The 144179-nt window shown below is 44.4% G+C and overlaps 1 protein-coding gene and 2 long non-coding RNA genes across 11 annotated transcripts; 1 reads left to right on the top strand and 2 right to left on the bottom strand.

Moving 5' to 3' along the window:
• Positions 1 to 3421: 3421 nt before the first annotated feature.
• LOC103877114 lies at positions 3422 to 10713 on the bottom strand. Its single transcript, XR_636684.4, has 3 exons — positions 5463 to 10713; positions 5185 to 5259; positions 3422 to 3798 (listed from the first exon to the last, which is right to left on the bottom strand). It is a non-coding gene; the product is annotated as an uncharacterized LOC103877114 (long non-coding RNA).
• A 72704-nt stretch (positions 10714 to 83417) lies between these two features.
• LOC110741089 lies at positions 83418 to 91534 on the bottom strand. Its single transcript, XR_002516769.2, has 3 exons — positions 90848 to 91534; positions 89466 to 89497; positions 83418 to 86665 (listed from the first exon to the last, which is right to left on the bottom strand). It is a non-coding gene; the product is annotated as an uncharacterized LOC110741089 (long non-coding RNA).
• Positions 91535 to 91592: 58 nt separating this feature from the next.
• Positions 91593 to 143656, top strand: ST3GAL5 (ST3 beta-galactoside alpha-2,3-sialyltransferase 5). 9 transcript variants are annotated; one of them, XM_003908918.4, is made up of 7 exons: positions 91593 to 91816; positions 119305 to 119428; positions 121833 to 121944; positions 134924 to 135267; positions 136545 to 136731; positions 138264 to 138422; positions 142424 to 143656. In XM_003908918.4, exons 1-7 carry the CDS (start codon positions 91735 to 91737, stop codon positions 142670 to 142672), a joined length of 1257 nt encoding a protein of 418 aa, XP_003908967.1. In that variant the 5' UTR covers positions 91593 to 91734; the 3' UTR covers positions 142673 to 143656. The 9 variants fall into 9 exon arrangements, with proteins under 9 accessions (XP_003908967.1, XP_009182846.1, XP_031511182.1 ...); XM_031655322.1 differs by having other exon boundaries at positions 91651 to 91816; positions 134747 to 135267; XM_021925028.2 differs by lacking the exon at positions 91593 to 91816 and adding an exon at positions 96294 to 96359.
• The last annotated feature ends 523 nt before the right edge of the window (positions 143657 to 144179 follow it).

Raw genomic sequence — 144179 nt, 5'->3', positions numbered from 1 at the left:
TTCCCCCTAACTCAGAAATATTTGTTTCGCCTCCTGGTGAGCTTGTAGCAAGTTGTGACATTTGTCCCCGAAACACTAGGAATCAGGACCTTCCTCTTGGACCATTGGTATCCAAACCCAACAACTAAAAAGATTAAAAACTCAACTTGAGGGACATGGAAATTAGAGGCTTATAACATTGCTTCATACCGCACCAGCTATGATATCAGACCCCCAAAATGTAACTGGCAGAGCCCAGAGCACCTGACTAATCCTCATAAAAATCCCCTTCACAATTGCCTCTTTTAGAAAACATTCTCAAGCGTTTCCAGTCCAAGATATGTTCTATTTTTCCCAAAGGATTGCATTTCATAAATGCCACCTGATACAAATGCCACTTAAAATCCTTCTTTTGTTAGTTTTGCCTCTCACACAGATGTTTAGTCACTTGAGATCAGGGACTGGGTCCTTTGACCCCACACTAGAGACATGGCAGACCATCACTAAAGATTTGTTAACCAAGGACTTCCCATGGGGAGTGTCATTTCCTGGAATGGGATAGTCATGCTCCATTATCATGTTAAGCATCCAATATAACCATTAAAATATTGGGATTCTTGAAATCTGGTGTTCTTGGGCATTCATCTACCCAGGATAGCACTGACCCAACCACATGGTGCCACTCAGTGATAGGAAATGGGTGAGAATCACAGAGGAGTTTCCATTCATTCATCTGACAAATAATTATTAGATTCCAAAACAGTTCTTAGCACCTGCCAGGAGTTTCAAGAGAAAAGGCATATATGTATATGATAAAGACCCACTTTCTAGTCTAGTACAGTGACACCAGGTGATATGCAGTCCAATAAAGCTGGATAAAGAAGCAGGCAAGAGATTTAGAAGCAAGGCCCAGGGAGGCAACATTAGGGACAGGCGTGTGGGAACATGACCCAAGGGAGGCCCGGAATTGAGAACAGGTTTCAACAGCTGTCTCCACTTACCAGACTGGCAAATGTTAAAGACTGACAACACCAGGTGTTGCTAGGGTGTGCAAAGCAGACTCCCACATATTGCTGGAATGGTGTAAATTTGCACCAACCTATCTGTGGGGCGATCTCACAAAATGTAGCAACATTTAAAGCGTATATATGTATAACTCGGCAATTACAGACCAGACATTAATCTTGTGGGAATAACTGGGCACATGAAAACTGACATTGGTACCACTGTAGCCTATTCATTGTGTCACTGCTTGGAGAGGGTAAAATTGTAATCACTAGGCCATGAACTTGTCCCTGAACCAATCACAATGGCCAGAAGGATCGGATCTTCTGTCTGGTCAGGCCTCAGTCACACATCTCTCCTCTGTTGCCAGGGGATAGAGGAAGACTGTGATTGACAGTTGAGCCATGTGGATTAGGATAAGAGAAAAGACAATTCCCTAAAGGAAAAAAAAAAGGAAGAACATTGTTACTAGGGGACTGAAAATGGGAAAGCCAAACAAAATCTGTAATTAGGGCTGGGCGCAGTGGCTCACGCCTATAATCCCAGCACTTTGGGAGGCTGAGGCAGGTGGAGCACTTGAGGTCAGGAATTTGAGACCAGCCTGACCAACAAGGTGAAACCCCATCTATACTAAAAATACAAAAATTAGCCGGGAGTGGTGACATGTGCCTATAATCCCAGCTACTCAGGAGGCTGAGACAGGAGAATTGCTTGAATCCAGAAGGCGGAGGCTGCAATGAGCTGAGATGGTGCCACTGTACTTTAGCCTGGGTGACAGAGCAAGACTCTGTCTCAGATAAACAAAAACAAAAACAAACAAAACAAAACAAAAAACCCTGTAACTACCACAGTCTACCATAGCAGGAGTCACTGGTGCAGAGGGAGAACTGCTTCAGGCAGACGGAAGAGATTAGTTTTTACAGAGCCTTTACAGTCTGTGATGAAACCACCACCAGAGAGGAGGAGGAGGAGGAGGAGGAGAAGGCCACCCCTGACGAAGGAGACCCAGACTTGTAAATCCACCTCTATGAATAATTGAATAATTTTAAAGACATGGTTGAGGCTGTGAGGTAGTTGTAAGAAAAATATAAGCAAACAAGACAAATGAGGATACTATGGGCAGAGCCAGGAAAGGTCCCTGACCATGCATGGGCCCGCGTGGTGTCCACACATGTCAGTGAGACATTGGCTAGCACCGTGGGTACCACTTGTAGCCAAGCGAACTTGATCAAATGACTTGACCACTTAAGACTTCAGTTTCTTTATCTCTAAGACTGAGAGAAGAAACCGATGTATGGGCTGACGGTGAGAATGTCTTGAGCCTGTGCAGGTAAAAACACCTGTGTGCCAGACATTGTGTACAGAACCTCAGCAAGGGGAAGGGCACGCCAGAAACAACCCTCCAATTTAAACAGAAGAGAAAAAAGTAAACAGAAGAGATGAAGGATGGTGGCTCCAGGAAGTCTGAAACCTGGGGGTTTATTCTAGGGCAAACGGAGATCTCAAATTTAAGTTGGTGGTCATAATGAGGGTTACGACAGCACTTTCAATTAGGAACTATGTTGAAAAACTGGAACTTGCCCCCCTCCCACAAGTCCTTAACTGTGTATAAGTGGAACGACTGTTTACTTGTACATTTTTATTCTCATGGCTCATTCTCACTGGCTATTGAAACACTTCAGAACAGAAACTCCTTAAACGCCCCAAGACCAGGTTAGGGCACCCCGCCACCACCACCCTATTCCTCCATTTCGCCCTGTGCCAAGAGCACCACAGGCCTGCTCCTGCCTCAAGTGTCCTTCCCTGGGTCCAACAGGGGACAACGTGTACCGTGGTTGCCTTGGATTTCCTCACCTCAAATTCAGATCGAGTGACATTTGCACCATCAAGGTGGCAAGCACACGTTGCTCTGTCTGGGAGGCAAGGGGAGATCGATACCATGAGAAGGTATGAGCGCAGAGAGAGCACGAGGTGGTCCCACTGCTCCTGACCCCCACGAGGTCCAGTCTGTGTGAAAAACAGCATTGACCCAGAAACACAAAGGCATCCCTGTTTGTGTGGTATTGCGCAAGCCTCTGGCCTCTCCAAGCCTGTTTCTTTATCCTTAAAATTGTGGCAATTCTATCCTCTGAGGGCAGCCATGAAAAGTGGGGAAAAGCTTGCAGCAAGAGCCTCATAGCCTCCTAAGCAGCCATGCCCTGAGACGTCTGTGTCTTTTTTTTTCCGTCCCCCCGCCAAGATGGAGTTTCACTCTTTCGCCAGGCTGGAGTGCAGTGGCACAATCTCAGCTCACTGCAACTTCTGTCCCCCTGGTTCAAGCGATTCTCCTGTCTCAGCCTCCAGAGTAGCTGGGATTACAGGTGCCCACTACCACACCTGGCTAATTTTTGTATTTTTAGTAGAGACGGGGTTTCACCATGTTGGCCAGGCTTGTCTCGCACTCCTGACCTCAGGTGATCCACCCACCTCGGCCTCCCAAAGTGCTAGGATTACAGGCGTGTGCCTGGCCGGGGTGTGTCATTTTTACTTTTCCCCATCCCACAGGGTTTTACGGAGTGTCACAGCCGTGGTCTGTGCCCTGAGGTAAGAAGTAAATGGGTCAGATAACAAGGCATGAAAATGAAGCCAAAATGAAGCAGGTATTTCACAGAGGCTCGTCTTAGGGTTTTCCATCAGGAATCCAAAGTGTTGCTGCTACTGCAGACATCTGGTGTTGCTTGGCTGTGGCCACAGGGAGATGCGATGTGTCAGCCAGGAAATCTCAGAGGTGCCTGTGAGCAGGAGGGAGGCCACTCAGAAGCGGTGTCCATGGGGCTGTGAAAGGGCAGGAAGAGAACGAGGAAGCAAGGAAGCAGGCAGAAGGTGCTTTCTTTCCCTTCCCTGGCTCCTCATCACCTGCCCGGGGGCCAATCAGCTCCGGTATCAGCGAATAGCCACCCTCAAATGGTTTCATCTCACCCTCCATCCCCAACTGTGGGATCTCCCTAGACATGAAGCAGAGACTCTAGCAAAAGGATGGTAGTGCTCTGCGGCAAACACAGCCATTCCAAATGGCATTCATGAGACAATTCCTTCATTCTCTGCTCTGTGCTTGGTGCTTTGGAAAGAAGCAAAAGACATTGGAACTACAAGCTGCTCACAATAAAGAGCTGTATTTGCACAGCCAGCCCTGTAGAGGGGCTTCCCCAGGTCTAAGCCACCTAGGACCACAGATGCCACTATGGCTCTTCTGTAAGCACATCACTGGTCACTGATGTCCAGAGGAATGACTGGAGTGACAGGAAGGTAGGGGACCTGGGGGTGTGGTATGGACCCCAGTCAATGTGGAGGGGCACTCTGGAGGCTGGGTCAGGTTACCCAACCAGAGAGAAAATACCAGATCAGGATGGCAGATTCAGCAAGGGAAAGGCTGTGGCCAGAACCTAGGTGTGCCCATGGAGAGTAGCAAAGGCTATGCCATCAGCACACGCTGTCAGGTCTGGGCAGACAGGGATGCTCCCTGACCAAGTTCAGGCTGCAGGTGTGGTTAGGACGATAAGGAGAGGCAGCTCACTTAAGGGGGCTCCTGAGCATGAAGCCTCCTTCTTTCCCTCCCCTTTTCCTCCCTCCCTCCCTCCCTCCCTCTCTCCCTCCCTCCCTCCCTCCCTCTCTCCCTCCCTCTCTCCTCCTTCCTTTCTTCCCTTGACTTAGCAACTTTACATGGGATTATTTCCAAATAGCAGGGGTTCTTGGGACTTTTACTACTCTAATGTGCATTGTGAGTCTAAAAACTACCTGACTATTCTTGCTCACCCATATTTCTTGGTTCTCACAAACACATTTCTTCCTAGGGAGCAGAGCAGCTGTATAGTCCAAGATTAGCTAGTCTCTGGTTAGAAAACATCTCTCCAGCATCAGGTGAACTTTGGGTACACACCCCCTTGCGCAATTAGGGTGACTCCCTAGCCTTATCAGCTGCATGGTGGCGGCCATCTCTTGGGTGGACTGTTTCTTCAGAAGGGTCACATGCTTCATCCAACTCTCTTGAGTATTGTTCCAGAGCTCAGGGACACATGATTTGATCTTTCCCTCATGCAGGCCACAGACCTCACTTAGCCTATAGGCCCTCTAAAGGCATTGCCCCCGACAGGTAAACAGTCAGGCAGAGACCTCGTGAACACTGGTCTCTGGACCAAAGATTGCCCAGAGCTTTTGCCTTACCAGGGTGGAAGCTTCCCTCTTCTCACTTCAGCCTGGGACATTCAGCCGATTTGAGTTCTCACGAGACGCTGGTGCCTAGGCACGAGATCTGAATGATATCTTTTAGACAACAGGCACCTAACAACCTAACAACAGTCTCCCTAATCCCACCAACCACCCTCCCTGTGATGCTGGCCAGAACATTTTAAACACCAGCATGAGCCCTCCCTGCAGGTAAAAATCATGTCTAATCTCGCCATCACCTCCCCAGCCCCCAGATACCCTTTGCTCTCCTCTACCTCTCCTGCTGCTCATGACGCACCGCCAGTCCCTGAGGACTCCATGCTTGTAAATAGCATGCCTCTCCTGGAAAATCATTACTCACTCTCCTAGAGCTGGAGAAAATGTCACTGCTCTGTGTACCTTCTCCTCTAGGCAGTTTGCTACTCTGGTCTCTGAAGCCTGTTGCTCCACCTTGTGTAATAGGGTTACTGCCCTTTGGCTGTTGACACTTGTGTCTCTCCCACCTCTGCTAGAGCAGCTTGAAGTCAGGGGTGGGACGCAGTGTCTGGCAGGTGCTTCCTACAGATCTATTGATGAAGACCGGACAGACACAAGAAGCTCTAGTTCGGGAAGAAGAATAATGCACTGTGTACCTATTGCAAGCCAGACACTGTTCTAAGTTCATTTAATACTCACAACAACCCTGTGAGGCAAGTGCTATTGCCACCCTCAGTTTACAGCTAAGGAAACTGAAGAACAGAGTGGTTAAGTAACTTACACGAGGCCTCTCAGCTACGAAATAGTAAAGCCAGGATGGATTTGAACCTGGAGCCTCTGCTCTTAACCAGTATACCTATTGCCTTTCAAACTAACAGAAATGAGACCAAGAGCTAAATTTCAAGGTTAGAGGCATCAGCATCAAACAGACTGGATGCAAACATTGGCTCTGACCTTGACCTTACTCAACTAAGCTGAGCCTCAATTTTTTCAAATGTGAAATGGACATTATAATAATATTTGCCTCATCTTTCGTATGGTTGATTTTAAAACTCTATGGATCTGTTGTAATCATAATGGCAAGGCCTGTGTGCCGTGACCTTGTGAATCTTTCAGATTTGAACTGCTGCTGCCAACCCTAATCTCAACCCTGTAAGAAATGACATTCACAGAGGATTGCCTGGAGTGTATTTAATGTATCTCTTCCTATAGATTTTTGACGGAACCAGACCATCAACGCCTGTGCTCTTGGAACTCTGACCTTCCCTGCAAGTATCACATTTGCTTTCATTGCCCTTGGGTATTGGGCCCTCGCTGTATGCTTGAGCTGATTGGGTTTATGGTGGGCATGTTGGGGTGGATGTGACTTAGTTTCCTTTACACAGGATCATGGGGGTGAAAGAGCACTGGAATTGTCTTCATCCCTAGAAAAATGACATAATAAAGGGAAATTGTATTATTTTAATTGCTGGGAGTAGAATTTTTCTTAGGCAGCAAATGGCTTTTGTTTGGGAAAACATTTCCATAAGCTGTGAGTGGTGGGAGTAGGAGCCCAAAGCACTGGATGTTTCTACAAGTAACTCAAGGTAAGAGATAGTCTATTCTACCTGAGACAAAGAGGGGAATTTGGCCTCTAAGAGGCTGGAGAGAAAATTCAGAGAAGCCAGGAAAGGAAGGGAAGAGACGCCTATAAAATAGTGTGTGAAGTGAGGGCCAGTGGCAGAGGGTTAAGGGCCGTGTCCTCCATCTCCCTAACCTTGACTTGCTGTGAACATCTTCACTATTTTGTGTGAGTAGAGTCTTTTGTAGAAGTCAAAGAAAAGGCTAAGCTTCACATCTGCAAGCCATGTGGTGTGGAAAGAGGTAGCCTTTGTAAGATCAAGAGCTCAGAGAAACTTGGCCTCCAGGGAAACAGAAGAAAACTTAAGTCATGCTCTGCACCTCCCCTGGGCCTGGAGATCCCAGCCAGCATCTGGCTTACATGACTGATTGTGTTTTCTTATTGGCTTTCGTCACTGGAAACTCACTGGGTCATTGTGTATATTGGGGTCCCTTATAATAAATGTTCAGGAACTTATTGGCTTTCATCGTTGGGAAACTTAGGGTATATCGGGGGTCCCTTATAATAAATGTTCAGGAACTTATGCAGAGTTGCTTCCCACATCTTATCCTACTATTTGGCCTTCATTTCTCTTGCTTGTCCAGAATGAACTTTGTTTTCATCTGCCTGGCATCCCTTCCTGTGACACATATTGTCCCACTCCATATGGTCCCTACAGAGCTGCCAATCAGAGTGCCCGGCCCCACCTCCATCACAGGTGTGGGTACCTGACTGCTGGCAAAAATGCCCCACTCGCCTGGCCACAAGGGTGGCCACAGAACTCAAGGTGGGTCAATCAGAGAATCGCCTAAGGTTGATATGGGAAGAGAATGTTCTCTCAGCTGCTTGCTAATTTGAATGAGTATGAATTTGAGGAGCTCCCTTGTCCATCATATGAACACAGCTTCATTTAGCCTGATGCCAAGCGGAGGCAAGCAGATCTGAGAGACGGAAGAAAAGACAGAGCAATGACAGTATCATTTGGGCCCCAAGATCTAGCTATACCTTCAGCTGGAGCCATCCCTGGATCTACCTGTAAATTGAGCTAATAAATTCTCTCTTTTTTCATCATGCACTGGGATACAGGCTGGAGGCAGAGGTCAGATTAGCTTTGTTCCCCATTTCAAGTCCAGAGGAAGCCCTCAATTTGGGCATAAGGTCAAAGGGGCTGTGCTTATTTTTAAGTGTCAGAAACGACAAGGGAAAATTCAGTTCAAGGACCATAACCAGGAATAAATTTCTGAAGTTAGGTACTAGTTAACAAAAGATCAAATGGAACAACTTCCCGGTAGGATTGTGGGGAAATAAAATTTCCAGAGAACTCCAAACTTGGCAAATGGTGATCTGTGATTGCTCAAATGCAAGGACAAGTTCCAGGCCCTGCAATTATGATGAGAGGAGGCCCCCAGTGGGAAGTCTTTCCCTGTGCCCTTCTCAGAAGTGGCCATCGAAAACCCTAGACAGGGAGTGTCCTTGAAATAGGAAGGGAGTTGGGGTCACTTGGGTTGGCTGACCAAGGAAGTGAGTGCCCTGCCTGGGGCTGTCGCAGTTCCTTCCCTGTAAAGCATGCAGTATACAAATGGGAGATTTTATTGCAGTGTTTGTTTTCCCGTTATCATTGGGGCCTCCCTATGTTGGGCATGGTGGTGATGGTGGTTAAACTTCTTTTAAAGCTATAGTCTACCAAATCCACAGAAGGTTGTTTCAAAACCTAATGAAGAAGGAAAATATATCACCCAGAAGCTCTGGGCCTGGGACTGGAGCTGGCAACTAGATATTAATTGGTTTTTAAGTTTTTGTTTATATAATCATTGTATTATGCTAGGTGGGGGCATTCAGAGAATTGCATTTATGGAAGAAGGGTAATTTTTTTGCTCTAGCTTTCCTCCCAGAAGGGACCTCTTCTCTGGCCCCATGTAGTTTTGGGGTTTCTAGGAGTCCAAATACCCCCACCCCTATTCCATCTCCACAGAAGTGGGACCTAGCCCACAATAGCCAGACAGAGGACTCCGTCTTTCTATCCACTGTGATTTGTTCAGTTGTGGGCATGTGACCTAAACACAGTCAATCAGGATTGACAACAAGCACTAAGGCCTTCTTTACCCAAAACATGCTAAAGAAGTCAATGCAGCTTCAAGCTCAACATTCTGTTCTCTTTTCTTAAAGGTTCTTCCTTCATCCCAACATTGAGATTTTCCACTGTTTTACCTCATGAAAGTTTAGAGCCTCAGATCATCAGTTTTCCTTTGACCTATGGCATGAATTATTTAGACAATATGTTTTAATTTTCAAACCTATAGATTTTTTGTTTTTACTGATTAACTTTATTATTTTATTTAGAGAAAGTGATTTATATAAATGCCAATTCTTTGAACTTTATTTAGGCTTGCTTTCTGTACTAGCATGTGTCAGTTGTTATAAAACATATCTTGGGTGCTTGAAAATAATGTTTTCCTAAATTAATTGGTGAAAAGTTCTATATAAGTCACTAATTATTGTGATGTTCAAATCACTAATATTTTTATGAATTTTTTTGTTTTCTATCTACTTGGTCTGTAAATCTCCCATTATAATGATGGATAAGTCCGTTTCTCCTTGTTATTCTAATTTTTGCTATCTTTTGAAGGCGTGTTAGTAGGTATTTGCAAGTCTGGAATTGTTAAATCTTCCTGTGACATTAATTTTGTAGCAATATGTGTAACTCTCTTTTTGATTAGTATAATTTTTAAACTTAAAGCCTATTTCATCTGTTATCAGTCTGGCTGCACCAGCTTTCTTTCAATAAAATTTGCTTAGGGTATCATTTTTTCATGATTTTATTTTCAACTTTTCAATGTTCTTATGTTTCATCTTTGTGTCATATAGGCAATATGTAGTTGAGGTTTTTTTTTTTTTTTTTATCCAATCTGGTAATCTGTCTTTTAACTGGAGATTTTGGTCCACTTACATTTATTACAGATGTTCAAAGTTAATGTCTTAATTTGGATTGCCTCAGAAGCAGACCCTGAGGTGAGAATTTGAACAAAAAGGTTTATTTGAGAGGTAGCTTGAGAGAACCCTGATAAGGGAGTAGGGAGGTGAGACAGGGAAGGGAAGGAAGCCGATAAAGTATGTCTCATTTGGTTACCAATGTGGCCAACTAGGGCTAAATCCCAATAGGTAACTCTAGGAAACAGTGCAGAACAAACCAAGGAATGAGGGTTAGGGAGCTGGAGTGTTTATCCATTAATTCCAACCCATTATCAGTTGAGGCCTGCTTCTGGGTACATTAATTCCTCAGCACTTCCAGCTTATCCTGCACACATGCAGGGGAGACACAGTGGTCACAGGGAGCCCTCATGCAAAGAGCCCCAAATACTGCCAGTTAAAAGTTAGGAGAGAGGCCAGAAATGCTAAAATCCAAGGCTGTATGGGCAGGGCACTGATAGCATCTGCTAGCAGTTAATATCTTTACTCTCCTGCAAAATACAAAAAACTTAACTCAAACTACCATCATCCAATTTATATGGCATTGTGTAGAATTTTAGTTCTTTTTAAGCACACAAATCATTATTTTATATAGTCAGTGTTTGCTTAATTTCACCAGACGTCCACATTTTTTTCTTGCTCGCTTTTTCTTTGTACATCTTAGATGGCTTTTCTGGAATCAGTTTTATTCTTCCTGAAATAAATCCTTTGGAGTTCTACAGTAGGAGTATGTTGGACTTACCAGTCTTGCCTGAAAATGTCTTTATTTTATTCTTTGTTCTTGAATGAGAATTTCCTGGATTAAAAATTCTACACTGACAGTTATTTTCTCTATTTTGAAGACATCATTAAGCTGTTTTTTGGCTTCTGTTTCATTGATAAGTCAACTACCAGTTTGTCATTCTTTGGTAGGTAATTTGTCTTTTCTGTCTGCCTGCCCTTAAGATCTCTGTCTCGAGTGTTCTGCAATTTTGCCATGAGTGTTTAGTTATAAATTTCCTTTTTTTTAATTTTAATTTTTTTTTTTTTTTTTTTGAGACAGACTCTTGCTCTGTCACCCAGGCTGGAGCACAGTAGCACAATCTCAGCTCATTGTAACCTCTGCCTCCCCTCCCGGGTTCAAGCGATTCTCGTGCCTCAGCCTCCTGAGTGGCTGAGATTACAGGCATCTGCCACCACATCCAGCTAATTTTTTGTATTTTTAGTAGAGACAAGGTTTCACCATGTTGGCCAGGCTGGTCTCAAACTCCTGGCCTCAAGTGATTCACCCACCTTGACCTCACAAAGTGCTGGGATTATACGTGTTAGCCGCTTCACTCGGCCTTTCTTTTATTTTTATTGCATTGAATTTGTTGGGCTTTCTGAATCTGTTGATTTATGTCTATACCATTTAGAACTAAGTTAAACACATGTGACAGAAAACTCAAAATAATGGTGGTTTGTAAAGGACAGAAGATTATTTCTCTCTTGCATGCAAGTAGTCAGATGTTGGACAATCCTGGGTTGTTAAGGGTCTTCTAGCTCACTGTTCCACTGCCCTATAATGGCTTCCTTTCTCAGGGTCTAAGTTGGCTTCTGGAGCTCCCACCCTCATACCTGTGTCCCAGCCAGCAGGATGGCACAAGAGAAGGAGGGCTTGCCCCTTTTTCTCTGAAGAGACTTCCCAGAAGTCTTAAAGACTTTTACTTATACTTCAATGCCAGAATGCAGTCACATGACCACATCTAGCTAAAAGGGAAGCTAGAAATAATAGAACTTTAGTAGGTTGCATTGCTACTATACTTTGGACATTTGATCCTGCAAATTTCATGTTGAAACTTGGTCCCCAGTGCTGGAGGTGGGGCCTAATGGAAGATGTTTGGGTCACAGGGGCAGATCCTCTATGAATAGCTTGGTGTCATCTTCATGGTAATGAGTGAGTTCTGGCTGTATTAATTCCTGCAAAAGCTGATTGTTGAAAAGAGCCTGGCACCTTTTCCATTTCTCTCTTGCCATCTGATCTCTGCACAGGCCAGCTTTACTCTGACTTCCACCATGAATGGAAGTAGCCTGAAACCCTCACCAGAAGCAGATACTGTCACCATGCTTCTTGTACAGCCTGCAGAACCATGAGTCAAATAAACCTCTTTTCTTAATAGATTGACCATCCTCAGGTATTCCTTTATAGCAACACAAATGAACTGAGACAACTACCATTCCAAATAAATTTGTCATTCTGACATCTGAAGAGGAGGATGAGTGCTATTAGAATAGGCAACTACCAATCTTTACCACAGTCTGCCTTTTGGCTATCAGACATTCATTTTACACTCCATTCCCACATTTGGAACATGTTCAACCTCCAAAAGAGAAACCTTGAAATTCTCATCCAGTTACTACATCTAGGTCAAAGTTCAGTATCTTTGGGTGACACAGAGGTCTTCCCATCAGGTCTAGATGTAGCTCTTTATGTTCTAGTGACTTATAAAACAAAAGACAATCCGTCTAATAAACAATGACTGAATAGGTTAACACAATTATAGCTCTTGTTCAGCAAAGGGGAAAATGAGAAGCATGCAGTCATCACTGGTCCATAGTGATCACCAAGTCCAGTTGGGGAGGAGGAGTGGAGGCTTCCAGCCCTAGCAGTGGGGTAAGCTGCCTGGTTAGTACATCTGGCAGCCCCAGGTTCTTCCATTTGGGAGGAACATCCTAATCTATTGTCCTTTGTGACCATCACTTTGCCTTCTCTGAGTCTCCTCCCCATCCCTTGTCCCCCATGGTCATATCTGAGTGGGCATAAAAATTATGCTTCTTGGAGCTGCATAGCGTTTACACTCTGTTTCCTGCTGATGCTGATTTAGATCCTGGGGTGTGCTTTAGGGAGTTTAACTGTCACAGATCCAATATTCCATTGTGTTAATATTACCACAAAGCATTTATCCATCCCACTGTTTGATGAGTGTTTTGGGGTAGTTACCAGTTTGGGGTTAGTACGAATAGTGCTGCTATGAATATTTTCAGGTTTGTCTTTTGATGAATTTACATTTCTGTTGAGTATTGTTCCAGCTACCTATTACTGCATGACAAAGTGTCCCAAATGTAATAGTGTCAAACAACACTCATTTTATTATACCCATGGGCTCTGTGGGTGAGGAACTTGAATGGGGGCATGGAAGGTATGGTTCGCTCTGCTCCACCTTGCATGGGGTCTCAGTTAGGAAACCCAGATGGCTGGGGGTGATTTGAATGCCAGGGCAGGAGTCATGTGGAGACTTCTTGCTCACAAATCTGGTGTCTGAGCTGGAATAAGTTGAAACCTGCTCTTACCTGGGACTAAACCTCAGGATCCCTCTCCATAGTCTGCCCCTGTGACTTAGGCTTCCTCACAGTAGGAAGGTCTTGATATGGTCAAACTCCCTGCCTGGAGGCTCAGGAATCTAAGAGTAATCATTCTAGAAAGGAAAATTGAAGCTGGAAGGCATCTTATGATCTTTTTCTCTCTGCAGAGTCTCATTGTGTCACAAACACCACATTCTATTGGTTGAACTGTCATGCTCTCCATACTTCAAAGGCATTTGATGTAGATTCTGCCTCTTGAGGAAAGGTGTGTCAAAGAATTAGACGCATCCCCAGGAGTGGAATTTCTGGGCCACAGGGTATGCATATACTCAGTGTTGGTGCTGCCAATCAATCTGACAAAGGAATTACATTGGCATAACCCCCATGAGCAGTGTATGAGAGCTCTGCTTGGTCCTGCCTTTTTCATTTTAGCTATTCTGGTGAGTGTGAAGTAGCAGCACATTGTGACCTTAATTTGCATTTCCTTTGGATTTTCCTGATGCCTAATAATACAAGCTGTAGTGGGCTGAGTGGTGTCCCCCCAAAATATTAGATGCTTTAATTCCTGAAAGCTGTGAATGTTGCTTTACATGGTAAAGTTTTTGCAAATGTCATTAAGTTAAGCATTTTGAGATAAGTAGATTATTCTCGATTATCTGGTGGGCACTAAAAACCATTACAAATTGACGTGGTTTTGCTGTGTCCCCATCCAAATCTCATCTTGAATTGTAACTCCCATAATCCCCATATGCCAGGGGAGGAATCCAGTGGGAAGTAATTGAATCATGGGGGCAGATCTTTCCCATGCTGTTCTCCTGGTAGCGAATAAGTCTCACAAGATCTGACGGTTTTATAAAGGGGAGTTCCCTTGCACATGTGCTCTTGCCTACCACCATGTAAGATGTGCCTTTCTCCTCCTTTGCCTTCTGCCATGATTGTGAGGCCTCGCCAGCCATGTGGAACTGTGAGTACATTAAATCTCTTTTCTTTATAAATTACCCAGTCTTGAGTATGTCTTTATTAGCAGTATGAGAACAGACTAATACAGTAAATTGATACTGGTAGAGTGGGGTGCTGCTGTTAAGATACCCAAAAATGTGGAAACGACTTTGCAACTGGCTAACAGACAGAGGTTAGAACAGTTTGGAGCGCTCAGAAAAATACAGGAAGATGTGGGAAACTTTGGAACTTCCTAGAGACCTGTTGAATGGCTTTGCCCAAAATGCTGATAGTGATATGAACAATAAGGTCCAGAATGAGGTGGTCTCAAATGGAGATGAGAAACTTGTTGGGAACTGGAGTAAAAGTCAGTCTTGATATGTAAGATGACTGGTGGCATTTTACCCCTGCCCTAGAGATCTATGGAACTTTGAACTTGAGAGAGATGATTTAGGATATTTGGCAAAAGAAATATCTAAGCAGCAAAGCATTCAATAGGAAGCAGAGCATAAAAGTTTGGAAAATTTTCAGCCTGGCAGTGCAATAGAAAGGAAAAATCTATTTTCTGGGGAGAAATTCAAGCCTGCTGCAGAAATCTACATAAGTAACAAAGAGCCCAATGTTAATCACCAGGACAATGGGAAAAATACCTCCAGGGCATGTCAGAGACCTCTGTAGCAGCCACCCCCCATCACAGGTCTAGAGGCCTAGGAGGAAAAAATGGCTTCCTGGGCTGGGCCCAGGCTCCCACTGCTATGTGCAGCCTGTGGTCTTGGTGCCCTGCATTCCAGCCACTCCAGTTGTGGCTAAAAGGTGCCAAGGTACAGCTCAGGTTATGGCTTCAGAGGGTGCAAACCCTAAGCCTGACAGCTTCCACATGGTGTTAAGCCTGCAGGTGCATAGAAGTCAATAATTGAGGTTTGGGAATCTCCACCTAGATTTCAGGGGACTTAGGGAAATGCCTGGATGTCCAGGCAGAAGTTTGCTGCAGGGGCGGGGCCCTTATGGAGAGTCTCTGCTAGGGCAATGTGGAAGGGAAATGTGGGGTTGGAGCCCCTGCAAAGAGTCCCCACTGGGGCACTGCCTAGTGGAGCTGTGAAAAGAGGGCCACCATCCTCCAGACTCCAGAATGATAGATGAACTGACAGCTTGTACCATGCACCTAGAAAAGTCACAGACACTCAACACCAGCCCCTGAAAGTGTCCAGGAGCAGGACTGTACCCTGCAAAGCCACAGGGGTGGAGCTACACAAAGTCATGGGAGCCCATCTCTTGCATCAGTGTGGCCTGGATATGAGACATGGAGTTGAAGGAGATCATTTTGGAGCTTTAAGATTTGGTTGTCCCACTGGATTTTGGACTTCCATGGGGGCTTGTAGCCCCTTTGTTTTGGCCAATTTCTCCCATTTGAAATGGGTCTATTTATGCAATGCCTGTATCCAGGAAGAAGCTAACTTGCTTATGATTTTACAGGCTCATAGGTGAAGGGGACTTGCCTTGTTTCAGACAAGACTTTGAACTGTGGTCTTCTGAGTTAATGCTGAAATGAGTTAAGACTTTGGGGGACTGTTGAGATGGCATGATTGGTTTTTGAAATGTGAGGACATGAAATTTGGGAGGGGTCAGGGCAGAATGATATGGTTTGGCTGTGTCCCCACCCACATCTCATATTGAATTGTAGTTCCCATAATTCCCATGTGACATGGGAGGGGCCCAGTGGAAGGCAATTGAATCATGGGGGTATGTCATTCCCATGCTGTTCTCATGATAGTGAATAAATCTCATGAGATCTGACAGTTTTATAAAGGGCAGTACCCCTGCACATGCCCTCTTGCCTGCCACCATGTAAGACGTGACTTTGCTCCTCCTTTGCCTTCCACCATGATTGTGAGGCTTCCCCAGCCATGTAGAACTGTGAGACCATTAAACATCTTTCCTTTATAAATTACCCAGTCTCAGGTATGTCTTTATTAGCCAGCATGAGAACAGACTAATACACTAATACAGACTAATAATTTATAAGAATACACTAGTGTTCTTTTAAAAGACAGACAGAGGGAAATTAGACATTCATATAGGAGAAGGTGAGGGCAAGGTGGAGGTAGAGATTGGAGTGATGTAGCCACAAGCCAAAGGAAGCCAGGAACTGCCAGCAGCCCCCAGAAGTGAGAAAAGCCAAGGAATGGATCTTCCTCAGAGCCTCCAGAGGGAGCATGGCCTTGCCAATACCTTGATTTTGGACTTCTTACCTCCAGAACTTTGAGAATACATATCTGTTGTGTTAAGCTGCCATGATTATGGGAATTTGTTACAGCAGCCCCATGAAATTAACATATTTTTATTTGTTTATCAGCCATTTGCATATCTTCTTTTATAAAGTAGTCATTCAGGTATATTGCCCATTTTCTATTGGGTTGTCTACTGATTTGTTTATTGATTTTAGGAGTTCTTTTTATATATGCTGTTTCTTTCTTTCTTTTTTTTTTTTTTAATATATTTTATATAAGTTGAACTGGTTTGTGTTCCCTGGGAAGCAGAGACTGAGGTGGTGTTAGAAGTGTAAAAGGTTGGGCCAGGCGTGGTGACTCATGCCTGTAATCCTGGCACTCTGGAAGGCCAAGACGGGTGGATCACGAGGTCGGGAGATCGAGACCACCCTGGCTAACATGGTGAAACCCCGTCTCTACTAAAACTACAAAAAAAATTAGTTGGACATAATGGTGGGCACCTGTAGTCCCAGCTACTTGGGAGGCTGAGGCAGGAGAATGGCATGAACCTGGTAGGCGGGGCTTGCAGTGAGCCAAGATCGCACCACTGCACTCCAGCCTGGGCGATTTAGCGAGACTCCATCTCAAAAAAAAAAAAAAAAAAAAGAAGTGTAAAACGCTTATTGTGGAGTACACTACGAAGGAAAAGGAAAGAAGGTGGGATTGGGTAACGGGAGCCATCGAACTGCAATACAGCCTTGGTGGCCTCTGACAGCCCAATAGGGAGCTCTGAAGCCAAGACTGCCCATCAGAGGAGCCCTGATTCAGGTGGAAATAGCTAGGCCTTTGTACCACTGCCTTCTTTAGTCATTGGCTGGAGCATACTCTGCAAAAAGCATGGTTGGTTACCTTTGCCTTTCTGAATTATTGGCCACGGATGGTCTCCAAGAAGAGCACAACCTTGGCTCAAAAGCTGATGTGGACCTGAAGGCAGGCACCAACAGCAGGAGGTTGTGAGTTCATCACACTCCTCATAGCTTCACAGGAGGTCTTTTCTTAAAGGAGGACCTGAATAGTGCATTCACATCACCATGAGTCCAATATTGCAAATGTCTTCTCCCAGTCTATGCTTATCTTTCATGCTTTTAATGATGTCTTTTGATGAACAGCAGTTCTTGATCTTAATGTAGTCCAATTTTTCTTTTATTCCTTTATAATAAGTTATTTCTATGTCATTGTAAGAAACATTTGCCTACCCCAGTTTTCTTCTAAAAGATTTATTTTTTGGCCCAACGTGGTGGCTCATGCCTGTAATCCCAGCACTTTGGGAGGCTGAGACAGGAGGATCATGAGGTCAGGAGATCGAGACCATCCTGGTGAATATGGTGAAACCCCGTCTCTACTAAAAATACAAAAAAAATTAGCCAGGCGTGGTGGCGGGCACCTGTAGCCCCAGCTTCTCGGGAGGCTGAGGCAGGAGAATGGCATGAACCCGGGAGGCGATGGAGCTTGCAGTGAGCGGAGATCGTGCCACTGCACTCCAGCCTGGGCGACAGAGCCAGACTCCGTCTCAAAAAAAAAAAAAAAAATTTATTTTTAAATCTCTCACATTTAGACCTACAATCCATCTGGAATTTTTATGAACAATATGTGAAGTAGGGGTCACAATTTATTTTGTCCATTTGACTATTCAATTGCCCTTCAAAAGACCATCTTTGCCCCCTGCCCCACCATACTGTAGGTGTCACCTTTGCCATCAATCAGGTGAACATATATATTTTGATTGGCAGTTCCTCAATGGCTAATGATGTTGAGTATCTTTTCATCTACTTATTGGCCATTTGTATATCTTCTCTGGAGAAATGTCTATTAACATTCTTTGTTCATTTTTAAATTAGGTTATTTATCTTTTTATCATTGACTTGTAGGATTCTTTACATAATCTAGGTAAAAGACCTTTATCAAATATATGCTTTGTGAAAATTTCCTCCCATTCTGTGGGTTGTCTTTTCACTTTCTTGATTATATTCTTTGAGGCACAAACAGTAAATTTTGAGTAAGTCTAATTTGTTTCTTTTTTTCTTTTGTCACATGTTTTTAGTGTCATATACAATCCAAGGTCATGAAGATGTATGCCTATGTTTTCTTCTAATAGCTTTATAATTTTTTAGCTCTGACATTTAGGTTTTTGATCCATTTTGAGTTAATTTTTGTATATGGTATAAGACAGAGGTCCAACTTCTTTCTTTTGCATGTGGATATGCAGTTGTTCTAGTACCATTTGCTGAAAATACTATTATTTTCCTCATTGAATTGTTTTGACACCCTTGTCGAAAATCAATTGATTATAAATGTGAAGATTTGTTTCTGGATTGTCAATTCTGTTCCATTGATCTATGTCTGTCCTTATGCCAGTACCACCCTGTCTTGATTACTGTAGCTTTTTAGTAAGTTTTGAAATTTGAATTGTGTCCTCCAACCTTGTTCTCTTATCTCAACATTGTTTTGGCTACACTGGATCCAAGATGAACAAAGTGTCCTATTGCATAACATACTCCCTTCTTTATAAGACAGTTGTGGTTGCACACAGATTTGTTGCCTTCTGTTAGCCTTAAAACAGGTGATTTGACAATGATTAGTTATTCTCAGCTGGGGACAATTTTGTGCCTCCCTTCCCTCCAGGGGACATTTGGCAATGTCTACAGAGATTTGTGGTTATTACAATTGAGAAGAGGGTGCTACCCATCTAGTGCGGAGACACTACGGATGTTGCTAAATATCCTACGGTACACACAATAGGCCCCCACATCAAAGATTATCTGGCCCAAAATGCCAATCGTGACAAGATTCAGAAACCCTAGACAATAATTACCATGTCTTTTTTTTAACGCTTTCTACAGAAGTCCCGAGTACATGTGTGGCTGCTATTTCGTTGAACTCCTTTAGCTTAGAAATACATTTTGAAAATGTTTATTTGTCAAAAATTAATGAAGGAGAATGAACATTGCTACCATTTATTGAAGACCCTTTCTGCCTCAGGCACAGTGCTTAACGTATTAATGAAGCCACTAACACTCATTTCATTATTTTCTCCAGAACTTTTCTGCTTTGGGTCAAAGGTTGACATAAAATTTCCAAAGCAAATGATGGGTACACTGCAATTTTCAAGTAAATCACATAACTCAAGCAGAAACTATTAAGATTGAGTCTCTAGGCGTGAAAATATGTAACATTTCAAAGCTGGATTTTACTCAGATGAACATGTCACATTGTGCTTGATAGGAGTACAGTAATTTTTCCACCCACTTTTGAAAAAGCTGGAGTCCCAAATGCAAGCCTGATATTCATCTTCCAGCATCTAGACTCAGGCTGCCAGTAAGAACATTCCCACGATCTCTCCCTGGGCCCCCAGTACAGACTCTACCTGTCTCAACTTGTGCTATCTTCCCTGCAGGGCTAGGGATTGAACAATGACTTGAAATTTTACAAAATACCATCAAGCTCACTTGCCCAGCTACAGAAAGAAAACAAAGATAATAAAAATCCTCATAAATTTATAGGGCCATTTGACTCAAGAGGTCCAATAGCATTGTCCGGGGATCAGGGCAGTAGATAGGGATGAAATAAGCAGCTATAAAGCAGAGATGGAATAAGGGTTTTGTATTGTTAGCAAGGTCAGTGTAGGGTACTGAGCATGAGTCTGAGGCAGTGTCTGTATCCAACGGGAGAAAGCACAGTTATCAACTGAGAACTGGCAAATGCCATATTTGCTATGCCTGCTTAAATGTCTTGATTTCTTTTTTTTTTTTTTTTGAGATCGAGTCTTGCTCTGTCTCCCAGGCTGGAGTGTAGTGGCACGATTTCGCCTTGTTTTGGCTCATTGCAACCTCTGTCTCCCAGGCTCAAGCGATTCTCCTGTCTTAGCCTCCCGAATAACTGGGATTACAGGTGCCTGCCACCATGCCCAGCTAATTCTTTTTTGTATTTTCAGTAGAGTCAGAGTTTCAACAGGTTGGCCAGGCTGGTCTCGAACTCCTGGCCTCAAGTGATCCACCTGCCTCAGCCTCCCGAAGTGCTGGGATTACAGGCGTAAGCCACTGCACCCAGTCAAATGTCTTGCTTTCATTGAGAAAGACATATTAATGGAGGAAAGTTACTGGCTGCAGTTTCATGTGCATTCTTTGGATTTTCCGCACTCTTGGTGCGTGCACCTCAGCTCCTTGGACATCAACCTGACGTTGAGCCCCTGGTTCTTATCTTTATTGTCACACACAGTAGGAAAGGGTGCACATCCAGATGCATGTTGGCCTATGTCATCAGATTTCCACCACACCCACCTCCCTATTGTCCCGTAACACTTGGCTACTGTCTCAACTTTCCCGGTTCTCCCATCCTGGTTGGCTCAGTAGGTGAGTTGATTCTCTTTTCAGGTGCCTTCTTTGGATTTTCCGCACTCTTGGTGCGTGCACCTCAGCTCCTTGGACATCAACCTGACGTTGAGCCCCTGGTTCTGTGCTTGGGACTGAGGGTAAATGACACAGTGTCCCCAACCCCACCACATGGCAAAACAAATACTGACACTTCTAATTGCCTTTTTTCAGCTGGGGAAGTTTGTGTTGAATATTATCAGGATTTCAGGCAAAATGACTGGGTAAGAGATGACTTGATACCTGACTTAGAAGAGGACACCCTGATGGGCACAGTCCCAACTCTGACTTTGCTCCGGTTTGAGACAGTCCTCAGACAGTTCCCTTGGGTGAGGTTGCCAGATAAAACACAGGATGCCTAGTTAAATTTTCATTTCAAATAAACACGGATTAATTTCTTTGTTAGTAAAAGCAGGCCCCATTTAGCACAAGTATATCCTACATTTTTATTTGCTAACTCTAGCAACCCTACTCCTGAGACAATATTGGGTCGGTCACCAAGTGTACCTGACACCCTGCTGTGGGCCAGGGCTGGGCCAGGGCTGGGCCAGGGCTGGGCAAGAGTCAGCTCCCACCTCCCAGTGCCCCGCTACCAGCCCAGACCAGAGCTGACTGCACATGCGCAGTGAGCAGTACAGGCGTGTGTTGCGGTCCCACCGACGGATACCGGGAGAATGGGCGCTGTTCTCTGGCCTCTGCATGGGGAGGGGCTCCACCTCTATCAAGGTCCTTGTGGTGGGACTTTCCACAACTGGGTTTGTAGTACAGCCAGGCAGCTAAAGAGAGTGACCAGCAGACACAGGTTTGAACATCACGCCAAAGGCATTGTGCAGGGTCCGGCCTGGTACACCAGAACACGGCAGGAGCTGTAGCAGCCAGGCTCCGAGCAGGGACCTCCCACTCCTACCCCTTCCCGCGTGCTCTGAGTGACCCTGGGAGAGAGAGAGAGGGAGAGGAGAGCACTTGCCTCTTCCCCACCCCCAGCCCACTGGCCACTCAGGAGGAGCCCTGAGATGGGGTCAGAACAGGTATAAGTGGACTCCCTTTGTTTTGCAAGTCTCCTGTGACGGAGCCCCAGCCACATCCTTCTCCCAGGGACAGTGTCTCGTCCCGCCTGCCTTCCTAACAGGGACCCTTCTTCTGCCACTGGCCTTGCCTGTCTGCCTACATGGCTGATGATTTTCATTTCTTACGAAAATAAAGCTGGCTTTGTTAACTTATTTGTAATGTGTACACTTAATGTATAGATTCTTATAATGCCATCCTCTAATAAAAGAAGCCAGGGCTTCTTGGAAATGGCCACTAAAGGAAAAACAACAACAACAACAACAAAAACAAGCTTTTAGACAATTAAAGTTAGTATTATTTAGAGTCTTACAGAGGAGTCCAACCCCAGAGGAGTCTTTCAGAGCGTTTCTGTTAGACTGCTCCAAAGCAGTATTTCAGCCCACAGCTCACATACAGGTGATAAAGGTTCTCTGCTTGCATTCAGAAGTCACATTACAGCAAAATCTCGTCAAAGTTTGGGCACACAAGTCCATCTGGTTGTAGATTACAGAGGCACAATCATTAATCTTGTCAGATGTTATCAGACTCATTCCCAGGAAGTCACCTCTCTTGGCAGGCGGAAAGAACCTTCTTATTGCAGGCAGGCCAGATTGCTAGCAGCATGGAGTAGGTCACGACACAAGGTTGCATGCCATTCTCCTGAATAATGATTCATCTCTTGTCAGTGGGTGACCAGTACTTTGGCCTCAGCCATTGAAGAACAGTTGTCCAATTTTGAAGAATTTAGGTAGAGAGAAAGGTAAATGTTTTAATTTTGTTCACAAAAGTAAACTTTATCCAATTGTTGTAAAATAGCTCAAAAGAAAAGAAGCATTCTTCACTTGGGAAAACAAAATATAAATAGAATCAGCAATGTTTCAAACAGAAGTCATAAGAATCACTGTAACCCTCCATCAGTTCAGCCGCATGAAAATCGCTTTAGTTCTCCATAGTTCAGTCCCATGTAATTCTTGTTCTGATTGATGTTTGGCAATCTTAATAAATGCTGTCATCAGAGTTCTGGAATTTTTTATTTAGTCCATTGATCTTAAAGTTACTAGACATCTATGTTCAAGAGTACTTGTTAAGGCCAGTCGCAGTGGCTCACGCCTGTAATTCCAGGACTTTAGGAGGCCAAAGTGGGCAGATCACTTGAGACCAGGAGTTCGAGACCAGCCTGGTGAAATCCTGTCTCTACTAAAAATACAAAATAATTAGCCAGGCATGGCGGTGCATGCCTGTAATCCTAGCTACTTGGGAGGCTGATGCATGAGAATTGTTTGAACCGGGGAGGTGGAGGTTGCAGCTCACTGAGATCTCACCACTGCACTCCAGCCTGGGTAACAGAGCCAGACTCTGTCTCAAAAAAAAAAAAAAAAAAAGAGTACTTAGAGAAGAATTCAAAACAATAACTGTGGATGACAAAAACTTATAATAGCCATGGTTAAAATCTGATGAAATTTCTCAATTGAAGAAAATTTAGTTATTTCTATTACACACAGTATTTTAAGATAACGACCAGAATGATGACAGACAGTGGCCCATCAGGACCACCAGTCTTTTATAAATTTTGCATACTCTTTAGAATGCTCACATTAATAACATCCATACAAATATAACTTTGGAAAACATTTAACATTACAATCAAAATTATTTGATAGATAACATATTAGAATTTTTTGGATTTATATAATTTTAGAACATTTATATCAATAACATACCCATAAATGTAACTGGAAGATCTAGTATCATTTATGATTTGATAATGCTTTCCTTATAATTTACCAGATAAGCCTAATCATTTAACATCTATGCTAGATGAGAGATGCTTTTTTTTTTTTAGGTTTTTCAGCAACCCAACTGGAAAATCTCAAAGTTACATGAAGCCAAAAAAAGAAGAAAAACACTTAATTTCGTATTTTGATCCTGGGGAAACCTGCCGAAGATGTCAAAAGGTTAAAAACATATAATTGAAACAGAATTACAAGTCATTGTTAAGTAATAGTTATTTAGAAGTTACATTCGGGCAAAATCTCATCAAAGTTTGGGTGCAAGAGTATATGTGGTAATAGATTACGGAAGCATAATTCTTCATCCTGTCATTGTCATATGTACAGGAAAAGGCAAGGGCTACAATCATTGAACTTATCTTTTCTAAAAATGTGGTAATCAGGCAAGAAATGTGGGAACATATTCTCTATCCTGCTTATCATCTTCAAAGCATTCTTCCGGAGGGCTGTGCTCAGTCACTGAGTCAGAGGTTTCTGAATGAGCAGAAGGAGCAAACGTGGCTTTTTTTTTTTTTTTTTTTTTTTTTTAAGACAGGGTCTTACTCTGTGGCCCAGCTGAAGTGCAGTGGTGTGATCATGGCTCACTGCAGCCTCGAACTCTGGGATCAAGTGATCCTTTAACCTCAGCCTCCCGAGTAGCTGGGACTACAGGCGCATGCCACCAAGCCTGGCTAATGTTTTTTTGTTTTGTTTTGTTTAAGTTTTTGTACAGAGCAGTGGTTTCACCACGTAACCCAGGCTGGTTTGGAACTCCTGGACTCAAGTGATCCTCTCTCTTTACAGCAAGGGCCAACTATGTGACTAGTCAGAGGCAGATGTTCGCTGTTTTGTCTCATAAAGGAAAGACTGATTTTAGGACAGGCAGGAAATGTACAAGATGAGATGAGGCTGGAGCATCATGTAGTGCCAGAAAGTAAGGAAGTGTTTTACACACACACACACACACACACACACACACACCCCAACTCACATTGATGGGAAGAGGTCAAAGGGGCACAGGAGCCAACTGAAAGAGTTCCCAAAGGCCAAAGCTGAAACAATTTGAGCAACAAAATAAAGTAATATGGGACTATAATCCAAAGTGTGAGATAAATATTTATGAGTCATACTAATAAAAATAAATGATTGAATTTTACAATGGAGAAGAGAAGGATCTCCCAGCAGAAAAGTCTAAATAACTTATGTAGATAGTTCACCCTCAAGAAGGCAGAGGATAACTCTCCCCTCCTCCATGTGGGCTGTGCATAGTAACTTCCTTCCAAAGCATACATGCATGTGAAAGAGGAAAACAAGAATAACTACAGTGGAGAAACTTCACAAACACTACTTCAGCCAGGCAATCAAGGTTAACATCAAGTGATAAGTAATGCTAATAGTATGCACTCTTGATATGATGAGAAGAGAATGACCCTTTACCTCTATGGTCTTCCTCCCAATAACACATAACCCCAGTCTAATCATGAGAAAAACATCAGACAAATCCCAACGGAGGGATAATCTACAATCTACCTGAAAACTACTCCTCAAACTGTTGGCTGGGAGTGGTGGCTTATGCCTATAATCTCAACATTTTGGGAGGCCGAGGCAGGTGGATCACTTAAGGCCAGGCGTTCAAGACCAGCCTGGCCAACATGGTGAAACCCCATCTCTACAAAAAATACAAAAATTAGCCAGGTGTGGTGGTGTGTGCCTGTAATCCCAGCTACTTGAGAAGCTGAGGCATGAGAATGACTTGAACCCGGAAGTAGAGGTTGCAGTAAGCCGAAATCACTCCATTGCACTCTAGCCTGGATGACAGAGTGAGACTGTCTCAAAATAATAATAATAATAATGATAATAAATAAAAATTTTAAAAAAATTTTAAACCGTCAACGTCATCAAAAACAAGAAAAAGACAAAGAAAGCCGAAAGAAACATGACAACTAAATGTATCTGATATTCTGGATGGAATCTTAGTACAGAAAAGGGACATTAGGTAACAACTAAAGGAAATCTGAGGCTGGCGGCAGTGGCTCATGCCTGTGATCTCAGCATTTGGGAGGCTAAGGTGGGTGAATCTCCTGAGCCCAGGAGTTTGAGACCAGCCTGGACAATATGGTGAAACCCTGTCTCTACAAAAACTACAAAAATTAGCAGAATGTGGTGATATGTGCCTGTAGTCCCAGCTACACAGGAGGCTAAAGTGGGAGGATTGCTTGAGCCCAGGAAGTTGAGGCTGCAGTTACCTGTGATCGCACAACTGCATTTGGGTGACAGCAAGACCCTGTCTCAAAAACAACAACGACAAAACTGAATAAAACATGTACCTTAGTTAATAATGCATCAATATTGGTTCATTAATTGTGACAAACGTATCATGCTAATATGTTAATAATAGGGAAAACTGGGAGTGGAGCATATAGGAACTTTTCACCTTCTTTTCAAGTTTTCTGTAAATATAAAACTATTCTAAAATGAAAGTGTTCTTTTTTAAAAAAAAGACAAAGGTGGGGAAGCTAGCTTTATTGAGTTTTCTGATTATGAAAATAAATATACAAATTCAAGCAATACAGAAAATACAAAGGCAAAAGTAGCAGTTACTTGAAATCTTAGCCTGCCTTTAACATTTTGGTAACTGCTCCCAGTCTGTGTCTAATGTCCACAGAGTTGAATGTGAAATTTTTATGTAAATCAGATCCTACATGAATTGCTATCCTATCACCTGCTTTTTTTCTCCATGCAACAATACATTTGCGTGTATTTAAAGGTTATCTTTAAATGCTAGTATAGAGCTACCTCATTATTTTAATAGTTTATAGTGTTCTATAATATTATAATCCACCTGAGCAAGCTTATTTGCCATTTAAATGTGTTTATTTTCTCCTCTGAACAGCACTGCATTCACATGCATATACAAGCATCCTTGAACCTGTCCTTTGGTATTCATGGGGGCTTGAATCCAGGACCTCTCACGGATACCAATATTCCTGGATCTTCAAGTCCCGGATATAGAGTGGCAAAGTATTTGCATGTAACCTATGCACATCCCCCAGTGTACTTTAAATCATCTCTAGATTGCTTATAATACCTAGTACAATGTAAATTTTATGTAAATTGTTGTCATACTGTATTGTTTAGGAAATTACAAGAAAAGAAGTCTGAATATGTTCAGAACAGACACAGTTTTGTTTTGCTTTGTTTTGTTTTGTTTTGTTTTTGAGACAGAGTCTCACTCTGTTGCCCAGGCTGAAATGCAGTGGTGCAATTTCAGCTCACTGCAACTCACACCTCCCCAGTTCAAGCAATTCTCTTGCCTAAGCCTCTCAAGTAGCTGGGACTACAGGCGCGTGCCACCACGCCCGGCTAATTTTTTGTATTTTTTTTTTTTTTTAGTAGAGACGGAGTTTCACCGTGTTAGCCAGATGGTCTTGATTTCTTGACCTTGTGATCTGCCCGTCTCGGCCTCCAAAAGTGCTGTGATTACAGGCGTGAGCCACTGTGCCCAGCCACAGTTTTTTTTTTTTTTAAGTGAATATTTTTGATCTGAGATTGGCTGAATCTACGGATGCAGAACCCATGGATCTGGAGAGCTGACTGTACTTACATAAACTCCTGGATCTGGAGAGCCCACTGAATTTACATAAATTCCTGGATCAGGGAATGAACATTTACTATCTTGGCAGAGATTGCCAGGTAGCCTACAGCAGCATTGCTTCATTGTTCACTCCCATCAGCAGTGCATGACAGTACTTGTTTCCCCACACCTCACCAATATTGCGTGTTGTCATTCTTCTTAATATTTGTCAATCTGATAGTCGAAGATAGCTGCTGATTTCCATCTACTGTTGTTGGCCTATCTTTGAAGCCTGTGTTCCCACATTTCTGTTGTGAAATTACCATACTTACTTCATGTTCTAGCCTTTAACTGGCCCGTCAGTCCAATGGTTGAGTCCCCACCACTAGAAAAAGATCTTGGAAGTCAGGGCCATCATATTTCAAGACTTTCTTTCCCTTTCCAGGGCCTCAAGTATTCTGAGAAGGTACAGGGCAGCCAAAAAAATTCTTGTTGAAACGAATGGCCCTAAGCCAATGACTGCATGGAGGGTGAGTGCGTTGTTGGGGAATTGAGTGTGTTCAGCAGGGTGGACCTCTATAGACCAGGCTCCTTACTTGGGAGGGGCTCCACAGCCCCCAGGAAGATGCTGCTGCCTGAATGGCCATGTTTTCCTGGGGGACCCATTCCCTGGTCACAACTGATTGAACCAGAGGAAGGAACTGATCCAAGCTGAGCATTCAGATTCTCTGGGATTTGAAATAAGAGACACAGAAACCAGTTAAGTAATGTGGGCCATTGGAGTTGTAAGATCAGGGAGAGTTGAGGCCATTTTTGGTACCATGGTAACCCAAAACAATGAGTTATTGCAGATTAGGAGATTGTCAAGGCCTATAAAACAAGCTAAGAGAGGCAGAGATGAGGAACACAGGGAGGGAGGGATTGAGAGACACAAAGAATCAGAGAATAAAAAGCTGTGTGACTCCCCCCAGGTCCTGTGGGCCCTGGCTGTATTTCTTGCAGGTGCGCTCCCTGGGGTTACCTTGTGTGCATCTTCACAGTAAATTATTTCAGAAACTCATCTTTAACCAAGACCAAAATAATTGCTCAAGTCCAACAACTCTTTTTGCTTATTCTTCACAGTTTCCAAACAACTTTCATATAAATGAACTAGTTATTAGGAAATAAACTAATATTATAGGGATATGTATCTGTAAGTGTATATTTATCCATTGTAAATGCATGGTTAGCAAGTAGTTACTGATTAACCATAGTGTGTCTGGCACTGAGCTGGGAACCACAGACACACTAGAAGAGTAAAGACACAATTCCTCACCCCAAGGAGCATCGGTGGGAGATAAGCTAACAGATGAAAGAATTACAAAACAATTAAGCGACATCATGTGGTAATTACTAAATGCAAGAGCCTTGGGAAACATCAGAATTACTGTGGGGCAAAAAAGTCAGAAAATTTCTTACAAGTAGAGAAACTTGAACTGGGATTTGAGTGGGTAAATGTTGAATAAAAAGAAGAAAAAATGAGGACATTCCTGGAGAAGTAGAAGAAGAAACAAACAGTCCTCTAACATGTCGCCATTTGTAATTGCTTTTACTTGCATTTTTTCCCTTTTTTTTTTTTTTTTTTGAGACAGAGTCTTGCTCTGTCGCCCAGGCTGGAGTGCAGCTCATTGCAACCTCCACCTCCCAAGTTCAAGTGATTCTCCTGCCTTGGCCTCCCGCGTAGCTTGGACTCCAGGTGTGTGCCACCACACCTGGCCAATTTTTGTATTTTTAGTAGAAACAAGGTTTCACCATGTTGGCCAGGCTGGTCTTGAACTCCTGGCCTCAGGTGATCCACCCACTTCCACCTCCTACATTATTTCCTTTAACTCTTTAAACAATGTTAAATGTATTACTATTATTATTATTATTATTATCATCAACAATAGCCTGGTTTATAGCTGAGACAATGGAAGCTCAGAGAAGTGACCATGACATGTCCAAAGACACCCAAGTCAGTAAGTGGCAGAGCACACACAGATAAACCAAAGGTAATGCCAATCCCTGAAGGAGAAACAGCAGCTCCACTTTTTCCTCCTTGGAGAATCTTACTTCCCTAACCCTACCTTCACGGGCCTGGCTCTGCTAGTCCTTTCACTCCATGCCTTCACTGTCCAGTTTCTAAATCAGCTCTAAGGCTACATGTTAAGGTCTCTGGTCACTGGGTTTCCTACAAGCTTCCTTGGTTGACCTGCGGGAAGGCTTGGCTGGGACAGAAGCCTGTGGTCAGTTGGAGCTTGCCGGGAACCCTGTGTCTATGTGGTCTCTGACACAGTGGTCACAGGCGTGGGCCTGTCCGTCCTCACACTTGCTACAACCACGAATCCTACATATAGGGAAGAAGAGCAGGGCGGGCTGGAAAAGGGAGCTCCTCATTGCCCAAGAGCTACTTACAATTTAGATAAGCCTGTCCAGCGTGTGTCTCCAAACCTGATTCCCGCACTCACCTGAACGGATGTGTGGACTCTGTGGAAAGGTTGGGGCCTCCCCAGGCACCCCCATTTATCAGTCCAGCATGTTAAGAGCTGAGCCAAGATTATTGCTCCTTAAGAAGACTGCTGAGATCAGAGTGACAAGCCCCATGCATAGACGGGGTGGGTGCTGGGAGGCCCAGTGGCCAGCTGCTGTGTCAGGGGCACCCCTGCAGAGGAGATGTTGAGTTGTCGTTGGAGAAGCCATCCCACACAGCCTTGTCCTGGCAACTGGGGACCTCCCAGGAGGCCAATGAGTACTCCAGGCAGCAGCCCTGAGGGCCAAGGGGTGTGCCCATGGTGGAGTTGGCCAGGAAGCCATCCTGCTGGGCTTGGCACCATGGGGGAGGGGTGGGAGTGGGAATGGGGAGGAGTTGAGCCTTCCAGCTCATGTGGGACTGAGGGGCCAGACGACCTGGCCTATTCCGGGGACTACACTTCCCTGGCAGAAGCCTCTGTTTCATTTTAGTGAAAAGGAGGATACTCTGCTTCCTTCTCAAGGGTAAGTTTTAAGACATTGACAAACAAATGTGTCATAACCATGTTGCAACTTTTAAAATGCTACTCCAAAGAGGACTGTGGTTATCCTGGTGATTAGAATGAGGACTGTAGTTTTCCATTTGACACTGAGTATTTCTTTTAAGGGTAACAGCCAGTGGGCTAGCTTTCATTGCAACGACCTGCAGCCCCCAGGACTGTGCCCTGCTCTGGGACCATCCCTGACTTGCTGGAGGGATTTAGGTTCTCAAGAATACTGAAATGAATTGACAGGTATCACACGCCAGGTAATCCCAGGTACATTACGTGTATTACCTGTCTCCATCCTCCCTGGGAGGAAAGCACTACAATGATTCCCCTGAAGTAGAAAAAGCTGAGTGACTTTCCCAAGAGTCATGTGGCCAGGAAGTGACGAGCCAAGAGTCACCCTGGGCAGTCTTATCTCAGAGCCTTTGTTCGGACTTACCTGTTCTGTCGCCTTAGGAAACATGCTTGCCTCTGTGCTTCCCTGCCCCTACTCATGCCAATCTCGCTTTACCCCTTCCGTCTTATGCTCCAAGCATCCAGATATGGATCAATTCTTTTCTGCTTTTTGAATGAATAGGGTTCTCTCTTGCCTCTGGGCCTTTGCACATGCTGCTCCTTCCTCTAGGACACCTGTCTCCCCATCCTTTTTTTTTTTTTTAATTTGAGATAGAGTTTTGGTCTTGTTGCCCAAGTTGGGGTGCAATGGTGAAATCTCGGCTCACTGCAACCTCCGCCTCCCAGGTTCAAGCGAAGAATTGCTGCCTCAACCTCTCAAGCAGCTGGGATTACAAGCATGTACCACCAGTCCTGGCTAATTTTGTATTTTTTACTAGAGACCAGGCTTCACCGGGTTGACCAGGCTGGTCTCAAACTCCTGACCTCAGGTGATCCACCGCCTCAGGCTCCAAAAGTGCTGGGATTACAGCCACTGCGCCCCACCCTTCTTTACTTGAACAACCTTGACTTGTTTAGGTGTCAGCTTGACCACTTGCCTTGTGGGAAGCATTTTTGGAGCCCTCCAAATCTGAGTGCCCCCGCTCTCTGCTCCTGCAGCAGGTGTACACTTCCCCGTTCAGAATTCATCACTGTGTACTCTGCCTTCTCACTTTCACTTTCTGCTGCCGAATCCTGAGTGGTCAGCAGTGTCTGCACATGGATGCCCCACACATACTTGTTGGAGGAGGAATTAATGAATGACTGCTCAACACGGCCTCTTTCACTGTTAGTCCACCCCGCCCTGTCTCCACCTTGCATTATCTACATCTTGTACCCGGCACATTAACATTTTATTTGGTGAACCCTAGCAAGGCCTGGAAGAGAGGCCAAAGCAACAGAGCATAGGACCTGCAGGGGGTCGGGGACAACAGGTGTTTATTAACTGGTACAGAAGTATTTAAATTTATTTTATTTTATTTATTTTATTTATTTATTTACTTTTTTTGAGATGCAGTCTCGCTCTGTCGCCCAGCTGGAGTGCAGTGGCGCCATCTTGGCTCACTGCAAGCTCCGCCTCCCAGGTTCACGCCATTCTCCTGCTTCAGCCTCCTGAGTAGCTGGGACTACAGGCACCCGCCACCATGCCCGGCTAATTTTTTGTGTTTTTTTAGTAGAGATGGGGTTTCACCACGTTAGCCAGGATGGTCGTGATCTCCTGACCTTGTGATCCGCCCACCTTGGCCTCTCAAAGCGTTGGGATTACAGGCGTGAGCCACCGCGCCCGGCCGTATTTCAATATTTTCACAACCAATAACACAACTATTGTGTGTCTTACCTGTGTGCATTGTTTATTCCACCAATGACTTCCCTGAAGTGATTGCCAACCACGGTCACTGGCAGGATTGTGCAGAGTGGAGTGGGCTGAGAGCTTGGAAGAACAGCTCTTCTTATGGTTGCCCAAAGCAACATGGCTGATGTGTATTAGCCAGTTATTCATGGTTGAAATAGGGAGACAATAAGCCTCTGTGACATTTCCCTGGGACCTGGGGTTTGAGAAGCACTCCAGGATAGGGAAGGACAGAAGCTGGTACTGATTTAGCTCCTGCACCAAACACTAGCTTTGTGTGTGTGTGTGTGTGTGTGTGAGAGAGAGAGAGAGAGTTTGTGTTTGGTGTCCCACTATGCATGGTATGCATCTGCATGTGTGTGATGCGTATTTATATGTGGTCTGTAAGTGCATGTGCAGTGTGAGGGATGGTTTGGTGTGTATTTGTGCTGTATGCTATGGATATGGTGTGTAGATATGGTTGTGGTTGTGTACATGTGCCTATGTGTGTGCATGTATGTGTGGCGTGTATTATGAAGGTACTGAGGCAAGTGTTCTGGATGAGACTGAGGAGATGGTGACAGAGAGAGAGAAGAATGGAGGGGACCCTCCCTTAGCCAAGTCCTGGAAGTTCATTATATGTGATCATCCAAGTGGGCAGAGTGGACAGGAAACCTGGCTGGGACCACCAGCGGCCAGCAGGACAGAAACACAGAGGAGGAAGAGAGAGCCCCAGTGATCATCTTGCCTGATCGGGAGGGTGTCTTCCCTCTGCTGCGTGGAAAGAAAGCATGTTCTAAAGACAGAAAGTTTAGCAAAAAAGGGAGAAAGGGCTCCCCAGGTTCCTTTGCAACTTCTGCACTGTTTTTGTTCTGTTTTTGTTTTTGGTATAGCTTTGTGCCAGAAAGAGCTTGCCCAATCAAGCATGTGAGGGAAAACTCATGGCCTGGGTCAGTCCCAGGCCACATCAAACAAAGCAAGGCCTTCAGCACAAGAGAGATTTTTGCCCTTCTTGGCAGGGATGGCAGGCCGGAGATTATAAAGGATTTGGGTCAGGGAAAGTCATCATGAACATCCTGTTCCAGGAGCCCTGAGGCCCCAAGGCCCAGAATGGAGGACAGGTGACAAACACATTGCCCAGGGTCACATCACTGTTTCTCTCTGGTGGTTGAGTGTTAGCAGAGCCCCAGATCGATTTATTGATCAGGTTATTGGAAGGGCAAAGTCTCCTCCAGGCTTCCTGATTATCAGTCTGGAGCTCTTTCCACCTCCTCAGCTAACAGGAGACCCACGGTCTCCTCCAACCCTTTGGCACCTTCTTTTTTTTTTTTTTTTTTTTTTCTTTTTTGAGATGGAGTCTCACTCTGTCACCAGGCTGGAGTACAGTGGGGCAATCTCGGCTCACTGCAACCTCCGCCTCCCAGGTTCAAGCAATTCTCCTGCCTCAGCCTCCTGAGTAGCTGGGACGACAAGCACGTACCACCAAGCCCAGCTAATTTTTGTATTTTTAGTAGAGACAGGGTTTCACCATGTTGGCCTGGATGATCACGATCTCTTGACCTCGTGATCCACCTGCCTTGGCCTCCCAAAGTGCTGGGATTGCAGGCATGAGCCACAGCACCTGGCCATTTTCAGAAAATTCTTTCACAAATGATTAACTGATGACACAAAATGAAAATGTTGCCAGCTGGCTGCTGACCACATATGACAATCCACCTCTCCACCACTAAAGTCACCAGGGCCCCATTAACTCTCGGGACATGGATCTCCTCAGTTTGTTGTTGGAACATTTGAGGAAATAGCCCAACTTAAAAAATAAAGTTTTAAAAATGAGGCATAATTTCTATACAGTGAAATGCTCAGATCTAACCTCCAGGGTTTGATGATTACTGGCAAACACATTCGCTGTGTAGCCATTACCCCAATTAAGATAGAAAGCATTTCATCGCTTAGAAAGTTCCCTCTTGCCCTTTTCCAGTCAACCCCAAATGTTCTGATTTCTATCACCTTATATTGGTTTCACCTTTTGTTCAATGTCATATAAATGTGATCATACAGTATACAGTCTTCTATGTCTGGCTTCCTTCATGTAGCATAATATCCATGAGATTCATCTACATTGTTGTGTATATTAGCAGTCCCTTCCTTTTTAATGTGGAATACTTTTCCATTGCATGTGTATTCCACAATTTGTTTATCCATTTGTCTGTTGATGGGTGTTACATTTGGATTTTTCCAGTTTCTGGCTACTAAGAATAAAGCTGCTGTGAACATTTACATACCAGTTTTTGTGTAGGGTGGACGGACATAAGGTTTCATTTGTCTAAGGTAAAAATACCCAGAAGTGGAATTTCTGGATCACGAGATACATGTACATTTAACCATATTTAAAAAAAAAAAAAAAAAAAAAAAAGCCAGGCATGGTGGCTCATGCCTGTAATCCCAGCACTTTGGGAGCCCGAGGCAGCTAGATCACCTGAAGTCAGGAGTTTGAGACCAGCCTGGCCAACATAGCGAAGCCCTGTCTCTACTATAAATACAAAAAATTAGCCACACATGGTGGTGGGCACCTGTAATCCCAGCTACACAGGAAGCTGAGGCAGGAGAATCACTTGAACCTGGCAGGCACAGGTTGCTGTGAACCAAGACTATGCCATTGCACTCCAACCAGGGCAACAAGAGTGAAACTCTATCTCAAAAAAAAAAAAAAAAAAAAAAGTGTGGCTTGTTTTTTATGTCACTTTCCTGAACTATTGTTTAGAAATCAGCTTGAATTTCTGGGGCAGAGCAAGATGGCCGAATAGGAGCAGCTCCAGTCTCCAGCTCCCAGCGCGAGCAACACAGAAGACAGGTGATTTCTGCATTTTCAACCGAGGTACTGGGTTCATCTCACTAGGGAGTGCCGGACAATCGGTGCTGGTCAGCTGCTGCAGCCCGACCAGCGAGAGCTGAAGCAGGGCAAGGCATCGCCTCACCTGGGAAGCGCAAGGGGGAAGGGAATCCCTTTTCCTAGCCAGCGGAACTGAGACACACAACACCTGGAAAATCGGGTAACTCCCACCCCAATACTGCACTTTACCAAGGGTCTTAGCAAACGGGCACACCAGGAGATTATATCCCACACCTGGCCGGGAGGGTCTCACACCCACGGAGCCTCCCTCATTGCTATCACAGCAGTCTGTGATCTACCGGCAAGGCAGCAGCGAGGCTGAGGGAGGGGCGCCCACCATTGCTGAGGCTTAAGTAGGTAAACAAAGCCGCTGGGAAGCTCGAACTGGGTGGAGCTCACAGCAGCTCAAGGAAACCTGCTTGTCTCTGTAGACTCCACCTCTGGGGACAGGGCACAGTAAACAATAACAAACGCAGCAGAATCCTCTGCAGACGCAAACGACTCTGTCTGACAGCTTTGAAGAGAGCAGTGGATCTCCCAACACGGAGGTTGAGATCTGAGAAGGGAGAGACTGCCTGCTCAAGTGGGTCCCTGACCCCTGAGTAGCCTAACTGGGAGACATCCCCCACTAGGGACAGTCTGACACCCCACACCTCACAGGGTGGAGTACACCCCTGAGAGGAAGCCTCCAAAGCAAGAATCAGACATGTACACTCGCTGTTCAGCGATATTCTATCTTCTGCAGCCTCTGCTGCTGACATCCAGGCAAACAGGGTCTGGAGTGGACCTCAAGCAATCTCCAACAGACCTACAGCTGAGGGTCCTGACTGTTAGAAAGAAAACTATCAAACAGGAAGGACACCTACACTAAAACCCCATCCAGTGCGTCACCATCATCATCAAAGACCAGGAGCAGATAAAACCACAAGATGGGGAAAAAGCAGGGCAGAAAGCTGGAAATTCCAAAATAGGCATCTCCTGACAGGGCGCAGCTCATGCGCCAACAGCGGTCGAGAAGCTTCACGGAGAATGACTTTGGCGAGATGAGAGAAAGAGGCTTCAGTCCATCAAACTTCTCCAGAGCTAAAGGAGGAATTACATTGCCAAGCGCCAAAGAAACTAAAAATCTTGAAAAAAAAGTGGAAAGAATTGATGGCTAGAGTAGTTAATGCAGAGAAGGTCATAGCGAAATGAAAGAGATGAAACCATGAAAACCACGAGAAATCATTGACAAATCACACAAGCTTCAGTGTAGACTCGATCAACTGGAAGAAAGAGTATCAGCGATTGAGGGGATCAAATGGAAACGAAATAGGCGAGAAGAAACCAAAGAAAAAGAAGAAAAAGCCGAACAAAGCCTGCAAGAAGTGTGATTATGTAAAAGACCAAATCTACGTCTGATTAGGGTGCCTGAAAGTGAGGGGAAAATGGAACCAAGTTGGAAAAGCACTCTTCAGGATATCATCAGGAGAACACCAGCCTAGTAGAGACGAATGGCATTCAAATCCAGAAATACAGAGAAGCATACAAAGATACTCCTCGAGAGAAGAGCAACTCAAGACACATAATTGCCAGATTCCGCAAAGTTGAAATGAAGGAAAAAATCTTAAAGGCAATAGAGAAAAGGTCAGGTTACCAAAGGAAGCCCATCAGAATAACAACAGATCTCGGCAGAAACTCTACAAACCAGAGAGTGGGGGCCAAAATTCAACATTCTTAAAGAAAAGAATTTTAAACCCAGAATTTCATATCCAGCCAAACTAAGTTTCATAGAGTGGAAGGAGAAATAAAATCCTTTACAGATAAGCAAATGCTTAGAGGTTTTGTCACCACCAGGCCTGCCTTACAAAGAACTGAAGGAAGCACTTAAACATGGAAAGGAACAACTGGTACCAGCCATTGCAAAAACATGCCAAAATGTAAGACCATCAAGGCTGGGAAGCAGCGCATCAACTAGCAGGCAAAATAACTAGTTAATATCATAATGGCAGGATTAAGTTCACACATAACAATATTAACCTTAAATATAAATGGACTAAATGGTCAATTAAAAGAACCTGAACTGGCAAATTGGATAAAGAGTCCAAGACTTATAAGTTTACTGTATTCAGGAGACCCATCTCACATGCAGAGAGACATGCATAGGCTCAAAATAGGGATGGAGGAGGGAGAGATCTACCAAGCAAGTGAACAAAAAAAAGCAGGGGTTGCAATACTAGTCTCTGATAAAACAGGCTTTAACCATCAAAGATCAAAAAGAGACAAAGAAGGCCTTACATAATGGTAAAGGGATCAATTCAACAGGAAGAGCTAACTATCCTAAATATATATACACCCAATACAGGAGCACCCAGATTCATAAAGCAGAGTCCTTAGAGACTTACAAAGAGACTTAGACTCCCCATACAATAATGGGAGACCCAGCACCCACTGTGGAGCATTAGACAGATCCTTGAGACAGAAAGTTAACAAGGATATCCAGGAATTGAACTCATCTCTGCAGCAAACAGACCTAATAGACATCTACAGAACTCTCCACCCCAAATCCAGCAGAATATACATTCTTCTCAGCACCACATCACACTTATTCCAAAATTGACCCACATAGTTGGAAGTAAAGCACTCCTGTGGAAATGTGCAAGAACAGAAATTATAACAAACTGTCTCTCAGACCACAGTACAATCAAACTAGAACTCAGGACTAAGAAACTCGAAATCAAGGCTGCTCAACTACATAGGAAACTGAACAACCTGCTCCTGAATGACTACTGGGTACATATATACTTAAAGAATAGAAGGCAAAATAAAGATGTTCTTTGGAAACCAATGAGAACAAAGATACAACATACCAGAATCTCTAGGACACATTTAAAGCAGTGTGTAGAGGAAATTTATAGCACTAAATGCCCACAAGAGAAAGCTGGAAGATCTAAAATTGACCTCTAACATCACAATTAAAAGAACTAGAGGAAGCAAGAGCAAACACATGCAAAAGCCAGCAGAAGGCAAGAAATAACTAAGATCAGAGCAAGAACTGAAGGAGATAGAAGCACAAAACCATCAAAAAAAATCAATGAATCCAGAGTTGGTTTTTGAAAGATCAACAAATTGATAGACCGCTAGCAAGACTAATAAAGAAGAAAAGAAAAGAGAGATGAATCAAACAGGCATAATAAAATGATAAAGGGGATATCCACCACCCGACCCACAGAAATACAAACTACCATCAAAGGAATACTATAAACACCTCTACACAAAATAAACTGGGAAAATCTAGAAGAAATGGATAATTTCCTGGACACTTACACTCTCCCAAGACTAAACCAGGAAGAAGCTGAATCCCTGAATAGACCAATAACAGGCTCTGAAATTGGGGCAATAATTAATAGCCTACCAACCAAAAAGTCAGGACCAGATAGATTCACAGCTGAATTCTACCAAGGTACAAGGAGGAGCTGGTACCATTCCTTCTGAAACTATTCCAATCAATGAAAAAGAATCCTCCTTAACTCATTTTATGGGGCCAACATCATCCCTGATACCAAAGCCTGGCAGAGACACAACAAAAAAGATTTTTAGACCAATATCCTGATGAACATGGTGCAAAAATCCTCCAATAAAATGCTGGCAAGAGCGGATCCAGGAGCACATCAAAAAGCTTATCCACCATGATCAAGTGGGCTTCATCCCTGGGATGCAAGCCTGGTTCAACATTTGCAAATCGATGGCGTAATCCAGCATATAAGCAGAGACCAAAGACCACAAAAACCACATGGTATCTCATTAGATGCAGAAGGCTTTTGACAAAATTCAATAGCCCTTCATGCTAAAAGCGCTCAAATTGGTATTGATGGAACATATCTCAAAACCATAAGAGCTATTTGTAGTAATGACAAACCCTTGTCCATACTGAATGGGCAAAACTGGAAAAATTCCCTTTGAAAACTGGCACAAGACAGGGATGCCCTCTCACCACTCTATTCAATAGTGTTGGAAGTTCTGGCTAGAGGCGATCAGGCAGAAGAAAGAAATCAAAGAATTATTCAGTTAGGAAAAGAAGAAGTCAAATTGTCCCTGTTTGCAGGCGACATGATTGTATATTTAGAAACCCCATTAGCCAAAATCTCATGTAGCTGATAAGAAACTGTAAAAGTCTCAGGATACAAAGTGTGTGCAAAAATCACAACGTTCCTTATACTGATAACAGACAAACAGAGAGCCAAATCATGGACTGAACTTCCATTCACAATTGCTTCAAAGAGAATAAAATACCTAGGAATCAACTTACAAGGGATGTAAAGGACCCACTCTTCAAGGAGAACTACAAACCACTGCTCAGTGAAATAAAGAGGACACAAACAAATGGAAGAACATACCCTGCTCCTTGAATAGGAGGAGGAATGCTCGTGAAAATGGCCATACTGCCCAAGGTAATTTATAGATTCAATGCCATCCCCATCAAGCTACCAATGAGTTTCTTCACAGAATTGGAAAAACTGGCTTTAAAGTTCATATGGAACCAAAAAGGCCCATTGCCAAGACAATCCTAAGTCAAAAGAACAAAGCTGGAGGCATCACGCTACCTGACTTCAAACTATACTACAAGGCTACAGTAACCAAAACATGGTACTGGTACCAAAACAGAGATATGAACCAATGGAGACAGAACAGAGTCCTCCAAATAATACCACACACATCTACAGCCATCTGATCTTTGACAAACCTGAAAATCAAGAAATGGGGAAAGAGATTCCCTATTTAATAAATGGTGCTGGGAAAATTGGCTAGCCACCATAAGTAGAAAGCTGAAACTGGATCCTTCCCCTTACTCCTTATCTGAAAATTAATTCAAGATGGATTAGAGACTTAAATGTTAGACCTAATACCATAAAATCCTAGAGGAAAACCACAAGGTAGTACCATTCAGGACATATAGGCATGAGCCAAAGACTTCATGTCTAAAACACCAAAAACAACAGCAGCAAAAGCCAAAATTGACAAATGGGATCTAATTAAACTAAAGAGGCTTCTGCACAGCAAAAGAAACTACCATCAAAGGTGAACAGGCAACCTACAGAATGGGAGAAAATTTTGGCAATCTACTCCTCTCATCTGACAAAGGGCTAATATCAGAACCTACAAAGAACTCAAGCAAATTTACAAGAAAAACAAACAACCCCATAAAAAAGTGGGCAAAGGATATGAACAGACATTTCTCAAAAGAAGACATTCATACAGCCAACAGACACATGAAAAAATGCTCATCATCACTGGCCATCAGAGAAATGCAAATCAAAACCACAATGAGATACCATCTCACATCAGTTAGAATGGCAATCATTAAAAGTCAGGAAACAACAGGTGCTGGAGAGGATGTGGAGAAATAGGAACACTTTTACACTGTTGTGGTGGGATTGTAAATAATTCAGCCACCATTGTGGAAACGGTATGGCGATTCCTCAAGGATCCTAGAACTAGAAGTACCATATGACCCAATACATCCCATTACTGGGTATATACCCAAGGATTATAAATCCATGCTGCTATAAAAGACACATGCAGTATGTTTATTTTGCTTACTATTCTAATAGCAAAGACTTGGAATCAACTAAATGTCCATCAGTGACAGACTGGATTAAGAAAATGTGGCACATATACACCATGGAATACTATCCAGCCATAAAAGGATGAGTTTGTGTCTTTGTAGGAGTTATGGATGCAGCTGAAACCATCATTCTCAGCAAACTATCGCCAGAACAAACCAGGCGGTGTCTCAAGCCTGTAATCCCAGCACTTTGGGAGGCCGGATGGGTGGATCGAGGTCAGGAATCGAGACCATCCTGGCTAACACGGTGAAACCCGTCTCTACTAAGAAATACAAAAAAACTAGCGAGGCGAGGTGGCGAGGCGCCTGTAGTCCCAGCTACCGGGAGGCTGAGGCAGGAGAATGGCGTGAACCGGGAGAGGAGCTTGCAGTGAGCTGAGATCCGGCCACTGCCTCCAACCTGGAGCTGCAGAGACTCAGGTCTCAAAAAAAAAAAAAAAAAAAAAAAAAAAACAGAAAACCAAACACACATGTTCTCACTTATAGGTGGGAACTGAACAATGAGATCACCAGGCTCAGGAAGGGAACATCACATACCCGGGGGCCTATCATGGGGATGGGGGGGAGGGGGAGGGATTGCATTAGGAGTTATGCCTGATGTAAATGACGAGTTGATGGGTGCTGACGAGTTGATGGGTGCAGCACACCAACATGGCACAAGTATACATAAGTAACAAACTTGCACATTATGCACATGTACCCTAGAACTTAAAGTATAATAATAATAATAAAAAATACTGAGCTACCTCAAAGACCATCTTGGTACTCAGGAAAGTCGCAAGACCCTGAGTAGATTAATCTTATTCCCTAGGATTTGCAAGGTGCAGTGACCAGATGGGAGTGGAGTTGAATCTCCCCTAGGGAATATTAAGCATCAGAAATTTGTTACAATTTTTTAATACTTTATAGTTTTCAGAATGCTTTACCTTGTATATATTTTGGTTAGGTGTTAATTTTGCATGAAACCAAACCTCTACTGTATTTATATTTCATGACGAGGCTGATATCTAATAAATTAAGAGTGGAAGAATTCCAAAAAAAGAAAAAAAGGAAAAAAAAGGAAATCAGCTTGAATTTCTAGGCTGTTCAAAGACTACATTAAAACAACCTCTTGGCCAGACGGGGTGGCTCACGCCTATAATCCTGGCACTTTGGGAGGCCGAGACAGGTGGATCATGAGGTCAAGAGATCGAGACCATCCTGGCTAACACGTTGAAACCCCGTCTCTACTAAAAATACAAAAAAATTAACTGGGCGTGGTGGCGGGCTCCTGTAGTCCCAGCTACTCAGGAGGCTGAGGCAGGAGAATCACTTGAACCCAGGAGGCGGAGGTGGCAGTGAGCCGAGATTGTGCCACTTCACTCCAGCCTGGCAACAGAGTGAGACTCTGTCTCAAACAAACAAGCAAACACACCAACCTCCATGAGGAGGGGGTGGCCACAGCTGTTATCGAAAGTAACCATGTTGGCTGGGTGTAGTGGCTTATGCCTGTAATCCCAACACTTCGGGAGGCTGAAGCAGGTGAATCACTTGAGGCCAGGAGTTTGAGACCAACCTGGGCAACATGGAGAAACCCCATTTCTCCAAAAAAAAAAAAAAAAAAAAAAATTAGCGGGATGTGGTGGCATGTGCCTATGGTCCCTGCTACTGGGAAGGCTGAGGTGGGAAGATCGCTTGAGCTCAGGAGGCAGAGGTTGCAGTGAGCTGAGATGGCACCATTGCTCTCTAGCCTGGGCTACAGAACAAGACCCTGTCTCAAAAAACAACAACAAAAGTAACTGTTTAATTTGCTGAACTAACCTATAGATTTCATAATTGGTGCTAACTTTGGGAAATGCTTCTTTATGTTACTAATGGAAGTGGACTAAGTAAAGTTGAAATAGATACACTGAAGATTATTTAAACCAAAAGTTTGACCAAATCTCTTGGAAATTTGTCTTAAGCTCCACTGATTACAATTGAGCAGGGTGATTCATTAAGAATGTAAATTATGGAAAGGTCGGCCTTTGAAAACCTAATCTGAGTTCTGAATTTTTACTGCTGTAGACTTAGTCTTACCTCAGGAAAGATAAACAGAATTCTTTGTAACTGAAGGGCCAAGTTGCCTGGGCTTTCATTCTCCTGTAGATGTACCTTCAAGCCCAACTGTAATAGAAAGTGGTATGATGAAGCTTTTGTGTTTGGGGAATTTGAATGGGAAAAACGGGTCTGACTCTGGCTGGTCCCCAGGGAACTAGGGCAGAGGAAAATGGCTGCTGACCCTACATAGAGGTGTTGCAGTCTCACCAACGCACCTTAATGTAGCAGTTTCTCTTTGTCTTAACTAGTACCCCAGGTTATTTGTCCTATATCCAAGAAAATTAAGGAACGCGGACACAAAGGTGGGTTTGGAGGGAAAGTTTATTAAGTGAAAGAAATAAAACTCTGCAGCAGAGAGAGGAGTCCGAGTGGATTGCCAGGTTACAGCTGAGAAACCCCTCTCATCTCTGTAGCAGTTTGAGTAACTTCTCTTATCAGTAAAACTGTCTGTGCGACGCCCCTTATCTCATACAGCTGTGGGTATGTTTTTAGGTAAGCACAAAGTACAGCTTCTCTTGTTTGTATACTGTGAGTTTGTTTTAGGTAAGCCCCCCTCCTACCTGTGCAAGTTCTCACCATGTATCTGACTGAAAAGCGGAGAAAACTTTTTCCTGGGAGCTTGCTAATTAGACAAAGAACAAAGAACTCCTGTGCAGGACCCTGTTTGTTTATCTGTCCAGGTTCAGCCTGAGTTTTGTTTTGTTTTATTTTCCCTAGGTTGTTTTATTTTTGTCTGTTCCAGCAACTTTTTAGGCAGGCTGCTTCTGCACTCTGAATTTTTCCCAACTGATTTTTCCCACTTTCCTTCTCTCTTAGGGGCATCCTGAACTACTCTGTTTGTCTTGGCAAAATCTCAGAGAAAAGGCTGCAGGTGTCTGGTTAGGCTAGGGACTAAACTAGGGACTGTGGCCTAAAAAGCTTATGTAAGAGGCTGGACTAGCTTAATCTGTAAGCGGGAAAGTGGGATCATCAGAATTGGAAGCTACACTGGGAGCTGAATTGTAGGACAGCAGCAGCAGCAGGTTTCTGGAAGGTCTCCAGGGACCAAGACTGCAGACATTGAATTTCCTGGCAATCTTGGTTGTTCTCTGTATAAATGAATCATTGTTTATCATTCTGCAGACACTTCCGGTGTTAGAATTTTACACTCACATCCTTTGCTATGTGATTTTTGCAGTGCTCTCCATTAGTGTGAGTGCAGTATACCTCCACCATTGATGTTAGCTTGGCCATGTGATTTGCTTTGGTCAATGGAGTGTGAAAAAGAGTGACTCAAGAAGCCTGAAAAAGCATCATGTGTTTCTGCTCAACTTCCTGGGTTCTTGCCATTTGCCATGAAGAGAACATGCTCTGTGTGGTGGCTCATGCCTCTAATCTCAGCACTTTGGGAGGCTGAGATGGAAAGATTCCTTGAGGCCAGGAGTTCAAGACCAGCCTGGTCAACATGGCAAGATGCCATCTCTACAAAAAAATAAAAATTAGCTGGGCATGTTGTTATACACCTGTAGTCCCAACTACTCAGGAGGTTGAGGTATGAGGATTTCTTGAGTTCAAGGAGGTTAAGGCTGCAGTGAGCCATGACTGCACCACTGCACCCCAGCCTGGGTGACTGAGTGAGACCCTGTCTCAAACAAACAAACAAACAAACAAGCAAAACGGAAAACATGACCTAGTAGTGCTGATCCAAGGAAAACATGGAGACAGATAGACATGAGCCAGCATGGCACCTAAATCCAAGCCCAGCAGCCCTGTAGCCTGATTCAGAGCCTCCCAGTCAACCCCCAGCCCTGAGAGCAAGGAAAACAAAAGCTCATTGTTGTATGCTCATGGTTTGTTATGCAGAATTATTATAGCATTTGCTGACTGATACAGCTACCAAATACCTGGTCTTTTCTTTCATAATAATGCAAACCCCAATTTTTAACTGGCTGTTTGGAATAAGACTAGATGTGACCATACTAGTGAGTTCTGGTCAATTAGATGTTAGTAGAAGTGGTTGGGCATGGTGGCTCACGCCTGTAATCCTAACACTTTGGGAAGCTTAGGTGGGCAGATCATTTGAGGTCAGGAGTTTGAAACCAGCCTGGCCAACATGGTGAAACACCGTCTCTACTAAAAATACAAAAAAAATTAGCCAGGTGTAGTGGTGGGTGCCTATAATCCCAGATACTCGGGAGGTTGAGGCAGGAGAATTGCTTGACCCCAGGAAGCGAAGGTTGCAGTGAGCCGAGATCACGCCACTGCACTCCAGCCTAGGTGACAGAGTGAGACTCTGTCTAAAAAAAAAAAAAAAAAAAAAAAGTAGAAATGCTTGTGGCAACTTCTGAGACCTTTCCTTAGAAGCCAATAGCATGCAATATTCATCTCTTTCTTCATTCTGCTGTCTGGAACAAAGATATAATAACTGGAGCTCTAGCTGACATTTTCTATCATGAGAACGTTGCTTGTGCCACAGGGAAGATGGAGCTGTGAGCTACCCGGACTATTCTATGAGAGAGATATAAACTGTTCTTTAAGCCTGTTTATCTCTACCATTTCCCTGCCAAACTTACTCCTGACCCAGTTCTCAAGCCAGCTTTTATTAAGTCTGAAGAATAATTGTGATATTACTTATGAGCAGACTACTGACTATTGAGTAGCAATGATCAACTGTTATCTATACAAAGCAAAATGGGTACAGCACCAAACAGTTTAAAGTCAATCTCACAGGAGGGAGAATAGAGAATGATTGATAACAGTATTGGTTCTATTAGGAGTAATAAAAATGTTCTAATATGAAATAGTGGTGATGGTTGCACAACTCTGTGAATACACTAAAAAAAAAAAACAGAACTGCATACTTTAAAAGGGTGAATTTTGGCCCAGTGTGGTGGCTCGTGTCTATAATCCCAGCACTTTGGAAGGCCGAGGCAGGAAGATTGCTCGAGCTCAGGGGTTCGTGATCAGCTTGGGCAACGTAATGAAATCCCGTCTCTACAACAAAATTTTAAAATTAGCTGGGTGTGGTGGTGTGCACCTATAGTCCCAGCTATTTGGGAGACAAAGGTGGGAGGATCACTTGAACCTAGGAGGTCAAGGCTGAAGTGAGCAGTGATCATGCCACTGCACTCCAGCCTGGGTAACAGAGTGAGACCCTGTTTCAAAAAAAAAAGTGGGTATGGTGAATTTTATGGTACTTGAATTATATTGCAATAAAGCTGTTACAAAAGAAAATCAATCTCTTGTTCATTTTTTATGCCTTTGTTTTGTTTTTGTTTGTTTGTTTGTTTTGAGATGGAGTCTTACTCTGTCACCCAGGTTGGAGTACAGTGGCGTGATCTCGGCTCACTGCAACCTCCACCTTCCAGGTTCAAGCAATTCTCCTGAGTAGTCAGCCTCCCGAGCAGTTGGGATTACAGGTGCCTGTCACCACGCTTGGATAATTTTTGTATTTTTAGTAGAGGTGGGGGTTTTGTACTTTTAGTAGAGATGGGGTTTCACCATGTTGGCCACGCTGGTCTCGAACTCCTGACCTGAGGTGATCCATCCGCTTTGGCCTCCCAAACTGCTGGGATTACAGGCGTGAGCCACCGCACCTGGCCTGTTTATGCCTTTGTAAGGGAGGTATTATTTCTCCTACTTTACAGTACATAAAACTAAGGCTCAGAGAGCTGACGTGACCCTCCCAGTTTATACACCTCATAAATGTCAAAGACAAGACTGGAACTCAGGTCTCCTGACACCAGCACTGTGATGCTTCCTTCCCAACCCCTGAGCATGTTTGGCCCTCCTAGGGCCATGAGGCGTCTGGATTCAAGGACTGTTAGACAACTTTGAGGGATGGGTCAAGCTTATTTTCAGCTCTTCCTTTTAGCACCTTCTCTTCTGGCTCCCCCATCCTCTGCTCACCTGCTTTTTATGCCAACAGTCCTGGTTGCTCAGGGTCCCTGCATGCTCTATTTGACAAGCAGTCTTGCCAAGAAATAGAAAAAGATATTTGACTGATCTAAACCAACATAACACAATTGCAAAGAGATTTTCCTATGTTACCATGTACCCCAACTCTCACATGTCCCTATCGCCAGTAGCTGGAGGTGTAGGGCATCAACCACTTGGACCCTACCATCTGGGGGACTTTCAATTGACAGCAACACACATTTATGGGAGGATTCTTTGAACCAGCCACTTCGATGGATGCTTTTAGATCCATTGCTACTGAAACTTCCCCACAATCCATGGAATAGGAGTGTTGCTGAACCCATTTTACAGATAAGGAAACTGAAGCTTAGGAAAGGTTAGGTAACCTATCCAAGTTTTTGCAGATAGTAAGTGATCAAGCCAGCGTTCCAACCCAGGTATCCTAATTTGAAATTCATCATTCTTTTCCTTATTTTGTATGTGCATTTGTCGGTGTTCCCCATGAGGTCTAACACATTTCTGGAGCAAGGGAGGAGATATCAAGGGGGTGACAAAAACAAATAAATGAAAGCCAGCCTTTACCAGCTTGCCCAGAGGCCTTTGTTTCTTAAGGAAGATTTATGAATCAGCCCTCGACCCAAGTACACACATATGTGGCAGCAAGACTCACTCTAAGGTTTTCGTTTTCAGCAGAAGACAGCCAACTGCCTGGCATTGGCATGGTTTGTGCATAAAATGGGCAGGAAAATAATGGGAGGAAGGGAAGCAGGACAGGTTTTGCTTTATCTTCTTAGAGGCAACAAGGGCTGCTGAGGGGATGGAAGCCAAACCTCCTGAGAGGGGAGTCGCTTGAGAGAGCTTGAAGGTGATTAAGTTTCAAGGGAACTCACAAACTACAGAAGGAAAGGGAATATTGGTAAAGTCATGGGCTGGCAAGATGTAGAAACTCTTCCCAAATTAATGCCATATGATGTTATTTACAAGACATTACCTCCTTCCAAAATGGATTGTACGTAGGTGAACACTGGGCCTTTTGCTGGCATTGTGGTCACTGCTTGGCCTGGGACACTACTCTACTGGCCCCAGTGCCACCAACGCTTTGCCATCAACCCCAGAAGGAACTCCAAATACTTTGTTCAGTCTAGATTTATTTATTTATTTATTTATTTATTTATTTATTTATTTAGAGATGGAGTTTCACTCTTGTTGCCCAGGCTGGAGTGCAATGGCGTGATCTCGGCTCACTGCAACCTCCACCTCCTGGGTTCAGCCTCAGCCTCCTGACTGGCTGGGATTACAGGCATGCATCACTGCACCCAGGTAATTTTTTTGGTATTTTTAGTAGAGACGGGGTTTCACCATGCTGGCCAGGCTGGTCTCGAATTCCTGACCTCAAGTGATCCACCCGCCTCAGCCTCCCAAAGTGCTGGAATTATAGGTGTGAGCCACCACACCCAGCCCAGTCTAGATTTAAAAGTCCCAGGTGGCTGGGCATGGTGGCTCACGCCTGTAATCCCAGCACTTTGGGAGGCCGAGGCAGGCAGATCATGAGTTCAAGGGATCGAGACCATCCTGGCTAACACAGTGAAACCCCATCTCTACTAAAAACACAAAACATTAGCCGGGCGTGGTAGCGGGCGCCTGTAGTCCCAGCTACTCAGGAGGCTGAAGCAGGAGAATGGCGTGAACCCAGCAGGCAGAGCTTGCAGTGAGCCAGATCGTGCCACTGCACTCCAGCCTGGGTGACACAGCGAGACTCCATCTCAAAATAAATAAATAAAAATAAAAATAAAGTCCCAGGTGAAGATCTGATTAGCTGCACTTGGTTCGTATATCTGTGTTCCTGCTACCAGAGGTCCAGGGCAGTTTTTCACTTTCTCAGCATCCAAGATGAGACCCTCACACAAGGGCAGATTCCCCACAATCAGGAAGGAGTCTCAGGTGTCAACAATAATAACAAAAAAAAGTCTGCTGTAATTGAGATAATGATACCTACTTCTTAGGGTTGCTGGGAGCATTGGATAAGATCATTCATTTATTCTGCCACCATTTGTTGAGTTATTTCCAATACCCTAAGCACTGTGCTAGGTGTTGGGTAGTGCCTATAAGTCCTGGCACATAATAAGCACTCGATAAATAACAACTATCTTAAAAGATGCCATAAATGGAAGTGAAAAGGAAGTAAATGATACCTAGGAGTTATTTATTTATTTACTTACTTGAGATGGAGTTTCACTCTTGTTGCCCAGGCTGGAGTGCAGTGGTGCCATCTTGGCTCGGCGCAATCTCCGCCTCTCGGGTTTAAGCAATTCTCCCACCTCAGCCTCCCGAGTAGCTGGGATTGTAGGCATGTGCCACCACACCCAGCTAATTTTTTGTATTTTTAGTAGAGATGGGGTTTCACCATGTTAGCTAGGACGGTCTCGATCTCCCAAACTCAGGTGATCCACCTGCCTTGGCCTCCTAAAGTGCTTGCTGGGATTACAGATGTGAGCCACCGTGCCCAGCAGGAGGATTTTTTAGTTGAATATTCAACTGAGCTCTGATGTCTGAGCTTCCTGGAAGCCAATGGGAATAGTAATTCTAATGACAATAACATCAAAGAGCTGATTTATTGGGTATTTTCGATGTGCCAGGCACTGTGCTAAACATTGTGCATGTATTAACTCACTCTCAGTCCTCATTGTAACTCAATTAAATAGATATGGTGATGATGATGATTTTACAGTCCAGCACATCTAAGATCACCCAGTTAGTAAATGGTAGCACAAGGATTTGAACCCATATCTGTCTGGCCCCAGAGCCCAAACTATTAACCACTGCTCTGTAATTATCTCTAACACCAAATATCTGTGATGAACTACGGAGGGCTGCCAGCTTCCATTGCCATAAGTCGAGCCTTTGCAAAGCTCCCAAGGTCTGTTTGTAAAGACTACAAAGGCACACGATTTATCCCTTGCCATCTTTTCCATTTTTGTTTACTAGGCTGGTTTGCATTTTATGCAATGGATTTAAAATTTCCTTTTCTTTTTCTTGCTTAGGAATAGTGGCAGAAGCAAGCGAGAAGGAAGTGAGAAGGCGCTGAGGATGGATGTGAAGCAAAACATTTTACCCAGTCATGGTAGATTTGCCATGGCAGAGAGCCTGGCAGGAGATGGGCCTTTAATCATCCGTTTTCCATTAATTCTTGGAACCAGTGCTTCCTTGGCACAATGGTGAAGAAAACAAGGTAGGTTTTATGCTCAAAAATGTAGGGGCTGGAAGGGACCTTAGATCTTCTAGTCCAGTTGTTTCCAAGCATTTTTAAAGCAGTGGAACCCATTCCTTAAAGGAAATCTTCACAAAAGCTCACATTCTAAAATACACCAAACAGGAGCTACTATGGCTGAAGTAAGACCGGGGGCCCAGAGCAGCTTGAGAATCGCTGAGTCCAGCCCCCATGACACAGGTGAGGAAATAGAGGCCTAAAAATGAGAGTGACTTGTCCGTGGTCTCATGGCCTTTTAGTGGCAGAGTCAGCTCCCAGGCCCAGCACCTGTACCCAAGGCAGTGCCCTCTCTGCTAGAGCATGGCTCTTGGCTCCTTCCAACTCAGCGCCTCCCCACTCAGGACTCCTCCTCCAGCCTCATGTAGGTAAAACAGAAGGAGCCATTTCACTAAAAACCCTAGAAGACATTGGAACACAAGCAGTTCATCACCTTAGAGTCCTCTAACAGAGTGATGCTGAGTAGGGAGAGCTGTTCCTTTCCTTGTTGCCACAGTTGGCTGTGCAGCAGGAATGCCATGTCAGATGTGCTTCAAGAGGACATGAAGAATTATTGGTGATGCCTGGGGGAGGTGTAGTGGCCTGAGGACATATGCTAGGATGGAAATAGCAATGGTGTCTGTGTGTCAAGGTTCCATCAGGAAGCAAACAGCATCTCAAACTGGGTGTCTGAGGAGCATGTAGTGAAGGACCGCTTACAGGGATGTGGGCAGGGTTAAGGGGTGGTGAAGCATGACAGAGCTAGCAACAGCAGGAAGCCTTTACCTCTCCTGGATCTGAGAGGCAAGGGCAGGTGTGTTTAGAATATCGGCCACTTGATAAGAGTTGCAGCCTTTCTTACGGGAATACCAATTTGTTATGGGAATACCAATTCACTGCAGGGACAGAGCAGGTAGAAATACTCTGACCTCATTCTCCTCTGGTCCCTGCCTCCAGTGCCTTTCATTGGCTGAACCTGACCAGAAGCTAGGGTAAAGTAGCCTGGATAATGCAATTCATAAAGGTCAGCGTTTCAGGACACCAAGCATGGCAGAGGAGGGTGGAGAGGAGGGTCTGGAGGGATACTATGGCTTAAATATGTTCTCCAAAGTTCATATGTTGGAAACTTAATCCCCAGTGAAACAGTGTTAAGAGGTGGGACCTTTGAGAGGTGAATAGGTCATAAGGGCTTCACCCACATGAATGGATTAATGCTATGATTGTGGGAGTGGGTTCATTATTATGGAGTTGGGAGTGAGCTCCTAATGGAAAAATGAGTTTGGCCCCCTTTGGCTCTTGCTGTCTCTTGCATGTGCTCTCTTACTCTTCCACCTTCCACTGTGGGATGACACAGCAAGAAGGCCTTCACCAGATACCGACTCCCTGATCTTGGACTTTCCAGCCTCCAGAACTGTGAGAAATAAGTTTCTGTTCATTCTAAATTATCCAGTCTGTGGTATTATGTTATAACAGCACAAAATTGACTAAAACAAGGGGCACACAGAATATAACCAATGCAGTATTATCCAGTAGAAGCAGCAGTGTCCAATAGGCCTCAGAAAGACCTGGCTACACTTGTTCATGAGCACGTATGAGTCACTCCCAGAAATTCTCATGGGGCACAGGAACTTTGTAGAGCTGATGTAGGGAAGAACTTGAGAAATAAGGTCATAACTATGACCTCATTTATACCTACTGAAGCCTGGGGAAACTTAGTACACTTTATTACTAAAGCCTAGCTCCCCTGAGATTGGCAGTGGTGTTATAATGTCTGGGTTAAAGGGGCAAGTGAGGTCCCCAAAGGTTTTCTTTGTCCCTGGAGACATTTTTATCCCCAGAATTCTTGCTACCATGGCAGCTGCAGGGAAGTGTGGCTTTCTCCTTGCCTTTGATATCTACAGTATTGCAATGCAATTCTGACACTAGCTATCCATAGTGGACCAGACTCCACAAGTTAAGGACACAGTCCTCAACAAAACTGCCCTCACTTCAGATGTCAGTCACAAGTTTGGGGTCCCCTGGTCCCTTGCAGTTTTAATCAACTGGCTATAAATTCAGGGGTTCCTAGCATCCCCTCATATTTGATAATTTGCTAGAATGACTCACATAACTCAGGAAAGCACTATACTTACGATTTCAGTTGTATTATAAAGTGTAAAAATCAGAACCAGTCAAATGAAGAGACTCACAGGGCGAAGTCTGGGAAGGTCCCAAACATGGAGCTTCTGTGTCCTCCCCACATGAAACCAGGGCACATCACCCTCCCAGCATATCGATGTATTCACCAGTCAGGAGGTTTGCCTGAGCCTCAGTGTCTAGAGTTTTATTTGTTTGTTTTTTGTTTTGCTTTTTTGAGACAAAGTATTCCTCTGTTGCCAAGGCTGGAATGCAGTGGCGTGATCTCAGCTCACTGCAACCTCCGCCTCCTGGGTTCAAGCAATTCTCCTGTCTCAGCCTCCCAAGTAGCTGGGATTACAGGTATGCACCACCATGTCTGGCTAATTTTTGTATTTTTAGTAGAGACAGAGTTTCACCATGTTGGCCAGGCTGGTCTCGAACTCCTGACCTCAGGTGATCCACCCGCCTTGGCCTCCCAAAGTGCTGGGATCACAGGCATGAACCACTGTACCCAGCCAGTACCTAGAGTTTTTTATTGGGGTTTCATTACATAGGTATCATTGAGTGACTCTTTGGTCACATGATCAAACTCACTCTCCAGCTTCCTACCCATCTAGGCTCAAATTCCAACCCTCTAATCACATAGTTGGTCTTTCCAGCCTGGTCAGCCTCCATGGGCCTGCCGTGAGTCACCTTGTTAGCATAAACTCAGGAGTGATCCCAGGGGCTCACCATGAATAACAACTATTATTCTACCACTCAGAAAATTCCAAGGGTTTAGAAATTCTGTCCATGAATCCAAAAACAAAGACCAGACAAACTCTTTATGACACAATATCTGTAGCACGGCTGTCACAAGGCAGAAACACTTCACCAGGATCTGACTAAAGGCTGGCACTGAAAAGGCAGGGTTTTCCTTGGTCCCAGCCTGCTATGTTCTCAGCGACTGACTGGAGTGTTGCGTAGAGGCTTCTGTGGCTACATCCAGGACCAACTGGAAGGAGTAATATGGTTAACTAGTCATGACAGCCCTTGCAAAGAAGAGGATAAGAAGGTGAAAGCAGGAGCATGCATGTTGGGTACTTGCTAATCCTGGGCTAAGGGATTTTTTTCTTTTTCTTTTTTTTTTAAAGAGAACAACCACAGAGTAATAAAAACAATAATGCTGTTTGCAAACAAAAGTTTTTCCTCATGAAACGACAAAAAAAACCTGGGACTCCAATTCACTAGGTCAAAAGGAAAAAATTAAGCTGAAAGCTGAGTCATTCAAGAAACTGCCTTTCCTTTTGTTCCTAAGCAGATAGCTACAGAAAAAAAAAGAGCATGGTGGTGTATGCCCAGCTATTTGGGAGGCTAAGGTGTGAGGATCACTTGAGCCCTCTGCAGTCCACTCTGGGCGATAGAGCAAGACCCTGTTTCAAAAAAAAAAAAATCACATTTACCCCAAATGATTGTCTTAATGAATGTGGGCCTCTTCCAGGAGCTATCATGTCAACCCACCCATGTAGAGAGCTGATGTTCAGCTGATACGTACTGGTTGTCAGACCAATTGTTAAACGATTGAAACACTTTCAGCTGGTTGGTAAATCATTGCTACTCCTCTCTCCCAGAGTGCTATAATTCTGGCTTTCCTGGCCCCTCCCCTGGGACCACGATGGCTACATACAGTTATTTGCAGAGTGCAGTGCAAAATGAAAATGCAGAGCTCTTGTTCAAAACATAGTGGCATATGCCTGTAGTCTCAGCTATTCCGAAGGCTGAGGCAGGAGGATTGCCTGAGCCCAAGAGTTCAAGGCTGTAGTGCACCATGATCACACAGAGCCACTGCACTTCAGCCTGGGCAACATAGTGAGACTCCATTTAAAAATATATATATTAATGCCCGTAAATATATACTTATTTTTAATGAGCCCTGCCCACATCCCTCTCCAGACCTCTTCACAATCTAATTGAAGGCTAGCTTTGTGGCCAACGTCTTTCTGTTTAATAGTAGTTGGCAGAACACTCCAGCTATTCACCTCCATTACCCCTGCAAATGCAGGAGGAGCATGTAATGTGACCAAGAAATCAATGTTTTCAGACACTGACCTTTGGGGGTTGTTATTGCAGCATAACTCAGTGCATCCTGACTAACAGTCACCAACGCCCTTGAAGTTCCTAAATATTTGATTATCATTTTGCCCACATGGTTTTGCCTTTGCATCACAAACAAGACAACCAAGAGTTGTTTTTTGGCAGGAACAATGGTTTGACTTTCTCAGGATTACACAAGGCAAAATAGGATTCCCAAACCCTTTTTTTGTTTTTGTTTTTGTTTTTTGTTTTGAGACAGAGTCTGCTTTGTCCCCCAGGCTGGAGTACAGTGGCACAATGTCCGCTCACTGCAACCTCCGCCTCCCAGGTTCAAGAGATTCTCCTGCCTCAGCCTCCTGAGTGCTTGGGACTACAGGTGCCCGCCACCACACCCGGCTAATTTTTTGTATTTTTAGTAGACAGGGTTTCAACCATGTTAGCCAGGATGGTCTCAATCTCCTGACCTCGTGATCCGCCCGTCTCGGCCTCCCAAAGTGCTGGGATTACAGGCTTGAGCCACCATGCCTGGCCTCCAAACCCTATTTTTTTTTCTTTTTTGTTTTTTTTTAAGATGGAGTCTTGCTCTGTCGCCCAGGCTGGCTGGAGTGCAGTGGTGCGATCTCGGCTCACTGCAAGCTCCGCCTCCTGGGTTCACGCCATTCTCCTGCCTCAGCCTCCCTAGTAGCTGGGACTAGAGGCGCCCACCACCACGCCTGGCTAATTTTTTGTACCAAACCCTATTTTTAACCAGTGTCCTTTGCCAATACAATGAAGCAGATGCTTTCTACCAATGTTCAGATAAAATAGTAAAATATGTATTTATAAACATTTTAATAAGTCACAAGATTAAAAGACATGTTTTCATTGGATGCTTTTCTTTTTATTTTCTTTTTATTTATTTATTTTGAGACAGTGTCTTGCTCTTATTGCCCAGGCTGGAGTACGGTGGCACAATCTCAGCTCACTGCAACCTCGGCCTCCCAGGTTCAAGCAATTCTCTTGCCTCAACCTCCCGAGTAGCTGGGATTACAGGCACGCACCACCATGCACGGCTAATGTTTGTATTTTTAGTAGAGACAGGGTTTCACCGTGTTGGCCAGGTTGGTCTCAAACTCCTGACCTTGTGATCCACCCACCTCGGCCTCCCAAAGTGCTGTGATTACAGATGTGAGCTACCGAGCCCGGCCATTATGTTATTTTTATTATTTGAGACAGAGTCTCACTCTGTCACCCAGGTTGGAGTACAGTGGCATGATCGTGGCCCACTGCAGCCTCTACCTCTGGCTCAAGCAATCCTCCCACCTCAGCCTCCAGAATAGCTGGGACTACAGGCATGTACCATCATGCCCAGCTAATTTTGTTTATTTTTTATAGAGATGGGGTCTCACTGTGTTACCCAGGCTGGTCTCAAACTCCTAGGCTCTGGCGATCCTCATACCTGGGACTGCCAAGGTGCTAAGATTACAAGCGTGAGCCATTGCCTGGCCTTGGATTCTTTTCTTAAGTGAGTGCCGGCTCCTCTCACTTCTGATTTGATGTGGCTGCCCGAGGAGGAGGAAGGGGAAGAAAGCAGTAGTTTTAGCATTTCTTGGTTTGTGCAGCTGATCTCCTTCCTAGAGGGAAATTGGGTGAGCAGAGAAAAGAGCAAAAGACTAAGGAGAGCTGGCATCCAAGGAGAGCTCCCAGCCCCTCTCCTCTCCTCCCTCTCCTACTCTATCCCATAGAGGAAGGGAATGGAGTTGGGGTCTGAATTGTCAGTGCTGATAAGGAGTAGGGAATGTAGGATTAAAAAAATAATGTAGTGAGGAGTTCCAGGCAAGGGAGGGTGGGGCAAGGGATTGTTAGGGCAGTGAAACTACTCTGTATGATACTACAGTGGTGGATCCATGTCATCATACATGTGTCAGAACGTACAGAATATGCAATGCTAACAGTGAATGCTAATGTAAACCATGGACTTCAATTAACATTAATATAACAATATTGGCTCATCAGTTGTAACTAATGTACTATAAGATGTTAATAACAGGGACAACTTGGTGGTGGTGAGGGAGTATATGGGAACTCTGTATTTTCTGCTCAGTTTTTCTACAAACCTAACACTGACCCCAAAACCAAAGTCTATTAGTTTAAAAATAATAAAATAGACATATATTGGATGTCTAGTTATAGATTTCAGTTTTATTATAACTGAAACAACATTCTTGCTTCTCACTGCCTGTTGTGACTCTTTTTCCACCAGGCCTCTCCTAAGCAACAGGATGGAAAGAAAGGTAATATTGGCTGTAAGCTGAGAAGAAAGACCAAAAGAGGCCACTTGGCCTGCTGTGACTTTCGACTCAAGGCCATTGTGTACAGCTGCCCAGGTGGTGCACTGCACAAGGACACCACAGCAAAGAGGATACATTCTCCTTATAGTCATTAGAGATTTGTGTATTTATTATGCAAATTCCAATAAGCACTTTTTTCTAATTTGCTCAAAGGCTAGTGGTGACCCTGTCTAGGCCCTAAGCCTTCTCAAGGGTGGGAGACCTCCATGGGGCCCAGCCTCGCTTACCTAGAGGCAGTTTTGAGTCTTAGGGTAAAACCCCTGCACATTTTCCACTCTCCGGAACCTTGAGGTGTGGCAGGTTATGACAAGACCTGTGCATGGGAAGCCCAGAAAGGTACATAAATGGAAAACTGTGAAACCTTGTCACCCAGGTGCAGAAAAGAAGAGATTGGCAAGAACTTGGGCTGGCTCAGACACAAGTTCAGGCATCAGAACCCACACATGGTTCTGGTTTCTAGAAGAACCGGCATGGTTTCTAGAAGGGGAGATTAATGTCATGTATGAGAGTGTCAGCAGGTTCAGGATGCTGGTGCCTTGTGGTAGAAATGGCTGACGGCCTGCAGCTCTTCTCCTCCATCCAAACTGCCAAGACTACTGAACTTTGGGCATGCCCACATGAGACACAAGGGTGAGCTGCATCTGCCCTTCCGCCCCCGTCTTTACACTGTGGACTCGCCGCTTTGAGAACAAGCCCACATAAGACCAAGCATGCGCTGAACCTACACCAGCCTGTCTTCCCATCTGGACATGGCTCTGGGTGTGGCCTTGCATGGGGGAAGCCTGGGGAGTTGGCTGTGGCGGGACGTGCAGGTGGACAACTCTCTATGTAAACCTCCATAAGTCCGCAACCATAGCTTACAGAGATGTTTTATGTTGAAGGATTTTGTGGGGAGATAACAACAGTAACATTTTGGAAACAGGAAAGCAAACAAATGAGGAATATTTGACTGAAAGCCAAGTCTCAAGCTTGACTTGGAGAAGGCCAGAACCACTGTTTGACACCACAGCCTCCTCAAAAGACAGACCTGGGGCCGGGCGCAGTGGCTCATGCCTGTAATCCCAGCACTTTGGGATGCTGAGGCGGGTGGATCACCGCAGGTCAGGAGTTCGAGACCAGCCTGGCCAACATGGTGAAACCCCATCTGTACTAAAAATACAAAAAATTAGCCAGGCGTGATAGTGGGTGCCTGTAATCCCAGCTACTTGGGAGGCTGAGGCAGGAGAGTCACTTGAGCTGGGAAGGCGGAGGTTGTAGTGAGCCGAGATCATTGCAACCAGCCCGGGTAATAAGAGCAAAACTCTGTCCCCCACGCCCCCCCAAAAAAAAAGAAAAGAAAAGAAAAGACAGACTTGGAAGTCCCAGGAACATGGGGACCTGGCAGGCAGTTCACGGCTTGTTAAAATGGAGGAGACTAGGAGGAGAGTTACATGAGAGGTAGTTCCAGTTAATGCATGTAAATTACTTAGTAAGCCATATTTACACTTGGTGAGCAATCTGTGGGGGGTCTTTCTAGGTCTTTCTAAAGCTCCTTAATGCCCTCCTCAACTCCATTCTGCTGGTCACCTGCCCTTCTCTCCCCTCAGTGGGTGTCTGGAGCTTTACTCTCTGGAAAGGGTGACAGAGGCAGGTCTCTGGACTGGAGGTCCGAGATCGGTGAAGTGTGGGGTGTGGAATGGAAAACAGGGATGGAGGACAGATGTCACTGATTGCTAAACTCAGGGGCTGCCAGACCTTCTCACTGCACAGGGGCCACAACATGCTGGCAGCCTCACCCCACCTTCCAGGCAGGGCCCTGGAGGACTCCTCTCTGGGGATTCTGAACAACCCAAGAGAAAAAACCTAAAGACACTGCAGCTTGGGTTCCGTGGGAAGCAGCAAGTCCAGACCCTCTACAGTCTGACCTGGTACCATCCACACATGCTTAATTGATGAGGAAGTGTCACCCATGGTGGGCCTTGGGGAATTTTAAGAGGACTTACAGAATTTGGGGTGGAAGGAATTATACAAGAAATGTGCAGAGGCTGGGCGCAGTGACTGACGCCTGGAATCCCAGCACTTTGGGAGGCCGAGGCGGGTGGATCGTCTGAGGTCAGGAGTTGAAGACCAGGTCGGCCAACATGATGAAACCCCATCTCTACTAAAAATACAAAAATTAGCTGGGCGGTAGTGGCATGCGCCTGTAATCCCAGCTACTCGGGAGGCTGAGGCAGGAGAATCCCTTGAGCCTGGGAGGCGGAGGTTGGAGTGAGCCGAGATCATGCCACTGCACTCCAGCCTGAGTGACAGAGTGAGACTCCCTCTCAAAAAGAAAGAGAAGGAAGGAAAGAAGGGAGGGAGGGAGGGAGGGAAAGAGAGAGAGAAGAAGGAAGGAAGGATGGAAGGAAGGAAGGAAGGAAGGAAGGAAGGAAGGAAGGAAGGAAGGAAGGAAGGAAGGAAGGAAGGAAGGAAGGAAGGAAGGAGCAGAGACAGGATTGTGTGATGCCATTCAGAGACATGGTGAGTAGGGCACTGGGCCAGCCACCAGGCAGGGGAGAAGGAAAAATAGGAGATGAGGTTGAAGAGGCTGACTGGGACCAACAGGTGCCTGATAAAGGATCCTGGGGGTGAGTAGGTACAAGTTGAATTCCCCTTTCCAAGGCCACATATCCCGACATAAGGCTGCATCAGCCAGTGGAGACAGTGCATCTAGCCCTGGAGACCAGATGGAGGAAGGCCTCTAAGGCTGGGTTTAGGACATAGAAGTTAGTTCAGTAGATAATGGGGAGCCTGCTGAGAGTTTAGAAACAGGGGAGGAACATGGGGGATTGAGTTAGACTTAAGGAAGAATTAATTTCTGAGCTAGACACTGTAAGAGGTAACGCTGGGCTACACCAAAGTTAACTGGGAAACTCTTTCTGATGAACTCGTGTCTGTACAATAGGAGGAGATGGGAGACTAGAAAACAAGAATTGCTCTGAAAGGAATTGAGCTCTTTGGATGAGAAACAAGAACTCCGAAGGAATGCAGGAGGAAGGATTGAGCAAGAGAGAAGGAAAGCGGCTGCCAACCTATCCAAGTGGAGAAAAAGACCTTAAACACAACAGGGGACTTCACGCATCTCTAAAGGCTTTGGCAGGCTTCTTTGCCTACATCAGCCTCACACTGGAATGCAAGGAAAGAATTATTTCCTTTTCCCACTGCTGTGGTATTTCAGCTGAAATCAGCCTCATCAAAGCAGCAACTGTGTACCAAGGGGTTGATAAATAGAGGAAATTTGTGAAGTTGGGCTTCTTGACAAGTGTTTTGTCCTTGAAAATTCTGTTCCTCTCAGCCTTCTGCACAAGGACTTCCCTTACATAGCAACAAGGTCCATCGCCTTAGGAAGACAGAGGGCAACGCCAGCAAAGTGCCCAGCGAAGGAAGCAGCACCACTGAATCAGAAGTTGCTCCTCCTCCCCAGCCTGCCTGTAAACTTGAAATTTTTTCTTTTTTGCTTCTTCATTTTTCTTTTTGAGACGGGGCTTGCTCTGTCACCCAGGTTGGAGTACAATGGTGTGATCACAGCTCATTGCAGCTTCAACCTTCTGGGCTCAAGTGATCCTTATGCCTCAACCTCCTGAGCAGCTGGGACTACAGGCATGTGCCACCATGTCCAGGTAATTTATTGGTTTTTTTGTCTGTTTGCTTGTTTGTTTGTAGAGACAGTGTCTTCCTATGTTGCTCAGGTTGGTCTCAAACTCCTGAACTCGAGCAATCTTTCCATCTCAGTCTCACAGAGTGCTGGGATCACAGATGTGAGCTGCTGCCCCCGGTCTAAACTCGGAATTAATTCCGTACTCTTATATCTGAATAAAGGCATTGAAAGTTTTGGTTACAAGCACAAATAACTGTTTAGAAAGGCAGCAAAAACTTCATTACTAGCCACTCACATCATGGTTTATTTAACAGGACCCTAAGGATATAGGAGATTCCAGGATAAATAATACGTATTAATCACACTTTAGAGTACAGTGAAGACTTTCACAGGCATTATCTTGATCCTTAAAGCAATGCAGAGGGTCTTATGATTATCACCCTCTTACAGCTAAGGGAATCAGGACTCAGAGAGGTTCAGTGACTTGCCCAAGAATATGCTGGTAGCTGTTGGCAGAGCTGGGACTTGAATCCCAGGCTCCTGACCTCCAGTCCGATGTCCTTTCCTAGGTGTGGATGGTGGTGTGGGAGCTGTGAAGGTCTAAGGTTATGTGTGGTGGGGAAGGGTGTCCAGAGGACCTGAGAGGAAAAACTGGGGATCTGCTTTGGGCCAACCCCACCTGCTGGGTTGAAGTCACAGTCAGGCGCCCCAAATCTCACCTGTTGTCAAGGCCTCTTCCCTCAGCTCTGGGTGAGACAGAAAAAGAAGAAAAGAAAATAGGAGGCAGTAAACTCCAGGCCATCAGTCCACCCCCAAACCCAACCTTCCATCCCGGTTCCTGGCTCCACTGGAGGGGCTTGTCCTGGAGAGCCAGCCCCACAGTCACTATGAGCTCAAGGTTTCCCTATCAGAGGCAAGACTGCAGGGTAAGGGCTGGTGCCCCCTGGGGAACTCTGTCCCCCCGACATGTGACCACGCTAGCTCAGAGTCCAAGGAGCTGCCTGCATGTATGTGAGCCCAGTCAGTAGGTAAACATGGAGGCTGCTCTTGGGGTAGGAGCTGGACATGCTCCACGAAGGACTCTGCCTTCCGAGCTCGGGCCCTGGACAGATGTTCACAGGAACTATGAAAGAGATAAAGAAACAACCATAACTCTACATTCCAACATTAGAGCCCAGCTGGGCTGCCACTTGAGGCCAAAGCCACCCTTGTTCAAGGGCTGTAGGGTAGGGGAGATCCACACACAGAGGAAAACGCCAGGGGGAGGAACAATTTATAAGTTGTGGGAACTTTGGCCCCAACCCCAGGAGTGGAGACCAACAAGACTTCCTTTATCTCCAGGAGGAAGGCTAAAGTACTCTCTGAAGCTGGACCCCTTTGGGAATTCAGAGACCTCTGAGCTTTCCCTGCTCACCCCCACACACAGTGCACACGCACTTAACAGTTTGTACACCATAACCGGAGATGCACAGATCCAATGCTGCCCATCTAAGGGCCTCGGCTGGAAAACCCAGGACCTAGAATGAGACTGGGTGACCACTCCTCACCCCTTTCCCTCGGGCCTCTCTGGGAAGAACAAGAGACTGAGGAAGGCCACCCCCTGTCCCATCCCCAACTCAGATCATGTCTCTAGCATACAATGTTAAAATAAATCATTGTTAAAAAATTACTGGGGTGAGGCTGGGTGCAGTGGCTCATGCCTGTAATCCTAGCACTTTGGCTGGCCAAGGTGGACGGATCACCTGAGGTCGGGAGTTCGAGACCAGCCCGGCCAACATGGTGAAACCCTGTCTCCACTAAAAATACAAAAATTAGCCAGGTGTGGTGGCAACTGCCTGTAATCCCAGCTACTCAGGAGGCTGAGGTAAGAGAATCACTTGAACCAGGGAGGCAAAGATTGCAGTGAGCCGAGATCGCGCCACTGCACTCTAGCCTGGGCGACAGAACAAGACTCTCATCTCAAAACACACACACATACACACACACGCACACACGCACACACACACGCACACAAAATTAGCTGGGCATGGTGGCACACACCTGTGGTCCCAGCTAATTGGGAGGCTGAGGCACGAGAATCGCTTGAACCTGGAAGGCGGAAGTTGCAGTGAGCTGAGATCACGCCACTGCATTCCAGCCTGGGGGACAGAGCAAGACATTGTCTAAAACAAAAACAAAAACAAAAACAGGATGAGCATTCATCTGTCACCCATTAGAACATCTTTTGTGCTTTAATGTTCTTAATGGCCTAATGAATGCTCTAACATAGCCCTGTGAAGGGCCTACTTGAGTCAGGCTTGGTGGGGGATGCTGATGATACAAAGAGGAATTCAGTGTGATCATAGAAGCAGTCACTGTTTAATCAGGGAAACACATACACTACTTGTCACCATTCAAGCCAGTGCTAAGCAGAGTTATGGGAGGACAGGGAGGCAATTACTATTTCTGGAAAGAGAGGGAAAGTTGGGCTGCAGGTTTTGAGAGGAAGAGATGTAGAGGACTTTGCACCTTTGCCAGACAGGACTCCTGATCAAAGGACAGTGGTGAAACACAGGTGTGTTGAAGAAGAGGCAAGGCTCTCATAGGGCTGATGCATGACATCCAGGAGTCCTGGGGAAGGGGAGGAAAGAGGTGAGCTGGCCACGATCCCATTTACATCTGGGGCCCAGCAGAACATGGATGAGGATGGGGAAGAAAGTGCAAGAGTGAGAGATTCATAAGAGGACATTACAATATGAACACTTGGGCATTGTTAACAGAACTGACCAGTTTCTCTCTTGAGAAGTAGTGTGTATGGTGAGAAACACATCGAACCAGGGATACCGTTACTAGCTCTGGCACTCACAGGCTGGGGGATGTTGGATAAGGAATTCCCTCTTGAGTCTCAGCTGGCACCCATATAGGTGTGAAAAATGTGTGCCTACCACTGGTGGGGTTTGATATTGCATCCCCCTAGCATGAGACAGATGGCCTCATGAAAGGGGTAGGTGAGGAGGACTTAATGAAGGGACTATTTATAAAGGGGTGGGCATGGTTAAGGGAGCCAAGAAGAGATGGGGAAACTCGGGGGACTTGCAACAGCTGGAAGCACTGTCACTCCTGTACCTGAAAGGGCAAAGGGTTGAAACTCTCTCTACAGCCATGAGAGAGGGGTTGCCTGATGAGACCCATGGCATTTGTTAGAGAACACAGTCACTACCAACTAGGGCAGGGTAGGGTGGAGATCAGGGTGATAAATATCCCAACCTCTGACTACTGTCCAGTGCCTCTTGGCTGAATACACCCCAAAGCCAGAAGACAAGAGAACCAGTTGAGGTTAGTCTGTAGAGGCCAGCTTCTGAGACAGAGCAGGACGGGAAATGGATCAGAAGGAGGAGACAACGGAAACTATCTCACACGGGTGGTAGGCTGACACATTTATTGTAATAGTTGTATGCTAATTTTAATGTGTAATAAAAAGAATATACCTTGCATATCAAAGCTATGAGTTCACAGTTGTTATTGCTTAAGATAAGGCTAAAGCAGATATTTAAATGACAAAAAGACAATTTAAAGAAAAATGTAATAGTATGGGTGGTATGAGGATATGACAAAAATCACAAAGAGGATGTTTGTAAAGACGAAATTTGGGAAATTCTGGGTAGGATGATATATAAGACTTCTTCCAGCTCTGACATCCTGGGTTTCTGAGTGTCTACATGCAGTTGTACCGAGTACAAGGAAAACACCAGGATCCGTGATAATGCACTTTCAGACCATCTCAGTACAATGTTATGATCATGAGTAATATGGTGAGATGATCACAGAACTCCTAGTTGTTCCACTACTCTTTTTAGATTTTTTTTTTTTTTTTGTCTGAAAGGTTAAAAAAAGCACAAGGCTGGGAGGCCAAGGTGGGCGGATGACCTGAGGTCAGTGAGACTAGCCTGACCAACATGGAGAAACCCTGTCTCTACTAAAAATACAAAATTAGCCAGGCATGGTGGCACATGCCTGTAATCCCAGCTACTCGGGAGGCTGAGGCAGGAGAATTGCTTTGAACCCAGGAGGTAGAGGTTGCAGTGAGCCGAGATAGCACCATTGCACTTCAGCCAGGGCAACAAGAGTGAAACTCCGTCTCAAAAACAAACAAAAAAACAAAACAAAAAAAACCCACAAGGCTACCAAAAGATTTGAGTGAGAACATTCATAACAGCATTATCTGCTATAGCCTCCAACTTGAAACAACTCAAATATCCACCAAGGGGATTGAAAAAATACTGTGATCTATTTATGCTATGCAGCAATGAAAATAAACACATTTAAGCTACCTGCAGCAACATGGATGAACCTTACAGGCGCCATTTTGAGTGAAAGGAAGCAGACAGAGAGAGTCCACACTGTAGGATTTCTTTTATACAAAGTTCAAAATCAGGCTAACCTAACCTATGGAACGGAAGTCAGAGGAGTGGCTGCCACAGCAGGAAAACAGTGAGAGGGTGGTGACCGGAAAGAGCCATGAGGCAGGCTCAGGAAAGCAGGCAATGTTCTGTTTCTTGGCCTAGGTGGCTACATGGTATGTTCACTTAGAGAAAATTTATTGAGCTATATACATTTATGGTTTTGTAAATTTCTGGTATGCGTCTTATATTTTTGTGAATACATTTATTGTTCTAAGTGTATAAGAAAATGAAAAGGTATGATTTTTTTCTTGTTGACCCTAGAAAAATGGCCACAAAGGATGACGCTCTCTGAGATAAGCAGAGATGATGTGTCCCTGATGATTGAAGGCTTGATTAGTTCTCCTATTTCCACTATCTCCCTTCTCCTGTCTGCTTCAACCTCCATTCTTGGTGGAGCTTCTGCAATCCACAAACATTTCACAATGCGATTGGCATTATGATTGTTTAGAAACAATCCTGTGGGATTGGCAGTAACAGTGCTCTTGTTCTAAAACTGGTTCTACCTCGTTGACCAGATGGCTGATTTTAGCCTCTGTTTTTTATATGGAGTCAGAAAAATGGGTCAGGGGCCTGCTCCCTCGCCTGTGGTTGGTACTTTTCTTCCTATTTACCATTAGTCTGGCACTGGACATCAGCTGCCCTGGGGCCCACAGAGATGCCACCACCATGCAAAGTCCAGCCACAGTCTGGACCATAAGACTTCCAACTTCCTGCACAGCTGTGGCATTTAGTGGTCAGTATCTGGGCATTCATGGACATTTCTATCATGCACCTCAGGGGAACTCAGCACAGGTCCTGGCCTCTCCAGGAAGCCCTACCCCTCTAATACTGCTCTATCCCACTACACGTCGGTCAGGGGAAACCTAAATCCCTAGGGTGTAGATCTCCTGAAGGGGTGAAGGGAAGAAACAACTTCTCCAGTTCTCTGAGAATGAGACTAGAGGGAGGAGGAGGAACTAAGGTTGTTTGCCCTACCCACTAAAACCCAGGCACTATGCCCTTTTCCATAGAATGTTCAGAGAAAATGAAGTTTCTGTCTCTAAGAACCTGAGAGCCCAATTGAGAATATAAGTGCATCCATGAGTTTCAGAAAACACTAAAACAAAAACTGGCCAGACAAGCTAGTGTTTGAAGAGGCAGCAGAGGCCTGGGATTGACCTCTCCAGTTGATCTTGCATAGTCTACCATGTTACCATTTCGACATCACCGCCTTCATCAGACCTTCAGGCCCTCCATGTGGAAGTTTTGTTTCACCCACACAGTATTTGTCTGCCCTGCAATTAAAAACATTTTTAAATTTGTTGTTAATATTTAAAAACTGAGATAATTCAACTTTTAAAAATCCAGATTTCTGACCTTTCTTGAAAATTCTAAAGATCTAGCGACACAGGGTGTTTCACTCCTATAAGCCAGCAATTGGCAGAAGCTGAGCAGGGACTGTCCCCTTTAGATGGAGCTCTCCAGCTGCCATAGTCCCTACTACCTATTGTCCCACTTACTATTGCCTCACATCCCTTTATTTTGATCTCGAAAGATTTCCTTATTTCTACAATTCAAGGTTGACAGTTATCTTCTCCTAGAACTTTGCAGACACTCCCTGTCTTCTGGCAATTTTAAGCATAATTTCTATTTCTCTGTAGATAATTTGTCTTTCCTCTGTGGCTTCTTTTAAGGTCTCCTTTTTGTCTCTAGTGATCAGCAGTTTCACTCTGATGTTTCTAATATTCCTGTTAATTTTCCTGCTTATTGATTTTGGGCGGTTCTTAAATCTGAACGTTGTGTGTTTTTGATTCTGGAAAAAATTCCATCCTTGTTTCTTCTGTTATTGCCTCTGAACCATTTTCTCTATTTTTTATTTCTGGAAATCTGAGTAGGCATGTGCTAGACTTTTGGCTTATTCTATCCTCCACATCCCTTAATCTCATTTGCATTTTCTGTAACCTTTTTTCTGTCAGTGTTGCATTTTGGGTAATTTCTTTGTATCCATCTTTCAGTTCACTAATTGTATGTTTCTCTCTCTCTCTTTCATTGTTTAACTGGTCTACCGAATTATTGTTGGTAGTCTCTTACTTCCTACTCATACTTTCAATGCCTTCTTTTTTTCTAGAAATATATTGAACAACCTTATTTTATGTTTTGAATCTTCTAATTCATTCTCTGAATCTTCATTTTATTATTTTTGCCAACTCTCATGTAAAATGAAATTTCCTTACTTGTACTGTGATGTCTTAAATTGCAAATTTAAATTCCTTGGAATTCTGGAGGAACTAGAGAGCATGCCGCTAGAGGTGATTTGCTTTTTACAAGTGTCTGAGGGAATTACCAACCTAGGACCACTTTAAAATAATGTTTGGCTTGAAGGTTTTTACTCACAAACGTGGTATGAATTCCTGTCCAAAATGCATGAATGTGGGCTTTTGGTTAGGAATTCTTAGGGGAAACTTTTGTCTTTGTTTTGGTTCCACTCTGAGCAAAAATCAGGTATCTTAAGGCAAATTGACTATCTTTGTTCAATTCCTTTGTTTCCTATGGGGAGAAAAGTCCAACCACCCTTGTGAAATTTCCACCCTTTGAGGGCTCTGGTGTGCATAAGGATTTCCAATCTGATTTCACCCTCTGCTCCAGTCTAGATTTTGTCTCCTATCTCCAGCCTGCTGCTTAGCCAGGATTAGCAGGTGGCTCCAGGGCAAGTGCTGGCTCCTGCTCACCTCTCAGGATTAACACTTTTTCATTGTTTGACCTCAGAGGAGTTTCCTCCCATTCCTGCCAGCCCAGCCTTGCTACAAAACATGTCTTAATAGTTTTCCCAGTATCTTAGGGGTTTTGAGTTGGAAGATTTCACCAGAATCTGGTTTGCTGTGTTGCTAGAGACATGGCCCTCACTTTTCCAGCATCATTTTCCAATAGTTCCCCAGAATCCTTTGCACATTCTATTTCTTCTTCCTAGAAAACCCTTCCTCATCTTCTCCATTTGCTAAATCATATTATGGTAGGCAGAATTCTAAGATAGCTCCCAATATTCCTGGCTCCCAGGGTATGCACACTTTCAGTCATTCAAACATGACTCTAAGTGTTGCTGTGAAGAGCTTTTGCAGATGCAATTAAGGTTCCAAATCAGTTGACCTTAAAATAAGGAGATGATCTAGGCAGGCCTGCCCTAATCACATGAGCCTTTTAAAAGCAGAGAGTTTTGTCTGAGTGGTAGCAGAAGAGAAATTTATAGAGCTGTGCTCTAGTTGCCCTGGAAGAAAGCAACTGTCCACACCATGAACTTCCCATGGGACCACACGTCAAGGAACTTCCTATGGGGCCACCTTAGGAGCTGAGGGGGGTCTCTGGCCAACAGCTAGCAAGAAAATGAGAACCTCAATCCTATTATAACTGTAAAGAAAAAAATTCTGCCACAAAGCAATGAGCTTGGATGAGGACCCTGAGCCCAGATAGGAACTGTGGCCCTGACCACCACCTTGACTGATTTTTTTCCTTGAGAAAGGGGTCTTGCTCTGTCACCTAGGCTTGAGTGCAGTGGCATGGTCATGGATCACTGTAGCCTTGACCTCCAGGACTCAGGTGATCCACTCACCTCAGCCTTCCAAGTAGCTGGAACTACAGGCATGTGCCACCACGCCTGGTTAATTTTTGTATTTTTTGTGGAGACAAGGTCTCGCCATGTTGTCCAGGCTGGTCTTGAACTCCTGGGCTCAAGCTATTGGCCTGCCTCAACCTCCAAAAGTGCTGGGATTACAGGCATGAGCCACTGTACCCAGTCCCACCACCTTGATTTTGAAACTGGTCCAATTGTCCCATAGAACTGATATTTATGGTGTATTTTGAATAAACACAGAAATTGACCCATCAAGTCTTGAAACTTGAGAAATTACATTTATCTTGTAGCAGCACGAGTCGCAGACAAAACTCCTCAGACACCGAGTTAAGGAAGGAAGGAGTTTATTCATCCGGGAACATCGGCAAGACTCCTGTCTCAAGAGCCGAGCTCGCCAAGTGAGCAATTCCTGTCCCTTTTAAGGGCTCACAACTCTAAGGGGGTGTGTGTGAGAGGGTCATCATTGATTGAACAAGTAGGGTGTATGTGACTGGGAGCTGCATGCACCAGTAATCAGAACAAAACAGAACAGGACAGGGATTTTTACAATGCTCTTCCATACAATGTCTGGAATCTATAGATAACATAACCAGTTAGGTCAGGGGTCAGTCTTTAACTACCAGGCCCAGGGCATGGTGCCAGGCTGTCTGCCTGTGGATTTCATTTCTGCCTTTTAGTTTTTACTAATTCTTTGTTTGGAGGCAGAAATTGGGCATAAGACAATATGAGGGGTGGTCTCCTCCCTCATTCCCCTCCTTTGAGACTCTCACTCATTTTATTAGTGGGAGTTCACACCTTCATTTTCACTACCTATGTCTTTCTGCATGACAGATAGATAGTGATTTATATAGTACACTTGTGCCGAAGCATTCTGGTAAACTAGAGTAGTGATGAAACCTTTTACTATTTGAATGAGTACAGGTAGTAAATAAGGGATCAGTAAGCAGGTTCCTCTTACTACTATAATTTTTATTATAAGAGTTTTAAATCCTCTTAGCGCTGGGAACTATTTTTAAACATGGCCTTAGAGTCAAATCCATGCCACACTTGTACAGGCATATGTGCCAGTTTCGTCATGTCTTTAACTATATCTTCGACTACTTGACCCTGATCTTCTATGTGCAGGCAGCAATTGGTAACATTAAATTTCTACAGACTTCTCTTTCAGCTGCTAGCAAGTAGTTGAGAGTCAATCTATTTTGATAGATAGTATTTTTCATCTGAGTTTCTTGCTGGGCCAGAACAGTCAAGGTTTTACTGGTTTTATTAGTGATGATCTCCAAGACAGCTTGCAATTGTATGATTCAGTTGAGCATGTAAATGGGGGTCTGGTATCCCTACAAGCCGTCTTATGCCCAAGTGGCAGGCCCATAGTATTGTATAACTTTTTCAGGTGGCCGTTTATCATCTTTTTAATTATCTACAGCTATGCTTCGCTTTTCACAGGAAGCATAGACAGGGAAGCCTAGGAGTTTGCCTGTTCTTACTAGCAGTAGGAAGAAAGATGGTTTACTAGTGCCAATAACACACTACCTGTCCACTGGTCAGGCAGCTTAGCGTAGGCTCTATGTCCACATATCCAGTATAGCCCAGTGGGGGCTGTCTAGTCCTGGTGGGATTCTGGGTGGGCCTAAACCGTCTGCAATTTTGGAAATTTACTGAATGGATTTTTCCCTGTGTGGTTTGAACTCCACCATGTAGTCTTCCTACAGGAAGGGTGGAGTTCTTTCCCACTCTTGCTATACAGTATTGTCTAATGATTGAGGCTTTTAGGACCTAGAAGTGATCAGGGTGATGCTTTTGGCCTGGGAATTCATCAGGAACTGGGTCTGTAGGTACTAATTCTCGGGCTTTCTATGGCCATTGATCTCCTATTACACTTCCTCCACATACATAACATGAAGTGACACTGAGAGACTGGGCTACATGCTCAACTAATTGCAAAAACAAATTTCTTGTTTTTCCTGGAATTTCTGGTACTGGCATATTTAGTTTATCATAGAAGGTTTGAAATACTGGCTCAGGAGAGTGTTTATAAACTTTTTTCAAACCATGACATTTACTTGAAGATCCAGTCCGGCTCCATCAATTTTTAGGGTTATACATTTCCCTTTTTTCTAGTGAGGATTAAGGAGGTTAGTTATTACTAGTTCTAAGGGGTTACACTGACCACTGGTACAGGAAGGGCCACTTTTCCCTTGCTGAAGGTGGACAGGATTTTTTAATTTTTTTATTCAAGTAGTCTAAATGACACAAGACCAGTATCTACATTTATTTTTTCACGGTCCTAATTCATGATAAATGTGCTTATTTTCTGCCATATAGCCTCTTTCCTAATTAAGAGAACCACATCCTGTTTTTAACTAATTATTATTAATGACAGCACAGGCATCAAATTTTGAGGTGACTTGTTTGGGCACCTCTTTTGTTTTCTGTTTTGGCTAACACTTTACTCATATCATTTATGAGCCCCCACCAGTCTTCAGTTCTCAATCTTATTTTAAAAACTGTGGTCATGGGAGGCTCAGATGGATCATAACACACATCAGGTTGGTCATTTCCTGGGCTACATACCTTGTATAGAATAACATTACACAAACAAGTTCTTTTTAGAATTCCAGTACACTTACAATAACCGTAAAATAATAGGACCGTAGCAACCTTTTGTCCTACCTGAGTGACTTGATGTATACACTGGGAACAGCCCTCAGTCTGAGGAAGGTCAGTGGAAGTCCTTATTGTACAAGTCCAAATTTTAAGGAAAATGAGTCCTGTGATGAGTTTCCCCATGCTTCAGCCATGCGTGGACCAGTCAGCTTCCGGGTGTGACTGGAGTAGGGCTTGTCATCTTCTTCAGAGTCACTTTGCAGGGGTTGGTAAAGCTGCTCCTATCCACGTACAGCTCCCAGTCTACTGATGTTTAAGGATGGTCTCAGAGGTTAGGCCCACTAGAATAAATTGAGTCCAATACCTCTATATAGTTATGTTCAACTGGGCTCTCTGATATCTGGAGCAAGGTGGCGGGGTTTAGAATGTTGTAAACTTCAATGGTTATGCAGGGATTTTCACAGAGCAAGCTTTGGTGTCTAGTTAGTCTAGCATTCGTTAGCTAAGGATGTCCTTCAATATTTATTAAAGTCACCACAGCATGGGGGGACTTTATGTTTAGGTTTTGCCCAAGAGTTAGCTTATCTGCTTCTTGTGCTAACGGCCATTGCTGCCAGGGCCCTTAGACATGGGGGCCAGCCTTGGAAACCCCGTCTAGCTGTTTTGAGAGATAGGCCACTGGTCTTGGCCAGGGCCCTACAGTCTGGGTTAAAATTCCAACGGCCATTTTTATTTTTCTGACACATAGAGTGTAAAGGGTTTTGTCAGGTCAGGTAGCCCCAAGGCTGGGGCCGACATGAGTTTTTCTTTTAACTCATAAAAAGCTTGGTGCTATTGGTTGTAATAGATGTAGTTTATCTAATCTACATTTTTATTAACTGTCACCTACTAAAATATTGACTTAAATCCTGTAGCTATTTGATTTCAAGCTTTAAATTGATCTGATATTACTTGTGGGGCTCCAATTGCATCTAGATGTGAGAGTTGAAAGACCCATAAGGGGCTTCTCTCACTTTACGATGTCTTATTTTTTCTCCCTCTGGTTGATGAAATGCCAGGGTGAAAGGGATAGCCAAATAGACTAAAGCACAAGTGCCACTCCAGTTATTCAGCAGAGTGCCCAGTAAAGGTCCACCACAATACCACCACACATCTGCTCAGGGATGAACAAGGGCTGACTGATTGATAAGCTCTTGAAAATTCTTAAGCTCATCACATCCCTTCAGGTCTCCAAGGAATGCTAAGTTTCTTCCCTGTCATGAGAGACACGAAGTGAACTTAGTGTTGGGAGATGGAAGCTGGATGGCCCTTGGGGGCTGACCTGCAGGGTGCCGGACTTCGGGATATAGCAGAGAGAGCTTGGCATGACTTATTTCTCAAAGCTGTAGAATCCTGGAAAAGAGCTACCATGCAGCCTACACCTGGTCGACTGGAGGACCACCTTAGTGGAAGGGGGACAATCTGGGCCTCTGGCCTGCCATGTGCACAAGCATAACAATTGCTTTTGTTTAACGTGCAGATGGAATATTTGATCCATTTCAACCAGGCATTTGCATCTTGGTATCTTGTCTTTATTGCTAAAGTTTGTTTTAAGTCTTTAACATCTATGATCCTCTAGTAAAATGAATGTATGATTTTAGGAAATTACAAAAACCAGTTGGGGCGGTCCATCCTTGCTCTTTAGTGGTCCACAGAATGTTGGACCAACTATGGCATAAAAGCTCTACATTCGGGGCAAAGACTCCTGGTTGGTACTGGGGTCTTTATTGAAATCTCCCTGGACTAAATGGTCCTAGTATACTAATGCCCAGTCTGAGGAGAGCCAGGAGGGACAGAAGTACTTTTCTGAAGTAGAAAGCTGTCTTTGACTTGGCAAGTCTCCACAGGGTATAACAAGGCAAGCATTAAATGCAATAGTTTGAGGCAAAATTGACTTGGTTATGTTAATAACTAGATGGTTAGCGATAGAATGAGGAAAGAAGAAAGAGTAATAGAATAGAAGAAAAGAGTTAAATTTTTCTTAGCTTTAGTTTGGTAGGGTTTTTCCCTGGGACCATGGCCCATGACTCTGGAGTGGGTGGCACTTTCTTGACTGGTGTGATGAGTCCATCCTTTTATGCTGTATGAACAGCAGTCTTGGTGGTTAGCAGCACAAGGTAGGGTCCTTCCCAGGCTGGCTTGAGTTTTTCTTCTTTCCAGCCTTTGATGAGAACATGATCTTCAGGCTGGTGCTGGTTTACTGGAAATTCTAGGGGTAGTACACATGCTAAAATACTTTTCGTTTTTGAGGGAAAGGAAAGTGGAAGATAAACCAAGTATATAATTTTTAAGAAACTGACCTTTTGTTTTAAATGTGGGGACCTTGGCAGGGGACTTTATAGTCCTTAGTGCCTTTTTACTGAGAAATTTCCTTTAGCACCTATTTTTTATTAGTTTTTAAACCAAAGAAAGCCAAATACCATTTTACATACAATGCCTTTTGTATGATTTTTATACCGGATAAGCTAAATTTTATCTTTATATTAGTGGGTTACTAATGTTAAACCTAATTTTAATAAAACTGTATAGACATATTTATCCAATTTTTAATGTTTGGCCATAAGGTAAGATTTTATAGACTCTTTTTAACCTTTTATAATTTTTGCTAAAGAGCAGGTTGGTGATTTAAGAAAAACCTGCTATGATTTTATTTTAATGTCCAGTTTACAGAAAAATTGGATGATACCTCTTTAACTTCAGCCAATGTTTACACACAGAATCTTCTTTCCAATTAACATTTTAAAACTTGATTAAACCTTTAAAACAAAATATTCATATTTTTAACCTTTTAATGTAGGTAAAAATTTATATTCTTATGCCTCCTTATAATTCTTTTACCAAAGGTATATTTTACTTTCCTTATACACCTTGCACATAAACTGTCTTTTTAAAAATTATACAACATTTCTTGCATAAATTCATTTTTTATAATATTTTTCTCTTTCACGACTTTTGCAGACAATTCTTCAACATGCTTTAACTTTCTGACTTATTACAAATATTTATTTCTTTAAACAACCAGTTAATTTATTTCAGGACAAGAATTTACCATATAATACTCTTTTTATATAAATTCTGTCCCCCCCCCCAACTTTTTTCCTTTTTTTTTTTTTTTCTAACAGAAGAGCCCCATACTTTAAGATTTTTGAGTTAGTAAGCTACTTTTTTGCTTTTTTGTTTTTTTTTTGTTTTTTTTGTTTTTTTTTTAATTATTATTATACTTTAAGTTCTAGGGTACATGTGCATAACGTGCAGGTTTGTTACATATGTATACTTGTGCCATGTTGGTGTGCTGCACCCATCAACTTGTCAGCACCCATCAGCACGTCATTTACATCAGGTATAACTCCCAATGCAATCCCTCCCCCCTCCCCCCTCCCCATGATAGGCCCCGGTGTGTGATGTTCCCCTTCCCGAGTCCAAGTGATCTCATTGTTCAGTTCCCACCTATGAGTGAGAACATGCGGTGTTTGGTTTTCTGTTCTTGTGATAGTTTGCTAAGAATGATGGTTTCCAGCTGCATCCATGTCCCTACAAAGGACACAAACTCATCCTTTTTTATGGCTGCATAGTATTCCATGGTGTATATGTGCCACATTTTCTTAATCCAGTCTGTCACTGATGGACATTTGGGTTGATTCCAGGTCTTTGCTATTGTGAATAGTGCCGCAATAAACATACGTGTGCATGTGTCTTTATAGCAGCATGATTTATAATCCTTTGGGTATATACCCAGTAATGGCATGGCTGGGTCATATGGTACATCTAGTTCTAGATCCCTGAGGAATCGCCATACTGTTTTCCATAATGGTTGAATTAGTTTACAATCCCACCAACAGTGTAAAAGTGTTCCTATTTCTCCACATCCTCTCCAGCACCTGTTGTTTCCTGACTTTTTAATGATTGCCATTCTAACTGGTGTGAGATGGAATCTCATTGTGGTTTTGATTTGCATTTCCCTGATGGCCAGTGATGATGAGCATTTTTTCATGTGTCTGTTGGCTGTATGAATGTCTTCTTTTGAGAAGTGTCTGTTCATATCCTTTGCCCACTTTTTGATGGGGTTGTTTGTTTTTTTCTTGTAAATTTGTTTGAGTTCTTTGTAGGTTCTGGATATTAGCCCTTTGTCAGATGAGTAGATTGCCAAAATTTTCTCCCATTCTGTAGGTTGCCTGTTCACTCTGATGGTAGTTTCTTTTGCTGTGCAGAAGCTCTTTAGTTTAATGAGATCCCATTTGTCAATTTTGGCTTTTGTTGCCGTTGCTTTTGGTGTTTTAGACATGAAGTCTTTGCCCATGCCTATGTCCTGAATGGTACTACCTAGGTTTTCCTCTAGGGTTTTTATGGTATTAGGTCTAACATTTAAGTCTCTAATCCATCTTGAATTAATTTTCGTATAAGGAGTAAGGAAAGGATCCAGTTTCAGCTTTCTACTTATGGCTAGCCAATTTTCCCAGCACCATTTATTAAATAGGGAATCTTTTCCCCATTTCTTGATTTTCTCAGGTTTGTCAAAGATCAGATGGCTGTAGATGTGTGGTATTATTTCTGAGGACTCTGTTCTGTTCCATTGGTCTATATCTCTGTTTTGGTACCAGTACCATGCTGTTTTGGTTACTGTAGCCTTGTAGTATAGTTTGAAGTCAGGTAGCGTGATGCCTCCAGCTTTGTTCTTTTGACTTAGGATTGCCTTGGAGATGCGGGCTCTTTTTTGGTTCCATATGAACTTTAAAGCAGTTTTTTCCAATTCTGTGAAGAAACTCATTGGTAGCTTGATGGGGATGGCATTGAATCTATAAATTACCTTGGGCAGTATGGCCATTTTCACGATATTGATTCTTCCTATCCATGAGCATGGTATGTTCTTCCATTTGTTTGTGTCCTCTTTTATTTCACTGAGCAGTGGTTTGTAGTTCTCCTTGAAGAGGTCCTTTACATCCCTTGTAAGTTGGATTCCTAGGTATTTGATTCTCTTTGAAGCAATTGTGAATGGAAGTTCATTCATGATTTGGCTCTCTGTTTGTCTGTTACTGGTGTATAAGAATGCTTGTGATTTTTGCACATTAATTTTGTATCCTGAGACTTTGCTGAAGTTGCTTATCAGCTTAAGGAGATTTTGGGCTGAAACAATGGGGTTTTCTAAATATACAATCATGTCGTCTGCAAAGAGGGACTATTTGACTTCTTCTTTTCCTAACTGAATACCCTTGATTTCTTTCTCTTGCCTGATTGCCCTAGCCAGAACTTCCAACACTATGTTGAATAGGAGTGGTGAGAGAGGGCATCCCTGTCTTGTGCCAGTTTTCAAAGGGAATTTTTCCAGTTTTTGCCCATTCAGTATGATATTGGCTGTGGGTTTGTCATATATTGCTCTGTCATTTTGAGGTATCGTCCCATCAATAATTAATTTATTGAGCGCTTTTAGCATGAAGGGCTATTGAATTTTACAAAAAGCCTTTCTGCATCTATTGAGATAATCATGTGGTTCTTTAGTCTTTGGTTCTTGTTTATATGCTGGATTATGTTTTCTATTGATTTTGTGAATGTTGAACCAGCCTTGCTCCCAGGGATGAAGCCTTAATTTAATCATGGCAGGATAAGCTTTTTGATGTGCTGCTGAACTGGGTTTGCCAGTATTTTATTGAGGATTTTGCATTGATGTTCATCAGGATATTGGTCTAAAATTCTCTTTTTGTTGTGTCTCTGCCAGGCTTTGGTATCAGGATGATGTTGGCCTCATAAAATGAATTAGGGAGGATTCCCTCTTTTCATTGATTGGAATAGTTTTAGCTGAATGGTACCAGCCTCCTTGTACCTCTGGTAGAATTCAGCTGTGAATCCATCTGGTCCTGGACTTTTTTGGTTGGTAGGCTATTAATTATTGCCTCACTTTCAGAACCTGTTATTGGTCTATTCAGGATTCAACTTCTTCCTGGTTTAGTCTTGGAAGAGTGTAAGTGTCCAGGAAATATCCATTTCTTCTAGATTTTCTAGTTTATTTGTGTAGAGGTGTTTATAGTATCTCTGATGGTAGTTTTTGTATTTCTGTAATGGTGGTGATATCCCCTCTATCATTTTTCAATAAGGCCTATTTGATTCTCTTTTCTTCTTTATTAGTCTTATAGCGTCTGTCATGAGTTGATCTTTTTCAAAAAACCAACTCCTGGATTCATTGATTTTTTTGAGGTTTTTTTGTGTCTCTATCTCCTTCAGTTCTGCTCTGATCTTATTATTTCTGCTCTCTGCTAGCTTTGAATGCCTTTTGCTCTTGCTTCTCTAATTCTTTTAATTGTGATGTTAGAGTGTCAATTTTAGATCTTTCCTGCTTTCTCTTCTGGGCATTTAGTGCTATAAATTTCACACACTGCTTTAAATGTGTCCCAGAGATTCTGGTATGTTGTATCTTGTTCTCATTGGTTTCAAAGAACACTTTTATTTCTGCCTTCATTTCGTTATGTACCCAGTAGTCATTCAGGAGCAGGTTGTTCAGTTTCCATGTAGTTGAGCAGTTTTGATTGAGTTTAGGTCCTGAGTTCTAGTTTCTGATTGCACTGTGGTCTGAGAGACAGTTTGTTATAATTTCTGTTCTGTACATTTGCTGAGGAGTGCTTTACTTCCACTATGTGGTCAATTTGGAATAAGTGATGTGGTGCTGAGTAGTTGAATGCATATTCTGTTGATTTAGGTGGAGAGTTCTATAGATGTTCATTAGGTCTGCTTGCTGCAGAGATGAGTTCAATTCCTGATGATCCTTGTTAACTTTCTGTCTCAAGCTGATCTGTCTAATGTTGACAGTGGAGGTTGAAGTCTCCCATTGGCTATTGTATGGGGAGTTCAAGTCTCTTTTGTGTCTCTAAGGACTTGCTTTTATGAATCTGGGTGCTCCTGTATTGGTGCATATATATTTAGGATAGTTAGCTCTTTCCTGTTGAATTGATCCCTTTACCATTATGTAATGGCTCTCTTTGTCTCTTTTTGATCTTTGATGGTTTAAAGTCTGTTTTCTCAGAGACTAGTATTGCAACCCCTGCTTTTTGTTCTCCATTTGCTTGGTAAATCTTCCTCCATCCCTTTATTTTGAGCCTATGTATGTCTCTCATGTGAGATGGGTCTCTGGAATACAGCAGACTGATGGGTCTTGACTCTTTATCCAGTTTGCCTGTAGTCTGTGTCTTTTCTCATTGGAGACTTAGTCCATTTACATTTGCTGGTTAAGATTGTTATGTGTGAACTTGATCCTGCCATTATGATATTAACTGGTTATTTTGTCTAATAGTTGATGCAGTTTCTTTCCTAGCCTAAATGGTTCTTACATTTGGCATGTTTTTTGCAATGGCTGGTACCGGTTGTTCCTTTTCCATGTTTAGTGCTTCCTTCAGGGTCTCTCTTGTAAGGCAGGCCTAGTGGTGACAAAATCTCTAAGCATTTGCTTATCTGTAAAGGATTTTATTTCTCCTTCACTGTGAAACTTAGTTTGGCTGATATGAAATTCTGGTTTAAAATTCCTTCTTTAAGAATGCTGAATATTGGCCCCACTCTCTTCTGGCTTGTAGAGTTTCTGCCGAGAGATCTGCTGTTATTCTGATGGGGCTCTCTTTGTGGGTAACTCTTGGATCTTTCTCTGGCTGCTCTTAAGATTTTCCATTTCAACTTTGTGAATCTGGCACTATGGGTTCGAGCTAATTTTCCTCGAGGAGTATTCGTGGCGTTTCCTTTCTGTATTTCCTGGATTTGAATGTTGGCCTCGTCTCTACTGCTGAAGTTCTCCGATGATATCCTGAAGAGTGCTTTTCCAACTTTGGTTCATTTTCCCCTCACTTTCAGGCACCCTAACTCAGACGTGATTTGGTCTTTTACATAATCATACTTTGTAGGCTTTGTTCTTATTTCTTTTTCTTTTCTTTTGTTTTCTCGCTTCATTTCATTCATTTGATCCTCAATCGCTGATACTTTTCTTCCAGTTGATCGAGTCTCGTTACTTTGTTTTGTATTTGTCATTTCGCATTTCTCAGTCATGGTTTTCATCTTCATTTCGCTTATGACCTTCTGCATTAACTACTCTAGCCATCAATTCTTCCACTTTTTTTTCAAGATTTTTAGTTTCTTTGCGCTGGGTACGTAATTCCTCCTTTAGCTCTGTGAAGTTTGATGGACTGAAGCCTTCTTCTCTCATCTCGTCAAAGTCATTCTCCGTCAAGCTTCGATCCATTGCTGGCAATGAGCTGCGCTCCTTTGCTGGGGGAGACGCGCTCTTATTTTTGGAATTTCCAGCTTTTCTGCCCTGCTTTTTCCCCATGTTTGTGGTTTTATCTGCCTCTGGTCTTTGATGATGATGGTGACGTACTGATGGGGTTTTGGTGTAGGTGTCCTTCCTGTTTGATAGTTTTCCTTCTAACAGTCAGGACCCTCAGCTGTAGGTCTGTTGGAGATTGCTTGAGGTCCACTCCAGACCCTGTTTGCCTGGGTGTCAGCAGCAGAGGCTGCAGAAGATAGAATATCGCTGAACAGCGAGTGTACCTGTCTGATTCTTGCTTTGGAGGCTTCCTCTCAGGGGTGTACTCCACCCTGTGAGGTGTGGGGTGTCAGACTGCCCCTAGTGGGGGATGTCTCCCACTTAGGCTACTCAGGGGTCAGGGACCCACTTGAGCAGGCAGTCTCTCCCTTCTCAGATCTCAACCTCGGTGTTGGGACATCCACTGCTCTCTTCAAAGCTGTCAGACAGAGTTGTTTGCATCTGCAGAGGTTTCTGCCCCTTTTGTTGTTGTTTACTGTGCCCTGTCCCCAGAGGTGGAGTCTACAGAGACAGGCAGGTTCCCTTGAGCTGCTGTGAGCTCCACCCAGTTCAAGCTTCCCAGCGGCTTTGTTTACCTACTTAAGCCTCAGCAATGGGGGGCGCCCCTCCTCCAGCCTCGCTGCTGCCTTGCGGTTAGATCGCAGACTGCTGTGCTAGCAATGAGGGAGGCTCCGTGGGCGTGGGACCCTCCCGGCCAGGTGTGGGATATAATCTCCTGGTGTGTGCCTGTTTGCTTAAAGCGCAGTATTGGGGTGGGAGTTACCCGATTTTCCAGGTGTTGTGTGTCTCAGTTCCCCTGGCTAGGAAAACGGATTCCCTTTCCCCTTGCGCTTCCCAGGTGAGGCGATGCCTCGCCCTGCTTCAGCTCTCGCTGGTCGGGCTGCAGCAGCAGCTGACCAGCACCGATTGTCCGGCACTCCCTAGTGAGATGAACCCAGTACCTCAGTTGAAAATGCAGAAATCACGGGTCTTCTGTGTCACTCGCGCTGGGAGTTGGAGACTGGAGCTGTTCCTATTCGGCCATCTTGCTCCGCCCCCTTTGCTTTTTTGATTTAGGATTGTTCTGTACTGAACTAGTGAGGTGTGCTCACAATGAGGTTTCCTCTAAAAATTTTTTTTTTTTTTTTTTTTTTTTACTTTTTTTCTGTTAGCAAAGTAGTTGCTGCTACAGATTGAATGCATTTGGGCCATCCGCAGGTTACTGGGTTAAGGGTTTTTCATAGGAAGGCCTCAGTGCTTTCAGGATACACCCTTGTTTACACTGACAACAAAGTAATATTGGAGCACTATGGGGTTATGGAGAATACCTTCAATTATCAATTACAGGTTTTAAATTTACCTTGGCTTTTAAAGGAATAGGGTACACCATTTTTTTTCTTAACTACTTGTATATATCTCTCTTTCTCTCCTTCTTTCTCTCTTTGACTTTGTCTCTCTCTCTTTGACTTTCCCTTTGCCTCTGTCTCTTCCTCTCTCTCTCTCTGCCTCGCTTATGCTGCAGTTCTCTCAACCGCTGTGGAGAGATCTAAAGCCAGCTGTAATGAAGCATCTGTGTATGGGAACTGGTCTGGGTGCCCTGGCTTTACAGGTTACCTTGTGCCATACCTTTGAAACAAGGGACCTATCCAGGCTTCCTTCTGATGGCCAACCTACCTCTAATGCTGGCCAGTCTATTTACACAAAGTTTTAAGTTTTCCTGGTGTCATAGTACTCCACAGTCTCCCTTAAATCCTTTCTTGAAATTTTTCAACATAGTTCCTAGTAGGGTGGGCTTATTTGTGCCTCACCCATGCTTCTTTGAGACAAAACACCACGCTCACACCACACGCACACCCCAAAACAAAGAACAGGTAAAAAGGCCACACACACACTTTTGCAGTTTACACCAAACCAAAATCAAAACCAAAATCAGAGTATCCAGAAATCCAAGCCAGGTCAAAACCAGAACCAAAGCATCAAGCAATCCAAGTCAAGTCAAAAACAAAAACCAAAGTGCCAGTACAGGCACATCATGGGTGATCAGGCCACACTTCCACCCAAATGGAGTAGGCAAGTTCCCAAGACCAGTCCCATCAAGCAACTTAAACCAAGTCAAAACCAAAACCAAAACCAAAGTGCTGATAAAGGCACGCCATGGGTGATCAGGCCACGCTTCCACTCAAATGGAGTGGGCAAGTTCCCAAGACCAGTCCTGTCAAGAAAGTCAAACCAAGTCAAAACCAAAACCAAATTCAAAGTGCCAGTAAAGGCACTTTGTGCTTTTAAGTGCACACTGTGGGTGATCAGGCCCCACTTCCACTTGAATGGAATGGGCAAGTTCTCAAGACTAGTCTTACCAAGTTTCAGATGTCCGGACTCCAAGTACCAGTTCCTTCCTGGTGTTTAGCCACTGTGTTGATCCTCCACAGGGGCCTGCCACACACTGCTCTGGCAAGGCATCCCACTGGGGCAATTGCCTACCCAGGAGCGCTCTCAGAATCTGTGTCACTCCGGCTGGTCGGAGTCCCCTGCAGTGATGTTCCACTGGGCAGGCTAAAGCCACCTAAGGAGTTGCCTCAACCATCTGCCAATCACCTTGCTTCCTGGCCAGGGAACCAAGAAATGTAGCAGGATGAGCTGCAGACAAAACTCCTTAGACACTGATTTAAAGAATGAAGGAGTTTATTCGGCCAGGAGCATTGGCAAGACTCCTGTCTCAAGAGCCAAGCTCTCGGAGTGAGAAATTCCTGTCCCTTTTAAGGGCTCACAACTCTAAGGGGGTCTGCATGAGAGGGTTGTGATCGATTGAGCAAGCAGGGGGTATGTGACTGGGGGCTGCATGCACCGATAATCAACAAAACAGAACAGGACAGGGATTTTTACAATGCTCTTCCATACAGTGTCTGGAATCTATAGATAACAGAACCAATTAGGTCAGGGGTTGATCTTTAACTACCAGGCCCAGGGCACAGCGCCGGGCTGTCTGCCCATGGATTTCATGTCTGCTTTTTAGTTTTTACTACTTCTTTCTTTGGAGGCAGAAATTGAGCATAAGACAATATGAGGGGTGGTCTCCTCCCTTAGTCTGAGTTCCTTTCTCTGGAAACCATCGGGCCTTCCAAATAGTATCAAGGAACAGAAACTTACATATCACTGAATCTGGACAATGAGATGCCAGACCCCTTATCTGCCAGAAGACCACTTGCTTCCTGTTGACCAAGTCCTCTTCCTTACCCCTTTCTAATTCCTATTTTCACATGCATGGCTACATTTCTTCCCTGCTATTTAAGTCCCTAATTTTATTTGTTTATTTTTATCTATTTATTTATTTTGAGATGGAGTTTTGCTCTTGTCACTCAGGCTGGAGCAAAATGGCACAATCTCGGCTCACTGCAACCTCCACCTCCTGGATTCAAGCGATTCTCCTGCCTCAGGCTCCCAAGTAGCTGGGACTACAGGCACACGCCATCACGCCTAGCTAATTTTTGTATTTTTAGTAGAGACAGAGTTTCACCACATTGACCAGGCTGGTCTTGAACTCCTGACCTCAGGTGATCTGCCTGCCTCAGCCTCTCAAAGTGCTGGGATTACAGGTATGAGCCACTGCACCCAGCCTAAACCCCTAATTTTAGTAGGTCAGGGAAATAGATTTGAGACTGATCTCCTATCTCCTTGGCTGCAGCAACAGACTAAAGCCTTCTTCACTGACAATACTTGTTGTCTCAGTGATTGGCTTTCTGTGTTGAGAGTAGTGGGACTTAGACCAAAGCCTTAGTATTTTGGTAACAATTTCAGTCATGTGACTGAATTTGGGTGGAGAATCCAGTTACACTGTACCTGACTTAAACTGTGAGATAATAAAGATGTGTTGTTTTAATCTAATTTGTGGTAATGTGTTACACAGAAACAGAAAATGAATATGGCCTGAAACTAATATACCTATCAATATACCTACCTTACCCTTCAAAATCAGTCTCACCCCTTTAAGAGGTCGCCTTGAGCTCCAAGACAGATTCTGCTGTGCCCCTTGATGCTCCTAGGGCTCTTTTTTGGGGGGTGGGAGGACAGAGTCTCACTCTGTCACCCAGGCTGGAGTGCAGTGGTTTGATCATGGCTCACTGCAGCCTCAACCTCCTCAAGCAACCCTCCTGCCTCTGCCTCCCAAGTAGCTGGGACCACATGTGCGAGCCACCACACCCAGCTAATTTTTTGTATTTTTTGTAGAGATGAGGTCTCACTATATTGCCCAGGCTAGGCTCGAACTCTTGGGCTCAAGCGATCCTCCCATCTCAGCCTCCCAAAGTGCTGAGATTGCAGGAGTGAGCCACTGCACCCTGCCTTTGGCTCTTTGTTAGTAGTTTTTCTCTTATATCTTGTTGTTTTGCTGGTTTTGTTTGTTTGTTTGCTTGCTTGTTTGAAGTGTCTTTCTCTTCTGTTAGACCATTTGATCCTTCAGGGTGAGGACTATGTCTTAGTGTATTTGTCTGTTTTCATGCTGCTGATAAAGAAATACCCATGACTGGGTAATTTATAAGAAAAAGAGGTTTAATGAACTCACAGTTCCATGTGGCTGGGGAGGCCTTACAATCACAGCGGAAGGTGAAAGGCATGTCTTACATGGCGGCAGACAAGAGAGAATGAGAACCAAGTGAAAGGGGTTTCCCCTTATAAAACCATCAGATCTCATGAGACTTCTTCACTACCACAAGAACAATATGGGGGAAACTGCCCCCATGATTCAATTATCTCCCACTGGGTCACTCCAACAACATGTAGGAATTATGGAAGCTACAATTCAAGACGAGGTTTGGGTGGGGACACAGCAAAACCCTATCATTTAGGTAGGCTTGAGGCAGGAGAATAAGGTCTGGAGGCAGGGAACCTAAGACTGATTTGCACTGACTTCCTAAAATTGAATCAAATGGAAAACCCCACCTCTCCACATCCAAGTAACAAAAGGATCAGAGGCTGCTCCCTCAGCACTGCAACACAGATGAAAAATGGAAAGTACCTCTGATTGGTCCTCTCCTGCAAGCAGACTGGTCATGGTTCACTCCTTCATTTACATAGGGTATAACTAAGTAACCAGTGGGAAACCTCTGGAGGGTATTTAAACCCCAGAAAATTCTGTGACCAACCCTCTTGAGCCATTCACTCAGGCTGTTCCCACTCTGTGGAGCATACTTTCATTTCAATAAATCTATGCTTTCTTTGCTTCATTCTTTTGTTGCTTTGTGCATTTTGTCCAATTCTTTGTTCAAAATGCCACGAACCTGGATGACTACTGACTCGTCAGGACTTTCTACTGGTAACAGGCTCTGGACTCTGACATCTCGGGTTTGAATCCTGATTTTGTGACCCTGGGCAGGTTATTTTATCTTCTTAAGTTTCTCGAAGCCTCAGGTTCCTTGGGTAAGATATGGGGATATGAGACCCTACCTTAAAGGGATACTGTGAAGATAAAATGAAGTAATTTATGTTATGCACTTCGCATGATGCCTCACATATAACAGGCTCTCAGCAAATGTTTGTAGAATCAATATATGGGTGAAGGACAGACAGAAGGGCGGCCTGAAGATGTGCCTGGATATGTTAATATGTGTCCCTCCACTTCCAGAAGAATTCATTCCACGAGGGACTCTTTCCTCAATCTGAGCCTCTTCTGCCAACCGCCAGCCTTCCCATGATGTTTTTGTGTCGTCTTTTTCCCTCCTTTGTTTGTTTTACTCCCGCTTCTCCTGTGATTGCTCACAGGAAAACATTCCTAGAAAAACCTCAAGAGACCAACTTCTTTTGTGCTTCAGGGCAGCAGACAGAGCCTGTGTTCTGTTGGCTGCAGCTGTGCTCCAGTCCCTGAGGGCCTGTGGAAGAGACAGTGTCTCAGGGGGACCAGGCAAGAGTCCAACAGAAAAAGACAATGCTTCAGTAAGTAACCTGGGCCCGAAACTCCAACACAAAAAGGTTATATCACAGGGCAAGTGACCCCTCACCCCTCCTGCCTCACAGACATCCTCGGTCTTGGCTGCCACCAACATCTTTCTTCCCTCCTTTCCTTCTGGCCACCTACAAAACAGTCACATCAGCATCACCCCTAACAGTTTCAAAGATACTGGGCTCTCAGGGAAGGCACAGCTTCTCTCTTGGTATGGGGTGAGGGCCATTTGGCAGACAAAAAGAAACAGGCCTGGAGAGGCCTCTGAGACCTCAGTAATTTGAACCAATGACTCCCTACATTTTTACTTATTGCAAAAAACAACATTATAACAACATTAAAACAGATTTGCTAAAAAAGGAAGAAAGATTATTTGTGATCCCACCACCCTAACACAACTATTTTCTTTTTTCCAAATTATCTTCCAGTTTTTGGCCACATGATAGATGTTTGCATACAATCTGTGTTGCCTTTTTTATTTTTTTCACTTAATATTATATCCTAAGTCTTTTCCAGTATTGACATATGATCTTCACATTGGCCACATTTTTTTTTCCTGCAAATATTCCAGCCAATTAGACTGAGGCACAATTAATGATTTCTTAACCTTTGGGGATTCTTGTCCATCCCCTGGAATCTTTGAGGTTGGCTCTTGGCAAAGCTGTAAAGGAAAGTAAGTTTGATTTTGGGGCCCATCTGCATCCCTTACAAATCTTCTTTCTTCCCTGCTAGCAGTTCTAGCCTAAGAGTTCTATCGCCATATCCCATTCCCCAACCTGTTCTCTAATATTGCACTGCCAGTCATTGTACTATCAAAAAAAAGTAATAATATAGGTTCCAATTTTTCCTCAGTGTAAAAGCAATACATATGCATGTTGTCCAATACGGGAAACACAGAAAAACAAAAATAAAAATAAGAAGTAAAAATCTGCTATAATCTTGCTGCTTATGATCACATGCCACTGAAGATCCCATTTGTCTGAGTTAGGTATTTTCCTGGACTCTTCTCTGCCTTCCAGCCTCATTTCATCATTGCAACTTGTGTTGCGTAAGTAGGTACATGGCAAATCAGTTGGGGCACCTGGGGTTGGCTAGTTGAAACCACAGAGGAACTTCCTATCTCATACAACGGAAATGTACAGAGGCAAGATGAACTTCAGGACTGGTTTGATCTAGTGACTCAAATATGTCATAAAGGAAATGGTTTCTTTCTAACCATGGTCTTCTGCTTCCCATAGCATTACTTTCTTCCTAAACTAAGCTCTTCTTGTAGTCCAAGATGTCTGTCTTATCAACAGCTTCTGAGGCTACTTACTACCTGGTTCTTGTCTAGCAGAACGTGAAAGCATCTCTCCCCCAGCATCTAATAAATTCCTGAGACTTCCTCTGATTGGATCAACGTGGTTCCTATGGCTACCCATGGACCATTCCTAGTGGCAAGAAGGATGGGGCAACGGGCTACTCTGGGTAGCTGAGACCAGTAAGTCTCAAACTCTGGTCTCAGGATCAATTTACACACCTAGAAATTACTGAGGATCCCAAAGAATCTCTTTAACACAGTCTTTCTCTTGATATTTGCCAAATTAGAAATTAACACTGAGAAAGTTTTAAATATTTAACTTAAATATTTAAAATTTAAAATATTTATTAAGTCATTAAAATAATAAATCTGGCTGGGCATGGTGGCTCACACCTACAATCCCAGCACTTTGGGAGGCCGAGAGGGGTGGATCACCTGAGGTCCGGAGTTCGTGACCAGCCTGGCCAACATGGTAAAACCCCATCTGTACTAAAAATACAAAAATTAGCTGGGCGTGGTGGTGTGCGCCTGTAATCCCAGCTACTTCTGGAGGCTAAGGCAAGAGAATCATCTGAACCTGGGAGGTGGAGGTTGCAGTGAGCCATGATTGTACCATTGCACTCCAGCCTGGGTGGCAGAGCAAGACTCTGTCTCAAGTAAAAAATAAATAAATAAAATAATAATAATAATAAAACCATTGCATGTTAATATATATTGATAAAAATAACTTTTTTTTTGTTTTTAGACAGAGTTTTGCTCTGTCACCCAGGCTAGAGTGCAGTGGCGTGATCTCGGCTTACTGCAACCTCTGCTTCCCAGGTTCAAGCAATTTTCCTGCCTCAGTCTCCTGAGTAGCTGGGATTACAGGCACATGCCACCACGCCCAGCTAATTTTTTGTACTTTTAGCAGAGACAGCGTTTCACCATGTTGGCCAGGCTGGTCTCAAACTCCTGACCTCAAGTAATCTGCCCACTTTGGCTTCCCAAAGTGCTGGGATCACAGGTGCGAGCCACTGCACCCAGCCAAAAAATAACTGGTTTTGGCTGCATGCAGTGGCTCACATCTGTGATCCCAGCACTTTGGGAGGCCCAGGCAGGAGCAACACTTGAGCCCAGGAGTTTGAGGCCAGCCTGGGCAACAGAGGGAGACCACTGTCTCCACAAAAAATTAGAAATTAGCCTGGCATGGTGTTGGGTACCTGTAGTTCCGGCTACTTGGGGGAGGCTGAGGTAGGAAGATTGCTTGAGCCCAGCAGGTGGAGGTTGCAGTGAGCCGAGATCGTGCCACTGCACTCCAGCCTGGGTAACAGAGTGAGACTCTATCTCCAAAAAAAAAAAAAAAAAAAATGCTGCTGTCCTGGATTTGTAAGTAGCCTGAGTGACTCTTTGCTAATCACTATTCAGAGGCTTCTCTGAGATCAGCCACTGACTTGGAGAGATACCAGTAAAGCTTCGAGAGGTGGAGGCTGATCTTAGTCTACTGTTCCGAGATCTCTGTCTTAATCCAGAATAATAGCTATAATAGCTAAGGATGTCTCTGTGGCTGGTGAGAAGGAAGTTTGGGGGTCTGCTTGTCTTGCTCCCCAAGTGGGCCAACCTAATGTGAGTGGAGTGAATGAGGTAGTAAGGGCTTAACAGATGTCTTGTGAGGCTTCAAGTGAGCTGTGATCATGCCACTGCATATCACCCATGCCTGGGCGACAGAAAAAGACCCCGTCTCAAAAACAAAAACAAAAACAAAAAGCTACTATTTCCCAAAACAGAAAGATTAGTGAGAAAAATGACTTTTTTTTTTCTTTTTCTTTTTCTTTTTACTGAATCCCAAATGTGATAGTAAGTTGTTGTTTTGTTTTGTTTTTTAAAAAAAACATTTTTGGAAGTCTCTTTAAGTCTAGCTTAACAGAAGACAGCTGGATTTTTATATCTGCTTCTGTATTCAATCTGTTGCAAATTATTTTGGTTGTAGCACATGAAGAGAACTCGGCCTCACATTGATTTGTAATTGGAAAGTTACAAGTATTTTAAATGCCTTTTAAGATAATTGTGAATATTTGTCTTTGATACTACACCAAAACTCTACAAGAGGTTGTTTTTAAATGTTTTTTGCACTGTGGAATCTGAAAACTTCTCTGTAAACTTCTATTGTTAAATTAAAACCCATTGTCTGCCTTGTACTTTAAATGGATCTTTACTCATGGATGACTTTGTAACATCATGTGTTAACCATTTGCAAGGCGATGATTCACCGGGTAAATGTAGTTGTTATACATTATCCAGTATCCAAAAATCACATTCATTAATGTCACCATTGATCTCATCAGAAAGTCCTTAAATATTGAGAAGCCGTCAAGCTCACGGTGATGCACGTTTTCCAAAATTCTAAATTTCTCTTGGAAAGTTGGAATTTTTTCATTATTGGCAACAAATAGTCCATTGTTTTCCTTGAAGACACAGGCTCGTTTAGTTCATTTTCAAGAAAATACGTACCAAATACCCAAGTCAGAATAATCATAGTTTATCAGACATTTTCTCAAGTAAAAATGGTGTTCCATAAAGAAAAACAGCAAGTTCAGCTTGCAATTCAAACAATTGCACATGTGCTTTTCTAAGTTAGAAAATGATCTCACTTAGACAACCATGTTACATAGACAACTATCTTATATCTGTTTGCAGCAAAAGTACTTTACATGTAGTTTTCATTTTGTCATATTAAATAATAAAACGCCATGACTCCACTTTGGGAGGCTGAGGCAGGTGAATCACCTGAGGTCAGGAGTTCAAGATCAGCCTGGCCAACATGGTGAAACCCCTGTCTCTACTAAAAATACAAAAATTAGCCAGGCATGGTGGCAGGTGCCTGTAATCTCGGCTACTCGGAAGGATGAGGCAGGAGAATTGCTTGAACCCAAGAGGTGAAGGTTGCAGTGAGCTGAGATTGTGCCATTGCACTCCAGCCCGGGCAATAAGAGTGAAATTCCATCTAAAAAAAAAAAAGCCATGACTCAAGTTTTCAGATTTTAATAATTTTGGTGCCACTGCCTTGATTTCTTAAGGTGCCAGTTGTTTGACCCACCTTTGTTTTTGTGCTGTCAGTCAAGAAGGTAACTGATGTCTTAGATTATTATGAGATAGTTTTGATTTCAGAGTTCCCCTGAAAGGTCCTCAGGGACTCCCAGAGGTCTTTGGACCACATTTTGAGAACCCCTGGCTTAGACCAATCAGAACCCTGTCATAGACTGTGGTAAACTCACTTAAAAGGTATGTTATATCACAAAGGAGGAGGGTGGATGGATGTTGGGGGCAACCACAAGGCCTGCTATGAGAATGACCAAAGCAATCAGCATAAGTAAAGAATTAGGCCAGGCGTGGTGGCTCACTCCTGTAATCCCAGCACTTTGGGAGGCTGAGGCAGGAGGATCACTTGAGGTCAGGAGTTCGAGACCAGCCTGGCCAACATGGTGAAACCCTATCTCTTCTAAAACTATGAAAATTAGCTGGGTGTGGTGACCCTTGCCTGTAATCCCAGCTACTCAGGAGGCTGAGGCAGGAGAATTGCTTGCACCCAGGAGGTGGAGGTTGCAGTGAGCCGAGATCATGCCACTGCACTCCAACCTGGGTGACAAAGTGAGACTCTGTCTCTTAAAAAAAAAAAAAAAAAAAAAAAAGTGTTGCTGTCCTGGATTTGTAAGTAGCCCGAGTGACTCTTTGCTAGTCACCATCCAGAAGCTTCTCTGAGATCAGCCACTGACTTGGAGAGATACCAGTAAGGCTTTGAGATCTAGAGGCTGATCTTAGTCTGCTGTTTGGAGATCTCTGTCTTAATCCAGAATAATAACTAAGGATGTCTCTGTGGCTGGTGAAATGGAAGTTTGGGGGCCTGCTTGTCTTGCTGCCCAAGAGGGTCAACCTAATGTGAGTGGAGTGAATGAGGTAGTAAGGGCTTAACAGATGTCTTGTGATGCCGGGGCAGGAGGTAGCTTCAAGTTCCTTTTCTTCCTCACCCCCACCTTACACCCATCCTTGGAAGCTGGGATAGTGCTGATTCTCATGGCAGCCATAATGCTATCAGGCCTGGCTTTGCAGACAAGGGGAATCTGGAAGAGAAGGGTAGGGGCAGCGGAGACAGAGAGAGGTAAAGAGTGTTGCATCAAGCGCATGTGTCAGAGGCGTTTAAACCAGAGCGCCTCCATTTTGAGTGAAGGCTAGAAAAATGAGGCTGGGACTTGCCAGTCCGCATTCCCTGAAAGTTAGGCATTCCTAGCCTCTAGATGTTTATGGTTAAGGGAACAAATTAATAATGCTTACTAAACAGACCCAGACTTGAGGGTGTCCAGATATCCCGATATCTGGAGAACAAAGGCATTCCTAATTTTGCTTTAAAAATAATAATATTGATTATTGCAAAATATGGTGATTAGGAAAATTAATCCTTTATCACAAACCCTTGTAGCAGAAGATATCTCCCCATATATACAAGCATTACAAGCATTGTACCTTAGTTGGATACGTCCCTCCTCTTATTTTCAGGAATGCTCTGCTGGAGTGCAGTGGCGATCTCGGCTCACTGTAATCTCTGCCTCCCGGGTTCAAGCCATTCTCCTGCCTCAGCCTGGTGAGTACCTGAGACAACAGGCTTGCGCCACCACGCCCGGCTAATTTTTGTATTTCTAGTAGAGACGGGGTTTTGCCATGTTGGCCAGCTGGTCTGGAACTCCTGACATCAGGTGATCTGTGCGTCTCAGCCTCCCAAAGTGCTGGGATTATGCGTGAGCCACCGTGCCCAGACACCACTTTACTTTCTTAATAAACTTGCTTTTACTTTGCACTGTGGATTTGCTCTGAACTGTTTCTTGCATGAGATCCAAGAACCCTCTCTTGGGGTCTAGATCGGGACCCCTTTCCTGTAACACATGGACCTTGGGCTGATCTCCAAGATTAAGAGGGCAAGGTACTCAGCAGCTCTGCCTGGTTAGCCTCGGCCAACTTACCGGATTTAAATCGCCCAGTGACAGCTTTTCCTCCAATATTTTCAAAATGCTCCCAGTATCCTCACGTTAGAACAATCCAGAAATAGTCTTATGGTAAAACCCTTTTGGGAGGTGTGAAAGTAGAGTCCTCCCACTGTTTCCTTCACAACGCTTTTTGCCCCAACCTCGATCCAGGCAGCACATTTTTTTCCGGCACCCCCACCAAGGGAAGAACAGAGACATCTCCAAACCAGCTGCCCTGCGCCAAGCTGTTACAAAAAAGAGAGATGAGGCTCCCGGTTTATGCAAACATATTTGGCTCGGTGTCTAGGATCTTCTTTTTCAAACCCAGAAGGGGATTGCAGGCACACGGCCGCGGCGCTGTGTCTGCCGCTCTGAAAGGAAGTCGACCTCCTTGACTGGCTTCACTGGAGTCCGGTCCGAAAGCACCGGAAAGTTGCAGGCGCACAGTATACGCTCAGCTGTGTCCAAAAAATAACCTATCAATCACTGCCTTAAGCTTTGTTTCCTTCCTGAATTTTTTTATTTTCACGAATATTTATGCTTTTACAAACTGTTTATCATTTCCTCTCCAGAACCAAGAGGGGCTCGCCCCAGCCCGGCCCCCGCCCCGGGTGCGTCCCTGCAGGGGGCACCCTACTCCGACAGTGCCCACTGCACCGCAGGGCGGACGGGCCGCGCGCCCGGGGGCGGGGCCTCTGCGGAGGCATCGTGCTCTCCGATTGGCCTTCCGCGTCCTCGTGACGCCAGACCCCACCCACGCGCCCCTCCTCCGCATCTGCGCGGGGGAGCGGCGGCCCACGGCTGAATGGGCGCGAGCGCGGTGCCGGGGGCGGGTGGGGGCGCTGGGTCCCGGGCTGGCTGCCGGCCGGCGCCCCCTCACTAGTATGCGGAGGAAGGCGGCGGGCTGGGCGGAGCGGCGTCCCCTGCAGCCGCGGACAGAGGCAGCGGCGGCACCTGCCGGCCGAGGTACGTGGCGCAGCCCCCTCCTCGGCGTCGCGGGGGCCCAGGGGCTGGGGGCTGCGGCGGCGACCTGTCTCTGCCCGGCTAGGCGCGGCGTTTCCGCCTCGAACCCCGCGGGCAGCGCCCAGGGCACGGCACCCTCAGGCGAGCCCGGCCGGGGCGCAAGCGAAGGGTCGTGGTCCCGGGCCGTGTGGACCGGGCAGGGGCGCCCGGGCAGGTGTGGAGGCGGTGGAGGGTGGGGCGGACCGCCGGTTGTCGGGTCCCGCCGCAGTGGCCCTTTCCCCGCAGCTTTCTGCTGCAGCTTGGGATTTAATTCATTGCTGGAAGCTTCGGAGCTAGCAGAGCCGAGTTAACTCGTTTTCCTGGGATGGGCTTAGGGGACCCCTTCCAGGGTTACTAGCAGCTCCTGCAACGGCTCTCTGCATCCATCGGGGAGGCGTGATGTGGGGCCGCTGGTGGAAATTGGCCGGTGACCTTCCCTGCACCCTCTCTGCAGCCAGCCTTGCAGAGAAGACAGGTTTTGGCGACCTTTTGATTTCTTCTGAATTGTAAGCCGGTGCATTCATTGTACGCCTTGCATGTGTAAGTAACACAGGGTTTTCCGAGAGCATCCCCGAGGAGCCCTGCCCCTACCCCACACCAGCTTGGTGACCTTGGCAGACACTGATCCCGCTGTGGGGCTCCGGCTCTTGGTCTCTCCTGAGAAGCTTACCCTTATGGCCGAGGTCCGTTCCAGGCCCCGGGTTTTTCTAATGACAAAAAAATACGTTTACGAGGATAGAGGGTCCTGCAGAATCACTAGCTGACTCGGAAGACGAATTTTATATCTTCATGTCTTAAGTCATGCATGCGGCCTTTGCTTAATTAGGCATCGTTCATTTGAAGGGGGAAAATGGTTTTATGTGCTGCGCTTCATCTGGCACCGGTGGTTGCCTGCTCCTCGTGCCAGAGCCGTGCTGGGTGTCACAGAGAGGAAGGAGACTCGTCTCCTGCCCTCTGGTGTTTAGCTGCCCTCCCCCGGGCTTATGGCTGCTAATCCTTTTCAACGGAAGGATACAGCTGCTGAAACTGTGGAAGAGGAATCCATTTCTGCTGCATGAAGGGGCACAGACTTGAATACAGTCAGGACAGGTTGTGGTTTCACTTGGGTAATCCTGAGAGCTTGACAGCTTCCAGGAGTGTCCAACATTGGTAGTCACAGAGCCTGGAAGCACCTGAATTCCAGCTGTCACTTTGAGAAGGAGATTCATACGAACTGCGAGAGCATATAACCAGCATGTCTTGAGTCTTTTACCCGTGTGCCTGTTATATGGGTGCTGCTGTTTTTGTAAGATGAAATGACCCTTGGATATTCTTGATTATGATCAGCGTTTCTTCGTCTAGGCAAGAAAAGAAATAGGTGAGATAGGAAGGCATGAAGGGGCTCATGGAAGAGAGAGGGCTGGCAGGCATAAATTCTGAGAGCTCACATTTACGACTGTTTAGACGGTTCTTATAATTTTGGCATAAATTGTAAATTGTTGCATGTTACCAAAATAGATTGGTGATGAATGTTAAGGATATATCCATGGCAGAATAAGAACACACTCTTTGTTCTTTGGTTTGCCTCCTCTGGTTCTTCTCTGCTTACCTTGTGGGACTGTTTGCAGCGGTGAGGGGAATTTATCTAGCAGGTTGACTCTCAGGAGGCAGTGAATGAAAAGAGGTTAGTGAGTCCTCTGTGGGAGTCCATTCCAGGTCCTGGAGGGCTGAAGTGGGTGTCTTGGAGCCAGCAGTTTCTGGGAGAAGGGATAAGGCCCTCACCTTCCACACTCTCCTGGCTCCTGAGGAGCAGTTTAATCCACACTGCCCGTGGACACGATGGAGGACTGAGATCACTCCCAAAGGGTGTGCTCCGTGGTTTTAGTCTGCTGGGAAGCTCTGGCAGAAGTAAAACAACTGAGAATATACACACGTTAATGATGCTTCGAGCTTCCTAACTGCTGAGGAAGGAAAAGCAAGGGCTGGATCAGTGTGGGTGGCATAAGTTAGCAGAGGCATCCAAACTGGGGTGAATCACAGGCCTGGTGTGGGAGGAAACCATAAATATGTTGGTGACACGCAGGCTCGCCCAGGAGACAGCCAGCTTAAGCACATGTGCAAAGGAGAAGCAAGTGAAATGCGTAAGGGAGCAGGAGAAAAGTCAGCTTTGAGGCTTCAAGGACACTACCAGGCTTGTCTTACCTGGACACCAGACAGACAAAGGTTTCTTTTTTTTTTCTTTTTTTAAAGTATAGCATAGATACTAGGAAAGTAGACATACCATAAGTGTCCTGCTCAATGAATTTTCCAGCCTGAACATGCCCATGCACTCAACACTTAGATCAACAAACAGAACTGGCCGGGACCCTGGGAGCTCCCCTTGTGTTGTACTCCAGTCATGGCCTCCCCCAGGATCAGCCTTGAACTCCCGGACTCAAGCAATCCTCCTGCCTTAGCCTCCTCAGTAGCTGAGGCTACAGGTGCACACCACCAGACCCAGCTAATTTACTTTATTTTATTTTTGTAGTGACGGCTCCCACCATGTTGTCCAGGCTGGTCCCCAACTCCTGGCCTCAAACTGTTCTCCCACATTGGCCTCCCAAAGCGCTGAGGTTACAGGCGTGAGCAACTGTGCCCGGCTAGTGTATGTCTTCTTTCCTTAAGCATTGAGTTTCTGAGAGTCACTCATGGTGCTGCCCATGGTTGAAGCATGTTCACTCATTGGTGATAGGGGCCATCGGGTGAATATACCACATAGTCACGCATTGTCAGTGACATTTGGGCAGTTTCAGCATTTGTCTGTTACAGAAAGTGCCACTGTGACCACTCTAGAGTCTGGCTTTGGTACATATGTGTATGCGTTTCTGATAGGTCTATACCTAGGCGTGGTATTGCTGTTTTAGGAGCCCTGGGCACACCTATTTTATTCCAGTTTTGAAATGACCACATTGATAGTTCCTGTTAGCTGATGAGGGCGACAGTTCTAAGGAGACTGGGGCAGGAATCAGGAGTCCTTCTAGCAGTCAGGATCAGTTTCTACCTGGCTGTGTATGGTGTCAGCAAGTGTCGTCACCTATAGGCCGCAGTCTCCCAGTGGGTCAGGCAGCAGGGCAAGCTGAGCTGTGGGGAACCGTTAGCTCCTAAAGAGCCTCGACCTAAGGGAAGTGTTTCTCCGATGAAACCGCCTGGCTTGGTCTCAACTCCCACCCTTCTTGCTGCAAACAAACCCCCGCTCTTTGAGCTCTCATAATACTGTACTTCCTATACTTTATGTCTACTTCTCTGGCCTGCTTTCTCTGCATTTCTGCTCAAAATTATCCATGACCTAGAGGAAAAGCCCATTTCTTATTTGGATTTTTGAGGCCATGTAAGACATTTTTGTTGTCCTGTTATTACAGCATGGAACAATATTCAGAATTAAGTTATTGGATGGTTCACCAAGTCCTGTACCCATGAATTCTTTCCTTTTTTCCTTCAATTTTTAACATCTGGAATTATAACAGTTAAGTATCATGTGATAGGATAGGATCAGTTTGATAACAGATTAGAAAGGTCTGCTTTGGTGGAATAGTACTTCTGTCTTTTGACCGTTAAGGCTGTGTTTAAGACCATGTCTTTTTCATGATTCAGGGCTTATGTGTATTGAGTTCTGAGCAGGGGCAGTTTTTCTGTGACATGTATCGTTTCTTCCTCAGCCTTCCTCTCTCCTCAGCCTCTGCATTTTTATCCTCTTCTGCCCTATTCTTCACCCCTTTTTTGCTTTTCATAAACATCTTATTCTCATCTCTAATCTATACTCTAGCAGAAGAGAGTAGGACAAGTATGGCCTCTGATACTCTCCTCTCTTTGCTTGTCACTTTCTGCAATCTAGTTGTTGTCACCCAGGACTTGGGAACTGATGTGGGCTTCTTGCTCATCCTTCCTCTAGATCACTACTGTCCAGTGGAAATATAACCTGAGCCACACATCTAATTTTATATTTTCTAGTAACTACATTTTAAAAATTGAAAAGAAACAGGTGGATCAAAGTTTCAATTTCCCAAAAAGTTTCCATTTCTAAACTCTTATGCACCTAATAACACAGCTGCACACTATGTAAATTATTAATGAGCTGCTTTATACTCTGCTTTTCACAGTAAGTTCACTCCCTGCCCCCACAAGTGAACTCACATGCTACAAAACATAGATATGACAAAAAGAAATAAATGCTTTCCTACTCACTTTATTCTCATCTATTGTAGACATGTTACATATACTAACTAATGTAATTTTCACCACAACCCTAAGTGTTTGGTGCCATTGTCATCCCCATTTTATAAAGGAGGGTATTGAGGAAGAGAGGTTAAGAAGCCATAGGGGGCAGAGCTGAGTTCAGACTCAGGCAGTCTGGCCTGGAGGTGGTAAATGAAGCTGTTGTATCCATGTCTTTGTGGTCTGTAGTGCATTCCCAGCCTGCCCCGTGGGACAGCTCCTGGTGAAGTTGGCCAGGATGATCTCAGGGGCCTGAGAGATGGCTCCATCCTGTCAGGTGAGTGCACTCCTGGGCAATGCCATCATCGCTTGCTTTCAGCTCCATAGCAGTCTCCTAACTGGTCCTGCTTCATGAGAGGACTTCCCCATCTCCAGTCCAGCCTCGAGAGAGGTCTCCAAAATCCAGTTCCACTTTAAACCACCCCACCACCGGTTGCTCCCTTTTATGCTTAGAGTAAAATTGTGGCCCCCTGTGGCATGGACTGCTTGCTTTTCTAGCGTCTCAGGGTGCTGTGCCCTCCTGGGTAGACCCTTTAGGCACACTGCACTTGGCATTCTTTAGGCACGCTGCACTTGACATTCTGCCATCCGTCCCCACTGTCCCTGCTCCCGAGGCACCTGCCTCTCCCATCCCACTCCAGTTCCTATTCAGACCTGGGCAGAAACATTCTTTCCTCTGAGAGCCCTTTCCTAAGACACACATTGTATTATCACACTGCTGATAAAGACATACCCCAGACTGGGCAATTTACTAAAGAAAGAGGTTTAATTGGACTTAAGGATCCATGTGGCTGGGGAAGGTCTCACAATCATGACAGAGGGCAAAAGGCACTTCTTGCATGGTGGAGGCAAAAGAGAAGGAGGAAGAAGCAAAAGTGGAAATCCCTGATAAACCCATCAGATCTCATGGGACTTATTCACTATTGTGAGACTAACACGGGAAAGACCGGTCCCCATGATTTAATTACCTACCCCTGGGTCCCTCCCACAACACGTGAGAATTCTGGGAGATACAATTCAAGTTGAGATTTGGGTAGAGACAGAGCCAAACCATATCGTTCCTTTCCCGGCCTCTCCAAATCTCATGTCCTCACATTTCAAAACCAATCATGCCTTCCCAACACTCCCCCAAAGTCTTAGCTCCTTTCAGCATTAACCCAAAAGTCCACAGTCCGAAGTCTCATCAGAGACAAGCCAAGTCCCTTCTGCCTATGAGCCTGTAAAATCAAAAGCAAGTTAGTTAGTTCCTAGATACAATAGGGGTACAGGCATTGGGACAGCTATTCCAAATGGGGGAAATTAGCCAAAACAAAGGGGCTACAAGCCCCATGCAAGTCCGAAATCCAGAGGAGAAGTAAATTTTTTTTTTTTTTTTTTGAGACAAAGTCTCTCTCTGTTGCGCAGGCTGGAGTGCAGTGGCATGCGATCTCAGCTCACTGCAACCTCCACCTCCTGGGTTCAAGTGATTCTCCTGCCTCAACCTCCCAAGTAGCTGGGATTACAGGTGCATGCCACCACATCTGGCTAATTTTTTTTTGTATTTTTAATAGAGATGGGGTTTCACTATGTTGGCCAGGCTGGTCTTGAACTCCTGACCTCAAGTACTCCACCTTGGCCTCCCAGAGTGCTAGGATTACAGGTGTGAGCTACCGCATCTGGCCCAAATGTTAAAGTTCCAAAATGATCTCATTTGACTCCATGTCTCTCATCCAGGTCATGCTGATGCAAGAGTTAAGTTCCCATGGTCTTAGGCAGCTCTGCCTGTGTGGCTTTGCAGGTTACAGCCTCCCTCCTGGTCGCTTTCATGGGCTGGTGTTGAGTGCCTGAGACTTTTCCAGGTACATGGTGCAAGCTATCAGTGGATCTACGATTCTGGGATCTGGAGGACAGTGACCCTCTTCTCACAGCTCCACTAGGTAGTGCCCCATTAGGGCTCTGACCCCACATTTTCCTTCTGCACTGCCCTAGCAGAGGTTCTCCATGAGGGCCCCATCCCTGCAGCAAACTTTTACCTGGGCATCCAGGCCTTTCCATACATCTGAAATCTAGGCACAGGTTCCCAAACCTCAGTTCTTGACATCTGTGCACCCGCAGACTCAACACCTCATGAAAGCTGCCAAGGCTTAGGGTTTCCACCCTCTGAAGCCACAGCCCAAGCTGTACATTGGCCTCTTTCAGCCACGGCTGGAGTGGCTGGGACACAGGGCACCAAGTCCCTAGGCTGCACACAGCATGGGGACTCTGGGCCTGGCCCATGAAACCACTTTTTCCTCCTGGGCCTCCAGGCCTGTGATGGGAGGGGCTGCCGTGAGTGTCTCTGATGTCGCCTGGAGACATTTTCCCCATGGTCTTGGGGATTAACATTAGGCTTCTTGCTGCTTATGCAAATTTTTGCAGCTGACTTGAATTTCTCCCCAGAAAATGGGGTTTCCTTTTCTGTCGCATAGTCAGGCTGCAAATTTTCTGAACTTTTATGCTCTGTTCCCCTTTTAAAACTGAATGCCTTTAACAGTACCCAAGTCACCTCTTGACTGCTTTGCTGCTTAGAAATTCTTCCACCAGGTACCCTAAATCATCTCTCTCAAGTTCAAAGTTCCACACATTTCTACAGAAGGGGCAAAATGCTGCCAGTCTCTTTGCTAAAACATAACAAGAGTCACCTTTGCTCCAGTTCCCAAGAAGTTCCTTATCTCCATCTGAGACCACTACAGCCTGGATTTTTATTGTCCATGCTACTGTCAGCATTTTGGGCAAAGTCATTCAACAAGTCTCTAGGAAATTCCAAACTTTCCCACATTTTCCTGTCTTTTCTGAGCCCTTCAAACTGTTCCAATTTCTGCCTGTCACCCAGTTTTAAACCTGCTTCCAGATTTTCGGGTATCTTTTCAGCAATGCCCCATCTACTGGTACCAATTTATTGTATTAGTCCATTTTCATGCTGCTGATAAAGACATACCTGAGACTGGGCAATTTATAAAATAAAGAGGTTTAATTGGACTTACAGTTCCACATGTCTGGGGAAGGTCTCACAATCATGGTAGAGGGCAAAAGGCACTTCTTACATGGCAGCAGCAAGAGAGAATGAGGAAGCAGCAAAAGCAGAAACCCCTGATAAACGCATCAGATCTCGTGAGACTTATTCAATATCATGAGAATAGCACGGGAAAGACCAGCCCCCGTGATTCGATTACCTCCCCTGGGTCCCTCCCACAACACGTGGGAATTCTGTGAGATACAATTCCAGTTGAGATTTGGGTGGGGACCCAGCCAAACCATATCACACATACATCCCAAATCTGAAACATCATCTGACACTCTGCCCCCATGTCCAACATAGATAAGTTAAAATAGACCTACTTGTCTGCTTTTTAAAATGAAATTATGAGAGTATTTTGTTACTTGTCACCCAGGCTGGAGTGCAGTGGCACCATCTTGGCTCACTGCAACCTCAGCCTCCCAGGATCAACTGGTTCTCCTGTCTCAGCCTCCCGAGTAGCTGCGACTCTACAGGTGTACGCCACCACGCCCAGCTAATATTTGTATTTTTAGTAGAGATGGGTTTTGCCATGTTGGTCAGGCTGATCTTGAACTCCTGACCTAAGGTGATCCACGCACCTCAGCCTCCCAAAGTGCTGGGATTACAGGCATGAGCCACCATGCCCGGCCTGTGAAAGCTTTTTGAAGTAGGGTCAGTGTGTGTTTCTTGTTGCTATCTCCCCAGGCACCTACTCCTATTTGATCAAAAATGGGTTGTATAATTAAAAACTGTTATGTCTGTTGGGGAACCTGCCCAAATGCTGGTTTCCCAGAATTTCAGAGCCAACAGTAAAAGGGATGTGATTGGGGCATAAAAGGAAATTATATGTTTTAGTTAGACCTGAATATATGTTGTTGGTTTTAGAAATGGAAATGTAAATTGTTCTGAGTTTTAAGCAGCCCAAACAAAATCTCCTTTTGTCTCCTGTACAATACATTCTCCCTCTCCTTCCAACCCTAAATTGCCAGGTCCTGCCAAACTCCAGGTTATCACTGTCTCAGTCACTGTCCCTCCAGTTCCTTTTCTAGGGTCATTATTGTTTTCTGATTTGGAGCTTTCTGTGACTCCTTTGGTTCTTCTGTTCCTATGAGACATACAGGATTACTGAATACCATGGGTTATTGGAAAAAACTGCCTAGCAAATTCCCCACCTTCCCTTCCCATCCACCTGGACAGGGTGTTCCCTGAATATTTCTAAGGTCCTATTTGGTGATATCACTTTTATGCTCCAAAACCTTAAGAACTTTCACCCTTACTCTTTCTGGGGCAGTGGGCTCTTCATTGTTTTAGAATTTGCTCACAAACTTTCCCATCATCTGATACCCTGTGTTCTCCATTCTGCTCAAGTTTAGTAAAAGCCCCACATGTTGGAGCCTTTGGGTACTGGATCCCAGAATTGCTTTTTGTTAACAGTCAGTTCTGCTGACTTTCGCTTTCTCCTATTAAGTATTATTTATTCAGCCCAATTACTTGTATTTCCTTTGGGTTAAGAGGGAAGTGTTCCATTAAACATTTAGCTTCTAGATTTTGCTTTATTTGAGGCATTCATGGGATTGCCACAGAGTTGTTCTCTCGTAGCAGATTCTGCGTGTATAATATGCTGTCACACAGGCCCACCACAGGAGAGCTATTATGTAAAAGCTTGGTGGGACCCCTAGGGGAGGGGCAGTTTTGGGGCAATTTCTTCAGTTTACCCCTAGGGTCATGTCTTGCTCCCTCTGGCCTCTTTCTCTTTGAGGGACACCCCTACCTTTGCCATTAAATCATCTTGAGAAACAGTAACATTTGAAGCCTTCTTGCATACCTTCTCCCCTGCACCTCCCCCTCTTTAGCCTCCTGAATTTGTTACACAGGATGGATCTTGGCTGGCCTAGTGCTATAATAATAGCCCCTCCTGGCTTGGTCACCAAGTCCTGTGGCACCTTCCTCCTCCACATCTCTTGGTTGGCCACCTTCCGGCCTTTCTAGCTGTGGCTCAGCTCCTCCGTCACCCCTTACCACACTGATCTCAATGGCCTTTTGACCACCCTGTCCCTTGGCCTCTTTCATTCCAGTATGAGCTCACCACTCTCCTACTTAAGAACCACTTAGGACCATCTCCTTTGTGTAACATAAGAGGGCCTGGTTCCTTCCTAGCTGCATCTTCTGCCCACTCCTCCCCAGGCCCCAGCATACACCTCTCTCTGTGTGTCTTGGCATTACTTTCCGTCTGGAATGCCTCCTCCTCTCTCTCTTCTGTCTCCAGAGTCTTAGTCATTCTTCAAGGACCCATTCATACATAACCTCCTCAGGGAAGCCTCCCTGATTCCTCTGATGGAGCCTGTGGTTTCCTGCCCAGGATGCGCAAGGTCTACTGTAGCTCCTCTATCACAGCATTAGTTGGTATTTTGAGTATTTGGGCATTTTCAGTTTTCCTAGCTGGATTATTCATTTAAAGAGGCAAGCGGCTGTGTCTTATTTATTTTTGTATTCCCAGTGCCTGGTGTATGGAAGACGCTTTTGAAATTTTTATTTAAAGGATTGTTAGGTAAACAAAGGAAATTAGACAACCATACAGGCCAGCTCTTCTCAACTGAGGTTCTACAGGAGACTTTTGCCCCAGTACTGTCAGGCAACCGTTGTATGTTATGAATTAACTTCTCTCCTTGCTTCTGGAATGATTCTAGTTATAGATCATTCCTGGGAGAATTGAGAAAAATCTATCCTTTTTTGTAGGACTTCATTCCCGAGTGGAATGCACTTTGAATGAGGCTGGTGTAGATAGCATGATCCCCGTCATGGTAATATATCTATGCAGAGAGCAGAAGCTGACAGAATACAGACCAGAATGTTAACAGTGGGTATCCCTGGGTTGTAAGATAACAGTGATTCTTAAATGTTCTGTTCTTACATTATTTTCTGAAATTTCTATTTGTGTGCTAACAGGGTTTTAAAAATATTTCTTGAATAAGGCGAATCAGAGTTTCTAAACCTGTTCATCAGTTGAGAGTAGAGTTCTTGTTTTTAAATGTAGCACCCTACATTGTGCCACCGTGAGCTGGGAATCACCAAGCTGAGCCACGCAGCGTTGCCCTTGGAAAATCAGGCATTGGTGTGAGGATGGCTCCAGCTGTTAGCTCTCTGGACCTGGGTATCTCTTCTTGCTGCCACTGGACACTTTGTGAATTGGAGGGCTAAGTTTCTAGCAGACATGGAAGCACCAATAGAGAAATTACCATACTCCCAACTCATATATACTGTATTCTCAAAAGCAAATCTAGAGGTTATTTCTTTTTTTTTTTTAATAGCTAAGAGTGAACATAAACGGGGGAATTAAGTCTGGTATGAGTCTTACATATTAATTTTTGTTCATCACCTACTGTTTTATCCAGCCCTAGTTTCATTCCTGCGGTTTGAATTTGTTTGACTTCACACAGTCATGTCCTTCTCCTGCAAGAATCTACCAGTCGATACTGAAACAAGTAGATTTGACGATAAACAGGATATTTACTTAGTCTCTAAGTTTCTCCCATCAAGTCACTATTAATTATGAAGGGAAAATAGTTAACTCGACAGTGGAAAAACCTAGCATCTACCACCTTAACCCTTAATCGAATCAACATCACATGCCTCTTGAGAAGTGCTTTGAGAAGGGCACAGGATCACTTCTGTGATATTCCAGCCAAAAATGCATAAATTGAATCTAATCATGAAGAAACATTAGACAAACTCTAGTTGAGGGACTTTCTACAAAATAATTGACCTGTACTTTTCAAAAATGCCAAGGTCGTGAAAGAAAAAGGAACTGTTTCAGATTAAAGAAGGCTAAAGGAACATGACAGTGAATGCCAAACGATCCTAGACTGGACCCTGTAACAGAAAATAACATATATACTTGCTGTTTTTGTTCTAAGGCTGTCATTTGGGCTAGTGGAGAAATTTATATAAGGTCTTTAGGTAACAGTACTGAATCAGTGTTAATTTCCTGATTATCATTATGCTGTGGTTGTTTAAAGGGGATGTCTTTGTTTTTAGGAAATACTGAAATATTTAGGGGTAGGTGTCATCATGTCTTCAACTTTCAAATGGTCCAATAAATATGCACACAGTATACTAATGGAATGGCAGCACAAATGTGATAAAATGGTAACAACTGGGGAATCTGGTTAAAGGGCAGATGGAAATTCTTTGTACTATTTTTGCAACTTTAAGTTTGAAATTATTTCAAGATAAAGTTTAAAAACTGCAGCCTCCAGGTTGTGGGTGCTGTGGCCAATCTAGCATCGGAAGCTACCGTGGGGCTTCTCAGTGTCTGCCCTTTCCATGGTCATTACAGAAGTCATGCCCACAACACTGAGCTTTCTTGCAGAATTTGTTTTGTCTCCTCTGGTACCATCAGAAAACAGGGTGGAGGGCCGGACGCGGTGGCTCACACCTCCCAGCATTTTCAGAGGCTAAGGTGGGCAGATCACTTGAGGTCAGGAGTTCAAGACCAGCCTGGCCAACAAGGTGAAACCCCATCTCTACTAAAAATACAAAAATTAGTTGGGTGTGGTGGCACGCACCTGTAATCCCAGCTACTCAGGAGGCTGAGGCAGGAGAATCACTTGAAACCTGGGAGGCGGAGGTTGCGTTGAGATCGTGCCACCTGGCTCCAGCCTGAGCAACAGAGTGAGACTCCATCTCAAAAAAAAAGAGAGAGAGAGAAAGAAAAGAAAACAGGGTAGAGGAACACTAACAGTGTGGCTTTGCTGGACCAGAAGGTTCCTTCTAGCCCCCAACCACCCATTGTCACTGCTATTTTAGGGGACTGCAGTCCTTGTAGCTGTCAGGCATCTGGTCAACCAGCTCTGACCCATACATTTACCTGGTTTAGACTAGCTCTACAACTGCCCCTGAAAGAGGCTTTCCAGGCAGAATATAAGTTTTAAAATATATTTAAACACATGTGAGGGTGTTTATGCACAGAGATCAGTGCACTTCACCAAGGTGCTTTGGTGGAGCCCTTGGAGGGTGTGTTTTATCCAGATCCTCAGCATTTGCCAGTTAAAGATGGGTCTCTCCGCCACCTTGACAGAACTCAGGTTGTATGTTTTGGCAGAAATTGTGAATTTACTATGAATGATGAAGAGGGTCCTTCCTCAGCCCCACTTTTAAAATCCAGTTTAGGGCAACCTTCTACACTTCTGGCTGGAACCTCTCCTGTGGGGAGGGGAGCGGGCGGCAGGGGCAGGTCTTGGAATCAGAGGAGGATCTCTGAGGTGCTGCCTGTAATCATTTTGTGGGTAGGTCTGCTTGTAAGAATTTATAAAGAGGAGTTCCTCCGAAACTCCCCAGCCCCGGGAAGCAGAAGGAAGAACAATGCTGGGCTTCTCTTCCTGTTCCTGGCTTTTCTTTGGAGTTCTCCCTTCCCAGAATTTCCTGTCTCTCAACCTCCACTCTGTTTTCTCAGCCCCAGTGTTCCCCCACTGTCTTTCATTTTTATGTCTTAAATCCATCTTCTCCCACTTATTCCAGCTTTCTGGTTTTCTCCCCTAGATGGCTGTAACATATTACATCCATTGAGTAAGCTAAGCTTCATGTTTCTTGTTCTTCCTTTGAAATGTAGATGAGTGAGAATCATAACATTTTACTGGAGGAAGGGGCCGTAGAAATCTTGTCACCCAACCCAGCTTTTTACAGATCACCAAACATCCTCAAAGAGATTGAGTGATTTGGCTGTTATCAAATAGCCAAACAGTTGAGTATTTCATCTCTTTTCTCTTCTCTTAAAAACAAAAACAAACAAACAAAAAAGGCAAGTGTGGTAACTCACGCCTGAAAATTCCAGCACTTTGGGAGGCTGAGGTGGGAGGATTGCTTGGGGCCAAGGGTTTGAGACCAGCCTGGGCAATAAAGCGAGACTCTATCTCTACAAAAAAATTAAAAATGTAGCTGAGTGTGATGGTACACACCTGTCATCCTAGCTATGGGAGGCTGAGGCAGGAGGATCACTTGGGCCTAGGATTCGAGGTTACAGTGAGCTATGATCATGCCACTGCACTCCAGCCTGGGTGACAGAGTGAAACCTTGTCTCAAAAACAACAAAAAAGAGAGGGAGAAAAAAAAAGAAAAGATCCATTTGCCATTTTCTTCTGTGGTCGGGGGGAGGGGGTGACAGTCATTTTATACTGTTCCCCTAGCCTTCCCTCAACAAACACATACAGTGGGTCTTGTTTGAAAAAGGATCTCAATCCCTGTTTTCCATGTGCCTGGTGCCATCTGGACATTTAATAAACACCCAATGATTATGATACTTGGACACCTAAAAGGTCTGGTCTTCACAGTGGTCTCTTGTTAGGACCATGGTGAATTTGGGTTAACTTTGTGTGGGGAGATCTAGTTGCAGGCCACTGATCATTCATTCTTCTGTTCATTCGTTCTGCAGGTACTTGTTAAATGCCTTTTATATGCTAGGTACTTTTTAGGTTCCTAGATTACAACAGTGAACAAAATGGACAGTCCCTACACTGGGAGTCTTATATTTTAGTAGGGAGAGCAGAGAAGAAGCAAATATGTGTCAGTGGCAATGAATGCTATGAAGGAAAGCAGGAACGTGGGGGGGGGGGTGGAAGTGGTGTTTTACAGAGGGTGGTCAAGGAAGGCAGCTTTTGAATGAAAACCAGAATGGAGATGGTGAGGGGGGAGCCAACCAGAGGGGCAGCAGAGGAAGGGCAAGTCGAGCACGAGGCGCCCTTGGTTGACATGGAGTGAGGAGGAGAGTGTGAGAGAGGTGGAAGCGGAACTGGGCTCTGAGAGTAACCGCCCTTCTGACATCTTTACCACTTCAATAAAGTCTTGGCGAAATCCCATCATGTGTGCCGGGCACATTACAGTTTTAGAGAATGTTCATATAGTCCAAGGGCTCAGAATTAATTGCCTTAACACTTTTACATTTATAAAAAGCAGGTAATGATGTGTTCTCAACACTAGAGGAATAGTAGATTTGAAGTAGATTAAAAAGCATGAGAATCATTGAAGTGCTTGCATCTTGGTTGATGGTCAAAATTAGTACAGTGTTGATTGTGCATTCACACAGCAACATTTTAATTTTTTTCATTGCAAAAGGTAGGTCCTTGTAACTCTGCTCAGTTTGTGGGAGAATCTGAAAATATGTAGGCTAAAAATCTGTTGTTAATTACACGTGCTTTCCTCCAGCTGTGAGAAACTTGCTGGTGGGCAGGATTTCTCAAAGTGCTGCACCCACATAACACTGGGGAACTTGGTTAACATGCGCAGTCAGCGTCCTTACCTGGAACTACTACCAGGTGGGGCATTCTGGGGATGAAGTGTGGGAATCTGCATGCTTTGCAGCCTCTTCCAGTGTTGTGGGGTTTTTTTGTTTTTATTTTTGTTTTTTTTTCTCTTGAGACGGACTCGTTCTGTCGCCCAGGCTAGAGGAGTGCAGTGGCACGATCTCGGCTCACTGCAACCTCTGCCTCTCGGGGTTCAAGCAATTCTCCTGCCTCAGCCTCCCAAGTAGCTGGGATTGCAGGTGCCCAGGCTGGCTAATTTTTGTATTTTTAGTAGAGACAGGGTTTCACCATGTTGGTCAGGCTGGTCTCAAACACCTGACCTCAGGTAATCCACCTGCCTCACCCTCCCAAAGTGCTGGGATTACAGACATGAGTCACTGTGCCTGGCCCTCTTCCAGTGGTTCTTGTACATGGGGAGGTTGGAGAATTCCTGGTAGAGATAGTGGTGAGGGTGTTTATAATTTAAACTGAACAAATACTAGGAGCTAGTGGGAAATGGTTGGGTGCGGTCTCAGCACCAGCACTTTCTCAGTGGTTTTGATTTCATGGGTGATATTTCACACTCGTAAGAGACAAATGAGACACTGCCCACTCAGTTGAAATTGGAAAGTACCGTACAGTGGGGGTATTTTTCCTTTTGGTGGCAGGAGTGGCGTGAGATGGTTATAAAGAGGCCCTGCTGCGGGTGCTTTCCTCCTACGTCCGTGTACAACTGTGCACAGCTGTGCACTCTGCATGGGCCAGCTGCTCTGCCTGGGTCAGTGTGTGGATTCAGGCCCATGTGTGTCTGTTGGCTTAGGCACCATTATACAGGTGAGGACACAAACACGTTTTCCGATGAGTCAAGAATTTTTGAGATTGTGCAATCCAAACAAACCTAGAAAAAGATTAGATATTAAAACTTGTATTATCCATGTTTATACCACAGGCGATACTGCGTTGTCTCATTACCCTCATTGACTTTAATAATAAGGCCATGTGGAAATTTTAAGGTATACAATGACTTGATCCCAATGGTTAAAATCAGGGGTGATTTTGCCCTCCCCCGGGGATACTTGGCAATGTCTGGAGACATGTCTGGTTGACAAAACTGGAGGGGAAGAGAAAGAGGACCAGAGATACTACTAGCATCTAGTGGGCAGAGGCCAGAGCTGCTTCTGAACATCCTGCAATGCTCAGGACAGCCCCTAGCACAATTACCTGGTCCCGATGTCATTAGTGCTGAGGTTGAGAAACCCCACAAAAAGATCAATTGAATACCATATATCTGCATTATGATAGATTAGGATTCTAAGTGAGTTTTGATGTAAAAAAGAGTTCCACTGCTAAAACGAGTTTGAAATTAGCAACCTAGATTTTACAAGGATGACAAGCTTCTTGGGAGGACAAGGGAGGACAGATTGACTTCTGGAATCATAAGAGAGAAGTAACGTGTCAACAAGAGCTCAATAAGCCACAGAGAAGGCCCGGGGCTGGGGTGCTCTTGAGCATTTCCAACTAGAGCGTTGCCCCCTGCCCCACCCCAAGCTGCTGCTCCCTCTTGAGTAGGGGTAGAGGAGAGTTAGGTTTAGAATATGCTTGCACTCCCTGGATCCTCGCCTCTGGGCCCCAGCCCTGTGGCTGTTGTGGCTGTTGTCATTATACCCATGGGTGGCGTCGGTGAGCCCACCTTGGGAACACGCTCTCTGACCTCACTGTGTGGGTGCTGCGTGTCAGACATGCTTCGGAAGGTCCCTTTTCCATAAAGCTCTCTCCACACTGCTGTAGTTACAGTCTCGTTATTTCTCAGGACCTTGGGTTTCTGGAGAGCTGGGACTTGGTCCATCATCTTGTCTGTACGTCCTCACATAGAGGGCTCCACAGTATGTTGGAGGAATCAGTGAAACTTCTAGAAATTACACTTTTTTGTGGATACAATGGGGGTACCCGTGTTACTTATAATTGGGTTAAAGTGATTTTAAATGCATTTTATTTAGGAACTAGTGTGTTGCTTTCTTAAATAATGGTCATTTCAGAGTCTGAAACTAGACTTGAAATCGGCATATGAGAATTCCACATTTTATTTAACGCTTCCTTTCTTTGTCCTCTGCTCCTTCACGGTCAGTTTTCCCAAAGTCAAGATAGGCCTGCACTTTGTTCTTCCACCTGGGGATCTTACCTGTTTCTAGTAGCCGTTAACTGTCTTCTTTATTCAGATAGCCCCAGGTCCTTTCCTCCAGCTGTGGCAGACCCTACTAGTACCTTTTAAAGCTGCTCTCTCTCTTCCTTTCTTACTGACAGAACCCTAACTTTGGGCAAGCAGCCTGCCCAGCTTATAAAAAGTTCCCAGCCACTCTGCAGCTGGGGCAGCCATGTGATGGGGTTCTGGCCAAGGAGATGTGAATGGAAGGCCATCAGGGGTCTGGGGAACAGTTTCCCAGATACACTGATCTAGGAACTGCTCCCTTCCTGCATCTTCCTTTTTGCCTGATGTCAGAGCCACCCCTCTCTTCCTATGTCTCCCTCTCCTCCAGCCTGAATGGGGCAGAGGTTGGCCACGTGCTGATGCTGGAAGAGCAGAAGATGCCAGGAGCTGGGGACTTCCTGACGTTGCAGATCTGCCGCACCAGCCCTGGTCTGCTTGTCCCCAGACTTACTGTTCTGTGAGAAAAATAAACCTCTTCTTGGTTAAAGGCCGCAGCAGCCAGGTTTCCATTACCCAAAGCCAAGTGCAACCCCTGACTGATGCTCCAGCTCAGGTCCCTCCTGGGGTGTCAGGCCTGGTTCTCAGCTGTTTGTGGGATTTACCAACCTAGCAGCCCACAGGCTTTTGGGACTCTGCAAGGCGAAGCTGAACTTAGTGTCTCCATGGCGTTTTCTCCTCGTGGCCTCTTTCTACAGAGGGCTCCTCTGCCCTCCTTGTGACCTGAGTCATCCTCTCCCTTGACTCTCGCCTCATCTGTTCCATCCCAGGTCCTATCCATGCTGAGCCTATGGTGCCCAGAGTGCTGTGGTAGTCCCTCAGCAGCCTCCCTCCTCCCTTGTCCCCGCTGCTGCCCCATGATTTTCTCCACGTTTCATGTCCCCTTCCTGAATAAAATCCTCCAGGGCCCCTCATCATCCATGATCTTCCTGAGCTTGACCTTGATCTACCTTGACCTTGCTGACCCAACTTACCGTCCTAGAAGCAGAGCCTGGGACAGGGGTTCAGGGACTCCTGATTTGCTGAGGGAGCTCCCAAGATGAAGAGAATAGGGCCAGGCAAAGCTGAGCAAAGCTGTGATCTCAGCCCAGACCTCGGGAGCTTGAATTGCTCTCACAAGGTGGTCCCACCTCGAGGCAAGGGGGCCAGCCTTTAACACGTCAGTCATTTAGTGTCTGGGGATGGAAGGTAGATGTGCAGAGAAGGGGACACCCATGTTCTAGTAGCAGCCAACATTCAGTGGCCACAGCAGAGCCACAACACTGCTCTCGTCCTGCCTGCACCCCCCAGCCCCACTTGGGGCAGGACTTGCTTGGCCCCTTCATTCTGTCTGCCCACAGCGCACCACGTCTTCCCTCCTCTCGGCCGCCCCCTGTGCCCCTGCTGTAGTTGTAGCTGCTGCATGTTGTCGCTAGGCGACTTTAACCTGCGTGCATCCCAACGCTGTCTTCTTGGCTGAGGTAAGGCTTCCTGCCTTGTCTTCCGTTCTCCTTTGCCAAGTGGAATTCTTCATCTCAAACACAAAACTCCAGCGGTGACTTGAATGGCTGTTTTCTCCCTTCCCCATGGATGGTAGATCCCTAGTACCCGTCTAGGTGCATGGGAGAGGGCAGTTCATTTGTTCTGCACAGTGGGTGACCTGCTGCAGAAGTTCCAGCCGGCCCCATGCATGTTCCCGAGTACCACCTGGACATTTTTTTTTTTTTTTTTTGAGATGGAGCTTTTCACTCTGTTGCCCAGGTTGCAGTGCAATGGCACAATCTCGGCTCACTGCAACCTCCGCCTCCTGGGTTCAAGCAATTCTTCTGCCTCAGCCTCCCAAGTAGCTGAGATTACAAGCGTGCGCCACCATGCCCAGCTAATTTTTGTATTTTTAGTAGAGATGGGGTTTCCCTATGTTGGCCAGGCTGATCTCAAACTCCTGACCTCAGGTGATCCACGTGCCTCGCCTCCTGGACATTTTCATGTGGTAATTTATCATCTCAAATTCATCATCTCCACTCAAGGACAAAAATTGACTTCCATTCTTATTTATTTCTCTGATTGGGACCAAGGTTTGTCCCTGTGTGCTTCTGTTCATCACCAGTCTTGCTTTTGTTCTGGCTCAGAGACTTCTGTCGCCATTCCTTCCCCGTCCCCCTCACCAGGGTAGGCCTCAGGCTCCCCTCCTGCCTGGACACCACAGTAGGGAGGGCCCAGGATCCTGCCTTGTTGCTCACCCAGCATGCAGCAGACTAGGCTTCCTAGGCTTCCTTTCTCCTGCTGTGCTGGGAAGTCCTTCTGCTCTTGGAATCCTCCCACCCCACAGAGTATTCTCTGCTGGCCATATTAGCCTATAAGCTGCACCTGCTTGCCTTCCCGCACAGTCCACTGCAGCCATGTTGGTTTATTCTCTGCTTTCCCAACTTCAGATTTTTGTTTATAACCATCTGTGCCCTGGTGTGACTTTACTATTTTAAAATGCAGCCCCCTCCCGACATTACGAATACCCTCCTGTTGTTCCAGGTCCTCCCCATCCTGACCACTTTGCTGCTGGAAAAGCATGGGTGTGGAGGTGGGTAGATGTGGGCTGGAGTTCTCAGCTCTGTGTCTACCCATGTGTATCCTCTGGCAGGTTAAATGCGGATAGCAATCCAGTGATACAAGTTTTTTAAGGATGTGGTGAGATCATATGCAGGCTTATCCCTCTCAATAAATATCAGTGTGCCTTACTCATGCACCAGTAATTATCTCTATAGTTAATCTGGCAATACATCATGTACTGCTTTATGGCATTTATTATACTCTTATATTAAATGGTTAATTCTTCATTTTGAAGAAGTTAAATGTCTTACAAATTGAAAGCCCAAGTTTGCCCTTGTATTTCTTCATTAGGGCCTTAAGAATTATTGAAAATACAGAAATAAGTTCTAGTGTTTGATAGCACAGTAGGGTACCTATAGTTAACAGTAATTTATTCTGTAATTCAAAGTAACTAGAAGAGAAGATTTGAAATATTCCCAATACAAAGAAATGATAAATGAGCCTCGGCAGCATAGCGAGACTTTGTCTCTACTAAAAGTTTAAAAAATTAGCTGGGTATGGTGGTGCACACCTATAGTTCCACCTACTTGGAGGGCTGAGGTGGGAAAATTGCTTGAGCCGGGAGGTCAAGGCTGCAGTGAGCCATGATTGCACCACTGCACTCGCCTGGGCAAAAGAGTGAGAGCCTGTCTCAAAAAAAAAAAAAAAAAAAAAAAAGAAAAAAGATAAATGGTTGAGGTGATGGATATCCTAATTACCCTGATTTGATCATTGTAAATTGTATGCATGTATCCAGATATCACATGTATTCCATAAACATGTAGGATTCCAGCACTTTGGGCAGCCGAGGCGGGTGGATCACCTGAGGTCAGGAGTTTGAGACCATGGTGAAATCCCGTCTCTACTGAAAATACAAAAATTAGCTGGGCATGGTGGCAGGTGCCTGTAATCCCAGCTACTTGGGAGGTTTAGGCAGGAGAATCACTTGAACCCGGGAGGCAGAGGTTGCATTGAGCCAAGATGGTGCCATTACACTCCAGCCTGGGCAACAGGAGCCTAACTCCGTCTCAGAAAGAAAAAAAAAAGTATACAACTATTTATCATTTTAAAAAACACACAAGAATTATTTCTTCATATGGGCTCTTTAAGAAGAATCTGTTACATTTTAATATGTGGGTAGAAAAATATAATTTTGAAAGTCAGGCCTTCTCTGCATAAAGGTGGTTGGTGAAACCATGATGCGGAGGCTGTTCCTGGAAACCTGAGTGAGAAGAGGATCAAATTGTTAAGCCCTGGGGATCCTAACTCTTAGGAGATGAAAAAGGAGAAAGAGGAGGTAGCCACAGGACAGAAGAAGACAGGGCAGCCTTGTGATGGTCTGCCAACAAAAGCCTTGGAAGAATGCCTGTAACCGCCATCGCCTCCAAAACCCTCATAAAAGACTGCGTATTTATTCAGTAAACAGATACAGATGCCCTTTATGTAACTCTTCCCCATCCTAGGCACTATGAAGGCAGTGGTGTGCAAAGCAGAGACCCCTGCTTGCATGGAATCTGCATTCTAAGTGGGGGAGACAAGACAAACGTGTAATTCAAAAGTATAAACTTATGAAGAATCACGTGTCTCATGATTAGTGTTATAAAGAAAAAAGAAAGCATGCATACAAGAATATCCATATAAGCAATTTTGGTAAGTAGGGCACATCTGTAGTTTTATTATTCTAACCCAAGCATTCACATTATGTAAGTTAACTGAATTAAGGAGAGGGTCTCGTTTGCTTAACTGAACAGAGGCTGTGTGTGCATGTGTGTACGCACGCATCATTGACTGGGTGACGTTAGTGTGGGAAGGTGTTTGTGACACCCTGTGTCTCTAGCTGAAGCTGCAGTGCCAGAACAGATGAGGTGAGAGTGTGAGCCTTCTGAAGGGAGGGGCCTCCGTCATCCTTTGTCCATCAGGGATTCATTCACCATCTCTTTGGAAGCCCAGTGAGGCTTCCATAGAAAGGGAGCAAGCAGCCCAGTTTCTGCCCCCTGAGGCAAACTGGACTTGCTAAGTGCCGACATCCTTTATTTTGCATCTCCATAAATCTGTTTTTTTCCAGTTCAGCAAACGAGTGGTCCTTTCTTAGTGAAGTTCCTCGTGATTTGTTTCTGCTTTTTAAGTCTAAATGCTTAATTTGGGGGATATTTTTGTCCCATACTAAAGAGATGATCAAGGGGTCCTAAAAATATTTTGTTTGGGTGATTTTCAAATGTCTTTTCATAGCTTAAATTTCAATCATAGCTTAAGGATTTCCTCCCTAAGTGAAGATAGTTTCAATTTTTCAGAATAGAACTGGTAATGCATGGAATTCAGGTAGTAAAAAAAAGAAATGCAAAAAGAAATGAGCTCACTCACAATTGCACCACCAGGCCATGCATGGTGACTCACGCCCATAACTCCGACACTTCGGGAGGTGAGGCGGGGGCATCGCCTGAGGCCAGGAGTTTGGGACCAGCCTGGGCAACAGAGAGAGACCCCATCTCTACAAATAAACAACTGGGCACAATGGCACATGCCTATAGTTCTAGCTACTGAGAAGACCAAAGTGGGAGTATTCCTTGAGCCCAGGAGTTTAAGGGTGCAGTGAGTTATGATCACACCACTGCACTGTAGCCTTGGCAACAGAGCAAGGCTCCATCTGTAAAACAGCAAAAAAAAAACAATTGTTACCACCTGTTGATGACAGGCGTACTTTCTTCCAGATGCCTCTACACCTATAATTACCTATGGCTACATGAACACTCTTCCCTGCAGTCTGATCATTTTTTACTGGTTAAAAGTATGATTGCCGGCCAGACAGGTGGATTACCTGAGGTCAGGAATTTGAGACCAGCCTGGCCAACATGGTGAAACCTCGTCTCTACTAAAAATACAAAAATTAGCCGGGTGTGGTGGTGCATGCTGGTAGTCTCAGCTATGTGGGAGGCTAAGGCAGGAGAATCGCTTGAACCCAGGAGGCAGAGGTTGCAGTGAGCCGAGATCACTCCAGCCTGGGCGACAGAGTGAGACTCCATCTCAAAAACAAGCAAACAAAAAAGTATAATTGCCAGCTGGGAATGATGGCTCACACCTGTAATCCCAGCACTTTGGGAGGCCAAGGCTGGTGGGTTGCTTGAGCCCAGGAGTTAGAGACCAGCCTGGGCAACATGGCAAAACCCCGTCTATACAAAAAAAAAGAAAAACTAATAATAATACAAAAATTAGCTTGGCATGGGGGTGTGTGCCTGTAGTCCCAGCTACTCAGGAGGCTGAGGTGGGAAGATGGCCTGAGCCCAGGAGGTCGAGGCCGCAGCAAGCTGTGATCACACCACTGTACTCCAGCCGGGGTGACAGAGCAAGACCCCGTCTCAAACCAAAAAACAAAAATATGATTGCTATTGAAATTTATGACACAGTTATTCTAGCAATTAACAAAGCATGTCCCTGATTCAATGTTCGTATAATCCAACCTTCAATTGCCACCTTTTCACCAAACAGAACATCGCAAACAAGAGAAATGAATGAAAACAGTCCAGATGGTGCCAAGGTGATCATGACTTTCAGCTGATAAGCCCTGGCTTCTCCAAGGGATCATGGAAAGGCCACTCCGCTGTTTGTCTGTTGTACCCAGCTTGGCCCTTCTCTTGTGACGCTGAGGGACGTGGAATCCACATGGTCCCTTGCAAATCAGAAGTAATACCTGCTGAGCTGAAGTAGAGGGATTTGGGAAGTCAAACTCATACTGTGGAGGCTAAAGCAACCCCATCTTGGATGCTAATCTGCCATGTTGACTTCTGACCCCAGTCCCAGGAATGCTTCTAAGGTTTCTACATTCACATACTTACTGTAAATCTTGCCCTTAGGTCAAAATAGTCTTGCAGTTATACCATAAGTCCTGCCCTTCAGCAAATTCTTGCATTTTCCTGAGGGTTGGATGTCAATGTCCTATACATTCCTTCAGTATGGTATATAAGACCTGGATATATGAGCCCACAGTCTGGGGAGTAATAGCATGGGCAACCATTATGCTGTCTTGCCGCCACCCAGGACATGGCCTCTGTTTGTAAGTCCCCATCACGGGTTTCTTTCTGAGAAACTAGATTTGTCAGCCTCTTCCTTGGCCTATGGGGGTGGGTTTGCATATGCCTGCCCACCACAGAGCACATACCTTTAATAGATATATGCCAGGAGATAACTACATGTGTAGATGCATAGATTTTTATAAAACTGCCTTTTTCTTATATTTTTCAGTGTCAATAAATGTAAGTACTGAGTACTTTAAGCTAGTGCTTCTCAAACGTTAATGTGCACAGAAATGTCCCGGGATCTCATTAAAATGCTGAGTCAGCAAGACTGGGGCGGGGCCTGAGACTCTGCATTTCTAACGGGCTTCCAGGTTACACTGATGCTGTCGGTCAGAGACCCTGCTGTGTAGCGAGACCTTAAGTACTGGAGAGTATTCATGTAGTTTGTGCTGTAATTTACCAACAAATTTCCTGCTGTTGGACATTTTAGATGTTTCATTTATTATTTTTTTTTTGTAGAGGCAGGGTCTCACTAGGTTGCCCAGACTGGTCTCAAACTCCTGGCCTCAAGTGATCCTCCCATCCCAGTCTGCCAAAGTGCCAGGATTACAGGTGTGAACTACCACACCCGGACATTTGGATGTTTCAATAGAGCTTATGCTTTATTCTTGCCATTATAATTTCTGTTAACCTTCAGTTTTAGTTTTACTCTTAACCAGTATTGAGAAAATGCTTTTCTTGGAAGTTTATCTTGTTTGATGTCAGGCTACAGACATGTAATGCACATTTCATTCCATTTGAGATGTTTCTTACCGGGCTGCTGTGTGCCGATCTCTGTCTTAGGTGTTAGGGATACAAAGGTGAACAGAGTTCTGGCTCTGCAGCTCATTCCTCCAGGAGTCTGCAAAAGAAAATTCAGTTCATTTCGGTAAACAGAGATAGGGACGTGCCAAGGGATAGTTGTGGTGTTGAAAAATGACCTCAGAGATAAGGAAAGATATGCTTGAGCTGGGTTTAAGGATGAAAAGTAGTTCACCAGGCAGATTGTTGGGTGGGATTCCAGATTGTGGGCATATCATGTGCAAAGGCACTGAAGCGACGATTTGGCACATCCAGGTTTCTAACAGTACTTCTTTGTGCAGTGTGATAGACAAGTTTGTCACATGGAGTCACAGAATCTGAAATAAGCTGGGAACCAGTAGGCAAAAATGTATTTTTGAAAGATGGCTTTGAGAGGACAAAATTGAGATCAGGGCATTCCAGGTGAGTGATTCCTATTAAAGACATGTAGTGAACAGGAGAAATTCAGAAGGTATTATCGGCAGGCCCTGGGGATTGACTAGGATTGCGAATGAAAGTCTGGTTGACCTGCAGGTTTTCATCTTGTGGCTGAACAGGTGGTTCAGATACCAAAGAATGAAAGGAATAGAAGAAAATGCCAGGTTCTGTTTAGGAATGTTGCCTGAGGTGAGGATAGCAAGCAAGTCATTAGGTATACGGGTCTGGGCTTAGGTGAGAGGTCCGCGTTAGAGAGATGGATTTGGTCTTCAGGAAGCCATTGTCACCCCTAGTCTGAAGCTTGTACTTGTCACAAAGTTGCTGGAAGTGCTACGGCATCTGCTGCCTAAAAACCCAAGAACCCAAATGCCCACGACTGCTGCAGGAGTCACATGTAGACACCTTCCCTTGCCTGCTACTACTGCTGTCCAGAGCTTCACCAAGTCAGGGGAAAAGAAAGATTATCTCCCAGTCTTTCACCAGCACATCCTAGGATCACAACTTTATGAGAAGCCAGCTGGTAAGAGAGAATTTGGAAAATATTTACAGGCTTATAGTCTGACGGGCAGAGTAGAACAAGAGCCAGAGCACTGTATGGCTCAGCAACAGAGCACCTGGAGGCGGAGGCCCCAGAGTCTTTCTCATACTCTTACCACAGTCATCTTTGTTCTCTGGAGGTCCACTTTGGTGTGAAGTGAGTATCACTCCAGTCATCTCAGAAGCTTCCATTTTAAATATGCATAGGCTACAGGTAGCCTGCTGGTTCCCACCACTTGGCTGACCATACATGAAGTAACCACAGAGTTGTGGTGTTTGAAAGCCTTCCAGGATCTCAGTTGTTCTAACTTCTCATTTAATAAATCAGATGATTCTTCAGCAAAGGTTTATTATTAAGGCCCTCAACACTTACTGAAACTATTTTGATAGAATTATACATAATGATAAAAATTATTGCTACACAGAATTAGAATTAAGGAGTTAAGTTATGTATGTAAACATACAGTAGCAGGAAAAAAAAAAAAAAAACCTTGAATTTTTTTCAAAGAAGATGGCAAAACCCTAACGGGAAAAATAAAGTGATTAATGAATGAGATATAACTTCTTCCATCCAACTAAAAACTATAGTGAAGACATTATTTCTTAAATTAATATATGCATTTATTATAATAGTAACTAGTGCCTATATTAGTTAAGATATAACTTTGCCTTTAATTAACAATTCCTTAAACAAGACAAAAGCTTATTCCTCTATCATAGACCAGTCCAGAAGTAGAGTGGCAGGTTTCTGCCCTATGGGGTTGTCCCAGGGGCCCCAGCTCCTTCTCTTGTTGTTCCACCATCCTTGAGTAATGTCCTGTCTGTGTGGTCCAGAGTGGCAGATCATATGTCCATATTTCAGTCAGGAGGAAGAGGGGATAAAGGAGAAGCCAGAGTATGCCCAGGGATGCACCTTGAGAATTGCACAGGATGCTTCTGCTCATATCCCATTGGCTAAAACTTAGTCTTGAGTCCTAGCTCCAGGGAGGCTGGGAAATGTAGTCTTCATTCTGGGAGGTACTATGCCCCCACTAAAAATCCAGAGCTCTATTAAGTTGAGAGTTAGGGGAAAATGAATATATGGGAGAGACAGACCAATTTCTACTGCAGTACCCTTTGGAATATTATTTAGAACTTGAAAATTGTGAATAAAATTATTTCAAAAGAATAAATAGGCAGGCACAATTAACATATTTTTTAAGAAAAGTTTTTTTAAATTGCCATATTCTCATTTTTTCTTTTTTCTTGATGTAACACTTCTGCTTTTAATGTAACTTTCTTTTTAAACTTTTTTATTGTATGAATTTTAACCATACACAGAAATGGGAGAATCGTGTAGTGAGCCCTAGTCCCCATCTCCCAGCTTTAGTAAGTTATCAACTTAAAGTTAGTCTTATCTATTCTCCCCGGCCCTCCACTTATCCCCTTCCTGAGTTTTTGAAGCAGATCTCATTTTCGCTCTTTGATCTGTAGATATTTCTGTATGTAGCTCTAAAAGGTAAAAGTCCTTTTTAAAAAAAATAAACTTTAAAGTTTAGGATAATTGTATTCACATGCAATTGTAAAACATAATCTAGAGAGATTTTGTGTACCCTTTACTCATTTTCCCCCACTGGTAGCATCCTGCAAAACTATAGTATAATATCACAGCTGGAGTCTGACATGGATACAGTCAAGATGTAGAACATCTCCATCCCTTTGTGTTGCCCTTTTATAGCCACATCTACCTCCCCTGCCACAACCCCTGACACTCACTAGTCTGGTCTCCATTTCTATAATTTTGTCATTTTAAGAATGTTAAAAATCAGCTGGGTGCAGTAGCTCACGGCTCTAATCCCAGCACTTTGGGAGGCCAAGGCAGGTAGATCACGAGGTCAGGAGTTCGACACCAGCCTGACTAACATGTGAAACCCTGTCTCTACTAAAAATACAAAAATTAGCCGGGCATGGTGGCACACACCTGTAATCCCAGCTACCCATGAGGCTGAGGCAGGACAATCACTCGAACCTGGGAGGCAGAGGTTGCAGTGAGCCGAGATTGGTGCCACTATACTCCAGCCTGGGCAACAGAGCAAGACTCCATCTCAATTAAAAAAAAAAAAAAAAAAGAATGTTGTTAAAAATCATACAGTATGTAACATTTTGGCTTCAGCTCTGCATAGTTCCCTCTAGATTCATCCACTTTATTGTATGTAACAACAGTTCATTCTTCTTTATTGCCGGATAGTATTCCGTGGTATGGATGCAACATATAAAGGCTCTTTGAAAACCATAATCCATCCTCCTAACTCTCCCCTCTCTTTCTCCCCACTGCCCTCTTCCCTCTTCTCCTCTCTTCACAGCAATGCCAAGTGAGTACACGTATGTGAAACTGAGAAGTGATTGCTCGAGGCCTTCCCTGCAATGGTACACCCGAGCTCAAAGCAAGATGAGAAGACCCAGCTTGTTATTAAAAGACATCCTCAAGTAAGTACCGCCCCTGGGACTGTAGATCCCCCTGCTTTGGGTCAACTGTGTAGAAGTAGGAGAAAAATTCAATGAGAGCCTCAAGATGGCTAATGTTGGAGAGGCACACTTGGTCAAAGGCTCATTCAAAGGCACGTCTGAGTGAAGACTGAGTGCACAGCTGGAGTGGGCCTGAAGAGCTGACTGTATAATCGGTAAGTGCACAGTGCCCAGTAGCTGCTCAGGCCCTGTACCTTGGCCTGGATGCCTGGGAGAGCAACTCTCACCATGCACTGCTCTTCATGCCCTTATTTAACAAAAGAGGGCTTTTCCCTTAGCTATTGTAAGTTAATCTAAAATATGGTTAATTAAATTTCCCTGAAGGCACTTGAATACTATTAAATATCGAATACTAAAAACGATAACAAGTGTTTGAGCCAGGTCACCCTTACATGCTAATAAGTGGTAGAATTAATCAAGGAGGAACTTGGCAGGTTTTTTTTTTAGCATGTATACCAGTCAAACCCAGTTGAAAATTGCCCTTTTTTCATGTCTAAACATAGAAATCCAACCTTGCAATCTAGTCTTCTGTCTCACTTTACTGACTTAGGAGGTGTAGGAAAAAAGGAAATTTATAAGAATAAAGCTTATGTGATATTCAGCCTCCCTTTAGTCACCAACCAGTATTTATTGAGGCCCACAACGTGCCTGACATGCTGGGCGCCAGCCACAAGGCAGCAGGGGAGATAGACCTGCGTCCTGTGCTGCTTAGGCTGTAGGTGAGGTGGACTCACACCGGGAATTAAGGCACAGTCTGATATATGCTACAGACACTGGGCTTGCCTTCACGCCCTTTTCTTTTCTTTTCTTTTCTTTTTTTTTTTTTAACTAAAATAAGGGAAGTATATTCACTGAATGTAACACCTTTTCTGGGGCTGAAGAGAAGAATAGGTAATATTAGGTTTACAAGATTAAAAATTCAAAAAGTATTAAAGAGTCTCAGTGAAGCAGCTTCTCATCCCTGCTCCCCATTTCCCCTCCATACTTAAAGATAACCAGTGTCACCAGTTTCTTGTGTATATGAGAAATATTTTGTGTGTGTGTGTGTGCTCTGCCATGCCCCCGCCCAAATCCACTTTTACACAAATTGATAGCATCCTGTTCACTTATCATTGTACACAATCCCCTTGTACACAAGGGAAGAATTAAGATGCTTGTCCAAGTTATCATGGGAAGCCTGTTTAAATGAGAATTTTAAAGTTTTAAAAATGCTCCCACCAACACTTCATTGTATTCTCATCCTCAAATATTAAGAAATATTTTGGCCGGGCGCGGTGGCTCAAGCCTGTAATACCAGCACTTTGGGAGGCCGAGACGGGTGGATCACGAGGTCACAAGATCAAGACCATCCTGGCTAACACGGTGAAACCCCGTCTCTACTAAAAATACAAAAAACTAGCCGGGCGAGGTGGTGGGCGCCTGTAGTCCCAGCTACTCAGGAGGCTGAGGCAGGAGAATGGCGTGAACCCGGGAGGCGGAGCTTGCAGTGAGCTGAGATCCGGCCACTGTACTCCAGCCTGGGCGACAGAGCGAGACTCCGTCTCAAAAAAAAAAAAAAAAAAAGAAAATATTTTGTATGTATTATGTATAGTATATTATGCTAGATGCTTTTTTTGGAAAAAAAAAACTGCCCCTTGATTTAGCAAATGGATTATTTTCTCTTTAATTATTTCTTACTTTTGTTTTTTCAAGAACAGAATTGTTTAAAGCAGTGGTTCTTAAACTTTGGTTAGAACTTTTTAGCTTGTGGTTTGTGTCACTGGAGAACTGAGTAAAAATGAGATTTCTAAAACTAAGACTAGACTCAGCTCTTTTCTCCAAGTCGTGTGTGTGTGTGTGTGTGCATTAAACCATATAATAGTGTGAATTTATCAGATGTTTTAAAATATTTTTTAGGTCATCTTAAGGGTAACTAATGATCTCACTTCCCAATCAGCCTCACTTCTGGGTAGAATTCTTTAGAAGTACTATGAATAGACTGTTTCTTTTCTTTTTCTTTTTTTTTTTTAAGGACTGACAGAATTTTAAAGTCACAAAAGATTGAAGCCAAGATTCTATCGCTCAAGTCTATTACTTGATTTGAAGTTCAATAATTGGCATTGTGATTCAGGTTTTGTTACAGTGCCCTTGCAAAAAAAAAAAGGGTATTCTGTGTTTGCTTATAACAAAGATAGTCATAAATGACTAGTTTATCTTGTCAGGAAAATAGGAAATGGCCCCTTCCTTTCACCACAACGTCAACGTAAAGATTGTAGTTTTATGCTGCATAGCAGGCAGACTCATTTAGGATTCCGTTTTCAGTTTCACATTGCATCTCATGATTCTCACATGACTACATCATAATACCTAATTGATTTTTTTCCAGATGTACATTGCTTGTGTTTGGAGTGTGGATCCTTTATATCCTCAAGTTAAATTATACTACTGAAGAATGTGACATGAAAAAAATGCATTATGTGGACCCTGACCGTGTAAAGGTTAGATATCCCATTGGTGTGGTTTAAATGAAAACATTGCCAAGCATATGCTTAAATTATAATATCATTAGTCTACTGTGTTACAAATATATGTTAACAAAAGTTTGAACACAGAGGGGAAAGCACTTAATCTCAGCACTCCAAAACCAAAGACAACCTTCTTCTAAAAACCTACCACTAACTACTCCACAGTAGCCTTCTCCCATTTACTGCAGCTGGGATGTGGGATGAGGTAGGCTCAACCCAACAGGCTCTAGGGCTCCTCTTGGAATTAATTTGTCCTGATGCTGTAAACAACAAAGAAATTCTCTTCTTGTTTTCTTGTGTCCCTCTTTTTTTTTTTTTTTTTTTTTTTTTTTTTTTTTTTTTTTTTTTTTTTTTTGAGTCAGGGTCTCGCTCTGCACCCAGGGTTGAGTGCAGTGGCAAGAACACGGCCACCTCAGCCTTCTGAGTAGCTGGGACCACAGGTGTGCATCACCATGCCTGGCTAATTTTTTAATTTTTTTGTGGCGATGGAGTCTTGCCGTGCTGCCCAGGCTGATCTTGAACTCCTAGGCTCAAGCTATCCTCCTATTTTGGCCTCCCAAAGGGCTGGGATTACAGACATGAGCCACCATACCTGGCCAGAAATTCTCTTAATATCATCTGTCCTTCCTATGTTTTATTTTTAATTTTAATGAATTCACATTACATTGCAAGATTTTTCTTTCCGCTTACATTTATGTTTCCAAATCAAGTAGCATATCGAATGCTTATTTCACTGATTATTTTAGTTGCTGGATTATCCGATAACATTTAGCCCAGGATGGAGGAAGAGATGATTTTAAATAAATTAGCATGGGAGGAATGATAACTGACATGTATGGATGCTTTATATATATTATCTCATTTAGTCATTGTGACTGGGAGAGATCCCAGTACCATCTCCATCTTACAGATGATGGCTTGAAAGGTTGAGCTGCTCACCCAAGTTAATGTCTAGTTTAGCTTGCTAGTTTATAATGTAGTTTAGTGCTCCTGTGTACCAGGAGGTGTTCTAAAAGTGTATTAGCAATGTTAGCTCATTTAACTCTCATCACATTCCTGGGGATGTAGTTGCACAATCATCCCCATCTCACAGGTGGGGAAACTGAGGAGCAGGGAGATTTAGTAACCTGCCCAGGGTCACCTGCAGCAGTACATGGTGAAGCCCAGGCTTGAACTCAGCGGTGTGGTTTCAGAGTCTGAGCTCCTGACCACTCTGCTGTCTGCCTGGGTAGGGAGTGTCCACAGAGAAGCCCAAAGTTAAAAGCAGCATGGTGCAGAGAGGAAAGAGCTGAAATGGTTTACCTCAATTCAAATCTAACTGCTACTTAGTAATGGTGAAACCCTACGCAGGTGACTTGATTGTTTTGAGTCCCAGTTTTCTCAGCTGTGAAATGTAGAAGTTGAGTAAGACAATATACACAAAATTCCTTTCTTGGTCCTAATTTTTACTCTTACGTTTCTACGTTAATTTGTGCATCCTTTGAAGTGCCTCCAGTTTTGTTTTGTTTTGTTTTGTTTTGTTTGTGATACAGGTATAAACAAATAAATGAAGAGCTTAGTTAGCAAAGGCATAGCTTGGCTTCTGCAAAACTATTGAGTCTCGGATTCTCGCTGGTCGCAGGGCCAGCCTTCCCGGCATAGGTGTCCTCAGGTGTCTGTTGGCTCATGTCATTTCATCAGCATTAACACATCTGCTTTGGTCGAGTAGGATGTGCCCAGTACCCTCTGCTCAGGTTTCCGTCTCCTCCTGCACTGTCTGGCCTTGCAAACATACCTCCCCCCATCCTTTCCAATTCCACGTCCCTTCACAGCTCTCTTGGATAAAGGTTTTAGACATCCGGTCTCTGTTTTTGTCTCCTGAGAAAGTCTTTAAATGATGGCACTTGGTATGGCTTACTGGTGGGCTGGGAACTCTTCCCTTTGTTTCTTTGCTGCTCTTCTCCGCTTTCTGTATGCATCCTCTTTTTCCTGTCCATTACCATCTGACTGGCTGCAAAGTGATTTTTCTAAAGTCTGGGTCAGTTGAGGAGAGAGGTGAGCTTTCCTGTACAAGGCCAAGCAGACTGTTCCACAAGCACAGGGTGGAGAAGGTGTGTTTTAGTAATACCCTCGGGGAAATCAACTTGGTAGTTTTCCTGTCCAGTCAGGGCCATGTGTCAGCCTGTGCCCCAGCTTCCTGTGATCATTTTGAACTTAAGCCATATGGTCTGCTTGTCTTTGCAACGGTCAGTCAAGTGCTCTGGTTGTTAGGCTGTTACTTGTTAAGGCTCCCCTAAGGAATCCTAGTGATTTCTGAGAATGAGCAGAGGAGAAACTCAAGATCACCTCCCTGAGGAATCATGGAAGGGATAGGAACATCTGTGTAGCCTTAAGGAGAGAAGACCTGGTGCAGGGCACATGGCGGTCAGTGTCAATGAACTGCAACCCCCGATACAGGCCACAGAAGGATGGGCGTGCCCAGGTGGCCTTAATGGCAGAGCTCTGTATCAGGGGGTGGCAGCCAAGCTCAAAGGAGAAAGGTTTGACAGTCCCAGGCATCCAAAGATAGGATAAACAGACCGCTTTTGTGGTGACTCTCTGGAGGTCTTTAAGAAAGTCAGGGGTCTGGCCAAATGTGGTGGCTCACAGCTGTAATCCCAGCACCTTGGGAGGCTAAGGTGGGTGGATCATGAGGTCAGGAGTTCAAGACCTGCCTGGCAAACATGGTGAAACCCCGTCTCTACTAAAACTACAGAAATTAGCCAGGTGTGGTTGCAGGCACCTGTAATCCCAGCTACTCAGGAGGCTGAGGCAGGAGAATCACTTGAACCTGAGACGGAGAGGTTGCAGTGAGCCAAGATGGTGCCATTTCTCTCTAGCCTAGGTGACAAGAGTGAAACTCTGTCTCAAAAAAAAAAAAAGAAAGCAAGCCAGGGGTCCTGTAGGTAGAATTCAGACATCAGACAGGGAGGGGCTCAGGGACCTTTCTGATCCCTTCCAAGTCTGAGATTCTATGGTTCTCAGCAATTCGCCAGGGCCTGACTGGAAAATGAGGCTGGTTTCGTAACCTGGGGCTTTCCCAGTTCTGAATTCTGGGTGGAGTTGTCTCAATCAGAAGGCTGTCAGAGAACACCTGCATGCAGCCCCACCAGTCCCCAACTCAGTGACTTTCAGACTGAACCTCACTGCTACTTCCAGGCTCCTCTGAAGCTTGCCAGAGTCCATCGGTATTATCCTAATTCATGTGAGCTTCTCATCCTGCCATCTAAAATATAAGTTACTTGAGAGTAGGGATTGTGTCTGTAAAAATACATAGTTCCTGGCATTCCAGGGAAAGGCGTAGTGAGCCAGGGCTGCCCTTTAGCGTCTCCTGCTCTTCCCGTTTCCCTGGTTGTGCATCTCCTCACCTGCCTTCCTGCATCCAGCGATGCCCTGCTGTGGCTAGAGTAGTCGTATTCTACAATTTGATCTAATATGTTGCTTCCCTCCTTAAAACTCTTTGATGCCTCTCCTTTACCTTCAGGAAAATACCCAGACTCTTTAGTCTGGCCCATGAGACCGTTCATGACTTGATTCCTACTGATCTCTCCAACCTCTTTGTGCCACCTCCATTGTCCCAGCTCTATGTATTTTAGGCATACTCAACCCCTCAAAGGTCCTTGAGTGAACCTCTTGTCTTCTTTGCTTTTCTCTCTCCCTTTTTTTTTTTGAGACAGAGTCTCACTCTGTCTCCCAGGCTAGAGTGCAGTGGCACAGTCTTGGCTCACTGCAACCTCCACCTCCTGGGTTCAAGTGATTTTCCTGCCTTAGCCTCTTGAGTAGGATTACAGGCATGTGCCACCATGCCCAGCTAATTTTTGTATTTTTAGTGGAGACGGGGTTTTGTCATGTTGACCAGACTGGTCTCGAACCTCTGACCTCAGGTAATCTGCCCGCCTCGGCCTCCCAAAGTGCTAGGATTACAGGCGTGACCCACTGTGCCCAGCTTCTTTTCTTTTCTTTTCAACAGGGCCTCACACTGTCACCCAGGCTGAAGTGCAGTGGCCTGATCATTGCTCACTGTGGCCTCAACCTTCCGAGTAGCTGGGATTATAGCGTGTACCACCATACCTGCCAAATTTTTTTTTTTGTAGAGACAGGGTCTTACTATGTTTCCCAGGCTGGTCTCAAACTCCTGTACTCAAGTGACTCAAATGATCCTCCTGCCTTAGCCTCCCAAAGTGCTGGGATTATAGGCATGAGCCACCATGCCCTGTCCTCAAAACACCTTTATTGAGATATAATTAACACACCGTATACTTCACCCATTTAAAGCATACAGTACAGCCGGGCATGGTGGCTCTTGTCTCTAATCCCAGCTTTTTGGGAGACTGAGGCAGGAAGGATCATTTGAGGCCAGGAGTTTGAGACCAGCCTGGGCAACATACCAAGGCATCATCTCTATTAAAAATAAAAACATTAGCCTTGTGTGGTGTCTCACAACTGTAGTCTCAACTACTCCAGAGACTAAGGCGGAAGGATCACTTGTGCCCAAGAGTTTGAGGTTACAGTGAGCTATAATCACGCCACCGCACTCCAGCCTGTACAACAGAACAGAACGAGACACTAAGAAAAAAAAGGGAGACAGTGCAGTGATTTTGTGCAATACACTGTGGTTTTAGTGATTTACAGAATTGTGCAGCCATCACCATGATCTAAGTTTAGAAGGTTTTTAGTATCCCAAAAAGAAACTCCATATCCATTGGTAGTCACTCCCTATTTCCCCTTCCCCACAAATCGTAGGCAACCAGTAATCTACTTTCTGTCTCTGTAGATTTGCCTGTTATGGACATTTCATGTTATCCATTTCATGGTCTCTTGTGACTGGATTCTTTCACTTAGGGTAATATTTTCAAGGTACACCCACGTTGTAGCATGTATCAGTACTTCATTATTATTTCTGGATAATACCTCATTGTATGGATATACCACATTTTGTTTATCCATTCATCAGTTTGTGGACGTTTAGGTTGGGTCCACTTTTGGCTATTATGCATAATGCTGCTGTGAACATGTGTATGTAAGTATTTATGTACCTGTTTTCAGTTCTTTTATGTATATACTAGGAATATAGTTGGTGTGTCATATGGTAACGATGTTTTGCTTTTTGAGGAACTGCCAAGCTGTTTTCCAAAATGGTTGCATCATTTTACATTCTTGTGAGCAAGGTACCAGAATTTCAGTTTCTCCGCATCTTTATCAACATTTGTTATCTTTCCTTTTTTACTGCTGTCATCCTGATAGATGTTAAGTGATATCTCATTGTGGTTTTGATTTGCCCTTCCCCGATATCTAATGATGCTGAGCATCTTTTCCATGTGCTCTCATTGACCATATGTGTGTCTTCTTTGGAGGAATACCCATTCAGATCCTTTGCCCATTTTTAAATTGGGTTATTTGACTTTTTATTCTTGAATTGTAAGAGTTCTTTCTGTGTTCTGGATACCAGTCCTGTATATCTGGTATGTGATTTGCAAGTATTTTCTCCACTCTCTAAGTTGTCTTTTCACTTTCTTGATGGTATCATTTTTAGCACAAAAGTCTTTAATTCTAATGTACCTATTTTTCCTTTGGTCATTTGTGCTTCTGGTGTCATATCTAAGAAACCATTTCTTAGTCCTAAGTTTTCTTCTAGTGTGTTTATAATGTACTACCTCTTACATTTAGGTCTTTGATTCATTTTGCATTAATTTTCGTATGTGGCATATTAGTCCATTTTTGCTACTGATAAAGACATACCCGAGACTGGGGAATTTACAAAAGAAAGAGGTTTAATTGTAGTCACAACTCCACGTGGCAGGGGAAGCCTCAAAATCATGGCAGAAGGTAAGGAGGAGCAAGTCATGTCTTACATGAATCGCAGCAGGCAAAAGAGAGAAACTGTGCGGGGAAACTCTCGTTTTTAAAACCATCAGATCTCGTGAGACCCATTCACTCTCACAAGAACAGCACAGGAAAGACCCGCCCCTGTGCTTCAGTCATCTGCCACTGGGTCCCTCCCACAACACATGGGAACTATGGGAGCTACAAGATGAGATTTGGGTGGGGACACAGATCCAAACGATATCAGTGTGAGGTCAGGGTCCAGGGTCATCCTTTTGCATGTGGTTCTCCAGTTGTGCCAGCACCATTTGTTAAAAAGAACTTTCCTCTATTTACTGCATTCTTTCTTTCTTTGCTGCCTAGAGCCTTTCCCTGCCTTTTGCCCTTCTGTTATTCATATTTTAAGTCAAATCTCAGCTCAGGGGTTACCCTTTCTAAGAGGCTATCCCTGATCATCCCTCTCTGTGTGTGAGAGAGCCCCCTCATGCCTTAATCCTGATGTTTATCATTGTAGGATTTCAGCTGTTCATCTTCCCGCTTGTTTTCCAGGCCAGGTCTTGGGAGACAGGGGTTGTGTGCTTAACATTTTACATTACTTAATATGCACTTATTTATATTCAGCTTCAGGGGGAAGGGGAGGTAGTACTTGAATCACAGTGCAATCTTCCATTATCTGTGAACTCTAGATTGTACAGAAAATCCAGTTATAACATGTAATTCTTTGAGTACATTCAGTAATGCACCTTAGGTTTAATGTGAGGAACAAGACTGATAGTTCTCTTCAACCCTAAACATCCACTGGTAGACAGGGAAAATCCCAGCACCAGCTCCCTGCCCCTTCTCCCTGAACCATGGAATGTAAGTCCTTTCATTAGGCTACTGGGCCAATGTTTAGACCTAAACTCATGGCTGGACTGATAGCAGCCCTCATAGATGCCAATGCCCTGCCTTGATGGGCCTCAGTGAGGACTCCTAACCAATCACTGACGAGGGGGATGGGAGGACTTCTGACAGGGGAGTTGGCCTCCGCAGTCCCACACCTGCCTGGAGAAGGCCAAAGCCACCGAAGCAAAACTGAGCAGCAGCCCACAGTGTCCATCTACCATGTCACCCCAGTGCTGAGCGATTTCTAAAAGGTTACTTTTTTCAATTATTTTAAAAATACTGAAAATTCAAGTAATACAGAAATAAGTAAAGGAGAAAGTCCCCTGTAATTTTTCACAGGGAAAGAGGAAGGAATGGGGGGCAGTTTTGTAAATCAAACATGTTTGTAAAACTCTGTGAGTTTGAAATTAGTAAAACAGAAAGTGAAAGCCTGCTATAATTATGATGGAATTGAGGATGTCTTATTGTGTTACTGGAAACTTTTTTAAAGTAGGTTTTTAACATTTGACCTTGTTAAATGCTCCACTTTTCAAAACAGTCCTGACAAGATGTCCTGCTTCCTTCCATGCAGAAGAGGTGGTTTGTGCAGAAGTGCAGGCCTCAGAAGGCTTTGCACATGAGGGGAATGGCAAGAGTTGCCTATCACTAAGGATTTGAGGAGGAGGGATCACAGGATATGGGACTGAAAATGAGACAGGGCCAGACAGCGGAAGGCCTTGAATGGTACACTAAGCACGAAGCAGCTCCTTAATTTGATATCTGGTTGCGCGTCATTGAAGCATGAGTAGAGTGGAGGACATGGCCTGTGTAGTCCTCGTGTTCTGAGTAACTGTGAGATGGAGTTCAGGTGTGAGTGCTCTATAAAGAAAATCCCGTCTCCAGGCAGTCAGTGGGATTTGATCCTTAGCACAAGAGCACGTGGACAAATTTGAATTATTGTGGATAATTCAGAGCCATAAGGGTGGGGCCCTGTTAGATCTGTTGGTTCCACTCAGCAACTCTGTGAGTGGGACCCTGCCAGCCCTGGTCGACATGAGCATTGTCTGGTGACACTGGTCCCCGCCTGCATGACTGCAGCAGAGGAGGTGTGGCTGTGACAGTTGTGAGTTTTGTATTTTCTATTTAAATATGTCCCTTAGTATGCCAGTTGTTAAAAAGACTACCAGTGGGCTCTGAAGGGATGCCTACACACTTTGAAAGTGTGGTTCAGATGTGAAATTGCACTTAAAAGATGTTGAAGAGAGACAAGGGAACGTTGATGTCAGTTTCGGTTTGGGCTGTGTAGTAGCAGCATTTTTAACTTGGCCCTGTCTCCTCTCTGAGAGCTAAAGACCTTATCTCCCTGCGGATGGCATTGCGTGCAGTTAATTATGGCCAAATGGACTCAGCCGCTTCTTCGTCGTCTTCTCTACACCGTGGCTTTAAAGGAAGCGGGGCCCTCCCTGCTGAGGCGTTCAGTTAGCCCAGGCACCAGCACCTCCAAACCGAGTCTTTTCTCTCCTTAGTACTGCTTCCCCCTCTCCAGGTCTTCCTGGGATGTCTTAGAGGTAAGAAAACTGAAGACTTGACCTAGGGAGAAAGGCTTTAACAAAGACAATGCTGCTAGTTAAATCAATCTAGAACTGAGTCCAGCCTCCAGATCTCCTGATTATTTTTTTTCTAACAGTTGATGGGATGAATCTCCGTAAGATTTACTCCTTTGAAGCCCATTGTTTGATGAGTATTAAAAACTTATGCAGCCACGCCTCTGTCACCACAATCCCACTTTAGCACATTCCCATGGCCCAAGGGAGTTCCCTGGAGCCCCTCTGCACTCAACCCCCACCCCAGGCTGCCACCGACTGGTTGAGTTTATACTGTAGTGTTCTTTCTGTGACTTGGTTATTTAAAATTTTCTCTGCTTTTAACTGGGTAAAAGTTACAACTTAAATGTGAGTAAAATATGTCAATCACTTGACCCTCAGTTACTGTCCTTGTGTGGTATCATACAAGTCTCCACACACGCCACGAACTGGGCAAAATGCTTTGGGCATCAGAGCAGCCTGCGAGGAAGCGACCAGCGCCAGCATTTACAGGTGTGGGAAATGAAAGTTCCACAAGGTCACTGATGCCCCCGGATCACTCAGTCTGTGACAGAATTGCGCTCCTTCCCACATCTCATTAATGCCAGACAGGAGTTTTCTTTCGATCTGAATGCTCTGCCCTGTTCCGGATTTTTTTAAAAAAATAATAAGTGCAATAGAACATTGCCTTTTACTAAGAATTATGCCACTTACTTGTATATTTGAGAAGGGTTGTCCTTAAAATTTCAGAGTGGAAATGAAAGTGGGGATTTTGCTGAGGAAAATTACTTTGTTTTTAATGCCCTTCTGTGGATTTCGCATGATGTTTTTATGGCACACTGCCACAGCATTAACAATTGGCACTACCAGATGTGTACTTTGTCTTCATCATGGGCAGCCTGCAAAAGCCTGGAAGATGTTAAAAACTGAAACCTTTATTTTTGTCCCTGGATTTGAGACCAACAGGAGTTCTTGTATTTTACGAGTCACCGGCTCCCAGATTCCCAGTGAGCCTCATCTGGATGAATGCCATCCGGACCCCCGCTGACGCCTCCGAGGCCTTCCTGGGAGCTCTGGAGTCCTCACGGCCTAGTCACACTGCTTCCTCTCTTCATTGCAGCTCCTGAAGGTGGGGCATTCCCCTTGAGGCATTTTCTTCTGAGCTGTGAGCCACAGGCAAGCGGTGGAGAGGGAAGAGAGCAGCTGAGACAGATGCGGGTTCAACCCTATTTTAAGATATGGGACAAGCTCTGAGGAAGCCCCCAACACAATATCTGGTTGTGTGCCATTGAAGCAAGAACAGAAACCATCCCAGAGTGGAAGACATGGCCCATGTGGTCCTCGTGTTCTGAGAGGCTGTGAGATGGAGTTCCATGTGAGCTCTCTACAGAAAAAGCCCTGTCTCCAGGCAGTCAGTGGAGATTTGTTAAACAAGTTGAAACAAAAGAGGACAAGGAATTGCTGTGGCTTTAGACGTTGCCGGGGCATGTAGAACACTCACTCAGGATTTACTTACTGCATCTGCTGTGAGTTAGGCGCAGGAGGGGTCACAGTCAGAAGGTGACTACTGAGACATGTGCCCTGCCCACAGTTTAGAAAATAAAGTTTGTGCCGGGCGCGGTAGCTCACGCCTGTAATCCCAGCACTTTGGAAGGTGGAGGCAGGTGGATCACTAGGTCAGGAGTTCAAGACCAGCCTGACCAACATGGTGAAACTCCGTCTCTACTGAAAATACAAAAAGTAGCCAGGCATGGCGCGTGCCTGTAATCCCAGCTACTCAGGAGGCTGAGGCAGGAGAATCGCTTGAAACCAGGAGACAGAGGTTGCAGTGAGCTGATATTGCACCACTGCACTCCAGCCTGGACAACAGAGTGAGACTGTCTCGAAAAGAAGAAGAAGAAGGAGAAGGCGGAGGCGGAGGCGGAGGCAAGAAAATTAAGTTTGAAGCCTGACATTGACCTCTTGGTGAGAATGGAAATGGAATGAAATTTCATTCCTTTCCAGATGAAGCTTCTGAAGAGGAGACCTGACTGCCTGGCGAGCATCCAGCTCGCTCATGCACCTCTTTCTAGTCCTGTGGCCATCAGTGAGCGTCTCCGGGTCCCTCTTGCCACTTCTCAGATGTTCCTTTCTGTCCTAGGAGATTTGTAAAACCAGACACTTGGGATATGATTCTCTAGTGGAGAGTGAGGCCTCTAGGTCTCTAAAAATTGCCATTCATGACCTTCGGGCCTAGGGTTTAGAGATGAATGTGCAGTGTGGGTGGCTGCTCTGTGTGTCGTGCCTCCACCAGCTTGGCATTAAGCACCCAGAGCATCGCCTGCTGGGCAAGCCTGGCCAGGGGTGAGCCCCTCCACTGGGGGCTCAGGGCCAAGGCAGATTCCTTGCTTGGCTTTCCCGCTGATTCCTCATGAAGATGCCGATTCGTATTTAAAGGTTTGTTCTCAACGGTGGTGTTTGTGTGCTGATTTCTATAGGTAGAGGCTATTGTTTTAGGAGCCAGGTTTGCTGTGCTAGCTCAGACCTCTTACAAAGTGAAGATACTAATGATCATCTTGCAAGGTGCCATAGTATCATGAGGGTGAACTGAGGCAGTAGCTATGCATGGTGTCTGCAGCAGCGTTTCTGAGGCTCCAAGAATATCAGTTCCTTTTTCAGAAATGGGGTCAGATCCTTGGGATGTAGACAGTGTTCTCTTCACAGATGCTAACAACTTATCAAAGCTATAATATATTGTTTCTGCTGTAATAGGATACATGCATTCCTAAAAAAACGTATTAAGCAAAAATCAGAAAATAAAAATAACAAGACTTTGAGGAAAAACACAGTTGGGGCGAACATTTAAACCTATACCCCAGTAATAATCCTTATAATGAGACTGACAAAATTGAAAAGATATGTTAAATTCCGAATAATAAATATCCCAGTAAACATAGGATTACACACATGCACACACACACACACACACACACACACACATTCTTCTGCCTGCGAGAAGGTAGTGAATAGGAGGGGTGATGCAGAGCCAAGGCTGCTAAATATGGAGACAAGGACAAAAAAGCACAAAGATTAGGAAGAACTACCTGACGGGGTTCTGAGGCAGCATTTGTCCAACTGAGCCAAGAGGAAGACTGGGGTGAATGGACACGCATACCATATTCCCCCAAGGTTGTGTTTTTGTTTTTGTTTTGTTTTGTTGTTTTTGTTTGTTTTTTGAGATGGGAGTCCCACTCTATTGCCCAGGCTGGAGTGCAGTGGCGCGATCTCAACTCACTGCAAGCTCTGCCTCCTGGGTTCATGCCATTCTCCTGCCTCAGCCTCCCGAGTAGCTGGGACTACAGGCACCCGCCACCACGCCCGGCTAATTTTTTTTGTATTTTTATGGAGACGGGGTTTCACTGTGTTAGCCAGGATGGTCATGTTTTTGTTTTTGTTTTAGAGACAGGGTCTCCCTCTGTCACCCAGGCTGGAGTGCAGTGGTACGATCACAGCTCACTGCAGCCTCAATCTTCCAGGTCGAGGATCACTCGATACTCATGCCTCAGCCTCCCATGTAGCTGAGGCCACAGGTGCACACCACCACACCTGGCCTATTTTTTAAAAAATTTTGTGTAGAGGTGGGGTCTCGCTATGTTGCCCAGGCTAGCCTCGAACTTGTGGGCTCAAGCAATCCTCTCACCTTGGCCTCCCAAAGTGCTGAGATTATAGGTGTGAGCCGCCGTGCCTGCCTTTCCTCTGAGGTTTGGTACATTCAACTGGGCTAATGAACTTGGCATTTAGTGGCAGCTCCTGGCAGAGGCAAAACATTAAAATGCATATGGAAATGCAGGCTGGGAAAATGCTTTGAAACCAATGCAATTTCTATGTCAAGGGGACATTGTTCCCTGATTTTATTTCAGGTAATTTGCATTCTAGACTGTGAGGTTCTGTACCTCAACTGATAAATAAGCCTGTTCGTCATCCTGCTAGATGAGAACCTGATATATGAAATCTTTTTTTAATCGTGGCTTAAAACAAAACATAAAATTTACCATCATAATTATTTCTAAATGTACCATTTGGCAGCGTTAAGTATATTTACACTCTTGTGAAACAAATTTCTAGAACGTTCTCATCTTGCAAGACCGAAACTCTGTACTCATTAAACAACTCCCTTTTCTCCCTCTCTTCAACCCTGATAACCACCATTCTTTCCTGTTTTTATGAATTTGACTACTTTAGATACCTCATATAAGGCAGGTCAGACAGTATTTGTCTCTTTGTGACTGGCTTCACATAGCATAATGTCCTCAGTATTTAACCAGGTTATAGCTTGTATCAGAATTTTATGAAACATGAAGTCTTAAACACCCCAAAGTACATTTTTACCCCAAATGTATTTGAACAATGTTAGGCAGGGGGTGGGAGGTGGGAGTCCTTCTTGCTTTGCCTGTGCAATGAAATGAATAGCCTGCTGTGTTTATCTCCTTGTCATGTGATTCTCCCAGGTTGTTTCTTCAAGTTTCTGAGCCTAACTTAACTCTAAAAAGCAAATATTCTGTGTTAAAAGACAGTAGTCAACACAGGAGCTACATCAGACATCATAGGACAAATTGTCATCTAGAAGAGTATATTTTTAACGCAGGAGAGTTTTTAAAACCCAGATTGGTGTGATTTCATTCCAGAGAGCTCAGAAATATGCTCAGCAAGTCTTGCAGAAGGAATGTCGTCCCAAGTTTGCCAAGACATCAATGGCGATGTTATTTGAGCACAGGTATAGCGTGGACTTACTCCCTTTTGTGCACAAGGCCCCCAAAGATAGTGAAACTGAGTCCAAGTATGATCCTCCTTTTGGGTTCCGGAAGTTCTCCAGTAAAGTCCAGACCCTCTTGGAACTCTTGCCGGAGCATGACCTCCCTGAACACTTGAAAGCCAAGACCTGTCGGCGCTGTGTGGTTATTGGAAGCGGAGGAATACTGCACGGATTAGAACTGGGCCACACCCTGAACCAATTTGATGTTGTGATAAGGTACATTGCTTTCTTTTGTTTACTTATTTTTGTTGTTTATTTTATTTTATTTTTTGAGGCAGGGTCTCACTCCTGTCATCCAGGCTGGAGTGCAGTGGTGTGATCTCAGCTCACTGCAGCCTCAACTTCCCAGGCTCAGGAGAGCCTCCCACTGCAGCCTCCCCAGTAGCTGGGACCCCAGGCACACACCACGTGTGGCTAATTTTTTATATTTTTAGTAGAGATGGGATTTCTGCAAATTGCCCAGACTGGGGTACATTGCTTTTAAAACCAGCCTTTCTTCTCTAGAACTCAGTGCACTGCTCTTGGTCAGTGCGGCTCCAGGAAAAGTGAGGGATGCAGGAAGCTGTTCATAGTCCCTGCTCTCAAGGGACTTACTGTTTGAGAAGTTGAAACAAAAACACAAAATGGTTGGATGCTCCAAACTGTCATACTGACCCTAAGTTGGAGGAGCATGCTGCTGGCTGCAGTAAGTGGCAGAACCTTGTCAGAGAAGTGAGGTTTGGAAGGTGGGTAGATTCAAGTAAAACAGCAAAGGACCACAACTGCCAGGCAGGAGCAAGAGGAGGACACAGCAAGAGACTTGAGTCAATGAGGGGCCTGGCTTCTGGAGAAGGGGCTTGGGGCTAGTGAGTCCTGGAAGGCAGTGCTGGCTGGGACATGGAAGGCACACAGAGAAGTTCAAATTCACCATCATAGCCAATAGGCAGTCATCCTAGATTCTTTTTTGGTTTCACTGTTCAAAAATTGTTTTCTGGCCAGGCCCAGTGGCTCTTGCCTGTAATCCCAGCACTTTGGGAGGCCAAGGCAAGAGGATCGCTTGAGCTCAGGAGTTCAAGATCAGCCTGGGCAACATAGAGACAATTTCTCTCTACAGAAAGTCACCAGGCATGGTGGACTAGATTTTCCCTTCTGATTCCTTTTTTGAAATTCTAGCAAGAACTAATATCTGAGCACAATGGGAAATTTCCGAGGATATTTTACTGGCACCCAGAGAAAGTCCCAAATGTAATATGCTTAGATTGAGTAAAAATATTAGGGCTAGATGAAATTGCTTGACATTCGGGGATTAGATACAAGTGTTCAGTCAAGGACTAAAGGCTGCATTCCTCGAAATCCTAGAAAGACAGAGCTGGGAGGGGAGATGAGGCTGCAAACCATGCACTGATTCTTAGTCATAAGAAGACGTGGAGGACATGACATGGATACTGCCTGGTGTGCAGAGATGGTTGATGGCCTGCTTTGTCAGTGTGTCTTTGTCCTTTTTATTTAAATAGGTTAAACAGTGCACCAGTTGAGGGATATTCAGAACATGTTGGAAATAAAACTACTATAAGGATGACTTATCCAGAGGGCGCACCACTGTCTGACCTTGAATATTATTCCAATGACTTGTTTGTTGCTGTTTTATTTAAGAGTGTTGATTTCAACTGGCTTCAAGCAATGGTAAAAAATGAAACGCTGGTAAGCACTAATACTTCTATTAAATCTGCCTTAGTAAAAAGTGGAGTCTTAGTTGTATTTATAGCCTTTTATTTTTAAACACGCACAGTGGAATGCATACTTTTGTGTTGTCTTTCAAATGATGATCACTCTCTTTGTAGAAACCCCTCAGCAATTCTTTTTTGGGGGGCGGGGTGGGGGGAGGCGGTGCAGGGATGGAGTCTCTCTGTTGCCTAGACTTGAGGGCTGGAGTGCAGTGGTGCAATCTTGGCTCACTGGAGCCTCCACATTCCCAGGTTCAAGTGATTCTCCTGCCTCAGCCTCCTGAGTAACTGGGATTACAGGCGCCTGCCACCATGCCCGGTTAATTTTTGTATTTTTAATAGAGATGGGGTTTCACCATGTTGGCCAGGCTGGTCTCGAACTCCGGACCTCAAGAGATCCACCCGCCTCGGCCTCCAAAAGTGCTGGGATTACAGGCGTGAGCCACCGTGCCCAGCCACCCCTCAGCAAATTTGCTGCAAATTGCTTTTAGAACCTAATTAAGAGTCACATGAAAATGGTGATCATTGCTTAATCGGAATATCCAGATTGTGACCAAAATTGCTATTACTGAGATTGTTCACCCATCTTGTTCTCCAGACATGAACTTGCATAGCTTTTGGCTAGTTCCAGAAATTAGATTTACTTAGATGGATATAAGCCTTTTTGAGGATATTCAAAAGAATCTAAAATCGATAAGGAATACTCCTGAAGAGCTTCTCCAAAAATGCTTTGGTCGGTGGTTCCCTTGTTGGAATAAATTCATGGCATTCCAGAAGGGCAGCTGTGGAGGAGATGGCCCTCACTTGGTCATATTCCTTTTGTCTCTATTGATCACATTGCTTTATAATCCCACCCATTATATTCAAATACATTTCAGAGGTGAACTGTCAAGGAGTGTGTGCACATTTATAGACATATGCACAAACTAGCTGTCTGTGAAACTCACGGGACGTATTAGACTTTTCACATAAACTCCATGTGATGATGAATTTGTATTTCCAAAGCTGATTCTGTACCAGTCATCATGGTCTTCTGGATTTTCTATTGGGCAGAAGTTCTAGCTGGAAGATGAAGCATATATGAAACGATTTCAGTCAGTTGCCAAGAGACTTCAGGGGACTAGGAAATAGAGTAAGTGGGAGAGGATGCAAGGTGAGGGCAGTCACAGCACTTAATAGCCTTAAATTCGACCTGTTCGCTTGGGCTTCCCTGGACAAAATGATAGCTTTAGCGCCATTGAGGAATGTCTACCTCAAAGAAATACAAGCTGGTTCTGCAATTCCTGTCTTTGTCCAGTGCCGCCTGTGTGAAGTGGCTATTTTAGAGTTACTTTTTTGAGTTGAAGTGCTGGATTTGCGTCGCTTTTGCAATCTACAGAACTAGATTGCTGCAGAAGGCAGCGCCCAGGGCCACGTGGGGTCACACCCATGGCCGTGGCCTAATGAGTGGGAATGCTTTCTCCCCTCCCTTGGAAGGATGACTAACGACTGCTTGCTTGCTTTCCTTAGCCGTTTTGGGTGCGACTCTTCTTTTGGAAGCAGGTGGCAGAAAAAATCCCACTGCAGCCAAAACATTTCAGGATTTTGAATCCAGTTATCATCAAAGAGACTGCCTTTGACATCCTTCAGTACTCAGAGCCTCAGTCAAGGTTCTGGGGCCGAGATAAGGTATTTTTGTTGCTTCTCAAAGTTAATCGTTCCCTGTTTGAGGGGAGATGTGTACAAATTTGACTTTGGCTCAACTGTATACCCAGAAGCATCTCCAGTAGAGAAACCCAGCCTTTGATGAGATGCTCCATGTGTGTTTACCACTCTGCACTTGGCTGCAGGGCTCCTCGTTATTTAATTGGCCTTCTCTCCAGTGACTCTTCTCTTTAGTGTAGGCAGCACATTAACACTTACATCAGTGAGATACTATTTAAGGTATTCTTACTCCAGGACTCCATATAACTGCAGGACTCTGAAAGGCACTTTTGTGATCCAGAAAGTTATTTACATTTTATTTTTTAATTTTTTTAAAATTAAAAAATTGTGTACCCCAGAGAAAAGTCATATTTACATTTTCACTCTGTGGGCCACTGAGGTGAGAATTGATTTTTATCACCACTTTGTAGGTGATAGTTATAAAAGTCAGTCCTCAAGAACAGTGTTTTTCAGTTAATGCCTGGGTCTCATCTCAGACATTAATTGTTTTGTGTTTTAAGATTTTCTAAATTCCCTGGACGATTTTTATTTTGCAGCCTAATTTGGGAACTTTGTGTTTTAGGCTGTTTATTGCAGTAGAGATTCTTTACCTGCAATTAGCAAGTGCTGCCACTAGGGGCGTGGGGGTACGCATACCTTTATTACTTGCAGCTTCTTGATCTGAATAACTTGACCTGTGTCTTTAAAACTTAAGACTCGTGTGGAAATTATCCCATGTACAATGAGAGTAAACACTCTCAGAATACAAAGAGCTCTTATTAAATCAAAAAGTAAAAGATGAACCAATAGAAAATGGGCAAAGAATAGGAATAGACATTTCACAAAAGGAGAATTAAAATAGCCAAAGAATGCATGTAAAAATGTTCAACTTTACCAATAATCAAATAAAAGCAAATTAGAGCCACAATAGTATCTTTGCCCACTTTCTTAGCAAAGACTTAAAAGTTTGATAATGCCCTTGTTTGGCAGGAATGTACATATAATGATCAGTTGGCACTTTTTCTGAAGGATATTTTGGCAATATTAAACCATTTTAAATATGAATCATCTCTGACCCACCAATTTTATACTAAAAATGTTATTACAAGGAAATTAGAGAAATTTGCAAAGATGAATATTCTAGGATGTACACTATAGGATTAACAACAGAGGACTAAAAACAGCCTAAATGTTCATCACTATGTGATTGTTTAAACAAATTATGATAAAGTCAATGCAATATTTTCTGACTGTTAAAGATGAAGAAGATAGGAAAACACCTCCATACTATATTAAGTAAGAAAATAAAGATACTAAACACTAGGCTGGGTGCAGTGGCTCACGCCTGTAATCCCACACTTTGGGAGGCTGAGGCAGGCAGATCACCTGAGGTCAGGAGTTCGAGACCAGCCTGACCAACATGGAGAAACCCCATCTCTACTAAAAATAAAATTAGCCAGGCGTGGTGGCTCATGCCTGTAATCTCAGCTACTTGGGAGGCTGAGACAGGAGAATCGCTTGAACCCGGGAAGCAGAAGTTGCGGTGAGCCAAGATTGCGCCATTGCACTCCAGCCTGGGCAACAAGAGTGAAACTCCGTCTCAAAAAAAAAAAAAAAGAAGAAGAAGAAGATACAGAACACTTTAAAAATAAAAGTATGTGTTTAGTGTAAAAGCTTGGAAATAGACACCAGCCTGTAAAGAATGCCCTTCTTCAGAGGGAAAGTCTGTAGAAGACTTCTCCTTTCTGCTTTATAATCTATTAGTTGAGCTGAATATTTGCCTATTTTTATAATTGATAAAATGGCATTTTTCTTTTGGATAAAAACAGTAACTTAAAAGAGGACTTCTGATCTAAAATTGCAATATCAGAAACTTCCTCACGTATATGTCCTTCCAGCAGATGAAGAAGCCTGTTGAGCAATAGGAGATGTGATCTCAAAGGGCGTGCTGTGGAGATAACGTGCTTTGGGGAGTTTTTCATCGTTGTTTTCGTTCTCCCCATATGTCACTTCAATGGACAGTTGATTTCACACACTCCTTCCACAAACATTGAATATTCCCTGTGTGCCAAGCTCATCAATGGGGGTATGGGGTTGGAGAAGACAGAACAACGCCTAGAGCCTTGGCTAAAGAGGAGGAAAGTGTCCTTTGTGTTAATTTCTCTTGGTTTCTATTTCCAAGCATGCAGAATGGCTGTTGAGTTCCTTTTTAACAAGTGAGGTTGGCTTTGAGAGGTAGATGCATCAAAGAGCAGGAAGCAGATTTTAACAAATGATGGCCTCAGTAGATGTTCCCTAATCCCACCTGAATCTGTGAACTCTGGAGGGTCCACCGTTGTTCCACTTTACAAAAAAGGAAAGATATTTATGGTAGCCACTGGTTCAACTAAGATGAATGAAAAGGGAGGCACATTTTCACATGAAAAACTAAACAAAAGGATGCTAACATTAACAGTATCAGTAGATTGGCGGCAGCCTTCAAGGAAGCATAGTGAGCTGCAGGGCCCTCTGTATTCCTCCCATCCTGTGTACTATTTTTACCCAAGACTGGCATGGAGATCCAGAAAGCACGATGCCACATTTGCACTTTCCAGGAGGCACAATAAGATGCCAGACATCAGGAGGGAGTGGGGACACCGTCAGAATCTAGAAAGGTGTAGACAGTGGAGATTCTAGACCAAGGTCAGTAGGATACATTGTTAAAGGAACAAATGTGAAAATATTTAATTCAGGACTAAAAATATACTTGTGGCTGGGCATGGTGGCCCATGGCTGTAATCCAAACACCTTGGGAGGCCAAAACGGGAGGATTGCTTGAGCCCAGGAGTTCAAGACCAGCCTGGGCAACATGGTGAAACCCTATGTCTACAAAAAATACAAAAATTAGCCGGGCATGGTGGCATATGCCTGTAGTCCCAGCTACTCAGGAAGCTGAGGTGGGAGGATCACTTGAGCCTAGGAAGGTCAAGGCTGCGGTGAGCCGTGATCACGCCACTGCACCCCAACCTGGGCGACAGAGTGAGACCGGCCCTGTCTCAAAATATATATATACAAACAGAGGGTGGGAAGAAACTGGCTTTGCAGCTCTACATAGGGAAATGGCCTGCAAGTGCTATTTGCCAGCAAAGCCAGTGGGGCCCTTAAGTGGCATGTAGCTGGCGGTGGTGTGAACGCAGTCTTCTGCAGTGAGAACTGAGAATCCTCTGTTCTCAGGAAGGGATGGGTTCCAGAAACTGTGCCCTGGGAAGGACCATGGAAGGTCCTGTGGCCACTTATCCCAGCGCAGACCTCATAGACATTTGTCATTGAGAGAGGAAATAGGCTTTTTTGTGTGTGTGTGTGATTCTGGGCATCACATGTAGGACCAGTGGGGTCCTACTTTTAGAAGGAATTTTAGAAGGAATACCTTTTTTCCTTTTTTTTTTTTTTTTCTTTTTTGAGACGGAGTCTTGCTCTGTCGCCAGGCTGGAGTACAGTGGCTCAATCTCAGCTAACTGCAACCTCCACCTCCCATGTTCAAGTGATTCTCCTGCCTCAGCCTCCCGAGTAGCCGGGACTACAGGCATGTGCCACCACACCCGGCTAAATTTTGTATTTTTAGTAAAGACAGGGTTTCACATATTGGCCAGGCTGGTCTTGAACTCCTGACCTCGTGATCCACCCACCTTGGCCTCCCAAAGTGCTGGGATTACAGGCATGAGCCACCGCGCCCGGCCTAGAAGGAATACCTTTTAACTTGGTGTAAGAATTGTCGGACTGTCCCTTGAAAGTGTGTGAACATCAGAGGCCATGTTTTAGAGCCTAGATTCCTGACTCAAATGGGGAGTTGAACTCTAACGTTCATGATGTATAAAATTATGTGATGTATGAAATTGCAGCCCCCAATGTAGCTTTCATGACCCTGCATAGCATATATAATACCAGCAAAATGGTGACTTGTGCTAAAACTTTCTTTAAACTTTTTGGTCTTCTTTTCTCTTTTCCAGAATGTCCCCACAATCGGTGTGATTGCCGTTGTCTTAGCCACACATCTGTGCGATGAAGTCAGTTTGGCGGGTTTTGGATATGACCTCAATCAACCCAGAACACCTTTGCACTACTTTGACAATCAGTGCATGGCTGCTATGAACTTTCAGACCATGCATAATGTGACAACGGAAACCAAGTTCCTCTTAAAGCTGGTCAAAGAGGGAGTGGTGAAAGATCTCAGCGGAGGCATTCATTGTGAATTTTGAACACAGAAAACCTCAGTTAAAAATGCAACTCTAACTCTGAAGGCTATTTTTGACAGCCTTCTTGATGTATTTCATCCTGCAAATACTTTGAAGTGCAGCTGGTGTTTTTAACTTTTAATTTAAAAACACACAAAATATTTTAGCTCTTCCCACTTTTTTGCCCTATTTATTTGAGGTCAGTGTTTGTTTTTGCACACCATTTTGTAAATGAAACTTAAGAATTGCATTGGAAAGACTTCTCAAAGAGAATTGTATGTAACGATGTTGTATTGATTTTTAAGAAAGTAATTTAATTTGTAAAACTTCCGTTCGTTTACACTGCACATTGAATACAGGTAACTAATTGGAAGGAGAGGGGAGGTCACTCTTTTGATGGTGGCCCTGAGCCTCATTCTGGTTCCCTGCTACGCTGCTTTGTATGACCCATGGAGGATCCACTTCCAGGATGACGTGCTCCATAGCTATGCTGCTGATACAGGGTCTGCGACGCAGCAGCATGAGGACTGAGCTGGTCGGAGGAGGTCACAACCCTTCTCTGTTGGTCTGCCCTCTGCCGAAAGACTGAAGAACCAACCAGGGAAGCTGTCCTGGAGGTCCCTGGTCAGGGAGGGACATAGAATCTGTGTCCTCTGACAACTGTGAAGCCACCCTGGGCTGCAGAAACGACAGTCTTCCCAGCAATTATTACAATTCTATTTTTACTGCCCTTTCAAGGCACTTAAGTATTAGATCTAACGTGTTTCAGTGTCTGTCTGAGGTGGCTTAAAAAATCAGAACAAAACCTCTATTATCCAGAGTCAGGGGAGAGTATACCCTTTCCAGGAATCATGTTTTGGGAAACACTGAAATGAAATCTTCCCAGCATTATAAATTGTGTATTTAAAAAAAAGAAACTTTTCTGAATGCCTACCTGGCAGTGTATACCAGGCAGTGTGCCAGTTTAAAAAGATAAAAAGGAAAAAGAATAAAAACTTTTGAGGAGCTCTCGTAGTCTGGTTAATTTCGGTGCTTATGTCTCTGAGTCTACCCAAAACCTCCTTCTTGGATGCTGCTGCTAGGTGGAGACCTCTCTGTGGATGCCAGTAGCGAGTGACAGAGAATTAAGGTGCCTGGTGCTGCAAGCTGCTTGAGCCCAGACAACTGAACCCTTCTGGAGAGATGCTGGGTGTCGGTGGCTTCCTCCCCAAGGACAGGCTGCCCCTAGCTTCATCTCAACGGCTCTAGCCTCTGCTATCAGAAGATCTGCTGCTACTGTGTTCCCAGCCTGGCCCAGACTCGGCTGCCGCCATCGCTGTTCTCCACTCTGTGGCTGCCGTTGTCACTAATGCTACCTGCCTCCACTTGCCCTTCCTGCAACTGCTTGTGCAGCCCCAGTACAGCCTTGACCCCCAGCCCATTCCAATGTCTTTCCACCTCCCTCCTCCTCGGCATATGCAGGGCCAGGAGTCAGGTCACAGCATTCAAAGCAGAGTCCCGTCAGTCTCCAGGGATCTGGAATCCAGCTCAG

Source organism: Papio anubis, chromosome 14 (genome assembly GCF_008728515.1).
Source record: "Papio anubis isolate 15944 chromosome 14, Panubis1.0, whole genome shotgun sequence".
In the NCBI taxonomy this organism is placed as follows: domain Eukaryota; kingdom Metazoa; phylum Chordata; class Mammalia; order Primates; family Cercopithecidae; genus Papio; species Papio anubis.
The sequence above is the reverse complement of the archived record's forward strand: the minus strand, read 5'-3'. Positions and strand labels throughout refer to the sequence as shown.

What these genes read in the sequence shown, in the direction of transcription:
- ST3GAL5 (XM_003908918.4), top strand. Translation starts at nt 91,735, where the DNA reads ATGCGGAGGAAGGCGGCGGGCTGGGCGGAGCGGCGTCCCCTGCAGCCG. An exon ending in CAATTTGATGTTGTGATAAG is followed by an intron (nt 135,268 to 136,544) that starts GTACATTGCTTT and finishes TTATTTAAATAG; the next exon opens with GTTAAACAGTGCACCAGTTG. An exon ending in TGGTAAAAAATGAAACGCTG is followed by an intron (nt 136,732 to 138,263) that starts GTAAGCACTAAT and finishes TGCTTTCCTTAG; the next exon opens with CCGTTTTGGGTGCGACTCTT.